The sequence below is a fragment of the Seriola dumerili genome, unplaced genomic scaffold (assembly GCF_002260705.1).
Source record: "Seriola dumerili isolate Sdu_G_001 unplaced genomic scaffold, Sdu_1.0 BDQW01000258.1, whole genome shotgun sequence".
Classification (NCBI taxonomy): domain Eukaryota; kingdom Metazoa; phylum Chordata; class Actinopteri; order Carangiformes; family Carangidae; genus Seriola; species Seriola dumerili.
The window spans coordinates 228,078-366,899 of record NW_019174513.1 but is presented as its reverse complement, the minus strand read 5'-3'; the positions used below and the strand labels follow the sequence as shown (position 1 = coordinate 366,899).

Below are 138,822 nucleotides of genomic sequence, written 5' to 3'. Positions count from 1 at the left end.
CAGTGTAAGAAAAATTTGCTCTCCCTTTACACTTGTCTTAATTTGTCCCAGAATGACCGGACAACAGAAGTTGCATGCAAGTGTAACTAGGATTCATAACTTACATATATGCAGATAACTGACTGTCACCTTGTAAAAGCACCTCAGATGTACTGTATGTCTAATTTTCTATCTTAATTTTTAATGTAGCTTCAACAAGTGTTAACAATGTGTACATAATGCAGAATTAGAGAATGTGAATATTCCTCGGTTGTTGAATTGTGAAGTTCTGCTGGCTCGAGTCAGGATCACGTGTCTCTGTGTCTAAACAGTTGGAATTTTATATAGTCACTGTTTTGCATTTCAAAAGGACTCGTGTGGCATTTCGGCTGGGTAAACATGCTCACAGTTGCCTCCGTGTTTTCAGATTACAACAGAAATGAAATGACAGTAAAAAAAAAAAAAAAAAAAAAAAAAAGAAGGGTTCTGAAGAATAATGTTCTCATCATGCTGGTTGACTTATAAACATGCGAATACATTTCAGTGTTTTACATTCTGACAAAAGTTAAAAATGTAGATGGCCTACTTGTCCAGTATTAAACTGTGGTGTTTGAGTGATTTGCACATACATATTAATGATCGGCTAGAGGAAGTGGATGGAAGTAGGTCTATTTTAAGAGCTCTGGTTGACTTTAAATTTGACTTTTTTTTTTCTATAGCTTTTGGTTTTCCTACTGCAACTGCCAGTAGCTCAATTAGTAATTGACTAAACTGATTCACAGTTATGTTTGGGGAATGTAAGAGCCCAGGTATGTATCATTTCAATTCAAGAGATTGTCTATATTCTAATATTTTCAAATCAACTGACTCTGACTGTATTTTGATATATGGTATGATTTTCTGGTGTGTGTGTGTGTGTGTGTGTGTGTGTGTGTGTGTTTATGTGTGTGTATGCGCGTGTGTTTTCAGAGAGAGAAAGAGAGATCTCTGGCTGTGTGTTTCATGCTTTCTGATGTGTGTTTGTCTGTGTGTGTGTTTGTCCTGTCTTGAAGAACTTGTCCAGACTCCTCTACTTGTGTTACAGAACAGCACTTGAATGACTTTAGACTGTAGCATCTCAGAAATCAGAATCTACAAATGAAGACTTTGCCTTGCTGGCAGAATGTTTCTATCATGTCATGAGAAACACAATAAATGACTGATAACTGTAACATGGAGTCACTTTGTGTCAAATAATGGCCACACTGGAAGCTATGAAGTGAACTGTAGAACATTTTGTATTTACAGTTTTATCAGTAAATGCTGTGATGTTGCCTTTTTTCTGCTCTCTTGAAACAAAAGCAGCTGGAAACAGGAGTGGCTGTCTACTGTCTACTCATCACTCGCTCCCCTGATACAGTTAAGGCAGAAACTTTTTCTTTAGTCTATGTCTTCCTGTTTTTTTAAGTGCTGACAGCAACTTTTAAATTCTAACCTTCACTGGCAATCACGGAGAACTCTCTTGGTTCTAAACCTCTTTTATTTTCAGCACACCACCCTACAGCCAAAATTATAATCGTGTCAAATGCAACTGTCGTTTTAATTGTCATGTGCTATTAAGCTGTCACATTTTGACTGACTGTAAACATCAGGACAGTGCTCTATTAGGGATTATAAAGACAGACTCTCTTTGTTTAAGTGTCACGGAAGAACTGATGTCTATGAGTGCGTGGTGCCAGGCTGCAAGTGAGGGCAAGTGTTCCCTTAATCACTGCAGTGTGCCAGAGCTGCATCTACAGGTAAAGTGGATCCTCTGTGCCACAAGGTTTAAATATAATAATCCTACTCTGTTCAGAACCAGGGCACACCTTAGGACAGCTGATACGGAACTAGAGAGGGGCTAAGAGTTCAACATCTTTATTATACGTGAACAGAGGACGAGTCAAGAGAGATGAGCCAGTTTACTGGTAGTTATTACTTTGTTTTAACAAGCAATTATGACCCAGACGGTGACAAATGGGGAAGTTCCACAAAGGTAAAAGAGTCAAGTTCAGATATTGTGTAACACCAGAGGGGTTGTGCATTTGTCATTATCGTTTTACAATAACAGGGAGCTGTTGCAATCTGTTTGCTGTCGGAGTCTGCAACATTAAAAGTTTGCCATTAGGGGGCGACATTGTTTGCGCTTTGATTTTTTTTCCCCTCTGTCTGCTGTGGAAAAAAAGGATTTAGCCAGCAACAGGTGCAAGATGTGTCAACACTGACTGACCACAAATCTGTGATAACATGTCAGACATCACAAGTTAAGAGCTTTCAGCCTCTGCTTGGTTCCTCTGAGCCAAACCTTGTGCTACTCACTGATTTACACCTGGAAGAACCCCCCACCCCCCATTCTCTAATCTAAATAATTAAAATGTACATGTGCAACGATCAGCCAAGTCTGATTTTCATTAATTGTCCCTTGACAGAATGCACTTACAAAATTAAAGCCAGTCTAACATATTAATTACAGTTAGCTGCATTGAATTTACACCACACAAGCAAAACTACAGAACCAACATTAATACCACATTGGAGCTCACTATTAATCTAAACAGGGGTTAACTTCAGTGCAAGATGTGTCATAGAAAAATCATCAACTGAAATGTTTCCTCTCTCACTCTAACACCACCTGCACAGGGCTCTGGTCCCAGTGTGGTTGTGTAATTTCTTTACACGTGTTTACCTGACACAACTCCTCCCTACAGAGGTTAGGCCGGTGTTTTTCTGTGTGTTTGCACGCAAACGTGTGGGCGTGAAATTTACCTGAATTAGTACTATTGTCCTTGTGAGATGATTTAATGATGGGGTTTTTTGACAAAGTTAGTCAAAAGATGAATAAGCAACTACACTACAGTATGTACTAATAATGGGCAAAGGCTTATAAAAGTTTATAATTTCAGACGTATACAAATGAAAGTGTAATTAAAAGATATTTTACCTATTTTGTTAGTCTTTGAATGTTTTATATTGGAGTCATTAACTATGATGAAACTACAGTATTTGACTGGCCAATTAAGTTCTGTTTGATGTGTTGTCTTTGACTGCTAAAAAATGCGTGCCATGCAGAATAAGTTCCACACGCAATGAGGTGTAGCAAACTTTCAAATGTGCATACAGTGCAGGAAGCTGCAGAAATGTTTGCTAATGCAAGCACAGACTCCAAGTCCCCTGAACAGCTGTGTCTCCTGTCTTTCCTCAGCACCTCTGCACATCACAACGGACGTGTATGTTCTGCCTACAGTACATACACACACAGATGCCAACTCTCCCCCAACATAAAAGCCTCCACAAGCTCCATCTGTGGTTTGCACTTTTTCCAAAAGAGAAAAAAAAAAGGCTGAGAAATCATCAAACAAAATGGATCTCCACCAATGGATGAAGATTGTGAACATCACCAAAACTATTTTAGTCTGCAACTACACTGAATCCCACACACACCCACTCAATCAAATCCAAATCCACTTTCCATGGTTGCCATTCAAAAACACTTCCAAATCCACATTTCCAAATACACACACACAAAAACCTGCCACATGTGCGTGTTCTGGATGGATGCCAAAGTGAGCAAGCGTGCTCAGACAGGACCAAAGCCCCACAGGCTCTGTGAGTATTTTTGTGTGAGTGTCTGTGTCATTTTTAGACTGGAAAAACATTAGCTCTCCATAAAGTCCTTCCCTGTCCTGTAACACCTGCTTGGCTTGATTTTTAGTTGTAGTCTTCACAACTATAATCTGCTTCGTGGCAGTTTTCACTTTATAAGTATTAGAAATGAGAATAACAATTAATAGAATAAGAAGTTTGTGAGTTTGATCCAAATGTATTTATTAACTTCTGAAACTAGCGCAGTGATAGATGAGTGATGATGAGTTGAATTAAATATTGTGCCTGTAATGCTGCTGTTGTCAGATCCACTGGTTTCAAACACAGTCTGCTGGTGATACCTGATATGATTTATATCAAAGGTGAAATGCGTATGTTCATCCTTGCTGACACTGTTTTGGTCCGTAGGCTGTCCTCTGACAGCTTAATGACTGGCTGTCCACATATCACTTCGCTCACTGCTCCCATTCTGAAGGGCGGCAGAAACAGGAGGAGGAGGAGGAGGAGGAAGAGGATGAAGGAGGAGGGAGCAAAAAAATTTGGAAGACTGAGACAGGACATACTGAACCACACTCAAAGCCTTAGGACACACTGGAGGTTCTGCCTGTTTATCTATTTCTGTGGCAGAAGTACAGAGCAAAGGTCTTTTAGCACCAACTGGCAGCAGCGAAAGAGCTGAAGAGTCACATTTTTGTATGTGTGATGTGTTTGTGTCAGAAAAAGGAAGGTGGTCTTTGTGTGTAACCTGCGATGCATGCATTGAGTTCGTGTGAGAGCCCCTCAGCTGTGCAGCCTCCAGGCCCTGAGGAGAAAAATGCTGATTACAAAATCAAAACAAAGGCGGAGAACCTGGTAAAACTGGGGATAGAAAGTCACTTGCTGCTCCCTGCACATGGTTCTCCTATAAATACCTACAGCGCCAAATGCATTTACAAACAAGGGAGTGCATGAATATGCATATACACCAATAAAAAGCTATGACAGAAAGATTATGTATGAATGTTAATTGGGCGACTTCTATGTGCAGTTCTTTGGCAATCAGTGAAATCTCCCGCATATCAAAAACACTTGAAGTGAGACGGCTCTTCTGCTTATAAACGCCATATAAATCTTAGACTGGCTGACAGTTTCACAAGGCAGGCCTGATTATCACTGCAGATGATCTGAGTGTACAAAACATGGCAGCCAACTGTATGACAATTTCATAAATGTATGAGCAGGACTGTGGGACATCCAAGTCAAGGAGTGAAAGGTGAAGGAGAAGACTGATAAATTGAGCAAGAGAAGGATTAAGGTGACACGAGTAAGAGATATGATTCAGGAAAAGATAAAGAAAAAAAAACAACAGTGAGAAAGAGATAAATGACATGACAGTGTGGAAGAATAGGAGGAACAATAGCTGTCCATGGGAATAATTATATAAATAAGTCAAGGGAGGACTGTGACAGAGATGACTGCGGTGGGTGAGGGGTTGTCAGGAAAACTGAGAGAAGCACATTCCTTCTTTCTCTCTTGTTCTCTTCAAAACAGCAGCTGGGACAGGTGTGCTTTTACTGGTGGCAGAAAGTGCACAGGCTGCTGACTGCCTCCCAGTGTGCTGTGTATATGCTGTGTGTGTGTGTGTGTGTGTGTGTGTGTGTGTGTGTGTGTGTGTGTGTTCATATGCTGAGTATGCACACTTTCTGGCTGCAGATTGCATGCAAGCAGAGACTTTGTTGTGTGTAATTACTGGGGAAACAAACCCCACAGATGAGAAGTCGCCCATAATGACAAAAATAGACATCTGAATGCACACATGGTGTTTGTTGGGCAGAGATTGTGAGAGAGTGTCTGTGTAAGAGACAACACAGTGCACGTGCAATGTGTGGAGGCCTAAAGGATGTGTGCAAAAGTACAAGAGTCAGCTTGTGTGTGTCTGTTGTTTAAGGAGACAGTCTCTACTTCAGGAAACAGAGGGATCCTGTTTGTGAGTTGTACTCATTGTTCAGCTGATTATCCCCCGCCCCCCCACCCACTCCAACCCACACACTCATATACAAAACATAGGCCTCATGTTACTATTTGGCTGTCAACCAAAGACGTGTACACAACAGCGTGAGGGCCATGCTTTGATTTCCTGTCTAACACTTCACATGTTGTCTCTTCACAATAAAGCCATAGTTTCCAATGAGGGGTGTGTCTGGCCAGTCTATCTGACTCCATGCATTGTCCATCCAACCTTATTGATGTCTATCTCTTTTCACCACAAGAATGGACAACACCTGACGCCTGTATCTTCTCCCAGACTCATCATTTACTCATTTTTCTTACAGTTAAACTCCCCCTGCCTTCCTTTTCCTGCGAAGTAACTAATTTTGTTTCATAAGGCCCCCACCTTATCACTGACTTCATCTTGGTTTATCAGAGCATGCTGGCTTACTGTTTATCCCAAGTCAAGAGCAGACCTGATGACTCTGAATATGCACGCACTCTGACGCACAATCGTGTCCCATTATTTTAATAAAAACATTTTATATTGAACTTACGTCATAACTTAACAAGACAAATCCATGGAAATCTTTTATTCTTAAGATATCAGTCTTCCGTGTACTTTGTGTTTAGTGCTAATTAGAAAATGTAAGCATGCTAACCAAGCGGCAACCTCCGAGGCTGAAAAATGAAGCCAACAAGGAAGTACCAAAAACTGCACTTCTTCGAATGGCCGCTTGAGGCTAGCTCCAAAAGAGTCAATCCCCATAGAATCCCATGTTAAAAGACCCAACTTTACAGCAGAAATAAACATGTTTACAGCCTGGTACAGAAAATGGTTTTGGTCTCTACAGCTAATTTCCTCCTTCGTCACAACTTTACTAATTTTTGTATAACTCACCCGTTTAAGTTTATCTAAGGCTTAAAGTTCTGCATAATTTAGGGCATGCCACTTTCAGTGACAGGTGGATGAGCGTATGCCTGCCACAAGCCGGTATGCATCGAAGTCTCGCAAACCTCCTCTTCACGCATTTTTAAATTAGCTAGGAGTTGGGCGGAGTCAGGTACTGGCATGATGGCAACGGGTGAGCAGCCCACTGTGAGCTTCAAAACCGCTCTTCATAAACCTATGAGTGACATCACAGATGCTACTTCCATCTTTATTCAGTCTATGATGCTTACACATTGGATTAACATGGCAAACATGCAAAACATTATGCTAAACAGGTAGCAGTGTCATTGTGAGCACGTTAGCAGGCCTATTTCTGCATTTAGCTCAAAGCACCATGCAGCATAACAGCTAGCTGTTAGCGTGGCGGTTGACTATAGAACAAGCCAAACTTGCATCTCTCCATGAAATTCTTTTATTCTTGTCCCTGGTTTTAGTGTTTCCTACCTCTATCTCATTTATACATTCTTCTTCTCTGCCTTCTCATCTGCTGCTCAAAGTTTTCCCCTTTTCTTTCTTGTTCTCTCTTTCAACTATAGCTCACTTATCTCACACTCCCACTCTTCTCAGCTTAGCTTTTCTCCTGCAAAACACTCAATTCAAGCACAATGCTGTGTTGTGTCTGTGTGTGCTCTTTCAGGGGCAGGCTCTTTGAGCTCAGGAAAAGAGGCCAATGTAACACACACACACACACACACACACACACACACACACACACACACACACACACACACACACAAGATGAGAACCTCTGGCGTGGCCTTTCCCACCACTGCCCTCTCTGTATCAACATATTCACACAAACAAGCTCATTCGCACTGCTACACCATCAAACAGGCTTTTGTCTCACACACACACAGTTATCTCCACACATCTGCATGTAAGCTCATTACTGCATCCAAAACAAAAACCTTCTAACTACAGCACAAACCCTCCCACTTCAAGGGTCTTGTGTGGCTTTCACACTTTGTCGAGTAACCAAAAATGCTTCATCTTCACCTTGTTCACAACTTAATATTCAATCAGCAAAGAAAAGTCATTGATGGTTAAGATAAAAATTTATTTACATGGCCCCTTTAAAGATCTTACATCCTTTAGCAGTGAGTGAATTAGCACTAACACTCAGCTGTTTAATTTGCATAACATATGTCCTTATTATAGGTAATAATGAGGGAAAAAAGTACAATTTTATTACCCATGACAACCAGCCACCAGAGAAATAAGAATCATTCATTTCTGTAAACAAATCCTGTGGTGTTAATCTCATCTTGCAATTTGATTTAATCTCACAAGAACTTATAAAAATAGAATTAACAATATAAGTAATCAATATATGACCTTAGACATAAGACCAACATACACATCCTGTATCAAAAAGATTCAGACACAAAATATATAGAAAACATTTATAAACAAATATAACTTACTGCCACTGATATGACTCAATATTTTATCTACATGGTGATACCAACTCTGAAGAGGTATGAAATCATCATTGCCTCACCAGGCTGTGGGGAAAAATATGAAACTATATAGGACAGCGTTACTACATGTGTACCAGGGAACAGAGAAACAAAATGTAATATTAAAATAGCAGCCAACAAGTTACAATTCCACAAAAATCTTTGGCTCGTAAGTGGTGAGGAGGATTCAATCCAATTTCATTGGATTGTGAACAGAGAAAGTCTGTTGGTCAGTAAATGCCATTGATCTTTAATGGCAAACATGACCTAACTGAAGGCACTTGACAGACATGGAGAGGAGACACAGGGTTGACAAAGAGCCGCAGAAAAAACTGTTGAATCGACATCATAACTTTTCCACCTAATTGAGTTTACTGTACTCATTTGTATACCTCCCCAAGAAGCACAAGACATTACCTCCACATTATAAGTGGTGTCACCCTAATGACAGTTTGTTCCTTGTCATGTGATTCTGTTTCGCTCTATTAAAAGGACAAGACGACTGATGGGAGAGCTGCAGCCAACAAATCTGTCATCTCTTTCTGTTTTCATAACCATCGCCCTCATGTCCTCATATCTGCATTGACTTATAGGAAGGCGAGCTTTGATTGACAGACGCAAATCTCCAAAACAGATAAAATCTGATGAGGCTGGTGAAGATTCCAGGTGTGTTTGGAACCTGGAATGAACATGAATAGGAAATAAAAAGACATAAAGGATAGTAGTTTTCATTTCAATCAAGAAAAAATGTTGAAAGCTGTGTTTACATGTGTCTCTTACCACAATATAGTTATCATTTAGCTGTAGGCCGTAGAGGACCCAGGAGGTTGAAGTGAAGAAGGTGGCTACAGTCAGGGGGAAGGACAAGCACTGCACATTACGACTACGTACTATCTCTACCTAAAAGAGAAGAGAGGAAGAGGAGGACGGCAACAATTAGTTAACAAATAAACATTAAAGCTGCATTAATCAATGTTTTTGTATTTACAATGCATCAAATTACAATGTGAAATGTAAAGAATCGCTTGAGGTGACAAACAAACAGAATTATCTGCCCTGCAGTTCCCCTCAGCTCTGTGGAGTGTTTTAGTGTCTTTCAGCTCATTCTTTTGGTTTTCCAGCCAACAACTTTATTGTTTTGCTTCAGTTTTATCAACCCTGTTTCTGTGACTGTTTTCAGCAAAATAAATAAATGAATAAAATAAAACTGTACTCTACTTGCAGAGTAGACTCAGAGTGGGCGACACTCAGGGTGCCAGGGGTTTATTCCTGTCTATTCCTCTCCACTGTTGCCAAGTGCTGCCTGTGGATGGAACTGTCAGGTTTCTCTTTGCAATATTTTGAGGTTACTCTGTGAGGTGTATTGAGATAAAATATGTTCAGATTGGCACTATATCAATAAAACTGAATTAAATTGAACATCAGTTTAGCTAAGTGGCTAATAGCAAACTAAAGGCAAAACTCCTGTGTGCCAGTCAAGTCAAGGTACTAGTAGTTAATATGATTGCATCGCTATAACCAAACCGGCTTCAGACCGAGGTAGGACCACCTACCTAATTAACATAAGGACACAGACATATATGAATAAATAAATAAATGAATGTAGAAACGTAGAAATACAGCAATACATGTATAAATTAATAATTAAATAAATGCAGAAACACAGAAATAACAAAATGTAGAAATGCATAAATAAATAAATAAATAAATGTAAAAATACAGAAATAGTATTTGGTATTACCAAAATGCATGTATTTTGCATTTATTTATGTATTCAATTTTTTACTTTTTTATAAATTTTTTGTCCTTCCCTCATCTTCAGGGTTTAAAACAAACAGGATTGTTTGAATATTACAGTTTATGCCTCCATCTGATTTCCTTTTAGCAATGTCGCCACATGTCCAGATCTCAGTAATTAATCTGGTGATTGTTACCAACAGGAATGATGGCTATGAATGTTGTATTAACCTGGAATTTCCCTTCAAATACCAGAAGCACATCTGGAATGTGCTGCAATGTTTATGGATAGATGGCCTTAATGAGGATGGCTTTAGGTTTACACAGTGTATAATAGCAACATCATATTATATAAACTGTAAAGAGAAAACAAAATGTCACCAAGGGGATGAGGCACAAACAGACAGAGGCTGGGAATAACAGGAAGACACAGATGAGGGAAAGAAAGGCAGGAAACCGACTGGGGGTCATTCAGAGCTGTGGCGCAGATGGGGGGGAAGGAGACGAACAGGATAGTAGAGGAACCAAAGGATGATATGAAGACACAAAAGGAAAGAGAGAGGGCAGGGGATTTATTCTTTCACTGGTAAATAGCTGCATGTGCAGAGCCGACATGAAGAGGAAGGCCAAAAAACGTGCTGTCAACAGCTGTATAGACTGAATACAGTTGGCGTTTAAGTGAATATTGTGAAGTTTGTAGAAAACAGCTTTAACAAAACACTCAGTGTTTAGAAATAAGAGCTCCCTCCCTCATGATTGACAGGCTGTACAGAATGAACGCCAATTTTAAGGACGAATGTAGTTTTAATGGTAAAATGAACTCTTTATCTAAAAATTATTAAAAGTCACCTTTTTGCCATTTTTAAATTAATACTACAGCATTTCCTAATTTTACCTACAGAGCATGAACAATGCATTTCAGAGACCTTATGATGATGGACTGCACAATGTTGCAACCATCACCTGACGAAGAGGCAGCCATGCAATGACTCTCTAACCTCAATATTTATCCTCTTTCAAGAGTGTGACAAGTTTGCTGTGTGACAAACATGCTAGTTTTGTCTTACAGACCTAGTAATTAACTATGACAGAAAACAGAGAAAAACATAAAATTTTAATTAAAATTAAAATTAAATTTTAATTTAAATTTTTAAACGAGGATAAACCCACTAAAAAAAGCAATTGACTGCTTTTACGCTGCCAGCTGAGTTTGCGGAAGAGCACACACACAACTGCAGGGAGCAATCACACACACACACAGATGCAGTCGTAGGGGGAGAAAGAGTGAGCTACTAGAGTGATAAAAACAGATCTGTCACGAGTTGGTGCTCCTGTAAGTCGGAGCCTCTGTGTGAGATGCTTTAATCGGTGATTGTGCGTTTTTAAATCTAATTTCAGCGTTGCGGCTCACTCCTGCATCCTTGAGTGTAGCTGCGGTGTTTCTGGTTTGACAGCAGCGTGTCAGGTCTGTTTACAGTGTCTGTGCCCAGAAAGACGTCAGCTGGGTGTTGTGTTTACATCAATGCTGACGGGAGCCGGAGCTGATAAATACCCAAGTCTATTGTAGAGTCATGTGACAAGGGAGTGAGTGCCGATTGTAGCTTTTCCATTGCTGACAAAAGCCTGATGTTAGTGGGTTTTAGCAGGTTTTTTGAACAGAGGAAAAAAAGGTTTTATATATAGCAAATGACTTTGTGCATGTGAGCTGATATTATTTGATAATGAATTGTATTCCAGATTAAAAGCACATTGCATTTTGTCTCTGCATTGTCTGTGAAACCAGTGAGAGGAGCATGTTCATGTGACTTTGTACATGCTGTCTGTAGTGCATGTGAGCTGTACCAGGTCGGCGAGCGGGGACAGGTACATGCTGACGGTGACCACGCTGCAGGTGAGGCCCAGCTGGTTGAGCCGAATTTCTCCCTCAGGAAGAAACATAGTGAAGTAGCACCAGCCGCAGGTCAGCACAATCCCTGCTGCAAGAGTCTCCGACATCACAAGCCTCTGAAAGAAACACACAGGGAGACGCCGAGATGTTTTCACACCTGAAATGAGTTGGATGTAGCATCAGTGATGTGTTTTCTGCAGATGCATGCTGACCTTTTGTTTTGTGTAGTGGAAGTACATGATGATGTACAGGAACTGGAGGACAGCTCCGATAACGTTGACCAGGACGATCGTCTGATCCGCCTTAAGAATCCCATAATACAACCAACCCAGGTTACTATGAAAACAAGACAAGATTCAGATGCGCCGAGCAGGACAAAGAAAGAAAGATCAAGGATGGCGGACAAACACAAAAACACAAACTCACTTAAGACATGTGGTGAGGAAAGGGAGAAACTGGATATTGTCTGCACTTTTGGATTCTCTCATCTTCTTCAGGTCGGTCCTAGAGAATCACACACACACACACACACACACACACGCGCACACACGAGAGAGAGTGAGCAAGAGTGACCGAACACATAATTAAAGACTATAACTTTATCAAATGAGTTCACACAACCAAATTGCAACCAGCAGCCATCTCCAAAATCCATCTCACTGGCCTCGTGCTCTCTACCAACCACATTAAAAGTAACAGGAAGAACTGAGACTGTAAAACTGCCTTATTGCATGTCATTAATCATCGATACAACTTACAGTCCAGTCGAGAACATCCCGACTGTGAACACGATGCAGGCCCATGACAGAAACTGCAACAAATCCATAGAGCGGGAGAAAAAGAAATCTAACACAGCGCCCGGTTTGGTATTTTACGTGCAGCGTCTTCTTTTAATCACGAACGCTTCGGTTGCATGAAATAAAGTATCAACTATAACTACGCTGACGTGCTCCTTCTCTCTCTCTCTCTCTCACTGTATTTCCGTGTTTGCAAACAGTCTACTCAGGGTTTCTGCACTATGATTGGCTAGGTGGGGTGGATTTGCTCCAATGGGATGCTGAAACGAAGGCGTACGTTGCGCGTTGCGTCATCACGTCGCAAACATTTGGAAGCTGGAAGGTGTAAGTGGAGGCTGATGGATGGAGGACTGTCAGAGAGGCAGTGATTGTTCAAAGTCATTTGGATTAAACTTTTTATTAACTCAATAGCCCCTGATTTACTTCATGTCATTTCTGTCTACATAATTTTATTCATCATACATTTGTTAAGACATTTACAACAGACATCTTACAGAAGGATTGTGTGCCAAGGCTGCAACCAACAATCATTTTCAATATCAATTCATCCAACAAATGTTCAGAAAATTATGAAAAATATTCAAAGATATTCAACTTACTATCAGATTCACGTTGAGAAGCTGGTAACAGAGAATTTCTGACATTTTTGCTTCAATCAATCATCAAAATGGTTGCCAGTTATTTTTCTGTCAATCTGCTAAATGATTCATCAACTAATCTTTTTCTGTTTTAGAGTACCGGTTGGTTTCTGGGTGCCTGGGGAAATGGTGAAATTGGGATGAATAGTGAGGGTCAAGGGCTCTAATGAAAGTTGCCATGGGATTGCATTACTTGATCTTGACCATTCTTGTTTTAATCTGTCTTCTCTGAGTTCCCCAACCTCATGGAAGTGTAATACTTAAGCGCTGGAGTACTCTTTTAACAGAGGAAACATGTTTCTGCTACACTGAATTACACAAGTGATCACAAGCAGCGGGCCACAATCTATAAAAGTTTGGAACCACTCGTTTACATAATTACATGTATATACTATTGATTTTCTAAATTCAACATGCAATGTTTTTAGTGTTTAAAATGACAATTGAAACAAACCCAACTGCAGGGCACCAATGTAATTAAACATTTAATTTCATTCCATATCTATCATTTTTCAGCTACTCAGTGAACTATTCAGGTGACAGAGTGCCATTTCATGGATCTTACATCCATAAATTCAGAAGATGATTCATTTTCAAAGTTGTGAATTAAAACATTAAACTACCGCTACCTTCCCTTTCAGCAAAGTTCAGGTGAATTTAATGCTAATCACCTAAAATGTGCAAGGATAGATGAGGCTTTCAGTGCCGTCGCTGCAAATCTCTCGCCACAGGCCCTTTTTTTTTCACTCACTTCTCTCAAAACATCTCTCAGACTTGACCTTTAACAACTGTCTCTGGTGGATAATCTTATCACTTCTTCTCCTTCAGTTTCTTTTAGTTTTTTTTTTTTTTTTAAAGTTTGCATCTGTTTGACATTTGATTTTTTTCACCCAATTTTCATTATTTTTAATGTCAATTCTGTATAGTTGCAGAAGGTTTGCCGTTCTGGTTTGTTTTGGATCTTTCTGTTATTAAATTGTAATTTATTTTCTTTTTGTGAATATGTCTTTTATGTAAAGCGCTTCCAGTTTCTTTATGTGTTACAAACACAATGTCTCTCTTTGTCTAGCACTGATACGTATTTCTATACCCTTATATAACCTTTGTCTTTATAGACAATTTATATGTGATGCTATGTGATAATATATGTTACCTATGCGTCAATAACTTCACACTGCAGGAACTATTTTTTATAGTTAGAAGACTTTGGATACTGGAGTTCTGTTAATGCCCTTTTACTTCTATGCAAACAGAAAACATAATGAAGGACTTGTACTTGTATCTTTACTTTTACAGTATATGCAAGTAAATGATTTCAAAGAACTTTACACATTGCCATATGAACTGAGTAATGTAACTGTGAATACTGCCATATTTGGTCTGTTCCTTTAGGCACAGTTTAAAGTTGTCCTGCATTATCAACCCCACTCTGCAGATACATGGGTGCTACATTGAAACAAGATTTCTGAGCTGTGTGATCATCTGCAGTGAATTTAAACCATGACGTGATTATGGAAAAACAAACAAGTCCGTTTTATGTTCTGGTTTTGAATGTATATGTTGCATGGTTTTACAGGGGATGGCGACTTTTGACAGTTTTCAGTCAGCTCTGAATTTTGCAGGTATGAACGTTTGTGCACTCTGCTCCTCTTCAATCTAACATACCACTGTGCAGACGGATGTTCAGCTCTCCCTCCAAAGGGGATGTACAGAGTAGTAAAAGAAAGGGCAAAAAAAAGGAGAAAAAGAGTGTGAGTGAGGAGGCGAGAGTGACACCTTCACACCCAGCTGTCAGTTTTCTTGTGGGCCTCTCTCCCTGCACTATCCCGCGCTATCGCTCCTTCATCGTCCCCCTCTTGGTTCTCGTGTTTGGTTTTCAGACTGTGAAATCCAAGCCAGGGCAAGCTGTGTCACCAGGGATGAAAGACAGCGAGGGCAGTGAAGAGGGGATGAGAAAATAGAGGTTGGGAAAGACCTGGGGGTGGAAATCTGAAAGGGGCTGGAGAGATTTCATCGGGTAGGAGATGGATAGCTTTGCTAAAATATTGTGTCATCCGTCAAAATCTCAATGCCCTGAGTGGGATTTCAAGATCCAAAGTAGGTTAATGCAAAAATAAATTTCACTAGAGCTGATAAAAAACAAACAGATACTTTTATTACATCACAATTTTTTTTTATTTCACTAAAGATTTTTCACATCTTAAACAGTTTCTTATAGTTTTTCTTTATGTACAAATTTACATATAAACATGTACAAAATGACACTAGTATGTTTGACAAGAAAAACTACTGTAAATAAATTGTGGCAAGTCCCTTCACTTTGAGGTTTGACAATGTGAACAAACATTGCAAACATCAGCCAGTGTACCATCATACCATGACACTATCAAGACAGCAGAGATGAGTGAAGAACCATTAGTACAGAACAGGCTCAGCTCCCTGACACTCCTGCTAGTGTTAGGTTCCCCAAACCACTTACATGAGAACTTATAATAGATTGGCAAGATTATGACTCACGATTTACATGAGGATCCAAATTAATTGTTTTATAGTTGTAATGGTTCCATACTCTGTGCATGCAGTGGGTATTACTTAATGAGTTAAAAAAAAATAAGAAGTTGGCTGAGAACCACTAGTTTGGATTAGACAATTTGTTTACTTGTGTAGTCTTACAATTTAAAAAAACGTGTGATGTCAGACACTTTCTGCTCTTTCTAAACTGCAGCACCTGACTCAAAGTGAGTTCGAAGGAGACTTAGAGACATAACAGGGAGCTGAGTGCTACATGACAAAAATCCTACATTTTGTATAGGCAGGAGCCGACAACATTTCCAATACACAATCAATAATTTCTTTACATGAAGAGAATGAAAAAAGACATTGATGGTTTGAGATCAGTAATACAATGCACGGATGTACCAATGGTATAAAAATCTGAAAACACATAATGAAGACAATGTGTTCCTCTTGTCATTTTCAATCTGATGTGAATTCATAAGGTCTTTTGATCAGTTTGCTTCCAGTTTTGTTCATCATGGCTGAAAAAAAGTGTGCATCTTAAATGGTCAAAAATGAGAAATCCATCCTTGTAATAAAGTAAGAAAAAACATCTTTGAGGTCTTCTTCTTTGGAACGATCCACGTTCCACATTCACGCAAACAAACACATCACACTCACTGACACACACACACACTCACAACACACACACGCACTGATCATGCTTGTATAAAAAAAAAAAAAAAAAAAATCTGTATTAAAAAAATTCTGAGTCTTCATGGTCCCAATGACCAGCATTGAGTTAGCATTGTCTCTGTTATGGTCAGCAGCCTTAGTGTAGCATCAAGGATAATAAGACTGGGATCATGGTAAAGAAGAGGGAGAAGGAAACCAGCGGTGCTCCTGAGCTGCCGATACTCCTCTGGACGTTTGGCTCCATCACAGCAGGGTCATCTAAGGAAAGAAAAAAGGAGGGTGAGTCAGTTTCACATTTCATCATTCAGGCAGGGTAAACACACCCAGCTGGGCCTGTCTTAGACACGACACTGCTGGGACTATTTTCTATCTGTCTGGTATTTTGGACAGGAATCCTCACCTGCTGGGAGCCGATTAGAGGGGTTGTGCACTCCTCCAGCAGCAGGAAACATCACTTTTCCTTCATCTGAGCTTTTCCCTGTCTCCTCTGCTTTGGGTTTGTCCAGGTGAGTTTTCCCAGAGCCTTTATGCCCGACGACATCCACTTTCAGCCTCAGACAATCCTGGCCATGGTGATGCATAGGCTTGGCTGGAGAAGGTCAGAAAGAGAGAAAGGTTTAATACAAGAAACCTTCTCAGGCTCACAATAGGTTGATAAAAAAAAATAAAAAAAATCCAGTGGTTGATACTTACAAATATAATAATAGCTCTCTCCCTGTCTGAACTCCTTGCCCAAGGTGAAGGGTGTGAAGCGCTGGAACTTCTCAGAGAATTTCTCAGGGGCGTGGAGAGCGAAGGGCCGCGAGCACTCCCAACGGAGCTGGTCAAAGGAGTGAGGTTTACATACGTCGTAGTCCTCCCTCTCCACCATGTACAGCACATAGCGCTCAGCTACATGCGATGACACCTCACCGTGGGTGTAGTGGGGGCAGATGATGTCCAGATAGTCATTGATGCGCACTTCCACTGTGTACTCATCCCACAGGAAGCTGCAGGGAGACAGGAAGAGAGGTTACTGAAAAATGTCCTCATCCAGAGTGGAAAAGTCTCTTTTTCACAAAATGAAAAGAAACATGAATCGCGGAGGCCGGGATCAACTGTTTTGCACACATGTTCAACACACACACACACACCCTGGCTCAGAGAAATGAACTGTTGACGACAAATAAAAATAATCACGACACGTGCAGCAAAAGAAACCAGACTTACTCACACAAACAACATGTTTTGACACACAGGTGAAGCTAACAAGAAGGATGTGTCGGTGCGTTCCGGTGTGCTTGTGCAAACCCGTCACTGTGACTGATTTAGAATGAGCCTGATCAGGTTGGGCTTGTTCACTTTGTTTTTTGGATGAACACACCTAGAATCTCCTTAAGCCCTTCCACCATCCCACTCACACACCTTTCTTTCACTCGAGCCCTCCTGTTGCCTTCAGCAGAGACTCACTTCTCACAAGTAGACAAGATTTTAAATAACAGCCCCCTGTCTGTATTTCTGTCTCTCAATCTCTCTCCGATTCCACCAAAGACAGAGGCACAGTGGGTGGAGACAGCCAGACTGTCGCTTTCTTTTCTCCCTTTTCATCTTTACCCTTCATTTAGTTTTATGGCTCTTTTTCAGCCTTCCCGTCTCCTCTTTGCTCACCTCCTGTCCTTGTTTCCCCCAGTGTCCTAATGAAGTATGGAGAGATGGTGAAAAATAACTATAAATCCTGTACAGTCCCATTGCACTTTTGTGATAATGGGGCTACGTGACAATACAAAAGTAGGATTCAGGGAGTTGTGTTAAATTTTTTGCCCCGGTAGAACTTTGACTCATTGTTAATAAATAGCAACTACTCTGAGGAAGGGATTTGTTGAGGCAATGAATGAACTTTAAGCTGCTATCTTCGCTTTTAGTTTCACATTACTAATATGTCTTTCCTTTAAAGTAAACATGATGCAGGTGAGGCCGTGCTGTGCTGGTACATGTGTCGTACGGATGGCTGGCTCGCGCTGTGAGATCAGCCAAAAGCCAGTGGGTGAAGAAAGACGGATATTTGCGTGCGACTCCGATTACATCCTCAGGGGTAAAAACTTCTAATCTGCTTAGACTGAATAATTGCTGGTATTTGTGTGTGAACATGTCGTAGAGAGTGAAAGTGACAAGAAAACAGCTCCTGTGTGTCTGCCATTGTTTAAGTGTGTGTGCCCCAGCATCAAAGCATGTTGTGGCTCCTGTTGTTGTGGCTCCTGTTGGGAGACCCCCCCCCCCACTTCTGGCCAAGTCAACAGACACACTGGCTCCAAATGTGGGCCTCTAACCCCTCCTTCCTTGACTCTGTGTGTGTGTGTGTGTGTGTGTGTGTGTGTATCAGTTAGCGCTAACCTACCTGTCAAAACATGCTTTGTTAGCTGAGCACAGCTCTACACTTGTTATCCAGGGCTAACAGGATGATCACCGCCCTCCGATCACTGCTCTCTCTCAGAAAAGGTTCTTTGTGCGTGCGTACACTCCTGTGTAGGTGTGCACACCTTTTCTTGTGTGTATATGTGTGTGTTTGCCAGGGCAAGTGTTTCAGTGAAAGGAAGAAAGAAACATCTGTTGCAACCTAATTGGCCAAATAATCTCTGTTCTCATCTTGTTCCTCTCTTCTTTGTTTTCTTTGAGTAAAACCAGTAATAACAGACTCAGAGAAAACAAGCTGCTCGGCAGTTCACTCTGAAGGAAAGAATCCTTTTAAATTGTATGGGATACACCTTCCTTCCCCCACACTGCGTCCTTGTTAGTGGCGAGGCTGCCCTCCGCACAGAAACACAGCCTTGTCAAAAGCCACTGAAAACAGATTCTGTAGCTAATTTCATTCATGGAGCACGCTTTTAAGAAAACTCTCCTTTTATCCTTCTCCTCACCTCCTCATTTCCCCCCTCCTCCTCCTCCTCCCCTCCTCCATTGGTCTGGCTAATTAAAAGCTGTTAGGGGTCTGGGGCCAATGTGTTCTCTAGAAAAGGAGGGGAGGAGGAATGAATAGGGTGTAATTATACCCTTTCCCTCCCCAAAGACAGAATGCCTGAAGGCTACAGGGCCCCTTCAACCCCTGTACCTTACCCCTTGTGGAGCTTTCACTGCCCTGGCTGCTGTGGATGTGTGTAATATGTGTGCTCATATGACTGTCCAGATTTATTCATGCTTGAATTAGTCTTTTATTTGCTGTTAATTATGTTATCAAGTCAAGAAGTTGGGAAAACTATGGCCCCTGTCGAACTAGGCCAGAGTCTCAAACCCACGTCTTTCGCTAGTCCTCTCCCTCCGCACTCCTCACGCTCTCCGCCTTCTCCGCTCCTCAAAGCTCTCAAATGCTGGAGACTTCCCAGCGTCTCCCCTCTCCTCGGACCGGCAGTTCTCGGAAGAGTGAGAGTCGCATTAATGTGATCGCTATGTGGCATGTGAGAGTGAGAGCCAGGTGTGCACGCTGTTTCAAACCTACTTTCCACACAGCTTCTTCTTCCTTTGTGTTGGTTTGTCTCTCTCTCTCCCTCTCTCTCTCTCTGTGTGTGTACATGTTTTCAAGGGAGAGGGATTTCTCTGAAGACCCTTATTCAGGGCGTCTCATGCCTCAGGCTGATGAGCACATCTGTTTATCGAGGCCTACTGGAGCCTCTTGTGTGTTTGACTCTGTGTGTGTGTGTGTGTGTGTGTGTGTCTGTGTGTGTGTGTGTGTGTGTGTGTGTGTGTGTGTGTGTGAGATTTCTTGCATGTGACTGAGGTGTGGGTAAACAGCGAAGGTCCAAGGTGGTTGTTTCTCACTATGGAGCTACTCCAGCTTTTGCGTCAGTGGGCAAGGTGTGTGTGTGTGTGTATGTGTGTGTGTGTGTATGGGTACGTGTGTGTGTGTGTGAGTGTGTGGTAAGGGCATAAAATAGTAATATAGCTGTAGCTGTGGTGGTTATGACAGTAGGTGACTTGTTCAACACTTGGCTCTGATCACCAGAGCTTTGAAGTCTTGCCATTGTCCTTGTACTACTGCTCTTCTTCTCTTTTCTCCTGTCATCCGTCTTTCCTTTTTCCCCCATTCTCCCTGACAACCCTGCCGTTCCTCCATTTGTCCCCTGAGCTCGCACTGGTTTCGGTCAAACAACTGACACAGGAGCTCTGTCCTTCACCGTCTCTCTGGGGAGCGTTTCAAACTGGCAGCCAGGGTCGAGGGGGTTAGAGTTCAGAGTCGCAAACTTCTCACACACACTACCGTCTGAGTCAGCGCTGAGGATATTTGTTTCACACGCGCACACACACACGCCCGCATTCATGGAGCGAGTCAGCACCACTGAAACACTAAACAGATGCAACCCCCCCCCCCCACCATTTGCTCTGCAGGTAATCAGTAGTAAGTGTGCACACACAGGAATGTCACAACGGGGGCCTGTGGTTTGGATGGTTTACTGTGTTCTCACAAGGCGCACTCATCACATTTCCACTCGCACTCTCACACACTTTTACTTCGACATGCACACTTAATACCCTATTAATTTGCTGCGGTATGGCAGATGCACACCTCCTTTCACACAGGCTGAGGAGCTGTCAGTGGTTCTAATGGATTTAGCTGCTCACTAGTGGGACACTCCATAAAAGCCAATCTAATATGCACTGAAAAGTCTTTATACATTAGTCTCCAATGTAATCTACCTTCATTCTTGGAAAATTCATCCTCCACTTGGCACCATAAAGTATTTTGCAAATGTGGGTGTATATATCCGTACGTGCATGCCCCAGTGTGATAGTTAAGACACTGAGAATCCCTTTGGCCCTAGTGGGATGAGAGCGTTTAATGTTGTCAACACTGCCGTTTCTCACTTATTCAATTCCAAACTTCTCCCCTCCCTTCATCCATCACTGTCCACTCTCTCCTCCCTCCGTCTGCCTCTCCTTTATTCTTTCAAAATTAGCCCATCCCCCCCTCTCCCAATCCTCTATTTTCTCCTGTCTCTTAATGCTGACATAATATACCAGAGCTCTTCATCCAGGCTAATTTCTCAACACAAATCCCTTTCTGTAGTTCACCCTTCTCTCACCCTGCGCCCAGACCCCTCCTCCTCTGTACGCCCCGAATCTTTTCACCCTGTCCCACATTTTGCAGCCTCCCATTCTGTCTGCGATGAATAGAAGAAGGCCAAATGGTATCAAGCTTGGTTTAATATGTTGGGGGGTGGGGTGGGGGGTGGGGGGGTCAGGCAGAGTTAATCTGTGTGTCTGTGTCTGTCTGTCTAGCAGAGAGAGAGAGGAAAGAAAGTTTAGGATGTAAGAAGACTGTAAGAAAACTGTTCAACTTTTTCATTTGGAATAAATTTTATATTAACTGCTGCAAAAGAAAGCCTCCTCAGATACTTGGGCAGAAGTCCATTTGTTGTTAATTCTGCCCTTTAGGGGGCGATGGTGGGCTATGAGTGGACAGCAATGCCAAGGTATGTCTGAAATGCTATGAATGAGCAATGGACGCACACACACACACACATGCACGCACGCTTGCCCACACATACTACGATAACGCGGGGCCTCTCTAGTGTTAGCAAGGCCAGGGCTGAGAGGTGCTCTGTCCTCCTCCGGTGGAAAACTACTGGGGCAAAAACAGAGGAAGGTCTGTGAGAAAGAGGGAGACTGATAGAGAGAGAGGGAGGGGGGGGGGGTTGTAGAGGAAGTCTGGACCACAGATAAGGAAGCGAGAGGAAGAGCAGAGAGAAAACAGAGGTACATGGGTACAGTGACGTGGGTCGAGGACATCTACAGACCTGAGACACAGACATAAAGTATAGTCTGTAGTTTGGTCATTAAAACTCTCAGGTGCTGCTGTTTGCTATGATGCGTGAAGGGTGTGTGTGTATATTTATAAGTGTGTTAGGTAAGAGGGCAGTCATATCAGCGGGGAATAAACACAAAGCTGTTTGATAGTGAATGGGCAGGATTCATAGTAAGCTGAATGGAGATTTCCTGTGGTGCCTGTAATTGATTGTTCTGATGTAAGATGGATCCCATCTGAGAGATTATACTGCGAATGATCCACTGTGACAACCGCAGGTTTATTATATATATCGTAACAATTACACAATAACCCACCTACCCAGATACAGGCACATACACACACACACACAGAGGACATAACATAATGAAACAGACAGACGTTACATCACAGGGTCACAGAAGCATAAATATATATAGAATGAAAACAGCAGGATGATGATTTTGTGTCTACAGGTCAGATGGTCAGATTACAAGCCGTCAGTAATCTATGTTAGTGTGTGTGTGTGTGTGTGTGTGTGTGTGTGTGTGTGTGTGTGTGTGTGTGTGTGTGCGCTTGCGTGTTCTCATTCTGGTGAGATTAGAGACCAACAACCAGACGGGACATGGGCTGGGGAGGGGTAAACAAGAGTGAGGGAAAAAAAAGAGAGACAGAGAATGGGAACAAAATGTATAAAATGTGTGAACGGAAGGACGGAGGAGTGTGTGTGTGTGTGTGTGTGTGTGTGTGTGTGTGTGTGTGTGTGTGTGTGTGTGTGTGTGTGTGTGTGTGTGTGTGTGTGTGTGTGTGTGTGGGGCCGTATGTACGTGTCAAGGCAGGCCCGGCTGCCTCAATAACAGCAAAAGACAGACAGAGCCAGACACCACAGACGGAGATAAACAGAATATTACATTACACCAAACTCCTGATAAAGATATTTGAGCAGATTCTGGCAGCATGAGAAATAAACCCAGGCTCCTAGAGATGGATGGAAGCAGATAAATAACACAGAGATAACAGATAGAAAAAAGAGGCAGTGGAGTGGAGTGTTAATAGCATCCATATCTATGCAGAACAGAACACATCTCGAATGTACTTGAATCAGTTAGTGTGGAGATGGAGGGCTCGGGGCCTAGAGGCCAGTCTGGGAGGAGACCCAGCTGTTAAAGAGAGGAAAAGGAGTGAAGATGGAGAGAGGAACAGACAGGTTCAGAGAGAGAGAGACAGATACACAGACACACAGACACACAGACACACACACACACACAGCTGACAGAGTTGAGTATAGTAACAGCGAGATGGAATGCTGCCTGTAACTAATATTAACATCCAAGTCCTCCCTCTTGCCCCCCCAGTGTGTGTAAGTGTGAGTCACACATTTATCACGTCTTGATAAGACTGCCTACGGTAACGGCCACTCCCTATTTGAGTCTGACGTTGGGGCAAACACACACACACACACACACACACACACACACAATCACGTACTCTCAGTCCACAACAAAAATAAAATCCCTTCCCGTTAAAAGCTGGTTAAGGGCAGCACAAGTTCAAACTCTCTCATACACACACACACACACACACACTCACACACACTCATAAAGTCGCCACAGGCAGAGACACGTAGTTAAAACAAGGCGGGACCAGATTGAGAAAAACACGTCTCTCCACCTGTCACACACGCAAAGTATCACATCCCTACTGTGATTAGAAGCACGGGTTTAAGCCATAATCATTAGCTAGTTAGTGGACAAAAACATACATATATGTTGTGTTTAGAGACACGCGCACACACACACACACACACACACACACACACACATACACACACACACACACACACACATACAAACGCCTAAAGTCCTGCCAGAGCTTCACACCTCTATACTGTCTGACATGAATGGGCAGACTGCTGCCATCTGGTCACTGTCCTCCACCTAAGACAAATCACTGCTACTCACAATCAGACCAAGAATCAATTAGCATCAATTATCCATGGCCTGCTGCCATCAAAGGCTGTGGATGGATCTCAGTAATCCTCTGAACAGGTGACTGATTGATCACTAGGGTTAGTTTGGGGCAGGTGGGTTTTTAAGTCAAGCTGGAGGAAACCCAAAGACAACAGAGAGGATGGAGAAAGAGACAGAAATGAGAGCGAGAGGAAGGGGTGGGGGTAAGGGTCTGGGAATGAAGGATTATCGATTGCAAAATGTGGAAAAAACATATAATACAAGTGGCATGAGGAGGTCAGTCGATTATTGTTTCACTTTATCCCCCTGATACACATTTCTGACAGAAACTTTGTGGGAAACTCTTATTTCCCCGTCCCCCTCGAGGTGTGTGTGCGTGGATACTTGAACAACAGAGAATGAGAAAGTGAAAGGCCTTGAGGATACAAGATGTTCGACAGATGTTGGAGAAGTGGAAGCAGAATAGACACTACTGAGTACAATGATTCACATGTTGATGATGTGTGAAGTTTGTGCCTCTCAGTGTCGGGGTCTATGTTTAGCCATCTAGCAAAAGGGATTAGTGTTTATATTATGTTTTTTCTTCCCGTTATGCAACCCCCATTTGACAGCAGAAATAGTCCAGGGCCGGATTAGAGACAGCAGACATAAGATCTGACTTTGTATTAGACCACCCCCATTCCCATTCCCTCTCCCTCTCTCTGTGTTGATCAGCCTTTCTTATTAGAACAAAACCTTTGAGCTCCTGTTTCCTCTTTTATCCAGTCTTGACCAGAAAGACTCACGTTTCCTCCTGTGAAGTTACCTTTCCCTTCTATCTCACCTGGGCTACAGTTCCCGCCCTCTGTCTGTAGTGAGTCAGGTGTAAAACTCAGGTGAATCGAACCCGAGCCGCTGAGTCACACAAGGACAAACCCATGACACAGGCACTGCTCATGGAAATACTTTCCATTAGACTCCTCATCCAATTATCAGGACAATTGTTTTCCTTGTAGCGGGTGTCTTTTTTAGCCCTGCGCCTATTGTCATTGTTAAAGGGCAATTAGAGAGTCAGTAATGTAATCAAGACTAGACTAAAAGGCTATAATGGCTTATGCCCTTTTTTCGTCTCGGTGGCGGTTTATAATCGACCTATCTCGGCAGCGGAGAAGCGGGGACGGTCCTTCTGTTATAAAATAATACTGCCTTTCACTCGCTCCACGCTAAAAGCTCAATAAATCGCGCTGCGATATTGCGCGTCTGTCAAGCTCCATCGATCTCGCTGAGTGGTCGGATAGCATTACATTTCTGATCTCACAACAAAACACACTGCAATATGTCCCTCTCTTCTCTCTGACGCTCTCTCTCTCTCTCTCTCTCACACACACACACACACACACACACTGAAGAAACATTGGAACATAGTGACAGCCTTGATGTATAGTCTCATCCGTGTAACACTGATAATGAAATTAATCTTTCATTTTCATTAATAGACTTTTAATGGCACACACTACACACACACACACACACACACACACACACACACACACAGGTGCAGCCCCTACAGACAGCGTCGCTGGCCAAGTTCATACTCGTCAGTCTATTTTCTACTATTAGAGTATGTCTGTGTCTATGTGTTGCGGTTAAATATAGTGGTGAATCTGTCCATCTGTCTGGGCATCCGCTCCCAATATCCTGCGTTTACACCCGGCTGCTGCTGTATGCTCGAATGCTCTATAATCACAATCCTGTTTGGCGAGTTTAAAGGTAGAGCACACAAGCCCGACTTTAAGCGTCACACGAACCCTTTAATTGTCACATGAATGAAAACAAGAAGCTTAGCTGTAGCTGTTCAAGAACGTGAGCAGCCTCGGGGCCACACAGGGACAATATAGACTCGTGGGATGAGACTTTACATGCGTGGAATTGTAAGAAAGTAGCAAAGTTACATCCACTCGCCTCTGGACGCGTCAGGAAATACACGCAGTCACACAGACTCAGCAGTGTTTTGATTGATCCTTCTCAACTACTCACACATGAGACGACTGTCCTAGTGCAGGCACACAAACACGCATGATACCATTCACGCACAAAAGCACAGAGCGGCACTTACTTTGGATTCGAGCTGTTCCAATAGACGCTGTGTCTCTCCGCAGAGGCGAACCAAGCCCCGATGCTCAGCGCCAAACACACCAGACACACCAAATCCATAGCTCCTCTTCTCCGCAGGAACCTCAACAAGTTCAGCTAACAGTCGATAATTTCAAACAGCCTCTGTTTTTTGAAGATCTGACTGCGTAAATACGCGAGCGGCAAACAAAAGTGGATTTTACACTCCTGTTGTAGTAATAATTGCAATTTTAAACTGATGAAGGCAACCTAACGATGTTCAACTCCTGACTGGTTTACAGAAGCGCAACTTGTCTGTTTTGTCTGGCAATGGCAACACCCCTCAAAGTGCCACTAGCCAATAGCAGCGAGATCATCTGAATGCCCCGCCCACAACTGGAGACGCGTCCTCCAGCTCCTCGCACTTTAGACCAGGAATACAGAAAAACAACCAATGAAACATTGTAGAAGTGTAATAAACTAATATAAGTTAAATTGGAATATTAGATGATAAGCTAAGAAAGTTATGAACAACAAAAAGTGAAAACATGCAGACGAGAACCCACAACTGAAATATTTATCACTCAGTCATAATAACTTAAGTGTAAAACCAAGTCAATCAGTAATTTTTTTTATCAGATATAAAAGTAAACAAAATCAGTTAAGAGAACACAGGTGAATATGTATGTACACTAAGAGACATAAAAAAATCTAATGATAAAGATGACAGTGATGGAAAAAGTATTCTGATCATTTACTTAGAGGTTGAGGCTACTTAGGTAGTTTATCAGCTGTGTCATTTTATGAACAGATCATATGTTTTGTTTTTAAAATTTCAATCTGAATTGAAATAAATGTAGTTTAGTAAAAAAAAGTACAATATTCTGCTGTGACGTCCAGTGGAGTATCAGTATGAAGTAGCATTAAATGAGAAAATAATCAAGTAAAAGTAACTCATGATTGTACAGTAGCCTATTTGACTAAATGTACTTTTCCAACACAAAAAAAGACTAAATAATTCAAGTGAATTTCTACTGCCATTGTCCTAGGTTGGTTTCTGTTGTTGTTGGTTTAGTGTATTAAGTTGTTGTTTTGTAACATTGTAATGCATTGTTGCTGGGCTGAGTTGCATTGTTTTGTGACGTACGATATGTTGCAACTCATTGTATTGTGTTTAGTAGTTATGCGTTGTAATGCAGTTGTCAGTTTATATATTTTGTACTGTGGTAAATCGCATTGCTTCTTTATTGTGCATTTTGAAAGGGAGCTGTAAATATCTTGCTGCACTAATGCTGCTGAGACAGATTACTTTTATATGTTGTATTCTGAGGAGCTTAGTCGCACTGGTTGTATTTCAATCATTTGAGAACCCTCTGCAGAGACGTGTGTGTGTTCTTGCAGGCTGTTGTTGTCTAGGCACGCCAGTGTACTGACTGCGTTTTGTCAGATAATAAAGAATTATTACCTTCTTATCAGTCTGTCTAATCTTGTGGTCTCTGCTTAGCCCTACCCCAGACAGTTAACTTTACAAAAAAAAACTCACAGATGGAGTGGATAAACTCCAGACCATGGGGTGTCAGCAGGATTGTGGCCCCAGCAGGAGAGGGCTTCCCTCGGGCAGGGATGGAGCCCAGCCTGGGTTAGCTGGTTCAGAGCTCCAGAGCTGCAGGGAGACAGGAGGGGGCATTGTAAAGGTGTGTGTGTGTGTGTGTGTGTGTGTGTGTGTGTGTGTGTGTGCGCGCAGACAAACTGTATGTCTGACCGTCCTTAGGCACGGCTGGGCAAGCACACACACGTTCTGGCATTCTGAGAGGATCTCACACAGACACACACACACACACACACACACACACACTTACACTGACTGTGGATCCCGTAGGCAGTGGGCACGGGGGGTTAATCATAGCTGTTGGTGCTTTTCCATTTTATAATGTCTCCCCAAAAATGAGGAGGAAAAAGAGTGAGGAAATGACACAATGTATGATGAAGAATAATGGGGACAAGCAGCCATATTAACAATTACTGGCAGCATAATTAAAAATTCTAGGTCATAGTTTATGCAAAACCTCTGGAAAATTTCATCTATGACCAGTTCTTCCTGTAATGGCCAGATTCTTTCACTTAGCTGTACTGACGTTAGAAACTGCTGTAGATATACAGCATGTATTGATTTCCTCTAGGAATGACTGAAATGCAAATACTGTTCTAGCAACTCCCAAACAAGCCGGTGATTCAGACTACCAGCAACAGGATCCATCAGTTCTCACTCATACACAAGAGTAGACTGACTGTCAGTGTCCCTCGTTGCCAGCAGACTTCCGCTGCTCATACATGGGATCTCCTCATGATGCGTTCATCTAACACATAAGCAACCGTGTGGCAAGGCCACAACACAAATTTAGAAAATCGCAACCCACAAATACACCTCCTCTCTGCTGCTGCAGCCAAGCGTCAGATGGCTGGGATCTCCTGTTGCACACATGCACATATACTATATGTATACTATACATGTACACAAATGCAAAGACAGATACGAGCGTGCAAACAAACATGTAGGTCTGCTCTGCAAGCTTTTTTGATAGTGTTGTTGCCAGTGGAAACCACGGATGACTCTCAGAGTGAGACTTAATCCTCCCACAGCCCATACAGACACACACAGAAACACACAGACAGGGAAGACCAGGGTTTCTGTGAATCACAGTAAAACAGAGAAAACTGGATGCCTCAAAAAAAAAAAAAAAGCAACTCACAGAGAAAAGTGTTGAGACGATGAAGAGCTCCACAGTTCTAAAAGTGGATTAAAGGAAGTTGGGGGAAGACCTGACAGCCGTACAAACCTTTCAGCAAACGGAAACCAGCTTGTTTATTTTCTAGGCACTTGTCTCCAGGCGTCACAGTATCTGCCACGAGTTGTTCAACATGTTATGGAAGTCCTACAATTACATAACTTGCGTAATTAGGTAAAAGAAAACAGAGAACATGGTGCTGCCTTTACCTGGCAAATGCCTCCTCTTTTTCCTATTGTCTCAACCAAATTCAAATGCATTTTCTATTGGAGGGTAACATATCGGAGAGGTTTGGGGAAATGAAGAGATATATAAAACAAAAACAGATGGAGTCAGACGAAGAGAAGTATCAGCCCAGCTAGAATAAATGTTTTGATAAGAGGGGTTAAGGATATGTGGGAGACAGCTATTAAAAAAAAGACTTGAATCCCCTCAGCCTATTAAATTTTCAGTCCTGCGTCTTTCTTCAGCTTCTTCCTCTCCATCCTGTCGGCCTGAGGCAGGGATCCGAGCTGGTCAGGGATCTCTGTCTCAAGAATTGGAGAGGTTTCTTCAGACACACACACACACACACGCACACACACACACACACACACACACACAGAAATATGAAACAGGAGTGTTTAATAGAGAGAGGAGAGAATAAATCAAAATGAGGTGGAGTGAAACTTAGAAAAAAAAAACGCAGTGACAGAAGGGTGTTACAGATAAAAGACAGATGGAAAGACTGGGCGTCAGCCACACTGAAACATAACAAGAACCAAACAGTGTTGATAGAGAAAGTTAGGGTGAGCGTATGAACACATCTGCCCAAACACAGCAGGCATGTGCTTGCACAGATTTTTATTGGAGTTTAAAGATATGTAGGAGGGCTCTGCTCCCTGCTGCTGGCTCTATTGTTGCTGCATTAGGAGAAGCGAGATGTTATCCTGTTGATCACATCTCTGCCTCTTATTTTTGCCCTGACTTTATCACGTCATCATGTGTAGTGCCCTCGAGCCTCTGCCTCAGCTGTCTCTCTTCCCTAACCTTTGCCGCAGAGAATAACCATATCAGGCGTTGGAAAAAAAAAAACAGGTCATATGGAGGATCAACATTATGATAAAATGAATAGGGTATAAAGGGGCTTAAAGGGGCGACATCACTGTAATATGCTCCTTATTGACTCTAGTTGATCACAGATTGCATTTCAAATACTTGCCTTTTGTTCACCTAACCTCTGTCATTACGGCTAGCTTAGGCTTGTTAACACTTGGCATTGTTTCACCTACACATGGACAGCTTGTCACCCTGCTGCCCTCTGTCCTTTTATCCCCAGCCTCCTGTGGGCCCTTGGCCCTCTGGCTCATAGCGGCACACTCCGACAAGCTGCCCCTTCTCTGTGGGACGTGCCACAAAGGCATGTCTCCCGGCCCCTATTCACACCCATTCATCTGCATACAGGTGGTCCCCCATTCAAACACAGGGACACACGCTTTGGCTTAATAGCGCTCCATGTGTTTAGATTTAGCCCGGCAGGGAGGAAAATAGTGATTCTTGCAATGACAAGCTCGCAATAAGGTGGTGTTTCTTCTCTGAGCATCTTCTGGAAAGCTGCCATGGAGGCTGAGCTGTTTCCAAATGTGCAAAACATAAACTGACAGGGTATCAAAACAAATCACAGACACACGTACAAACAAAATAAAACAATGCTGCGTGTGTGTGTGTGTGTGTCGGTAGGGGGTAAATGAGCCACGTCCCTCTCTCCTGGACTAACACTGTGTCACTATTCAGACCACAGAAATCATTAACTTGCCCAGTCAACAGGCACACTTCACTCGTTCGCTCTCTCCCCGCTGCTCTGTCCTCTTTTCTGTCTCCCAGGGACTCTCACTCACATGCCCACGCACACATTCACACACACACGCACACACACACACACACACACACACACACACACACACACACACACACACACACACACACACACACACACGGGCACAGAGCAGCACACAAAAGCACAAACAAGCCCCAGTGAAATATTTAACCACGCTACTCAGCTTGCATTGCCTCTGCCATCAATTGTTATACTGTATCTGCTTGTCTGTCTCCCTGCCTGTTCTTTCGGCTTCATCTGTTGTCTTTGCTGTCTTCCCTTCCTTCCCTTTCTTCTGTTCATCTGTTCAGTTACTTCCATGGAGCCTTCGTCAGCCCCTGGCCAGAGCGTACCGAGCACATCTCTCCCTGATTAGTTTACTTTTTCTTGTTTTCTTTTCACATTGAGCATCTTCCCCCCTCCCTTTACTCTCTTTTTTTTGCTGTATTGCTCTCTTTCAGGTCCTACTTCCCCCAATCTTGGTGTGGTCCAGTTTTTGTCTTGCTGCTTGCCCCTTTCTCTCACTTTCAATCTTTTCTTACCCCCCCACAAGTACCTCAGGCAGTGCATTTGTTAGAAGAGAATCCATTATCCTCCTCCATCCTCCCACCCTCTGTCCTCTTTATCTCTCTCTCTCCATCTCTTTCTGTATCCTCACTCTCTCCTCTCCTCACATGCTCCTGGCCCCAGCCCTATATTCATTAACATAGTGTTAATGATCCCAGATGGACTGACATGTACTCTATGGGGGCGAAGTGTGAGTGGCTTCTTCCAAGGGTGTGCGTGGGCGGTTGCTTGTGTGTGTGCGTGTGCGTGCATACACTGCTGTTGGATATGTGTGTGCATAATTGTGTATACAAGAGTGCATGACTGTCTACATGTGTGCATGTGTGGGTACATGTGCTCATAATCGCATTTGAGTAAGAAAGATTGCTTGTTTCTCTCCTGGCAGTAGAATGCTCTGTTATGATGATCTGCATCTCTGCTGCCCTTCTTTTGGAGCCAACAACAGAGTTGATGAGACTGCGGCTGAGAGAGTATGTAGGTATGATGAGGATGATGAGGAATTTGTTCCGCTTTTGAATAGAAAGAGAGTGAATAGAGCTTGATTCAGTTTGCTAAAACTATTAAGTGCTATTTTTGCTCTAAAGGCCCATTATGTCTTCACTATACCGCCACAAGTATGCAGACACAGCTGTGTCCATGCTACTTGTAGTCTGGGGCTCTTTTTAAGGGAATAGTTTGACATTGCTACAACACGCAATGATATTAGATAATCATGTGTTTCTAACTTTGTGGAAACAATTTGAGGGAGGCTCTAAACATGTTTGGTATGCAAATACTTGACTTGTCTCCAAACACCCTTGACCCCAACCCCACCTGACACCTGTGGGGTGAACTGAATTGGACCAGTCTTCCTGTGGCTGAATGGGAGCAAATCCTTGTAGCCAGGTCCCAAAATCTGGTGGGAAATCTACAGAGGTCCAATTTTACTTCCTGTGTCCACATACCTTTGGTACCTTGTGTTGTAGCACATGTTACAGTTAAACATACAAGTACTGTACATCAGTGATTGAGCAAAACCCTTTTTAACCCGTAGACTCATAAACATGCATGCTATGCTAAATGTTTCTATGGATAGGCCCCGAGGATCAACAAGTTAGAGAGGCAAGACGTTAAAACCTTGTGGCTAACCATGTTTAGGTCTTGTGGCGCGCAGGCACACATAGACACAAATATACACAAACACACTTAAACATGCACACACTGCTAAGGTTACAATGTTACAGGTGCAAGGGCAAAGTGCATGTATGTGTGTCATGGATACGTTAGCATTCTCTAAATGCATACACACATTGCTTGACCCCCTCCAAATATAGCTTACTGCATGCTCACTAGTCGCATAAATCCCAACTTACACACCATAAAACCAAGTTTCCATTCAAGCTTCAGCCAAACAGCAAAACATACCGAACAACTCAACGTTATCTGTAAGTCCTTCTCTGCAGTGCATCTCTTTCTCTTTGTTCCTTCTCTTTTCCTTTCTGTGTAATTCATCCAACCCCCAACCCCCTGTCTTCTCTGCCTCCTGTTCTGTGTCTCTGTGTTTTTTTTCTTTGTCTCTCATTGGCATGGTCGTGCTCATTGCATAATCGCGCAGTCGCTTAATTATCAAGAACTCTCGGAGTCTAGCACTTTCCATGTCAGGAGGCTGTCCCTGTTTTCTTCTATACGTAAACACACTCAACAAAAAACACACACGCGCACAAATTCGATCAATGTCTTTTGCCTCAACCTTCATCTCTGCGCCTTTTGTTTTCTCCTGTTGAGTAGAAGTGTGGCGTAAAGCTAATTTGCCACTAGAAAAACACCTGTAGAGGCAATTACAGAAAGCAACTTCCAATTTACACAGCCAGATCCACCCACACGCAGACACACACTCAAGAGTTATCCTGCTACTCCGTGCTAGATTTCATGTGCAGCTTTTTGTTGCAGCTTTTTTGTAGTTTCATATCCTCTGCAAAAGATTCCCCGAGATCTCATTGTGCAAATGTTGATAAACATAAGGGTGCAAGGAGGAATCGCTCAGAATGGGAGCGCAGATGTGGCTCTTGAAGAGATTCTGGCTAATGAGAGAGTGGAAACTAATTTAGAGAGCACAGTCCATTAATAATTGATGCACTCAAAGTCAAACAGGAGATTTGTATTTGTTTGTGTGTGCACCTCTTGACAAAGAGTGGTCACCATGGTGATCTCCTCAACCAGGGTCTCCTAAATGACACAAGTGGGAAGTAGTAATGTCTAGTCCAGCTATCACACGACCACACACAGGCACACACATGGATCCACACATATCGACTTTTCTTTCCTAGTGAGGGCTTTATATTGACAATGTATCAGAGTTACATTATCTTTACAACAACATTTACAACATCGCTACGGCAGCGCGAGGGACTCAAGTGCTCAGATCGGGGCTGTTACTTCCACTGACGACACCAAGCTCATGTCCTTTCTTAAACTTATGCAGAGCTAATGACACCAAGAGGAGCTGGCAAATGGCAGTTACATACATATTACATGAATTAGTCTTTTGAAGCTAACTCTGATTTTTTTTTTTTTTTTTTTGGTTAAATTGGATGTGTTCAGACAAAAATCTAAACAAATTATGAAATTAAGCCAATGAGTAAAATGTTAGCAGAATACAGAGGAATTTGCCTTTAACAAACACTAAATCTGCCCACAACCATAATCCCTATCTAAGCCCTTATCACAGATAGTAACCCCTATAAATCAGAATGAGGACTCGTCAAAATGTCCTCATTAAATCAGTCAGATAGATTAGATAGTCAGTCCTCGCAAGTGTACAGGAGTTAAGCCAATCCACACACAAACACAAACACAAACACAAACACACACTAACTCAGAGGTTTGGATGGTTTATCCTTGGCAGATGGATACATGCACAACATGTTCCTGTGGGATTTTCCGCAGTACTGCCAAACCTGATCAGCAGAGAGTCATCCACACACACAGACTGGCATGTTTCACTCAAGTGATTTATTGGCTCACAGGCACTGAAATTATCCAAGTTACCTACATGTGGACAGGTTGTGCGTCCAGTTTTCTGATGACAGCGGGTGATGGGTTGAGGGAAGGTCGGGTCAGATTTTAGAGGTTATTGGGTGAGTTAAAACAGGCAATGAGGAAAAGTTCAGTTGGGGCGGTGGTCTCCTCCCAAGCTCTTAACAGCTAACAGATGGTGTCCTCTACCAGAATGGACTAATGGAATAAAATACCCTGATTCAGTTAGACACACGTCACAAACACACATTGATCCTGCAAGGAAAGAGGCTCATGGGGATCTGAAGGATGTTTTTGGGATCATCCAGTTGCAAAAGAAAGGGAGGCTCTTTTGGAGCAGCCTTTTCATCAGGGACTTAAGTCATTCATCTAAAATGTTATTTTGTGATGTGGGCTTTCATAAGACTGTCAGAGGCGGATTGCGCTCACAACCAAGACGTCTTAGTCACTGTGGCGTGATGCACAATCAGTCCAGCCTCAGAAATGAATGTGAGGCATTGTAATAAATTCTGCATAATGCATGTCCCTTGATCATAGCTGACTTTGACAAAGACAGAAGTAAAAACAAGATCAAAATTGGATGGGTGTGTGCAGGCAAAATTAAGACTTTGTGATCATATTTGGCTTTGATCACTGCATCTGCATATGCTTGCTGGCCAAACCTGTCAAAATGTTTGCATTGTTTTCCCAGGTGGAATCAGATTCTGAAAAGTCCAAGATTCAGATGTAACACTGACTGTGAAATTGAGATACTGGATGATTATCCAGCAGGACATTTATTCTTATATTCTGTATTTATTTACAGTATCACTTTGAACTTAAACTGCTCTTGAAGTTATAAGGACAAAGACTTTGTAACTCCTTCATTTGAAGCCTTCATCCTCCTCTTTCACGTGGTCAACAATGTCTGTACAATGGGGACATGTAATCTAATACAGTTCTAGCCTGGAGGTCAGGTTAGCTGGGATGCACTCAAAGGGCAGGACAGGGGGTTACACAATGAATAAGCAAAGAACAGTATTGGTCAGGATTACTCAGCTTCTGAAAGTCTCTATTGTTACTCATACGATTAGAACCAATCGCATTACTATGTCCTCATCTTCAACTGGGGATAAGGTATGAAGAGGAGGCGTAGCAAGTCTGGTTATAACAGGCTTACAGTTAAGGGCTTGTGAGCTTCAAAGAACTATATGGATCATCACTCTGAACTCTCAGTATTTGCCATCTAATCTGTACAGCACCTCACTCCTGAAATCACACATCTGTTATTGGTTTGACTTAAACTGGAGAGGATATAAAGAAGGTGAGGTGGAATATTAGAATAAATCCTGTAGCGTCGCTGAGGACTGATTTTATGGTCGTCTTGGTGCATGTGGGACCACTTTCCTCTCTTTACTCCTCTCTATCAATGGAATAAAAGAGCTAATCCCATTATTGGATATTATACTTAAGTGGGTTAACGTCAGTGGGTATGCCTATCACAGGGATGTGTGTGTGTGTGTGGGTGTGTGTGTGTGTGTGTGTGTGTGTGTGTGTGTGTGTGTGTGTGTGTGTGTGTGTGTGTGTTTGTATTCAGTTCACTCTACAGTATGATCTAGTGTGAAAACACTGTGGAGTATGTCAGTGAATTGGCCTAAATCAGTCAAAGAAAGGTGTCAGATTTTGAAATGATTATGGCAAACAAAAAACTAGCTTATGGTCTTATCAACATCAGAGCAGAAATATTGTCTGGAGGCTTGTGTGTGTGTGTGTGTGTAAGTATGTTTGCATTAGCATCATTTGTATGTGCATTTCATAAACCCAAACTCAAGCTGTATTTTTTTTTTGCTTATCCTTTTTATGCTTCTGAGCTTGTGTATAAATATGTAGTTCTGCCGCTGCCAGGGGCTCCATGGAAGCTTGTGGAGTAGCACAACTAATTTGATAAAACAGAAATTACAGTTTGATAAACACCACATGAGTAAGAGTGCATTGAAACTATTAGCACCGGAGTTGAAACGATTGGCTAAAAGTAAGGAATAAACTGCTGAAACTCTTAAAAGATATGTAAAATATGGATAAACTGTTGAAAAGAAGATAGCTAAAAGTTATCGACAAATGTGGAAAATGGAGAGCTACCAGTTAGTGATGGTATGTCTGCCAAAAAAATTGTGAACTTCTTTTATACTGAAAAAAAACAATCTCCTCACAGTTTTATCTCTGCTATGTGCCACTCTTCCTCCCTTTGTATAAAAGAAAATAATCACTCTCCACTGCAAAATGTTAAAGTATATAATGTTACCCTTATTCATGTGATCCGCCAAACAACAATACGATGCCATCTTTTGAAATTGATTTGTAGTGCTGGCCTCCACACTACACTGTGTATTTTGTGAGCATTAAAAAATGGTAGAAAGTTTGAAATTGCATTAAAGTAACCTCGATGGATGATACCAATGCCAAATTAATCAGTGAACCCTTACAACTTGGAAAAGCACTTAAGTCAAACTCTCTCAAGGTTGTCATATTCTGCGAGGTGTGTATGTTTGCTGATAAGCAAGCCGACATTAAACTGCCTTTGCAATTGGAGATTTTGCAAAGACGTTTGATGTAGCATTTTTTATGTTTAAAAAGAGAGGAGGACTGTAGCTCGGCAGGTCCAGCACACACTGATGTGTGTTTGTGTAAGCTGTACGGTCAGTATAAAAGTTGACTGTTTTCTCTGTTTGTTTTCTCACTATTCTCGGAAAAATCTTAATTGCAGTCCTTCACTGTGGTTAGCTCACTGTGGTTCAGGGCTGTACTCATGTACTCACAACACAACTCTGTTACACACACATGCACACACACTTGGTCATGAGACCAGTCCCTGTAGTTTTGCATCTCATCTTTGCTGGCCTCCACTCCATCATGACCGCACTGGAAATAATTCCCTGAATACAAATGGCTGCCAACAGGGTTGTTGGTTTGATTCCCACTCCAGCTGTTTGTCTTGAATGTCTCTGTAGCAGCGGGGTAGAGAAATGGCCAAAGATACATAATAGGTCAGCTCTGACATTTCTAATTACAGAACAGGCCGTAGCAGGGAGAAGGCTGCTAATGCACTGTGGTCCATTCAGACTGACTGCTATAATTACAATCAGGCTGGATTCAGCCTGGCATGGCCAGGCCCCGTCTATAGGGCTGAGGTGTTAAACCACCCGTGGCTCTCATTAGAGGACGTGAGCTAATGAGTGCACTCCACACACATACACCGGGAACACACACAAACACACACACACCATGTCCAGAGTTCACTGTGCTTTTACTGGATTCTGGCGAGCTTAATTTCACACTTTTGCCTCCAGTGACACACACAGACACACACACCCTGAGAGGGTGTGATTTTAAATAGAGTTATTATGAATGGAGCTGGGAAAGAGCCAATTAAGAGTGTGTGATTCTAATTATGCCATTCATTTTACTGCACACCAGTCCACGAGGGAACCAGAGAGCGCAGGAAATGAGTGTGAGGCAGACATTTAAGGAGGAAATAAAATGGTGGAAATAGGTAAGAGGAAATGGTTCCAAAGATACAAGAAAATGGGGGGACTTAAAAACAGAAACAGGGAGAAAGAGGGAGGAGAAAAAGAGAGAGCAGGAAAGAGGGATAGGGTGAGGGTGAAGGGGAGTAACCTGATCTCCATCCTGATAAAGCCAAATTTATTTTGGAGGGTAACAGAAACAGCTCCGTGTCACCACGCAGATCTACAGGACTGGGGAGACGAGGAATGGCTGAGCCCCACACTGTCAATGTGAGTAAATGAGGGAAACCTGTAGAGTGGGTAGCAGGAGGTACGCTTTAAAACACAATGTCGGATTAGAAACGAGTGACTACATCACAGCAGTGTCGATGAGAGTACAGAAAAAAATAGACGAGAAAAGATAGAGGATTGAATGACTAACTGAGGAATATACATAGACAACTTGAACCAGCATGATTAACGTGACATAACAGAACATGCACACGGGCAGCTGCTGTTTGCTGGAAGCTGGAATCAACATAAATCACACGGCAGCTAACAATCATGATCACATGGACAAATTGGCGTTGTCAACTGAAAATGTCACATCAATGAAATCACAGTTTTTTGAGGCATACACCCAAAGCACACTGTCATCAGACTTATTGGTCTCTGGGGCCTGGGTGGTTTCTAAGTGTTTGGGTGGGGTGAATGTGCCTTTGGGGTTGAGCCATTGGGTGTTTGACTTGTTGATCTAGTCTGTGTTGTTGGCGCTGTCAATGTTTTACTAGGATTGGGGTTGACTTTTCTGCGGAGAATGACTTCATGTGTAAAGACAGCAGTCTAAACAAGAGCAGCATCACTCAGATTGTCTGTCTGACCCAATAAAGAACAGACTGGATGAAAAACAGGGCGCGCACTCATACAGTAAGTTGAACTTGGCAGTGTCCATCCAAAGGGACTGCCCTGACCTACATCTTACTGTCCATAGTTTCAGACAGCTAACAGTAGGCTAAGCCGTACTTATGCACAACATTACAGACACCTACTGCAGCTTAAAGGATGCTGGTCCAGTGCCATTAGTACGGTGTTAATACAGCTGTTGGAGCTAGAAAATGAAGACGGCACATTTGCTTGTGTGAATTAAACACAAAGATGGTCAGGGAACACACTGTATTTAGGGCAGTTTTTACAGACGTTCAGCCCTGATCCCTGTGTCCTTAATGCACTGTCCGGCCCACCAGAGTCTTCTCAAATTAAGGACTGGTTTTTACAGTCAAACCTGGATCAGACTGCTTGGTCTCTGCGGGTCAGAGGGATCAGACAGATTCAGACGGACTGAATTTAATTGACATATGCCTGGGACATAGAGAGAACAGACGGTAAGCACTGTGCCTCATGTGTCTGTCAAAAAGCCACATTTTCTTGTTTCTGTCAAGCCTGAGTTGTAGAGAGATAAAACGATAGGAGAGGTTTATACAGAGAGAGAAGAATGGATGAAGGGGGTGAATGCACGGAGGTTGGCAGATTGTAATTAGGTCCCGCTTTCGACTGGCCAGTCAGTCTGGGTTACCTTGGCAACAACAGACACAGCTGGGTGGTATAAGGGGATGTATGGAATGTAGAGGTAGTGATTTCTTTACATAGTACAAGCTGGCAACACAACAACACAAACACTCATGAGAATACAGTGAAAAAGATGCTAGGAAATTTAATGCTGCATGTCTGTTTTGTCAATAGACGGGATGATGTACGTGAATAATCGCTCATTGCATGGTCATGCTAACGTGATGTATGTGCATGTGCTGTTCAGTCACATGAGCGAGTCTACGTGCGTTAGGTCATGGTTAACACTACTTGAGAACTATTACCCGGGTGTGTGTGTGTGCACCTTGCTCGAGAACAGATAAGAAAGTCTTACAGAAAGAGATATAAAACAAGAGAGGGAGAGCACATGGTTGTACTCGCTATCATAACTCAATAAAACTTTTATCTTACAAGTGTAAGTGCAAAGTTCACCTCTGTTTCTCAAGAACAGACTTTGAAAGTTGGGTTGTTTTCGCCAAACAGACAATGTGCATTGTAAACTCGAGTCTGAAACCTTTCTCTCTGTGTGTCTGGCCGAAGAGGAATCCATTAAACTCCCACAGAGACAGGCACAGCAAAGCTCACAAGGCTTACACAGGCACTATTGTCCCGCCATCAGACCACCATTGTCTCCGTGTGTGCATGCATGTGCATAGTTATTGAATCGTGCACCAGTGTGTGCAAGGTCTCTGTTAGTGTATATAAGCATGGGAGTTTATGTACGCATGCATGATGGCATGCCGGTATGTCTTAGGAGAGGGAGATCACAGAGTTCAGGGTCAGTAGACTCAAAAAAATAACACGCACTGATGTTAAAGTGTGTATGTTTTAACAGTGAGACACGGCTAGAGAAATACAGCAAAAGAGAGAGAGAGAGAAAGCAAACATTTAGAGATTGAATAAATGTTGATATGGCCTGCAAAAAATGTTAAAAATCCATGTAAAAACAGAGTTTAAACAGAACGGTCTGTTTAAATATTATTGCCATAGTACCATAGAAGAAAGAAAGAAAGACCTTTTATCTTATCACACATTAAAAAGGTGACATCATGCCTGCTGATGAGGTGGGTCACTGATACTACACTATTTACATCATCCAGAAACATTACTCCTGTTCACCTCACCACCTGCTCTGTGTTCCTTCAGCTGAGTCAACCATCAACGTGCTAGAGTGTCCACTCCTGTGTGATGCCATGGTGTGGTCAGCATTATTCCAGGCACGGAAACTTGAAACCTCCTATTTAGCGCCACAGTCTATGATACTGGATTTGTATTACCACCCTTTTATACCTGCTAATTGTAGCTTGTCTGTTCTTGTAGGCTTAGTCTTTGTTATTGGGGGTTTGATTTGGTTTCAGGAGACAAGAAGACTGAGCTGAGTAAACAGTGAAATGCAGTAAATTTAGGAGGCAGGACCTGCTGAGAATCCTACAGAGAAGTGCAAATTTCTTTTATTACACAGGGTCCTTTTGCCACAATACCCAAGGCCACAGTAAATGACTTGGTGCTTTTGCGGCATAGAAATGCTGTTCTCAACCATCATCATTATGAAACTACTGACGACATTTTACATTCAAAAACTATGTCATGTTTTCATCTTTCTCATATGTTACATGATATAGCAGTTCTGCTTTTTGTGAAGCGTATCATCTGTATGCTAATTATGAGGCTGGCCCCAGCGGTGGTCCAGCCTAGCTTAACATAAAGACTGGAAACACAGGGAAAGAACTTGTGTGGCTCTGTCCAAAAATAACAAAATCTGATCACCAGTATCTCTAAAGCTCACTAATTAATTCCCAGGCTAACAACTACGTTTTTTCCAGTCTTTATGCTAAGCAAAGTGTCATATTTAGCATACAGGCATGAGAGTGGGATCGATCTTCTCATCTAGCTCACAGCAAGAAAACGAATAAGTGAATTTCCCAACATGACAACCTCAAAATGTCTATTTCTTTAAATATATACCGGATAATTAAAATCTTTAGTTTGTTGGTTATTCAAAGAAAACAGAGCTCAAATGACACTCTTCAGATTCTTTCAGGGTAAGAATACAGAGTTGTAGTATATCTATGTCCTGTAAGTGTGACACTGCAGGAACCAGTGTGGCCCAGCTCTCAATTCTAGCTAAGAGGGTATGAAAGGCTCTGCATATCTCTTCCCTGTCCTCCCCATCATCTTACACACCCATCAGTCACCCAATCTCTGTTTGGGTCCGCTGCCATTTCCTCATGCCACAGAGCTCTCTGTGGCTGTCAAAACTCTGTTTGTTCCTGCTCAGTGATAGATCTGAGCAGAATTCTGTTTGTGTCCAAAGGGAAACAATTAGATCAGTGTATGTGTGTTTGTTTGCATGGGCTGGTGGGCTCTGTGTACCAACGTGTGAAGAGCAGGCGTTCAAGGCCATCACTGAACAAACTCATTAACTGACCATTTGTCAGGCCTGAGACAGGGCCAAACAAGATATAAAGAAAAGAGAGTAGAGGCAGATCTGAGATTAATGTGGGAGAAAGAAAAAGAGAGTGGAATTCAAAACAGACCGAGACAAAGTTTGCTTGGGCTTAATAATTATTGAACTTTGCTGATCACTTTGTCAGGAAATCCTTGTCTTTTGAGTCAGCAGTCACAGCGGATGCTAACACATGCACACAGACTTGAACACACAGTTCAGATGCTCGTGTGATATTACAAATAATATGCATATGATGTTATACATGATGGACTTGATTGTACTAAGATCCGATGATAATGTCAAATGAACTGTGACAACAACCATCATAGCCTCAGCTTGCTGAGTCTGAGTCTGCAGCTTTTCAAGTGCAATTTCACTCTCTTTGAGTCGAAAATGATGGTAAAACAAAAGCAAAAGAAATCCCAATATTAGGGATTAGAGATTAAAATTCTTTTCAAGTTGGGTGATGTAGCCTCCTATTTTTCAAATAATACACACACGTCTATTCCCTTAAACAAACATTTAAATATTAATGTTCTATTGCACCAATAAGGGAAAACCCATGAAAAATGGTGCTAAAAGTGCCAATTCATTCATTTATTTCCAATTGCAAATTAACAAGTAAAAATCTGATCTTTGTGTAAGTTATCTTATTGCCACCACTGCCGAGCTAATTATAAAAGTTATTGTCATCACAAAATTGATGTCTGATTCAACAGTCTTCTAACATGTGTTTGATAATTATATGATAAAATAATTATATGAGTCAAAAAGTACAGAAACACTACATGGAATATCTAATTCCTGTTACAACCTTCCATCACTAAAATGCAAATCTGCTCTTGCTTTGTCTATACACAGACAATAATACACAGTAGTCAAGTGGTAAAGGTCTTTTTCACAGCAACAGTTTTACTTTCCATGGTAAGCACAGTTGTGACTAATCACATTAACAACAACCTCATTCTATTCAAGTGTATTGTATTTAGCTATTATAAGACAGTAGAAAATGCACAGGTGTAAATAATTAAATTAACAATGACTGGATTTCAGTTATTTTCAGTTTCAGGGTCCTGGTATTTTTCTTACTAAAACACTCAATTTAACTCAATAAAACACAACACATTTGTCAGTTTTGCTATTGCTACATAGCCAACGTTAGCATTTACAGCTGTTTACTTAACAGTCTAGAAGAAATGTTTCGAGTTAAGCATCAAACTTCATTCCTTTACCCCGCCAAGAGCTGTCTCCAAAGAAGGAAAGCAATGCCAATCTTAACTCTTGTCTACTCTATTCTACTCTATTTCTATCACTTCTTTTCTTCTATTGAAGTTAGCATGCTAACCTGCTAGCCCCAGTCTGGCTGGACCACCTCGTCATGTTCTGATACTGAGTCACTGTAATGTCCAGTCAGCCCTGAAGAAGTAGCGCTGCTCAGGGAATGCATGATAACCTCTTGTATTGTAAATGCAAGTGACCAAAGATCTTGGGATAACTACTAAGTAACCAGTTGTTAATGTTAATGTTTGCTATGTAGCAATAGGAAAACTTTCAAATAGCTTCTTTTGTTAATGTTATTAATGCTAACACCTGTGCTTTTCATACTATGCCAAGTCAAAATGTCTGCTGTGAAAAAGGCAGAAAGGAAAAAGCAGGCCCCATACTGAAAAGATAGTGGTACTGTAAAATATGTATGTATGGTAGTTGAATATCTTGTTAATTACCAAAAGAAATAAAAAGATGTGACTATGACCAATAAATAATTAGTGAAACTGCATTGGAGATTAATATAAGAAAAACCCACAATAATATCAGATATTTATATTAGCCTGTCAGAACTGAACAGAACTGAAGCTCAAGGCCACTCACCATTTTGCACTGACTTGCAATGAAAGAATCTTCTGTAGAGGAGATGAAGAAAAAAATCTAATTCCTCACTGGCAGTGGCCTCAGTAGAGCATGATTCAATACAGCCATCAGACATGTTGTGTTTTGAGTAATGGGCACAACAAATCTCAGTTTTTCCCACCACAGAGCTCTGGCTGTTGCCGTCATTATCACCTCACCTACATATAAACAATGACTAGATAAGTCCAGGCATGTTTGCTGAGGAACGGTGCAAGTGATTGTGGGAAATGTAGTATATGACTAACTGAGGCTGAATTAGTTTGAAGAAACCAAAAAAAAATTAACATTACAACCATGTGTGTGAACAAAGTATGAAGAGAAAGAGATGTGCGTAAGCGCACGTTTGTCAGAGGAAGACGTCACTTCTGTGCCGGCATGTCCAGATGTTTCCAGATTATTATTTTCCTCTCTCTATCCCTCCATCCATCCCTCGTCCATCATCCTTCGCCCTTCTGTCCTGCCCCACTGACTTACTGCTGTTGATATGTGTAATCCCCACCTTTTATCTCCTTTCTCCCTCTGCCATGTCTTCATTATGTATTTGTCTGTCTATCACTCTTCACTTTTAATCTCTTCTCTGATTCAAGTGGTACTTTTGGACTTGTCATATATAACTCTTCTGGAGGGCATGGTTGTATTTATAGCCTGTAAACTAGAATGGTATAAACCCCTGTCAGACATGTGTGTTAATATGCTGTTGATGCCAAAATGAATCAAGGACAGCCTGCAGGATGTGTGTTAATGAGGTGTTTGGATTCATTGTACTGTACTATGTGTGTCATGGAGTTTATGTGTGTGTGCCTCGGCTCTGTGTTGTTTTATGTGCGTCTGTCTATGGGAGCATGTTACAAGAACTATTATGTTTGTCCTTAGTAAAGACCTGAGGGGGAACATGGGCTCAAATCTCCTGCAGTGCATTAAATCACATCAAAATTTCTGTATAATTAACATGTTCTTCATGCATAGCCAAAAATAGATATGTTCAAATTAATAACATGTGTATCCCTGATAAAACTTAAAGTTTGGAGACCTATTTTCATGAACCAGCACACAAGGAGAAGGATAGTTTAGTTCAGGATAGTCATTAGTATTTCCAAGTATTTCATCATCAGGTCAAAATTAAATTTTTGACCTGATGATGATAGTTAAAAAGTTAAGGTTGTTGAAGTTCATCTGTGGGGGCATACATGTCTGAACCTCACCTTGTGCCAATCCATATAGTCTCATAAAGACAAACATGCCAGCCTCAGGGCTTTAGGAAAAGTCAGAGGATCATCCATGAATGTCTGGACCAAAATGGTGGACTAACAGTCCGACAGATTGTCATTACCATCCCTAGAGCCTCATCACTTGGGTGGCTAAAAACAACTACAGAGTATCAACAAAACAGCAACAACAAAACCATTACATGCTTCACTAACATGATCTATTGCTGGGCTGTTATACTTTATTGTGACTGTGTGGGTGGACCAATTAAATTGGTATCTCTGTGTGCAGCACTCAATTTCAAAAAATGTGAATGTACAGAACCCAAAACATGGATATACTTCCTCTCAGACAACATCCCTGAGGGCAGATCATATCCTTCTGTGAGCCGAAATTACATTTCTGGAAACACTGAAATATTTATCACCATGTTATCTGTGTGTAATGATGCACATCATCAGGCTTTTAGGCAAAGATGATGACTGACACAGTATCCAGATGTGCATTTCCATCTGAAATGGCAACACCATAAAATGTGATGTGTCTGAGCTTTATGTAACATAGCTGATTAAATATGCTATATTTGGTTGATGGTTCTTGATGTGCACAATAATAATAATTACTGACAAAACAAAGGTAATGAGGTCATTAACTGCATACACTCACTGTTGTACATAATTATCACGCTTGTATGACTAATAAAGCTATTTTTGTATTGCATGAAGCGGTTTAAAAGAGGAGATGTTTGTTGAACTGATGCAATTCCAGCAACCCAGCATTTTCACATAAGGATGGACTGAGGATTGGAGTGGAACCGAGTGAATGTGTCCGGTGTGACACCTGGATGTTATTGAGACCTTCTCTCTTCAAAATCCTGAAAACCCAGAGGCGCTGTAGAAGTACAGAAGTTTGGTATGCACAAAAACACCGAAATACTTTTTGTGTATCTATTTTGCAATAGCCCAGTACTAGTTTTACAAGGGTAACACTGGATGAGGCAAGTATAACTTTGCATTACAAATCAGAGGTTGCAGATTAGAAGTGAATACCTGTCCTTCAGCTGTTGCCTTCTGGATGGATATGAAAGGGAATATTCTCAGATATCTTGTCAGCAGCTGGAGATAAGAAATATCAGTAAGAATTACCTCATATTGTAGCACAGTACACATGAAACTGCTGATGAAAGGATGTCTGTGAAGGTACAGTAAAACAGACAAGCATAAAATACATAAAAGAGTTTATGTGATTTTGAAGAGTCTTTGTTTTCCAGTGCTATACAGTACGGGAGTGTGAGGAGGAGAAAGAAGCATTTTTTAAGATATTTGGTGGTGAAATTGCAGTGGTGGTGCAAGCAGCACTTATAATGTGGCACGTGTGCAGGCAGAACACAGTTGCCTCTTCACTCATGTATATATTATATTTAATTTGTGACCAGCATGAAAGCAGGGCCACAGAGCCCAGAACAGAAATGAAGCATCAGCAGAAGTGTTTCTTTTGAACCCAGTAGTACACACTACAGAATAATCCTCGCAAACAAAATATGAACCGTTGTTTTTGTGAGTGTTATGAGTTATAAGTGTTTTCTTTTTTTTCTTTTTTTTTGGAAAGCAGCTTGTAGGGAAACCAATGTGCTGCCAACAACAAGCTGCTCACTTGTAAAAAGGAGAATTACACCTGATGACGCTGTCAAAACTCACATTTACAGTGATGAATCTGGAGAGCATTTCACTGAGATTTAATGAGCAACCATTAGGCTAAAATGTACTGCAGGCTGAGCATCAAGGGACCTGATTTAAAAGATCAAAACAGGGGTTATGTTTGACTGATTGTGAAGGGGCACAACATTAGATAACATAGCCATACACTGGATAATGCATGAGTATGTTATGTAGTTCATTACTACCGCATTGTTGCTGAAAATAATGTCTGTAATACATTCGACCTCTGGGTCAGTGGTACTATAAGGTAGTGCATTATTTTAATGAGACAGTACTGACAAGATAAGGACAGGCTCAATCTATATTATGAAATGCTGTGACCTGAATGCACACGTTGGCTGTAGAGGTTACATCTACTGTACCAGCAGAGATTTACCACAATAATATCTGTGTTATACAATTGTCATCATAATACTTTGCTTTGCATTGTCATGATCTAAACAGTTGGTGTATTTCTGGCATCTGACTGATGTAAAGGGTCAAAGGTCAGGGCAGAGCAGGGCAGAGCAGAGCAGAGCAGCGAAAAAGCCTACAGGCTCAGTTATGAAACCACTGGATCATAACGAGCCATAGGCTTCAATGAAATCCCATTATGAAGAAACAACTAGCATAAGCATTTTATTGGATTTATGCAGGTCGTTAAAGAAAATGTATCTAAATATCTGTAATTCGTTTTTTCCCTAGAAAAAAATATTAGATCTCCATTTTGTAAATTTTAGTTTTCTAACATCTGGCATTTATCCTCACATGACAAAATCTTGACCTCAATAACACATCTTTATTTCAGAAAGTACAGAGGGCACAGATTATGGGTGATACAGCTCGAGATAATCCTGAGAAGATTTTAAATTCAGATCTTGAGGGTTGATATGAGGTAACTTACCCCCACAAAATGAGAGGGTGGTCTGGGACATAAGAAGAACAGCTTTGAGAAACTCAACATGAAGCTCCCGCAACATTAAACCAATGTTGATTTGTAATTACATGAGATAAGAAGATGAGTGGAGGTTTAGTGCATGTCTTGACTAAATGAGAGAGGTTATTTGTGTTCCAGGGGGCATGGGGATGATACACTCATTTTACAAGCTTAGGCCACTGCGCTGTCTGCTCAGAGCATCAGGGCCATGGGAGGATGCTTCCCTCGTTCCCACTGTAGTACCATGTGCTAACAAATACACGTGTAATTAAGCATACAAACAAATACACATGAGCATGTGCATGTACACGTGTCATGACAAATTTACAGAATGTTTTTTTTGCTCTTCAGTTCTTGTTAGTCACCTAAAATGCGCAGTAACCTACATTGTCATGATGCAGGTTACAGCCTGGGAGATGTTCAGTAATCAGTGTCTGTTAATGTGTGAAACAGAGAGGCTCTGGCAGATAAGCTTATACTGTGTCAACCAGAATGCTTTGATTTTAGATCCGATTTTCCTGCAGCTTATGCAGCTGAGACATTTGGAACAACAGGAAATGATGCAGTAAAATTTAAATTTGAAAAGACACTAAGAGACGAATGAAGAATAAAAGACAAACATAGAGGACAGCTGAAGTTAAAATGACAAATGGCCTGGCAAAATGACAGTACCGTCAGCATCGTCTCCTCAAAACTCAACTGACAAACAAGCATCTCCGTGAATTTTAGAGTTGATGGATTGAATTAAGAATGAATGAAAGAGGGTGATAGAGTAGTATGTGTGCTGCTAAAACCACTTTGTGCCCTGAAATCACTCCTTGCTGCAGAAAGTGATAAGGTTTTTTAATTAACTCCGAAGACCTGGGGTTCATTTAAAAGCATATTGCAGCGGCAAGCAGCTTGATTATGTCGGGAAAAACATGAATGCTAAATGACAGATTTTCAGTTTAGTCGCATATGTAGCCTGCGCTTATACATGTCATTTCCATCTAGACATACAGTATGATGTCATTCCACTGCTGATAAGCATCATTCCAACTAGACAAGCAATTCAAAGTTCAAAGTTTCATGCGACTTCATCACTGTAAAATAAAGCCAACAGAGGACACAAGAACAGTAGCTTTAAGAACTTGGGAGTTGCTGCAAATGAAAACCAGTATTTAACAGTAATTAAACAAATGTGAGATAAAAACGTGGACCACATTGGTCAGTGTATCACAGTCTTTTGAGAGCTGCTTCAGTAAGACACACACACACAAACACACACACACACACACACACACACATACATTGTTACAGTGTCCCACTAGGACAGCCTGTTACTTTTTTCCTCATTAATTCCCCTATTTGGCCAAAGGAGGACTCAGCAAGTTGCAACGTGCTCACAGCCTCAGTCACGCTCATCAGCTCATGTTTTTGGCCAGACATTTGTTTCAAAGTCACTGGGCATTTGAGAGACTTGTGCAGATAAAAAGTGGAAATGGGACTCTTGGAGAAAAAAAAAGAAGACTTCTGCTTTTTATGCAGGACAGAAAAGTAGACAAGTCAAAATGAGACACATAAGAGATTAAGAGGAAATCTAGGGACAAAACAGCAGCTAGACGACATGCCATATGCCCCATGGCACGTTATCCACCACTTCAGTCAGGCCTGCACTTATGTGCACCCCGTGGATTTTCAAAGCTCAACTTTAGCCAAACAACAAGTTGAACATTAAGCTTTTTATTTTGCTCCTAATATCCAGATGAATAAATGGGACATGAACAACTGAATTTTTCAGAGGCTCATGTGGATTCACAGTAATTCATAGAGAAAAAAAAAGGTTTTCTGTACGAGCTTAAAGTGATACATGATGCCTTTTTAGTACTAAACACTAACCTCAAACCTTTAAAAGCAGATGCTTTAAAGGAATAGTTTGGTATTTTGGGAAATATGCGAGACCTCAGAGTTGCAAAAATGGCAAGTTGTGAATTAAACAAACAAGATATAACATGTTAATTCGTAAGCTGTAAAGGTGCTGGTAGCCATATTTTTTAACTTTGGACGGTCAGGCTAGCTGTTCCCGCTGCTTACAGTCTTTGTGCTAAGCTAACCGACTCTACATAGCTCCAGTGTAAATGCACAGATACAAGAACGATATTGATTTTCTCATCTACTTCTTGTCAAATAAGTGAATAGCATTGTCCAAAAATGTTTAACTATTCCTTTAAGACAACATACCTTTCAAATTTTGGTGGAACAATGACGTGATGATGCTGGAGGAGTGATTAACAAAGTTTCTGTGAAGATACTGTTTTATGACTTTTTTACATTAAAGCCACCTTTCAAGTTTACAGAGATGTATTTTGGTTTAGAATCATTTTATATACTATAATGTAAATTTGCATAATATTTACTTGAATGAAATGCATGGAAATTTCCACATTTAAACAAGTAAACAGACATTTGTCACATTCCCATGTTGGCGAGCATCTGCATGTAGTTATATACCAGAGAATCATTTCTGTCACCCTGACCTGACATTTGGGTTGTTAAGTAAAGATATTTTGTTCTTCACGTGTGGCATGAATCAATGAATAAATGCATGAATTATGGAACAGCGGTCATACTGAGTGCTGCAGGTGGTTGTACTGTACATGTACACGTGTGCTGCATGTGTTAAATCTGAAGACCTCACATGAGAACAAATAACACAATATGTCCAACTTGGCTTAATGGCAGCCCTGGGTGTGTGTCAGTTTCTGTATGTGTTTCAGTGTTTGTGTGATGCACATGTGAACTTATGTAGAGCAGAAGGTTGTGTGAGGGCGGGTATATGTGTGTGTGTGTGTGCATGTGTGTGTGTCACGTCTATGACGACAGTAATGATTCAAACAGGCTCGTCACATATGTCTCACTTACCATGTGTCATTTAATGGTGCCAGTTTTATGTGTGCGTTATTTACATATTGTTAGTGTATTACAGAAATCAGATGACCTTTGAAAAGTTTTATCGTACAGCTAAATAATTCAGAATTGTTATTGGTATTCTGTTTTGGTAGTTACCGGTCTAATTTGTAGTCTTTTATGCATCACTTTCAAGAACCTCTGTCTATCTAAGTTAGGAATTTGACTTAATGATTGATTTTGTTATTGTTAGTTAAGTGATTCTAATTGAAGCACAGGCCTTACTGTTGTGTTCACAACAATGATCCAAGTAAAAGTGACAACCTGTCATCAGCAGAAAAAAATAATTACCTCAGCTGGAAAAGTTCATTCTTGACCTTGAAAATAGGATTTTGATAGAACAATCCCAACTCAAGACCCTCTTACTTGCTTTTTCTGGTGCTTTCAGTCATAGCACATGGTCATCATGAGTAGATGGAGTTTGCTCAGTCGTCATGGAGCTGTATCTGTTGGCATGCAATATCAGTAGGCCTACATGTTTTGATTTCATCCATAGCACTTTTAGAACTTCTGTGTTGGTTTACAGTTAAACCTGAAATTCATCCATTGATGAAGACCATGTAATACAGTGAAAGGTCTGAAAAAAACAGCAAATGGACCTTGAGTTTTTGGTAAAGAAAAAAAAAAGAAATTACCTAAACGTAATTACCTACCAATTTAGAAGCCAGGAAGGTGGCTCTTTACATTTGGCTCACAGACTTCGTCTTTAAAGAGATGAGAGACGTACCAACAATCAGTCCCAGGAAAAACATACAAAAAAAGACACAGACGTCATATGGCACAGATAGGACAGTATTGTGTGGGCTCCTCCCCGCATGTGTCACCTAAACAGGCACAACAACTTGTTGTTGTTGTCATCAGTAATACACAAACTCCAGAATAAAGACTAGAAGCCGTCACTCCGGAAATCTTATAATCTGGTGATTAGAGGATAAGAACAGAGGACGTGACTGGTTTAACCACACAGCTTCACCGCACTGATTAATCAATTAGATCTAAATCCATTAAGTCTATCTGATACCTTGTCTGACCTTAAGATCAGTTCCAAGATACAGTGTGATACACACACAGAGACAAGAACAAACACTCTTTAATATTAATGCACACATTTGGACAAAATCACTCAAATATGCACAGTCACACACAACACAGGCGTCTGTAATGATGGAGTAACGATGCACTAACCTTGGGGTTGACACACACCTCAAATATATACAGTACTGAGCATGTGGAAACAGTCACATATGTCACAGTGCACTATATGTAAACTCTATGCTTTTCTATGAGCTGACAAACCGCACTGGGATGAGCTGGAGGATCAAATTACACTTTCAGTTTACATATTTACTCTGTAGTCTTGAGAGTTTTATTAATGAGTCCTTCATCTCTACTTAATTTTCGCACAGTGTTAAAGTACATGTGTACTGAATAGATGTGTATGTCAGACAGAGAGACAGAGTAAATATAACCCTCCCATCTGTCAGGCTCTGTACAGATGCTGTCTCAGAAATAGAGGATTAGTGCTAAACTTAGAGAAGAGGGGGACATGTGATGAGAGGACGAGGGGAGAGCCAGGCGGTGACTAACACCAAAAGCATAAATCTGGGGGCGACTGACAGCGTCAGAGCAGCCGTTCAGAGGGTGGATGAGAAAATGAAGGGCCAAACACATTGCATCCATGTGAGGGATACGAAATTGGGGAGAAGGGAAATGTACAAATAAGGAAGATGGGTTGAGATAGAGGAAAACATTGAACATTCCCTGTCTATGAAGTAATATCTTATCAAAGCTTTAAATACGGTTTGGTTAAAAATATCAACTGCATAATAAAGTCGCAGCTGTGTGGTTGTTGGTCCGTAGGGAGTTGATGTGTTCCTACCTCCTTGAATATTTTGAGAACCTATAATCACAATGTCATTTGTTTTACACATGTCAGATAGAGACACAACATTACACTGGAAGGCTGATTGCCTTTTCATGCCTGGTGGCCAAACTCTCCAGCGAGAAGCTTGTGGGCTGTTCACATATCGCACTGATATGCTGCTCATAGTGCGACTATATGAAAGGGTGTGAAAGATGTCTGCAGACTGCAATACCTTATATATGTATATATATATATATATATAAATATAAACATATACAGCCAGCTCTGTATAACGTCAAACAAGACAGGTGTTGTCTGCAGTAAAGAGTAAGAAAAAAGTGTTTACAGTAGAGCTCCAGCTGCAACTGCAGTTTGAGCTGTTCTAGGTGGCTCTCTTGTCAGTGTCTGCCCAGCCTTATTGGGACTTTCAACACTCATAATTCTTAGTTATTATCGTTTTTTTTTTTTTTATTAATTTCTCAGTTATTCCTCTCTTTATTCCAAAGAACTGACTGTTGATTTTTTCCATAAACAAATACAAATCCCTTCCTGTTCACAAGAAGACTTTCCCAGGAAAGGTACAAGTTTATCAGAAATGTAAAACATAAGATTTTTTCCTAAAACAGTTAATGAGTTGAGTTGTTGAATTAATATGGAAAAGGAAAAGCAGAAATGTATTTACCATAGATTATTACTTCAATCTTACCTCACCATGAGGTTTGCGAAATGGAATGATCGGCATCAGTGATCAGTGATGAAATTGCATTGCATTTTTAAAACCTGCTGAGATCCCTGCGAGAGAATAAAGAACAAGAAACAAGTTTTAAGTGTTTTCTTTTGATTTAAAATCCAAATAAAAACATAGGAAAGCACCAAACTGGCTGATAAATTTCACATTTTCTGTACATGACCTTTACAAATCTGTTGGAGGAATCGCTGTAGTACGGGGGAAGGTTTACCTCCATCAATCAGTTGATCCACCACACCTGAGTTTAATCAGCATGCAGGCTTAATGATGAAGCAGCTGGACGAGATGGTTTTCTGAATGTGGCCTCAGGTGCAGCAACGTGACATGAGTGACTCAGCAAGCTTTCACCTTCTGTGGCTCTGGAGAGTTGCTGCATCACTCAGTGCACGCATGCACGCACACACACACACACACACACACACACACACACACACACACACACACACACACACACGAATTCCCCAGTCTTACATGCCCACCACATACATGAGCATCAAACACCATGTGCATACATGTTGACGCAGTCAGCCCTTATGTTCAGTGCAATGCCTGGAACAAGAAAAGAACATATTATTCAAGGCTCATCAGTTGAATTAACGTGCAGGCAGAGAGGCGTGTTCACGTGGCAAGGAGCAGGCTTTGTAAACTGGAGCCATAAGGCCGGGTAGGAGGGCTTCCCCTGCCTCGCTACGCCAGTCACAGGACTCATCACCACACAGACGTGACTGAGGGAATGTGGGGCGCAGGCTTCGTGTCCACACAGGGGGGATCATCTGTTTCGTATGTAATGTGGTCTTTTTGCTTACGTATCTTTGGGTGTGTTGGAGATGGATGGGTGTAGGGAGGTCTGAGGGGAGGGGTGGGCTTCCAAAGTATGAAGACCATATGTTAAAATAAAACTACAGTTTATTACAACCAGCAAAGCGCAGGCCATTGATTGTATGGGTTCCAAAAACATGGTCCTCACCAAAGTTATTTGTGAATGTGGCAACGTCACCAATGGGGCAACAGGCATGAGCTGTCAGATGATACAAGTTGTATACAAGAGTTAGAAGAATATTTAAAACATCCACTACAGCTCACAGCCTGACCTCCTGGTCCAACTTTGACCTATGCTCATAGTGTAATTGTGTGCACTATGTGATGAGGCATTAGCAACGTCATTACAGACTCACTTTTTTTTCTCCATTTTTAGAATACTTTGTTGGGTACAGTGTTATCATAATCAGTGAGGCAAACAGACAAACAAACAAACAAGCAAAATGTGTGTAAACATGTACCCGCTTAGTGTTCTTTGCTTCTTTGAGGGGTCGGTCTTGGGCTACAACACTTATGTTTATAACTTACAGTAGAATAAGGTTGAGCTTTTGGGCAGTTTTGATATTGGTGTTAAAATTCATAATACTTTCAGTTTAAGACGAGACTGAAGGTTAGCCATACAGTGCAGACAGTTGGAGTCAATTGTGACATCAGTGGTTCTTACAAAAGGACAGAAAAAGTGTGTGTGTGTGTGTGTGTGTGTGTGTGTGTGTGTGTGTGTGTGTGTCTGTGTTGCAGATATTGGTAGAACAAGCCTATTGTAAACAGCTTTGTATTTACAAGCCTGCCCGTGCATAACATTCGTTTCTCGGTAAAACAAACACAATCAGAGAGGGGAGGAATTTTTCTCTTCAGCATGGCTGGTTGTGATAAATGAATGCAGATAGAAAAGCTGCCTTCAGGACTGGAAGACGTTGAGTTTCAAAAGTCATTTGCTGAATAGATAGTTGTTGCATAATTTTTTACTGCTCAGTGTGTGAGAGTACAGTCCTTGGTGTCCACAGGCACATTCCCACCTTTGGGGAGTCAAAACTATCCCTCCTACATAGACTCTCCTGCTTCAAAACGCTGCAAATAAACAGTTATATCATAATTCAGTAAAATAAATCTGCATGTTTAATCCCAATGACTCCAGTTACACAATGACCATTGTGGCTTTAATAGAGTTATGTATTCAGATAAGGGATTACAAGGCAGGGGCACTAGGGAGCAGCACCTCTTCTCACCAAAGCTGTGACTGAACAGCAGCACCAAGTGGTCAGCACCAGCTCCTGCAGCATGGATTTGTAGCAGGCCTCTGATTTATTATAAACCACAAGTTATATCATGTATGCTGGAAACTCTGGCCCTTTCACCCAATTTGATTTTCATACTTTGTTTGAGTCATTCACCTTTTTGTGTATCCAGATGGGGACGCATGAACAGAAAGTGAAATTAAGATGTGTTCATGATTCTCACCCTATATTCTTGGTAATGGGTCTGAACCCAATAGCAGCAGGAAGCTGGATGAAGAACAGTGATCTGAGATCAGTAAGGGCGGGGATGTTTCAACTATTAAAATTTGCAACAAAAATGTCTGGGAACTTGATGTCAGCCTCAAATGAGTCAGGGTGATTCTCAGAAAGCAGACTTCATTTTGGCAGAATATGGTTTGTTGGGTGGTGTCACTCATGTTATTCATCCCTCAGGTTGACTTTTCAAATACCTTCCAAAGTCTGAATCACTGGCTGGATCCTCTTCCACTGTGCTGGTGATGCGCCTGTTTCCAGATGGAAATGACGATACTTTTTGGAAACATTAGAGGAGCAAGATGATAAAAACCTGTTATACAGTACCAGTCCAAACTTTGGAAACACAAGGTGTCCAAACTTTTGACTGGTACTGTACATTGTATTGTTAATAAAGCGAACAACTGGACCACATACCTCTGTATCCGATGGAAAGCCAATTTTAAATGTAATAAAGCAAAAAGAAAAAAAAAATCTACAATGCTGTGAGTGTTCGGGAAGCAGAAATCACAGTACAGTTTTTGGACTGGACAAGAAAGATAAATGTGTGTATGATGTCAAATGTCAGGAAATTGCTACAATTTCCTAAAGCCCACATTGACATGTTGACATTACTTGTTTTGTCTAATATTTTACAATACTGTGCCCAACTTTCATTACATTGCCACTTCGTATCTTTCATTGACCAACTTTCGTTTTTCAAAATTGTACATCTGCCAACTTCCTCCATCTCTACCTCTTCATCTTCCATCTCTCTACCTTACCTTTATCTGTCCATCTTCTTCCTCGTGATGTCCCGTCATAGAATAACTCCACACGTATGACAAAGACCTGTTGCATAAGATCACAGACAGTGAGCCTGGCTGCGCTCATACATCAGCAGCGGCTTTATCCCGCCATCAGCCAGTCCAGACATACAGGTACACACTCCCGACATGTCCCATTGTCATTCAAATGTTGGGCTGGTGATTGAAGTGCTTATCTCTCCTAATCGGAGCGTGTAAAGGTATTACTGCTGAGGGAGAGCGTCGCCACACCAACTTTGATATGGAAAATCACATCTGTGAGCTCCCAAACAACATTATCTACAGAGAACTGAATATACCAGGTAAAACCTTTCCTGCAACCCCTCCATCTGTTGTCTTGGATTAGCTCCATGCTTATTGCCTTTTTTTTCAGATCCTCAAAGACAGAGAGAGCAGGGAAGGTGACGGGGTGGGCAGGGGGTGGGGTGGGGTGGGGTGGTGGTGGGGGTGGTGGGGGGGTTGGAAAAGGGAGGCAAATAAAGAGCCGAACACACATCTTGTTAAAAGTAAGATTTGTAAGCTTATTATTTTGTTATCATGATCATTGTTATAACCTCTGTTATGGTTTGTTCAGTTTACAGTTTATTTTCAAGTTCATTTAAAGTCATTCCAGTCGAAGGTAAACATGATTGTAAATTGTTGTTTCCAACACTATTAAATGCTTTTGTTGTTTTGCCAGACAACAATCAGTCACACTCTCTTGCACACACATACACACCCACACAATGAAAGAGCAGAAGCAAAGAGACTGTTGCTCGCTCGCCCATTTGTTCCCTCACGCACACACATGTACACACACTTACACCAGTACACACAAAGACGGACAGCATCTCATGCTAAAGCTCCTGCACACAGCCATGATGTAATTAACAGAAATGAGCTCTGATACTTACTCTCCCTCACAAACACACACATTCATTCAGACACACACACACACACACACACACACACACACACACACACACACTGTCTTGCTCTCGTGTCTAAGTTCTTAAGTGCAACTTCTTGAAGAGTGATTTACCCTCTTGCACAGCTCTTCAACCCTCCCCCTCAACACCAGAACCCGAACCTCTCCTACCTCACCCTCCCACCAAGAGCCATACATACACCTGGACTGGTTCACACACATTATTACAGTCTCTTAAATCTACTCATTGCTGCTCCAAAGCCACATTATCCTGTTTGTTTCCACAGAAAGATGCTCTTGTTGGAGCTAATACATTTCTATGAATTTAAAATGTGTAGTGCAGTTCGGCCGTACCACACAAAATATATCTCATTCTTTTGTGTGTGACTTAGAAGATCATTTGATCTGTTCTAAAAAGTGTTCAAATACAAATTTCTGAGGGAATAACCACCCTTTGGTTGAACTGGTCCCAGCCTGGACCACACATATATATCCTGTAAATATATTCTGTTATAGATATAGCTTTGTTTTAAAGGGTTTCCCTGCAATTTACTATTGCACTGCCATAAAACTGGGGGACTCACAAGAAACAGATGAAAAAATAGATCAAAACTGGTAAAGCAGAGACCAACATATTGATACAACTTGATGACACCCACTGTTGGTCCATCCCTGCCTGGTAAATGCCCATATTTTTCTAACTGTATAGTCCTCGTTTGTAACTCTGTCCGAGCTAAGCCTCGTAGCATCATCAGGGTTATTTTCTCAGACTTTAAAAAGCTCCCTCCAGAGCCACAGAGGACCTGTTACACGTTTTCACAGGCTGAGTAATACTCCTAATGAGTCCCTTTAAGAAAACAAAAATTTCCAAAAGTTATACTCTATAAGATAATTCAACTGTAAATTTGAATAATCACTTAGCTAAGAGATTCAGAGAGTGCAGCCCAGGTTTACTTATGGCTCAACCCACCCAATTCTCCAACTTTTTAAACCCCCGTCTTCCCCCTCAAGATAACCAATTATACACCACAACAATCTCAAAAAAATAATTAAAAAAATGGAAAAAAAACAAACAAACAAAAAAAAAAGCTAAGCTTCAAGTTTGTAAAAATGCTTACATCACATTTCATCTCGGCAGATTTCAAAACATTGGAGTTCCATTCTTTGTCTGTTTTGACATTTACACAGGTATTTGAACGTCTCATACGCCGCTGTGTGACCTGGTTGGCCAGCTTGCAGTCCATCATCTTCATTATTCATTATCAATATAATCATCATCACCTTCATCATTGTTATCAGCTACTATGGTAAGCCATGCCCTACTAGAGTCCATTGTTGGCAGGGTAGGGTAACCATGGTGAATAAGGTGCTAGTTGCTATGGAAACGCTATTCTGAAGCAACCGACTGGTACAGTTGTTTGAATTTTGAATTGCCGTACCTCCCCACCAAAGCACTTGGTTTGTATGTATTACTTGTTGCTTTAGTTGTGTTTTGATTTTTTTTTTTTTTATTTTGCATTTTCATACTTATAAGATGTACAGTATGTGGATGTATTTTCAGGCTGTTAGTACCATTTAAAATATTCTCACTCGCTATCAAACACTCAAACACACATGGCACACTCAGGCATATGTTTTTCTCTCTCGCACACAGACTCACACGGTAACAGAAAACTGTTTACATGTTGCATCTGACAAATGAGTTTACAGAGATGAGATCGGTAGAGCAGGCTGCTACACCAACATGGACCAGTGGAGAAATTCTTATTGGCCGGGACTTGACCTGTCCTTAGGTGATTGTGTGAGTGACTGTCCTTCCTCCTTCGTCCCTCCTCCTCACTCCTGTTCCTCTCCTCCAAACAGCTTGCAGTCGGTTGAGAGGAGGGCAGTATTGCTGAGTGTATCCATGGCTGCTCCGTAGCCACCGTGTGCTTTAGTTAACCTCGGAGATGACAGAGGACTAACCGAGTACTTCAAAGACAGGGACAGAAAAGTAACAAAGCAACTTATAACATCAATAAACCCTTGCAGTTTCTGTGTCAATGGCACATCTACGTCCCTCCCGCCAAAATGATTTTTAAGTGGATGATTCATCGTTTAAATGCTCTGTATTTTCCCCCTGACCCCATCCAGTTCTGTTGCCTTCTGTAGAGACTGATGGTGAACACAGGATGACACAGCAGAGTGGAGATGGCAACTAAAACACTGGTATCTGGAGTCCCGGGGTGTGTTTGTGTATGAACTATCAGCTACTTTGACCAGTCTCCTACACAGGACCAGCACAGTTCATCAGCTGGTTCCTTTTTTTTCCTCTATGGACTGGGACAAGTTCCCAGCATCAAGATAACATCAACAATAACATCAACAAAAAAAAGGCAATTTCAGTTCAATTCTGCTGAGATCTATTTGATTCAGTTCATCTGAGTTCATTTTAAGTCTTGTTGCAAGAAACTATGGCAACTAGCCCTAAGGAAGTGTTTTAGCCAATCAGATCCAGGGGAAAGTCTTCAAATGGTTTTCAATTGGGTTGTTGGATTTGATGCTTTTTCTTCTTTTTATTATGTTTTCAGCCCCGCCCATCTCCTGTTGTATAAATGCTTTGTGTGGTGTGCGTGATTCAACAAGCTCAACCTATGGCCTGTTCAGACACACACACACAAAAACATAGACATACACAAATGCACACTCGTACACAAGTCTACCACACCTGCATCTGTGTGCACAGGCTGACTTTAATGCAATATACAGTTCAGTCTGTGTCACGAAGCGCCTGAAGGTCTTTAAACTCCACCAAAAGCACACTCCCTCAAACACACACACACACACACACACACACACACACACACACACACACACACACAGACACACACACACACACAGATGCTTGAAAACTCTCATTTCAAAGTCTTGCTCCTCTTGCCTTCTGCTCTATTTGTGGTATCTTAACTCTCCTCTCCTCTCCTCTCCTGACTCCCCCACTTCTCTCCCACCCCCTGATACTGTACACCCTCCCAAGGCTAGTTGGCATGGTGACGCTGATGGGATGGCCGNCACACACACACACACACACACACACAGAGACACACACACAGACACACACACACACACAGATGCTTGAAAACTCTCATTTCAAAGTCTTGCTCCTCTTGCCTTCTGCTCTATTTGTGGTATCTTAACTCTCCTCTCCTCTCCTCTCCTGACTCCCCCACTTCTCTCCCACCCCCTGATACTGTACACCCTCCCAAGGCTAGTTGGCATGGTGACGCTGATGGGATGGCCGTTGCTAGGAGATGAAGTGAACGGCCAGAAGGAGCATTGTCACGGTGAGGAGAAGGCGATCCCTGGATGGGCTGCTTCCGCTGACGCTCTTCTCCAGCTTGGGAACGAAAGGGTTAAATTCATCTGTAAATACAGAGACAGAGAGGAAAACAAAGAGGGAGAGTGATGTCTTTATTTTCATTTATGACAATGCTAGCAGAGAATTTCTCAACACTTGCAAACCTTGAAAGGAAAATTTAAAAGATAAGTTTTTCTGAGCTTCTAAATGTGCTGTAATCTTGTTACACAGCACGGCCGTTACTAAAACATGACCAAATGTGTTTCAATGAAGCAGCCTGACTGAACAAAAGGCAGCACGCACTGTCTCACTCCCACTGAAATGTGGTTAGTGTGCTACAAAGACAACACAACAGTGCCTCAGCAGACTGCAGCTGTTATTAGAAAGCTCTCATTGTTCTTATACAGTGACACATTCCCAATCAGACACACTACTTTTACATACAGACATACTGTATATAATGCAGCTAATCTATCTGTATTTGCACCTGGTGGTGTCCTAAAAATAGTTTGTGGTTTTTTGTCGCGGGGTTACGCACCGAACACTGATGTCTAGTCGAAGTACAAAAAGAAGTCAGCAGACAGTTCGCTACATGCCTACACTTCTGAGACACACATGGGGCGAGACGCACCCTCTGTAGTCACATGATTAATGAGACTGGAGACCAGACAGTAGCACAATTTTCTGTCTGTACAAAAGTCACGCTGATGCTGATTAGTAACTCCTGTGTTTACGGTCCGATTGGGATGGAAGTGAAGTGGGGATGTTGTCAGTGTTTCCACCCGGCACCAGATCTAGTTCCAGAATATTTCCAGCTGCTCTGTGGGTCAGACAGCAGAGTAATGACTGGCTGACACCTGGTTTTAGAGATGGCCTCCTCTGGTATGCTCCGCTGGCCAATCTAATGAGGTCTATGCAGCAGTGGAGCTCAGGTTAAATGCTTTGACCGCTCTGTAACTGAGCATGCGGCTGAGGGGTCAGGACACTGTGTTACTTTGCCGCTGACAGACAGAGGAATGTGGTCTTGAAGACACAAACAGCAGACTGCAGAGAATCTCGCACAACTGGTTCTAAAGTCCGGCTATACTAATCGCCTCATTACACACCTACACACCCACACGTACCCCCCATCTCTCACTAACTGTCACAGATAAACACATAATCATTAGCGTGCATTTTTTGGTGTAATGTTTGTGCGGGAGTGTGCGTGACGTACATCGTGACCCTGATATGTTCTGAGCCAAACATTAGGTTGCACAAGGAAGCTGTGTGTACGTGTAGCTATGTGTGTGTGAATGCACGCCATATTTTGGGGCAGAAAAGCAGGCATCTGCCTGATAATGAGGAAGTTCAGACACCTGGAGGCGTCAAGGAATCTGAATGTCATGTTGACAAGAACAAAGAGACTCCTTTCAGTCCTTGATTGTGGTCTGTCTGTACGCGGTGTACTTGTGTGTGTCAACATGAGTGTGTATGTTTGTCAGTAGCCATCAACTTCAGTGGCTTCTGCCTGAGCTAAAATGTAAGAATATAATGTCATATAATGACCTAAAAATAGAAACCCCTTGTACACAGTTCAATTCAATACAATTCAATATAAAAGTCCCATAATAAACACTTTATGAAAATAATTATCTTTTATTGTTGTTGACCACTCTGGCAGATTAGTGTTGATCCAACTATGTGTTCATCTTCTTTGAATAACTTGTGGTGTTCCCCGACTAGAACGTCCTCATTAAAAGGTAATTCCAGGGAAGTGGTAGGCTGAGCACTTCTCTTAGTCGCTGGTAAATTGAGTTTCACAAATAAAAACAGTGGAGAGTCATTGTAAGATTAAGAGCAATTGTCTAAACTTGGTTAGTGAAGCATTGGTTTCCCAACCAAGGGCAACTAAATATAAACTGATGGAATATTTCTAACTTCATTTCTGGGAAAGTCTCCACCTTTTCAAACATCAGCTGAGACAGTTCATAGTGTAATTTTAGTTATAGCCTCGGGCGGAGCCACTATAAATAAACAAACTGAAACAGAAGTACTATTTGGAGGGTATAATTGATAAGCTGAGGTTGATTCTATGATCCATTCTTTTCGCTCCATAATCCAAATCAGGCAAATTCTATTATGAAATATGGTGCCATGTGATGTTTGGTTATATCCCTAATAAGCATGAGGAAAACAACTGATCTGATAGATTTATCTGTGAACAGTACAAAAAATAAAAATATAAAAGGCAATTTCCACTGACAGAACACATGCTGAACATATACACTGTAGGATGTATGGAATCGGAGTATAGTGTATTAAGTATATATTTATCAGCGTATCCAGTATGATTCACAAGCCTTTATTTGGCATCTTTTGAACTGACTGAATTAAAAAATACAACAGATGTTTCTCCAAGTGTGATAATAACCGAGATGACAGAGTTCTTAACAGCTTGTGTGTGTGTATGTTCTGCCACTGACATCCAACCTGATGTTGCTGGCAAAGCACACCAAACACACTATCGCTTAAAGGAGTGGTAATTGCTACAATAAACCCCATTAAAGAAAAAGCTTCTGATTTCTCCACTAATGGCCGGACCTGATCGTCAGATGCGGTAACCTGAGCCAACAGGGTTGGTAAATGAGTATCCTCCCACTGAAAGCCATCAGTAATCACATGGCTGCACGGGGAGCTGCTAGCACCATTCCATCTGTGTTGTAAATGAGATCTAAATGAAATCTAATACTAGAGGCCGTATTCAGGAGGGAACCACTGTTGAGCTGTAGACACTGATTGAAAGGGGCAGTGTCCAGGAAATAAACTGTGAGCAGTGAAGGGGAGAGAGAGCGAGTGAGTGAGTGAGTGAGAGAGAGAGACGGATGGTTTACAATATGATCCTGCAACATTCAGCTTAGTTAAACATTTTCAGACACGACAATCAGACGGATTGGAAGGGAGCAGTTAGTGCGTGTCGCCTTGTGTTTGTGTGAATGTGCTGATGTGAACTTTGAATAACAGTAATTAAAACTATGATGTGATGAGTCTAATCGGCAGTCAGGAGGACTGAGAACGAGGGAGGGGAATAGGAAACTGTACCGCTTCTTTGTTTTCAGTTCATTTCACAGCTCCCTGCTGATTTCCTCACTTCCTCTCGCACCACTTGGGTTATCCAATTAATTTAATTGGCAACACAGCACTACAGGTGAAAATGACCCATAGGAGCTGAGGTAATTTGTGCTCTGCTATTGTGTCAGCCATTCACTAAATATTAACAGTATTGTCATGTACTCCATTTTCCTTATCTGTTCAAGTACATTGAATACAATTATTCTTCTGCAAAAATAATCTTTTGCTTTTCTTTAAATTCTTGTATGTGCTGTACCTTGTAAACAGTTGTGTACGGCATGTGATTTGTCCGTCTTTTTCAAGTGGATCTTTTATGTTGCTGGGATGAGCATCTTTTAAATTTACTGTGTGTTTACACGTATGTGCTGGAGAGGAGGGAGGGAGTAAGTGGTGAGGATACGTGATGAGAATGAATCGCTCGATGATATAGTGGCAAACAAAAGTACTGGTGAATTAACTTAAATCTGTTACCATAAGGTAAAAAACCATGAACAAACAGACACAATATAATTTTGAAATGAAATTATTTCTTTTTTTATATTGTTTACATCACTTCGATAGCATTAATACATGGAATAAAACCCTAAAATTAATATCATTTTGAAAAAAAGACGTTAAAAGAGGGAAAAACTCAATTTCACACATCAAAAGGTGAATAAACTGAGTTTTAGTGGCTTTCCCCTCCACTGCATTCCTACTTGTGCTCTGGGAGGAAAAATGGAGGATGGGAATTAAAGGGCGGGAGGATGAGGAGGGCATGGAGAAAGGAGATGGAGTGAGAGAGAAACGAGATGAAAGCATGATGAAGTGAGGAAAAAAAAAAGTAAGGGAGAGGTATCTCAACAAACTCATATGACCTGCAGCCATTCGCGGCAGCCAGCGATGAGTTTTCTTATGACAGTTACGAGAACAGACTGATTTATCCCACAAGCACATGCATTCAGGCGTGCGCGTGCACACATATGAACAACAACACAGCAGCACATTTTACAGGCTACCTTGGAAAAGAGCGTGAAAACTAGACAGGATGATGATTGATACCCGCGTGTCTGGTTGTGTAATGTGTGGCGTCTAGCTGGGCCAAGCTCGCTATACATGTTGCCATTGTGCTACTGCATTGTTGTTGCCATAACAACGAGAAGCAACCACATGATCATCTGAGATATTATCCTAAAGTCTGTCACTTTTTGATTTACTGCTCAGCTTCTCCCTTGAATTGCTGCCAAACACAGTTCCAGCCGTAACAGATTTAGCAAGATTCCCGTGATTCCCATGAACGCACCAGTCGTGTAATCCTGACGAGAGCAACATAAGGACAAACGGTGAGCACTTGCCAAGATCAAGAACTACAGAACTACAGGAAATCCGAACAGACCTTCCCTTTTCTGAATGAATTTTGAGTTATTTTTTGGTAAATCACCATGAAACTCTGTGTTCTTTGCTTATCCGGGTGAAAACAGCGAGTGTGAAATGAATATGCATGTAGTTGTTTAGCAGGATCAGCAGCTTGCCAAGCCAGCTGGTGCTGTGAAGTTAACTGTGTTGGAGGTTTCTTTTTAAAACAGCACATTTTCAGTTTGGTTGGCTACTTTTGATGCTGTATGACCGATGAACTGGTTGCTCTGCCATCACACGTTATTGATCAATCTGCTGTCAATATTTAAAGGACATATGATATTCTACAAGGGAGTTATTTCGTCTGGGAACTGAGGGAGTGAGAGACACAACCTCCCTTACTTTTCTAAATCTAGTTTTTGTCCCCCCGCATTTTTTAAATTTCACCGTTACAATTACAATGACTCACCAAAATCTCTTTAATCTAGAAACCTTAAATTGATAAAAAAGTGAAAATGTAAGAATTACTAAAATGTGCCAACAGAGCGGAACAGAATTGTTTGGGGACTTTTTGCTGCCTGAGTTTTGCCTGTCAGGATAGATACAGGTTGTCCCGACTATATGATTGGTGGAGATAGTTGGGGCTGGATGCAGCCTGACAGGATGCTCTGCAGAAACTTGCACCAAAAATAAAGATCATCGGACAAAGAGAGAGTAAACAACAATGCTCTTTATATAACAACTCATATTTGGTTTAAGTTCCAAATATTTCTAATCTAGAGTTAATCCATTAATAATGCAGAAATGACCATTCCTAATTAATATGTTAGGCTACCATTATAATGAATGAATGAATAATGAAAGGCAAAAAGACCAATTTTATCACCATGTGTGTCACTTATTAAGCTGTTCTCTATAAATGCAGAAAATATTAATGTCCCACATGCACTGGGAGACATTTTCATTACAATGAACATGGGCACTGCAGGTTAATTTGAGTCAATCCCACATACGCCCTCCTGTAGCTGTAAATACTAGTGCACCGAATGTCTATTAATCCACTGCTGAAAACAAATGCATCATGCTTTAAAAAATTAAACTATATACAGTATTTATGACCACTTTTAAAAGTTTTACAGACAGGGAGGGGAAGTTGGAAAGTTTTTTGTGGGATTTGTCAAAAAAAAAAAAAAAATACAATAAAATAATTACCCTGTAATTTCAGTGTGGAAGCTTAAGAAGTGTGACTCATAATTTCATGATTTGAGACTGATGTGATCTGAATGACAAACACAAGTCTGGGTCTGTTTTTTGGGAACCCAGACGGGCCGGATATATGTGCTCCACACTTACTCAACGTTATGTGTGTATAAGTTTAAGCGAGTGTGCGTACGACTCACCGATATCGTCAATTTTTAGGCCTGGTCTAAGTGTGTAGTCTGGCTCTGTAGGCTCTGGCTCATCGTCCACGTCCGAGGCTGAAGGAGGGAGAGAGTGAGAGAGGAGAAATCGAATGAGACGGGAAAAAGAAGGAGAGGGAGAGTGAGGGAGCAGGGGTTAAACCATTTCTCCAACCCAAAGGATTTTAATTACATCCAACTTGACATCTTGAGAGAAACGCGCACAAGAGTGGCAAAGGCAAGGGTGTAGGGGTTAAAAAAAAAAAAAAAAAAAATCTCCCAGAGCAGACAGACTGACAAGCCATAACATCAACCAGCAGCCCTGACAAAGAGAGAGAAAATGAGTAAGCAAGTGAGACAGAGGGAGTGGGGGAGAGAAAGAGTGAGAGGAGGAAGGTGAGGGCAGGAAGATCAAACTGAAGAAGGCAGTGTGTGAAAAGGGATGGAGAGCGATGGGTTCGGGGGGGTATGGGGGGGGGGGGGGTGAAAGAGGGAGGAGAGGTTAATACTACAGGGCTGTGGAAGTTAAAAGGACCGGACAGGCCAGGGATCAAAGTCTGTGTGTACATGTGTGTGAATGTGTGTGAGTGTGAGTGTGAGTGTGGGTGTGTGAGTGTGAGTGTGAGTGTGTGTGTGTGTGTGTGTGTGTGTGTTTGTGTGCTCTCTCGCGTGCGTGCACGCGAGAGAGCGGGTGAGAGAGGGTCGAGAGATTGAAGGACGGCAGGAGCGCGAGTGAGAGAGGTTAACACTATATATACATAGCCACCCACTGACCGCACACAGCAATAAATGGATTCTGACAGGGAGCGAGGGAGGAGGGGTGGAAGGGGAGGAAAGAGGGAGTAGAGGAGAGGAAGGAGGTGGAGGGATGAGGGCCTTCAAAGCTGAAGCTGCTCCTTTCTGCTGCTATAGAAGGACAGAGAGGAAGAGAACGACAGGAGGAACAGAAAGAGAGAGAGAGAGAGAAGGAAAGAAAAGGGGAGCAAAGCGGGGTTCTGTGCTTTGAGTGAAAATGCTGCAGGGGAAACTCAGCAGGAGTATTAATAGCTCTGCCTCCTTTAGACTGTATTTAGACTGTATATGCATCTGTATGCAGCCGGTGTGTGTGTGTGTGTGTTTGTGTGTGTGTGTGAGTGTGTGTGTGTGTGTGTGTGTGTGTGTGTGTGTGTGTGTGTGTGTGTGTGTGTTTGTGAGTTAGAAGTGTGTGTGAGTGGCTTTCGGAGGAGCCTGGTGCCTGGAGAACAGGTAGAGAGGCCAGATGGGTGCAAGTACAGTCTGCAAACGGGTCCAAGCATTGCATTACAGGTCACACACCACACACACCACACACACACACACACACACACACACACACACACACACACACACACACACACACACAAAGTGACAGACTTACCCGTGGAGCAGCAGACGTACACTCGTAGTCTCAGACAGCTGCGGCCGTGGTGATGGGTGGGCGTGGCTGTGAAACATAAAGTGCACAACTGATCAACATGGTGCTAGCCTGAATTCATGTGCTCATAGTGCTTGTATTCAGAGTTGGACACAACTAACTGCAACTGCTTAACTGCAATTCACCAAATTCTGTGGACAGTTTAATGTTGGTTGTAAAAGCAATGGGTTAAAAATGTTCAGATCTGATCTTAACGCAACACAAAGGTTTGTACAGTGGTGTGAACAACAACTGGTTGTCTTGAACAGCTGTTTTGTAAGAAAGACAAACGTTTTATCTCCATACTGAATCTGAACTCACATTATATAGCATATATAGATTTTTGAGGTGATGCTGGTATTTATATGGTGTTTAAAAATCTGATATATTGTGTATATAGTAATGTTCCATAACATAAATATAAAAAAACACTCTTGATATGCATCCCTCACTGAGCAGGACATTTTACAGTTGGAAAATCAGCTCGTCAGAGTTATTATGTAATTGTCACACTCTTTCTAAATGACCTCAGACCTAGTTTGGCATTTCTGTATTCCAATTATTTTTGGTAGTTATCAGCCAGCAGATACACAAATACCGAAATATGCGCAATGAGCTAATACAGACTGATGTATCAGTCGGGCCGACTTAGAAGTCGAGCTCTTATATATAATCATTTGAGGAGCATATTTCTCTGGCTGTATGAACATAACTAAAAAAACAAGTTTTTTTTAAGGCCAGGAGAGAACTAAACCGAAGCATGTCTTTGTAGTAAAGCACGGTGCAGCTTTCTGATTTTGGTGCAAAACAACTTTCTAGAGACGTCTCCCGGAAAGTAATGTAGGTTAAATGAGTACAGCGCTCATTATGCAGCCATTTAATGCATGAGACATTTATCTTTAGCCTGAAATATTTGTTTTCAAATTGTTTTATGACTAGCTAAAAGTTCATTATTTATACAGTGTCATATTAGCACAAGGTGTTGTGAGTTAATTTGATTAGCAATCAACAAAATGGATGAGCCCACCTGACTGCAGGGTGATATGATTAGATGTGAAGCAGCAATTTGTTATGCAGAAATTACCTGAGGACAAACTTTGACTAATCTGAACAGAGGATTCATCAAATCCATTTAACAATAAAGAAAATTAACATTTAATCTACAGGAGTGTTTGTCAGATCATAGCTCTAGTCTCATTGACCTCCTCCTGCAGGAATAAGAATAGTTTATCCTCCTTTTCCATTTATATTGTGGGGACACACAGTCCACTAGCACACAATATTGATATGTATTGACATGATATTGGTTTGATTCCACTCACAGATGTAGTAGTACTCCTGTCCAACGTGGAACTCGTAGCCCAGCGAGAAGGCGCTGTAGCGCTGGAACTTCTCGGAGAACTTGATGGGTGCGTGGGGGGCGTGAGGCCGGTTACACTCCCACCTCTTGAAGCCCAGCTGGGGGTCACAGTTCCTGTAACCACGGTAACTGACCATGTAGAGGACGTACTGCTCTCCGGTGCCAACCATGCGCTGGCTATCATTGTAATGAGGGCAGTAGATGTCCAGGTAGTCGTTGACGTTCACCTGCATTGTGTAGCCTTCCCTGCGCAGACTGGAAACACACAGAGATTATATCAGTATACATTTGAACAATGACTTCCTCTGTACCCTTAATCAAAGGGTTTCATGTTGACATTAAACATTACTGCATATCCACACCGTTCTCATCTTTAACAGGCACACGCAACAAAACACAGGATAATGTGCTACCAGGAAATGCACAACTTTTATATTCACAAATGTGACAATAAACAGTGTTGTTAGTACGGCACACAAAATGTACACAATGCTTTTCACTAAACGCTATTATTTTAATAAACTCACACAGTCGTGTTTTCTCCATTAGCACACACGCACACACACGCACACACACACACACACACATACACACACACACACACACACACACACACACACAATTTAGCTGCATTTTTGTTTCGCCATAGTTTCCATAAAGTTCCACATTTTGCATTTTTGCTGTTAACTGGCACTAATTCCAATTACACACACACCATTTTTAGACACACACACATTTCTGGCATTAACGCAACACTCCCTGTCACATACATCACTGCAGAGAGAGCTTAACATCTCACGTTGTTGTAAGGTATGTTGTGTTTCAGATGCTTGCTGCTTGAATGTTCACCCAGGGGTCAAACAGATCTTTGTTTGAGAGTTATCCAGTTATTAATAACACAAAAGCAGGTGAGTGTGTGTGTGTGTGTGTGTGTGTGTGTGTGTGTGTGTGTGTGTGTGTGTGTGTGTGTGTGTGTGTGTGTATCTGAGGCTGCAGGGCTGCTGCATGCAGAGAATGCGGAGCTGGCTCTTCAGTATGGACTCAAGGCCCCAGGGCCACAGCTCCTTCTCCTGGTGTCAGCGTAGCGTTGTCCCCTAACCCCAGTGCTCGTACATCAACCTGAGAGCAACGTTGCGCTCACGTCAGCCGTCAACGTCGTGGCCACGTCCCCCCATCCCCCCCCCGCCGCCCAAAGCTCATATATCAGCGTCAACCCTAAAAAAGACTCGGCTTGACAGGAAGATAAGGTCTGATTCTGTGTGAGCGTGTGTATGTGTGTGTAGACGTGTGTGTAGTTTGTGTGACAAAGTGAAATAGATTCTTTCCTGACATCCAAAAGCCCTCTTTTTCTCCCCATCACAGACACGGGCCCATATCTGTGTGACAGAGACAGGTTGCAGTTGTAAATCATACACACACCGATGAGCATGTGCACGCGCACACACAAACAGACAGACACACACACACACATTCTCAGATGTTCTAGTGGTGACACCATAAAATCACAAGGGGGCAGCAGTGTGTCATCCCCAGCCTGATGCTTCCTCTCTACCTCTTTGCCAGTTCTAGGTCATGTCTCCAGGGAGATTATTATTCAATTATTAAATGAAGATCGAAACACTGTTCCCAATGTCTCCCTCTCTCCATCATTTCTTACTGCGCTCTTCAAATCCTTCCTGAATTTGTCTTTTTCTCCCTGCTCTCCATTTCTCTCCTCCCTTTCTTTCAGAGCAACATGAACGCAAGATTAATTGTTCGACATCTTTTTCCTCTCCTCTCCTCTCTTCTCCTCTCTCCTCTCCTCTCCTCTCATTACATCATTTACTAGCCTGCAGAAGAGATTTACTTCTTGTGGTATTAGTGGCAGAAAAAAGCGTAAAATGCTTCAAGGGAACTATATTTATAGTGAATGCAAAAAAGAGAGAGAGGGAGATATGGAGAGCGAGAGAGAAAGAACATGAGTGAGGGATGAGTTTGGTTCCACCAGGGAGGCGTGAATGCAAATTGAGTAAAAAAGCAGTGAGAGCCAGAACGGAGCAGACAGAAAAAAAAAAAAAAAGGAGGCGGTTGGAGAGTTTTACGCTACCAAAGAAAAGCACGTTCTCCGAGATGAAGGGATAATGGGAGAAAAGAAAGAGAGAAAAATGAGGGGGAGGGCAGCTCGGAGCATCTTGAGTAATCTGAAAGCAAATCACTTCTCAAAGATAAAAGCTGGCTTTAGGATTCCCACTGTGTACGTGTGTCTATTTGTATGTCTATGTGTGCACCTGCTTCGGTTTGTGTGTGTGTGAACAAGCGTCTCTATGTGTGATATCAAAGCGTATCACCTCAAGCTGCCAACTTTTTATATCAGTGTGACATATTTAAGGTGTGTGTCTTTGACATAAATTCACACAAAAACAAAAACAAACACTAAACATCCAATCCAACTAAAACTAAATCCACTCTCATGTAAAAAAGTGGCATCGCAATCCCTTAACGTTGAATTAATCCATCTGAGACCACAATATGTTTTAGTTTCAAGGTCGTGGATAATCAGAAAATCAGATGCGGCCAATTGCAGAGGGAGTAAAACCATTGTTTTTAATCTTTTACCTCTGCAGTCTCATTTGTATGTGACAATGATTTCGCATTAGCAGGAAGTTGCATCAAACAAAACGCTCCTTAATTGCCCCTAAGTTGCATCAACAACTTCGCATTAAATCATGTACAGAGCTTTGTGCAGGTAATAAAATCTGTGTTTGAGACAAGCCATCAGGACCAGCGCGGGGCTGGGCTGTTATTCTGGTTTAGTGGCCACACTGCTATTGGTCATGTGACATCCTCTGGCACACAAAAACTCTCTGCCCTACACATGCAGGAATGGGCTGCAAAGTATGGCCCTGGCTTGAAGTGCGGTTTTGTATTACAAGTCATGATGTTCATCTGTGCCAGTTGGCCAAGTTCTGTGTTTTTAACAAATTGCGTTTTGTGCTGTGAGTGAGCAAAAAAAAAAAAAAAAACTCTACAACATGATGCAATCCAATACAACAGTTCAGTACAAACTATTTGAAACGTACAGTAACTGTTGCATCCATCGCTGGTACCCAGTCACTGTAGTAACAAAACAGAACACAGTATAACAAAAATAAGGCCTGTTGGTGTATTCACTTATAGTTAAGAATAATGTGCAGTTTAACTTTGACTTTGCATTGATAGATATCAGAAATGACTCCAGTCAGTTCCACAAGGTGAGATACACAGATCCTGCTTTTGGCTTGGTGCTTTGTGTATAATCCAGACTGGAGGTCTTGACGAGGTGGAAGAAAAAGTGAGACTGATCCGTGTTTACACAGTAAATTATATAGAATGTGACTGTCGCTGTGTCAGAGAGGTGTTGATTCAACTTCTAATTCTGAGGCTGTTGTTTTTGTTTTTGTTGTTGTTCTACTGGGCTGCATAATCTGGTGGTGTGTCTGGAATTTGAGCGCCTGCAGTGCATGTCAATAAGTTCAAAAAATATATTATGCAGTCCCATTCAACAACACAGTCACAAAATGAACCAGAAAATACAGTAACCGAACGTACTCGTCTTATTGTACAAGTCATTTTTTAATTAATTAAATATTTATTAAATAGAAATGTTGTTGTTTTAATTGAATGAAAGCTCCACGAACTGACCACACTGTGACTTCAATTTAAGTGTTTATGCTCATCATTTAAGTGAAGCAGTTAGATATAAACTGTCTGTTGGGGATGTGCCTCTTTCTTTCGTGCAAAGTTGGTGTGACAGCTTCATACAATCGCAATCACATTATTCCTTCAGTCTGCTTCAAGACAAAAGAGAATGTAATAAATATTTTATTTTAAAAAGCTTGTTTCCCAAAAAATTGTGAATAAAAATCCATTCTGACTGAAAGGCCTTTTTCCGGAGGCTCTTTTTTATTCCCCCTTTATGACACTGGAGTTTATTGGATAGTAATGCTCCCCGAAAACTCTAAATAAAGAGAGATGGAGAGACACAAAGGTGGAGTAGCTTATGAGACATCATGATGTGTTGCTGTCCTCTGCTCTTTCCCGATGCCTCCCTCTCCTTTTGTGTTGGATCACCACTAATTTCCTCTCTCAAAAGTGATACCTGGCTCCTTGAATCTGATGGCAGCGAGAGCGCAGAGATGGAGCGGGACACTTTTTTATTAACAACACAACTCGGAGGAGCCGAACCAGCGGCTTAGAAGAAAAGAAGAACGTTTCTATACAGATCCATCGGAGGGATGGAGCGATGGAACGACGGAGAGAGAGATGGGAGGATTTATAGGATGAGACGAGGGGTAGTCGGGGTTAAAAGCTGCAGAGTCTGGCCACCAGGGAGCGTGGGGGTGATAGCGGGAGGGAGCGAGAAGAAGCAACAGCTAAGAGCAAGATCAAAGTGGGCCTGGATCAATGTCACTACTGTAAAATCACATCAGAGGGTGTGAGAGGGAGGGAGAGAGAGAGACAGAGAGAGAGTATGTTGCCTATATAAATGCAACATAATGCCACAGAGTTACCCCCCGCCTCACTATTATCTGCCCGGCCTGTTGGAGCACCACATAAATAAAGCACTTTGACAGTAACAGCAATCATTCCTCTTTGTTCTCTGTTGGTAAAATGGTAGATTTTGTAAAGAAGGGGGGGGGGGTCTGGGCAGTGGGGCCAGTGACTGTAGCTGTCCCCTCCTCATAGCATGGTGTTATACTGAATATATAGCACATCGGTCAACTTACCACTTCATTATTTACATGGTTACTTTATTGTGGACAATTTGTCTTGTGTGCCCAGACCTATCGCCACTATTACGCTTTGCCACCAGTCTGAATATGTGTAAAAAATGTTTGAATTATCTAGGTGAGATAGATGAAAGCTCACCAATGCTAAATATTCTCAGGTGGGAAATGTTACTTATTAAAACACGTTTTGCACATGGCTTATTAAACCTTCTTGTCATGACAGGTCAGCGAATGTACAAGAATGTCCCTTAATAGCAACATTTAAAATAATCCCATTAGTGACCTTGCAAATTGCCATGGAAACCGGGAGAGGAAAGGCATAAGGAAGCACGATGCAAGAGTCAGCCACAGTGGGAGACTTGGGGAGGCTCAGCTCAGCAAACCAAGGTCCAGTTAGCGAAGTGGCTAACTACTTTAACCCCAAATAACAAGTTTGAACTTTTCCTAATAAATAGCTCTTAATTGTTTTAGTACTAATAAGTCTTTTCAAAGTAGGAAAAGTAAAGGTGTAAACAATGAAATGAATGATGGCTGAGTTCCATTTAGCTGCGTGCGTACCGACTCACTGTCACACTGTCATGTCTTGCTGTGACACCTGAAGAGAACGAAGCCACTGGTGATGTTATTAGTGCTTTTCCTGCTGGGAAAAGTCAAAATGTCGACTGTGAAAAAGGCCTGATGCTGGGTTTTTTTTTTTTTTTAATTACTAAGGAAGCTAAGTTTTATTTTTACAGTTATTTCCAATGCCCAACAATGAGTTCATCATCTACATACACATGCAAGTTTTAGCTTTTGCTGTCCAAAAACAATAAAAAGTGAAAGTTACTTATTTCAAACAGTATTATAATTTCTAATTTTGTCAAGTAACTGTGTGTTGGCAGCACAGGTTGACACTGACTGATCACTTACATATTTAACGACGTATCAATAATAATAATAATAATATGACCAGTGCGTTTTCTTACAGGGAGATTCTTATTTATGATGAATATTGGCCTTTTTGTCTCTATCTTCTCTCAGTTATTGTTATTTTGTCTCCTTCTAGGTTTTTGACAGTGTGATGTTATTGATTATAGATTTTATTTTTAAAAAGTGGAATGTGTGAATTATCTCAACGAGTTTAATTCACCTAAATGAGAGTGTGAGCAGGAATTTCGTGCCATGTTTTTGTCTCTTGTAAGACTTCTGCCATTTTGTTGAACTGATGCATCAGCATCTGAATTTTCTTCTGATCAGAGACGACGCTTGCTGCCAACTGCCACAGTGAAATGTCAGCGTACACATGGACACAGAGATAATTCAGGTGTCCAAGCTTTTGTGTTCTTTCTAACTATGAAGTACTCAATGATCAAAAGTAAAGGACCATGGGTGGCTGATTGGGTTGCAAGAGTATAAGTGTCAGTGACTGTGAGCATCAGCAGACTGCCAGAAAAACATGCATGCCAAGATAAATCAAGGTTAAAGAAAATCAAAGGAGACACTTGTGATGGGCACAAGGTTGGGCTGGATTAAAACTTGTCCAGCAGTGTCACAAATGATTGCCAATCAGGACTTAAAAGCCACTCTGCCTCCTGAGGCCAGAATTCTTAATCCCATCTCACTTCGGTACAGAGATGCTAACATTGTTGCGGGAGGACTCCAATCAGCCAGCAGAGCGGGAGTTATAATTGAATGGCTCCCCCATCGAATGGAGACGCGCAGAGATCTGTAGCATCAATGAGGCCCTCATCAAACACAGACAGGAGTCCTTCCTGCTGTATACTCCTCTTCCTTCTCCCTCTGCTCTGACTGTCTGTCTTTACCTCCATTTATTCTCTCGTGATGTTTCTAAGTTTGCTCGAGAGAAATCATGCAGACAAGGGTTAAAAGAAGAACTTGAGTGTATGATATATGCCCCTTAGTGGTGCCATCTAATTCAATATTGGTTAGCATTGAAGATTTTGATACGCGTGACTGCCGGTGAAATAAGAGCACCACCTTTCTCTGTTCACAGCTGCCGTCTCTTTCTGTTCTTTTCCTCTCCATCCCTCCATCATATCCCCCTGGACTAAAGGAGGAACATGCATGTGTGTGTGTGTGTGGGCTATTGTGTGTGCGTGTGTGGAGGTGTGTGGGTGGGTGAGTGGGGGTGGGGGGGGCGTTGTAAGGGGTCTGATAGGGTGTAGTGGTTGAGTAGGTTCTAAATTCTCACCATTTAAATCAATACCTGTCTAGAGTGTGTCCAACAGACTGGAATATGCTGCCTTCTCTCAAGGCCACTACACACACACTCTCTCTCTCTCTCTCTCTCTCTCTCTCTCTCACACACACACACACACACACACACGCACACACAAAGTCCTGCCCTGCAGAGCGATGGTTCATCATTGGTAATTGATCAAAGTATTACAGCGAGCAGGGTTTCTTGCCAAGCAGCCTCACACTCAGCACTGACATGATCCCATAACACGAGGAGCATTCTCCAAATCTCTCTCTCTCTCGATTTCCATCCTTCTCTCACATCTTCTCCCTCGTTTGCCTCAGTTTTCTGCTCTCGTCCCTCTTCTCTCTCATGCTCTTAAACACTTTTTCTCTTTCCCCTCCTTCTCTCCTTTCTCCATCCATCATCCTCTCCCTCTCTCTCTTCCTCTCCGCCCGTGGATATTGACTGTGTGATGTGAGAGAGAGAGAGAGAAAGAGAGAGAGTGTACCAGCAGCATGAAACCTAATGGCAGGCGTTATTAGCCCCTTTGAAACGAGCTGTCTCGCTTTCACACAGCCCCCCACCCTCCCGTTCAACAGACACACTCCCGAGCCATTACGCGCACAAAGAGCATGTTCCCATGCACATGTATGTTTTTGCAATCAATCATACATGCTTTACTTTGTGGGTTTTGTGTGAGCGCACACGACACAGATGGATGGGTGTGAAGAAAAGAAAATGAACAACTGCGCAAAACAGCAGATGACGAAAGCCAAGGCCGAAACACATGCGGAATAAGTAGACAAAGAGAAAAAAGGAAAAAAAAAAAGAAAAGCCAGTGGAGATCAGACACGTGGGCAGATGAAAGGATGAACGACACAAACGGGAAGGAGGAAAGACAGAACACTTCGATTAAGAAAAATGTTGTTTAACCTGTGAATAAGACCAGCACTTGTGGTCTTTACCTTAATTTGCGTGTTTATTGATTTTGTTTTCAACTTTAATTTATCGTCTCTTTCACCACCATCCCACCCACGCGGCCTATTTTATGCTCCAAAGGGTTTCTTCACTTTAAGGCATCTTCTATCCCTCAAACCCCAAGTGTCATTCACTATACTTTTCTGCCAACACCAAGCAATCTCTCTCTCTTATTCTATCACTTTGCTCCCACCAATCCTTCCTGGGCCACTCTATCCCTCTGTGTCCTTACATCTCCCTCTGTCTCTGTTCCCAAAGCCCTTACAAGAGCAAGAGTGATTCCATCAGACACTGTGCCAGCAGAGGCAACACAGAGAAGAGAAAGAGAGTGTATGTTCCCTAAGCTCTCCCATGATTGATAGTGATCCTGTCTGATGGCTGTGTATAGACTCAGCACTCAGTGAGACATTACCCTCTGACCCAGCTATTGATTCTTGCAATGGGCTGCCCCGAACACACAACACTAGCCCTGACCCTGCCCGTGTGCAAACCACAGACACACACAAAAAAAAAAAAAATGCACACATATACACACACACACACACACACACACACACACACACACACACCCGCCTGTGTGTACAGTCCCTACAGATTGATAGTTTGGCGGCGTCCTGTGAAACCTGATCAATCTGCTGCATAACAATCATTCTCCCCTGCCTGCCTCAGCCCACTTCCTGGCCGAGTCACATGGCACCTGTGTCCCGCTGACTGATGTGTTTGGGTCAGGGTCTGGAGGCTTGGATGTCAGGGCTGCGGAGAAAAGAGCTCCAGCGCTCGTATACACCGTTCTCGACAACAACAACAACATTACTCAGATCTCTCTCCTGAGCCACATTTAATAAGTGATCCGGGGCAAGAAACAGCGCTTGCCAGGCAGAAGGACAATGTGGAATAGGAAGTAGCGCAATCCATCAAGCAGACCTGGGTCAGATAGCATTTGCAAATCTTCCTGCACTTGCTTTAACCTACTTGACCTGCGAGGTGGGTGGGGTCTGCCATATAAAAGATATCAGCTGCTAAAGGAAAGTGTCTAAAACTCACTTTGCGTCTCTTCTGTGCTGTGTGTGTGTGTGTGTGTGTGTGTGTGTGTGTGTGGCCAACTTAGCTAATGCAAGAAAAACTACACCATATCAAGCACTTCAAACGGGGTAAAACAAAGGCTCAGAATGATTTGCAGCCGTTATTTGACCCATGTCCGATATCACAGCGAAGTTAAACATGGAAAGGATATTTTCGCCACTGAAAGTCCAAGGAGGCGAAACCAGAAAGAAAAGCGAGACAGAGAGGAGTGCCAACTGAGCTCCAGCCTAATGGGCTTCCAAGACAAAACCACAGCTGGCTTTCAACATTAGTCTCCATGACGACAGAAGAAGCCCTAGCTGTGGGGCTATTGTACCAAAAAAAAGGGGGGCTACAGGGGTTCATTGCTTTGTGCAAAAACCCATCTATCCCCTCTTTATCCACCATCTCTCCTCTGTCTCTCTAATGGCTAATTAAGTACCACTTATTACTATTTCACATTATCACAAATCATCAGTTATTACTGTGGCAAATTCTGTTTTTCACCGTTTTCAGGGGGAGACCTTTTTTTTTTTTTTTTAGTACATCTGAGATTGGTTGAAAAATAAACAAAGAATAAAGGCTAAAAGCAGAGGGGGAGAGCAGGGGCGTGTTACTAAGGGCGACAGGCAAAATCTGAATTGGTCATGTACTGTACGAGCAGCTAGACGTGCAGCTCTGTGTGCCTTCTCCTGTGGCTAAATGGGACATCCAAAGGTGAAATAAGGACAGAAGTGAATATTTTATTAAAGTTTAGACGCTGTTACTTCAGTTACGTCGCTCTCCAAAAAAAAAAAAAAAAGGCACCATTCTAAAAGTCTGCTATCAGCTATTTAATATTCATCTGTCCAACCGTTTAATTTGCTCCGAAAGAGACAAAAACAGCGTGCAACAAGGCCAGAAACAAAACAAGCCGGTTCTGTTACTCTCAGGCAAAGACAGATGGATAAACACACACTCATACACGCTCTCACACACGCACACACGGGCACACAAGGGCAGTGAGATAAATAGTAGACTTGATAGGACAAGCAGGCACCAGCATGAAGTCTTTAAGTGTTTAAATGCATCTGGGTATTCTTCTCAGATAGAAGATGACACCGAGCTCTAACAGTTCAAGCATTATGGATGTTCTATTAATGCACTGTGACGTGTGGAATTAATTAAGTGTATTCACATATATTCCGTCACAAAGGGCTGAAATTAAAGCATGCAGATTGAGACACAATGCTAATCTAAGCGATACGTGCTCAATTACCCATTTAGGAAAATAATTTCCTTGCATGGAATCATTGGAGTAAAACACCGAAAGGAGAACAGGAAAAACGCATCATGCATTCAAAAAGACAAAAAAGAAAATGTTCAGGCTCACTTCATCTCCAGAGTTTTCTATTTTTATTCTTTATCAAAGCAGGGCATAAAAGACAAGCAGAGCACAGATGTTTCAGTGCTGAGACCTTCCCCGGTGCACAGGCCAGCGTGATAACGGAAACAAAAAGATTTTCGCTGGGTGATGAACGAGCCAAATCTCCATCAATGCCAGATTTTAACTCCATTAAAATCCAAAACACAATGGGCTTAGAAGTGGTGATACATTCAAGAGTGGAAACTTTGACTTTGTGCAGCATTACTCAATGCTGGGGGGGGGGGGGGGGGGTGTTGAACAGATGCAGCTGTAAGCTTTGGGTCAGAATCTTCAATCAGTCTTTCCTTCTAACCAGGCATGAGAAATGTTTTCAGCCAACACTGGGCTCTGAGTCCAGGCCCTGCTGCATGATGTCTCCCTCGCCCGCCAGTAAATGACCTGTCAGAAGCGTACGATTCTGCAAAGCTCGTGAGAGTCGATATAAACAATGACAGCGTGAAAGTAGAGCAGGACAATGAGGAATCATATTAGCTTGTGGACAGGCGACGACAGGCCACATGCTCCTCCGTGGCACGGCAACTGAAATGTAAATAAATTGAGGTGTAGATGAAGAAAACCTGTTGGTCTACGATTACTCACATTAACATCGAAATCCAGCTTTTTCTTACAAGCTTCTGCACCTGAGTGTGAGTGTGTGTGAGTGCGTGCGTGTGTGCGTGTGTGTGTGTGTGTCAGTATTCCATGATGTGGCTGACTCTCTCCACTGAACATAGCAGACTCTGTCAGACTCGACAGTCTATCAGTGGAACATCCCTCTCCCGTTTCCCTCCCCTCTCTCTCTCTCTCTCTTTCCCTCTTTCTACCCCCCCCTACTATCACTCACTCAGCCCTACTCTCCTCCTCTGTCTCTCCATCCTTATCACTGTCCTTCCATCTGTCTCTCGTTCAATTTTTCATTTCAGGTTCAATCTTTTTGATGTCCTCTCACTCCTCCTCCGACGACACCTCTCCCTCCCTTTCAGTCTTCCTCTACTGGCCTGTCAATCTGTCGTCCCCGCCCTCCCCCTTTCTATCCCTCTCTCTCTCCGCCGCGAAGTCAATATGCCTCTCCATGTGGTGGCGACCTGTCAATCATCGTATGACAGTCAGCAAAATGTGCATTCATGTGGACCTTGTGTGTGTGCGCTTGTGTGGGGGCAGTTCTAAGCGGATTCTGAGAGCACGTGTGGCCAGCAGAATATTAGAAATGAAATGCGCCTGCACATCGAGATGACCAGATATCAGAAATTATACATCTTTTATCACTTTTGCACCAAATTACATGTTGTCACGTCCACGTCCTTCCAACTCCGTGCATTTTGGCGTGCAAAATGACAAGCAACTTCTAAGATACTGTATCATGGACTTGACAAAGCAATTCCACCGTGCCAAAAAGGGATTTTTCCCCCCATCTGTATTTGTGTGTGGGTGTACTGCATGTGTCTGTGCAGGCACAATGACTTACTGCTTTAATTTAAGTGGTAACGCACATAGACCTCCTTTATTTTTTATTATTTTGGCAACATCTTTCGCACTAAACTGATCATTGCTTACTGCAGGTGCTCTTGCCCGGCACTTTCTGTAGGTTTCCCTCTTTTCTTTCATTCTAACCTTTTAGCTCTTTATTCTGTTTATTCCAAAAACAAACCTCTGCAGCTGCCGGAAGCATAAAAGACATCACTTTCTGTGTGCCTAGGGGTATTTCTCAAGAAAGAACAGGAAATGAAAAAGGTATCGGTTGAATCACTATTGTGTTTTATAAATGGGAATGGAAAATAGCAAAGTCAGCATTTATTCAATGGAAGATAATGCAGGTTATTACTTTAACTCAACCACACTGCCCTTTGCTCTGAGTGACATGCAAACATGAACCAGTGACAACAGCTGTGTATCGTATGAGGCCCTCAAGGGTCCATTTAAGATCTGATAGTCTATGCCTGACATTAAGCTTTATGGATATGTAGGTGTCTTCCTGAAAGCCTTATGAAATGTTTTGTATTTATTTGTACTTGGGCGTTTATTCAAACGGGACAAAGCAGTGGGATGTGTATATGAGCTCTCATAAAGTCAGCCCACGTCCCAGTGCAACATCCTGGCCATATAAGCAATGCCTGCTCTGCTCTGCTTTGCTGCTGGAATATGAAATATGCATGGACCATAAAGAGCATATGGACCATCCGTCTCAATATCCGCTACACCAGACCATCAAAAAAGATCATTAAACGCAACACACACAGGCTCCCTCGCACGCACGTGTACACACAAAATGGCACATAAACATGCACTCCCACGTTGTGCATAATGGTTTATCAGTTTCAGAGCCAACTTTCTGCTGACAGTGCACACACAATAACGGGGCAAAGGCATGCGCGCGCACGCAGACACACGTGCGAACACACACCTCGGAAAAGGACAGAGGATTTGTCATTTGTGCACATTTGCCCACTTCAAATTTCTAGTCTTAATCTAAAGACATTACAAACAGCTGTCACATAATAACAGTGGGAAACAGTCTTCACATAGAGAAACATGAACATATGTCTTTGTTCCTCTGTCTATCACACACACACACACACACACACACACAAACATGTGTCACCCCTCTAAGCTGTCACTCTGTCTGTATTTTCTTTACCACACCTCTGTCAGGCTCTGTCGCTATCGGGCTCTCTGGCCCTCCGCTGCAGGGAATTAAACTTTAATGGACAGAAGAGACAGAGAGAGAGAGAGAGAGAGAGAGACAGACAGACGGACAGACAGATGGATAGATAGAAAAAGAAAAGGTGAGAGATGAGAGAAGAAGAGGGTGGAGATGAGGAAGAAATGCAGAGTGTCGCAGGAAGAGAGTAAATTCTCATTAACTCCAAGGTTTTACGGGACTACCAACTTAAAACCGACTACCACTGGGTGCGCACCACTGTATCCAAATCTACCCATCTGTCCTCCTTTATCGCTTCCTCTTCTTCCCTCACTCTCACTCTCTCTCTGTCTTCCTCCCTCCCTCCCTTTCTTTCTCTCACATCTCTCTAATCTCTTTCTAACTATAGTATGTGTCAGCGACGAGTCTGACACTAAGTCAGCATCATATTCTATCATCCATGCAGACAGAGACAGGAGCACACGCAAACAGGACAGCTACAAGACGGGTTTGGTCTTTATCTAATCTCTTTACTCCTTCAGCCCTTCCTTCGTTCCTTCCTTCCTTCATCCCTCCATCCCGCTTCCCCTAAAACGTGTCAGCAAAGGTGCAGCCACCATCAATCTGCTAATAGGCGCTGCTCTCTTGTTACTTCACACTACGACCCAAATAGCCCATTCCTGTCCGTGAAAAGCTCTCATCTTATTTGTAAGAATGAGGCAAGAATAAGGGTTGGACTAAATGCATGTGTGTACTTTTTTTTTGCCCGTGTCCAACCAAAAAAATTCAGTCTTTGTTTGTCGAACTCTTTCTGCAGGTATCGTTGGCTCGTTGCAGATGTATTTTTCTCCCGTTTTCTCAACGCAGAGACACAGGACTGTCCTGGATAACTGGACAGCAGAATACGTTTATGTTATTGCGGCCAATAGTCTGAGAAATCATGTTTTTTTCCATCAATTTGTTATGGGCGTATGACTCTAAATGCTACTGACAGCTGCTGGTTTTATGAAGAAGAAGCCAGTTGAAGGTGTGGAGTCGTAATCTGAAAGTAAACTGCTGAATTTAAACATAAATGTGTGTTTAAACAGAAAGCACATTTCCACCTACAAACTGTACGTTAGCCTAAACTCTTTCTCCGAATTCACAGCTAATCACGTCTTTTTGTTAACTTTGTTTGTAACCTTACCACCTCTAAAATCTGCTTCACAACATGTCTCCATTCTTCATTTTCTTATCACCTTTAGAGACACGCACAGCTAAATTTTAAGCTGCGTGACCGGATAGTAGGAGTGGTAATTGAGTTCTCTCCTGCTCTTTTTATGTAAAAAGGCTTTTACTTTAACTTTTCTTTTTTATTCAAGGAACCAGATTTTCTATCAATTTTCTATCTATCTTCTTATATAACTTATTTAACTAAGCTGCTAAACTTTTGTGCTGATGATTCAATCCAATCCCTGCGATGTGCTTCACCTCCTGGTCACCTGACGCTGCCTGAACTGAACTTACACTGACGCCAAAGTTCACCGCCCTTCAGTTGATACAATACACCTGCTACAGTGTAATTCCAGTGAACTGGATATGCCAAAAATACGAATGCAGCTCCAGTATACTGAGGAACTGTGACTGGTATCGTGCTGCCTTCTAGTATGAGATTTAAAAATACCTCTTTTGAAACCACATGTGCCACCTGCTCACCTCAGCTGCTGCGGAGCTCTTTTGACAGTCCGACTCCCTGCCTTGTTAACAGCACTTTGATCAGCCAATTTCAGGAATATGAAAAAATGCTGTTCTGTCTTGGGAGGCCGTTGTTGTGCCTTTATGGATGGCTGTGTGGATGTGTGCAGCTGGCTATGGATTAATGCTGTACGAGCTGGTGCCCGCGCGCCTTCGCAGATGTGTATAAGAACACAAACGGGCACAGCTGACATCACAGAAAAAAAAAAACACGAGAGAAAATGAATCAACAGCGTTTGCTATTTGACATTTCCATCCCCTCTGGCAAGGACTTTCTCCCTCGCTTACCGTCCTTACTCCCCTTCAAACACACTTTCTTTTTCAGTCTTTTCTGTCTCTGTTTGACATCACCTGTTCCTCTCGGCTCCTGCACCTCTCTGTCCTCCCTCTCTCTCTGTCTGCCTCTGCCAATCTATCCACCCTGGTGTAAAGTTGTAATCCTTTTCCCCCCTTTCTCTCCTGTCGTTTACTTCCCTCTCTATCTTAGTAATTATCTCTCTGCCCTGTCCCCTCGTTGCACCCCCTGTCATCCATCTATCTGCCTCTATGTAAAATATCTCCCATCTACTTTCACTTTCATACTCCATTTCTCATTCCCTGCCCTCCCTTATCTCACTGGGCTGACCCCTTCATCTCTCCCCTCCTTCCCTCCATCCTTCTATCTCTCCCCCTCTCATCAGTGCCCTCCTTCTGCCTGCCTGCCTCCATCTTTCCATCCCTCCTCCCGGTCACAGGCTGATTGAAATTCAAACCTGAGCTTTATTATCGGTCCGTTCGGTTGGTGATTTGCTTAGCACACATTCCCGTCCGAGGCCGTGGAGGTTGTGAGCAATCTGGCGTTGGGTGTTAAGAGAGAAGATAAAGCAACATCAGAGGCCGCAGCGGCCGACTCGTCCATCCATTAGTTTGCTGTAATGTTTATCATTACCACTGAGCTAACAGCAGCAGCAGCCAGCGCTCGCTCATCTGTCTGAACTCTGAACTTAGTTTGTCTCACAGAGGCTGAGTTAACTCTAAATGCGTCCACTCGTGCATTAAACTCTAAACTGCCCTTCCTGCTTCCTTCTTCTTCTCCTGTCTCTGCCACCTCCACCTATCCTCCTCGATTTCATCTTGTAAACCAGTTTTTCTCACCTTCTGTGCTCTGACTTCCTTTTTCTTAGTCAGAGGGAAGAGGAAGTGAATGAGAGACAGCGAGACAAGAAGAGGAAATGGTGATGGTTGGCATTAGGGCTGACAGGTGTCCATGTGTGTATAGTTAAAACTTATTCTTTCAAATCTAAATGTAGATTATTAATTAAATTTCTAGAAAATGTATTATATCATGACTGGTATTATACTATTCTGATATAAAATTATATATTCCATTATTTTAACAAGGGCTGTGATGATTTGTCAATCAATCATTACATCGATCCATAGAAAATTGACCAGCAACTATTTCGATAACTGATTTATCACCTTATAAGTTATTTTTCAGGCAAAAATACAGAAAAAAAAGAAAAGAAAAAAAGATGGTTCTCAGATTTCAAATGTGACAATGTTCAGCTTTGCTCGGTCTTACATCACAGTAAATTTAATATTTTAGTTTTCCTACTATTGGTGGGACAAACAAGACATCTGATGACATCACCTTGGGGAATTGTTTTTGTTCCAGTTTGTTTTCTGATGTTTTAAACCACAGAACTGATCAATAAAATCATCTGCAAATTTATCGACAATGAGAATAATCAATAGCTGCAGCCCTAATGTTATCTGTGTCACCCACCCCTGTATACAGCCTTTACATAATTGGGAAGATTAGGGTCAGAGTTGTTACACTCAGCACCTTCTAAAACTGGAGCAAATTAAGGTAAAGCTTTAGTGCCCACAACATTAGCTGTTAAGGAAGAGATGATAAGCAGATGGTGTGTGTGTGTGTGTGTGTGTGTGTGTGTGTGTATGTGTGTGTGTGTATGTGTGTGTGTGTGTGTGTTATGTAGGTACGAGAAAAGGGACATTTGTTTGCTAACATGCGTGAGCAGCAGACAGGTTACATACATATTTGCAGGTGTCACAGCTGCTCCTGCTGGCTGACTCGTCCTCATATGTGTGTGCCTACTTGTGTGTCAGTGTGTAAGTGTGAGTCAGTTAGTGTATCCACGTGGAATTGTCTGGCATGCGTGTGTATTATTCGTGAGACCGTCATGCGCAGGACAGCTGCTTCAAAGATGGCAGTGTGAGCTTTTGTTCTTTCTCTTCAATCAAAGTGCTTCCCTACAGCTCGGCCTGCCAGACAAAACCAAAGTCAGCCAACACTGGGCTTCAAGCTTGGTTCAGTCGGACTGGGAGACAAACAGAGAGGGCAAGAAACACACACACACATATACACAGGGAGAGAAAGAAAGAAAGAATGAGAGAGAGAGAGAGAGAGAGAGAGAGAGAGCTAGAGACGAAGAGAGAGACCTGTGGGTGAGAGGCCACGAGGTCTGTTTCTGTCTCTGGTGCAATGTGATGAAACCGGCAGGCAGCCAATCAGACATGACGATGAGCCAACCAGGGAATAACCTGCAGGTTAGCTAACACACACACACACACACACACACACACACACACACACACACACACACACACACACACACACACCCGCATGTGCTTGTTTGAATCGCAGCATTGTTCACTGAGGTCTAAGCAGAACTTTTCTTGATATCAAGTGTTGCATGTAGAAGGTAATTGGATTGGTTGTAATTGGTTGTGGTCGGCTGGTTTGAATAGCAAATGCTGGCTTTGCATAAACACACAAATTAAATCCTTGTTTATGTTGTGTGTCTATGTGCGCACATAACACACTACGCTGCTGCTGCTGTCATATCTGTTACTGTGCTGATTGCAAAAAAAAAAAAAAAACTCCCTAAGCTAATTTTTTTTGCTGGTGGTGAAATTGGCGAGGATGAGGAGTGAGTGATGTGTGGAACAAAGGATCAAGAGATGGACGGAGGAAGTGAGGGTGGTCAGTGGGAGAGAGAGAGAGACAGAGCGAGAGGCCAGAGAGGTCAGGGGGAAAAGGAAGGGGAGGGTGAGGGACTGCGTTGATGTTTCCAGCAGCATAAACCTTCAAGCTTGGCTAATGTTCTGTGTGTACGTGTGTGTGTGTGTGTGTGCCTGACCCTTTCTGAAGCAATGCGCCGTTACAATGAGTCACGATAGCTGTAACAAGGAACAGATTTGCTGTTCATTTATAAGTAGCAGGCCTGTGTGTGTGTGTGTGTGTGTGAGTGTGTGTACTAGATCACCCTGATGACTCTAAAGGTCTTCTACATGCCTGTGAACGCAGCAGCAGACAGTCCAGACACGTGTCTCATGCACAAACAGACGGACACAAACACACCCATCCGTGGTGTGTTATGAAAGACTAAATGAGACAAAGAAACTTCAGGTGTAGGAAACACACAACAATTTGGACTCCCACTGAGTACGAATGTGCAGTGTCAGCCTTCATGCCTCTGCCTCCCCTTTATTACCCCCTTGTCTCTCGCTTTCCACTTTCTCAACTTGTTAACTTTCCTCTCCACTTATTCACCCCCCCAGCACACCCACCCCCCACACCCCCCAACCCCTCAGCCACCTCCCTCTCCGTGCAGTTGTTACGGCAGAGAGGCGGCAGTCGTGTCATCATGTCTTCCCAGTGCAACTGCGCCTATATGATGTCATTTATACATCTCACTGCTCCCTCTGCCGTGCCTTTAAAAAGGGCTAAACGCACCATTTAACAATGACATGATGATGTTACCGTGTGTATGGTGTTTCGCAAGTGTGTGTGTTAAGTGCTACCAGTGACAACACACTAGTTCCATCTTTACATAACCATTGTGCAAGGAGCAAAGTGGGGCAGCCAGAGAGACAGTAAAACACTAGGAGTGTGTGTTGTGGCTTTTGGATACCCTGTTTTGCGTGCGTGCGTGTGTGTTTGTGTGTGTGTGTGTGTGTGTGTGTGTGTGTGTGTGTGTGTGTGTGTGTGTGTGTGTGTGTGTGTGTGTGTGTGTGTGTGTGTGTTTGTGTGTGTGTGTGCACCAGGGGTCAGATCGACAGGGAGATGTTTCAGGGAGAGAATCTCTAAAGAAATGGAGACAGGCAGGCAGTCTGGACAGAGAGAGGAGATGGAGGAAAGAGAGATTTGGTTCTTCATCTCCACCCCGCTCCATCCTCCAGCTTTTGTGCGAGAAAATCGATCCAGACCCTCTGTTGTCTGGGACATTTCATCTAGTTCTCGGGGCGGGTGACACTTTTCAGGGAAGCATGAAGAGAGGATGCACAGCTCCATCCCATCCGAAAGCCTTTAATTGGAACGTGTGACGTACACAAAGACGCCTGACTGAGCAAAGACATCCCACTTAACAAATAAGTGCTGCACTAACTCATCCGTCCTTATAGCCTTACATCTCTTTCTTCTTTTTTTCGAGTGCGCAGAACTAAGGAGCAAGGAGGGGGATGCAAGTGAAGGAAGTAAGGAGCCACAAACGGGGAATTAAAATAATTTTTAAAAAAGGCCAATAAAAGAGAAGCAGAGGGTTTTGTTTAATGATGGGAAGGTGAATAAACAACAAGAGAGCAGAGGGAAGATAGTGGATAGAGTGTAATTGGTTACTGTTTATTAGAATTGTCCCTTTCATTGATTATAAAGTCATTTTTCCCTGCACCATGTGCAATTTCATATTTTGCAATCACAACTTCTGTGTACTAATGTTGAGGGGAAAAAGCATCCCTTTGATGTCCTGACTAATCTACTGTGGAGATTTTAATTGTGTTTTAATTTTTTTGCAACTTTAATTTTCCAGTGAGAGTTATCTGAGCCTGCCTTCCTCTCTATTTCTAGTGACACTCTACTTTCGTAACGTGGTTGTAGCTCAGGTGATGTTGAGCTGATCGTAGGGTTGGTGGTCTCATTCCTGGCTTTTCGTGTCCTCATGTCAAAGTATTTTAGCAGGACGTTGAACCTAAAGTTGTTTTAATATTCAGAAACAAGAGATGTCTGTTTTAAACTGTAAAATCTAGATCTCATTAACTGCTAGATGCGGCGTGCTTTGGTTTGTCTATAGATTTGTGTTGTCTGCCTGTTGGTTTGTGATTTTCCAGAAGGCAGCCTTTAACACATCTATTCTTTTTTCACTTAATTCCCCAATATATGCATCCCCTCCTCGTATGCCTTCCTTCCTCCAGCCTGTGACCCAGAAATCAATTGAGGTCCACCATCTTCTTAAGTTTTATTCAGGGAGGAGAAAGTAGAAACACAAACTCTGGCTCTAGTTTTCAGGTTTTAATGTGTTTTTTTTCACGCTACTCTGAAAATGTGTAGATTTATTTGAAAAGGCAAGCTGAACTTGTTGTTTGCAAAAGCTCTATAGCTGATGCAACACTTTAAAAAACAATTATTGGCTTCTCATTCACACTGACTGATTACTTTCACTGACTGAAGTAGATGTCTCTGGGGATTTCTGTGCTGTTTGTAATTGAATGGGAATTAATGAGCCTGAGAGGTATGGCAAGAAGTACTTAAAAATGTCTTTAACCATGCGTATTAAAACAGAATTAATAATGAAGGGAGGAGAAATGTAAAATATGAGTGAAAAAAAACACCAGTCACATTGAAATCACTCTTTATGTGCCTTGCTGATGGGCACAGAATCAGCATTTACGAAGTGAGAATTGAGCATTAAGCTGGAGAGCAGCATTAGCACTGCACGGAAAACGCAGCCCCCTCATTCATTTCACATTGCAGTGGTGCAATTGCAGAGGGCTCTGGCCAAACAACACATCTGAACCTGGCTCCACATTTTGCTAAATGCAATGTCATCTGGCAACTCTCTGCATTGGACAATCGACTACATGCAAGCTCCCACTGCAGATCTCTGAACAGGGTTACTCTAATCTCTGTTTACCAGACAAACACCAAGATCCAAATTATTGTTGTCATGATAACGTTCCAGAGTTGTTAAGTCTGTCTTCATAACATCACGAACCAGTGTCTGAGGGCTGATAAGCCTTGCAACTCATTAATGTATTACTAAAAACAATGGATTCGTTTACCCTCATCTCATCAGTACCTGAAGCAACACTTCTCTATTAAGACGGTCCCTTAGTGGACCCTTAGCCGCCTTTTGGGTGGGAAACTTCCAGCCTTAAGCCGAGTCTTCTCACTGGTTCCAGGCCACTGCAGCTCCTATGTCATTTTCAAATGGCTATCACACAGCAGGTCACTCTGCTCTCCTCCATATTTAAAGAATTCATTAGGATCATTATTCAGGAAGTAAAAGTTAAAAACTGATGAATAAGGATTACGCTCCATGCCAGTCAGTGACAGGGAGTGGCAGTCATTAGCTGGAGATATTAATAGACAGACTATTAGCTTAGGATGGAGCTTTGTGTCAGAGTCTGTTACAGTTACACTGACTTTCTGTCTCCCTCCTCCGCCTCTCTCTCCCGTCGTTGCCTTCCCCCTCTCCCCAACACATCTTCTTCGTCTTCCCTCGCCCAGCTCCAGCTTATCCACTGATTCCCTACCTTGACTCATTTATGCCTCTTCTCTCGTGTTTCTCTCTCTCTCTCTCTCTCTCTCTCTCTCTCTCTCTCTCTCTCTCTCTCTCTCTCACTTTGGTACACTGGCTCCCTCTGTCACTTTACTCACTCACGCAGTCCTCCTCGCTACAGGCCCAAACCACTTCCCCGCGGCGTTGTCTATCTAATCCTGTTTTCCATCATTCCGCGCTCTCCTCTCTTTTCTCACACTCACATCATGCTATTTCTCACTATAAATTCTCAACCCCCCCCCCCCCCCCCCCCACCCCCCCCCCCGACTTCAGTCGCCACGCATCATTTAATAACACACTCTCACCCCCCTCCAACCCATCTTTTCCTATCTCTCTCTCTCATTCACTTTAGCCATGACCACACTAATGCAGATATATTTGAAAGCACAGTTTTTGTGCCAAACAGGCTTCCATCCACCCTTACATTCGTGGGACTTTTTTCTGAAACTCTGCCATCTGAGCTGAAACAATAAAAAAAAGAAAGAACTAAATCTCTTTTTCTTCTGTCTCTTTTGGTTGGCAAACACAAAATTGTGTCTCGCCATCATCATCTGGTAGGGAGTGCAGACAGGAAAGAAGAGGGAAAGATTTGTTCTGTCACCTATGACCATCTGTAATCTCATTCAGCCAAACACAAGACACATTCTTACAGATATTCAAGTCATGCTTTAACCTTTAAAAACACAGACACCCGTGGGACGCTTTGGCCTTGGTAGTGTCTACTTTAAGTGTGTCTTAATACAAATTTAACAAATTATACATTGTTTGAAAACTCCTGATTCTGTCTGTGCAAAGTATTTTAAGATCCCCATATCACTGCGACAGCTGTTGACACAGAATTGATTCAGACATCTGACTATGGCTCCAAAGTGTTTTCCACACGAAAGCTACTACAACAAGCCTTATATTCCATTTTTTATGCAGAAAAAATCCATAGGCAAGGCAAAAAAAAAAACATACATTCCTATCATGTTTGTGCCTCTGTAACTTCAGGTTGTAAAATTCAAAAGAGCTAACTTTGAATGGAGCCCAGAGTTAGGACTGTAATCAAAAGCGATGAGGAACAGTAACCTTTTTATATTGGATACATTATTCTCAGGCTCGTGGCTGTGGGTTTCTGGGGGAACTTATGTGAGAAACCATGACAGACTGTCCATGAGCTCACAACCGCACTAAGAAACATTTAATGAACATGAACACATAATAAAAAGAAACACTCAAAATCCCTGCACAACCAAATGCTAATATAGGAGGAGGCTGAGGGAGGTGGTGGAGGGAATCTAATTTCTGGAGGCAGGCAGCAGAGTAGCAGTAAGGATACAGAGCTCAGGGATGTATGAAGACCGACTGAGCGGCAGGAAATAGGTTGTGGACATATGTGACTGAAGTGTGTATGGAACATGTGACTATAAAATGACTTTCCTGCCTGCGCCTGAACCATCACAGGACTCCATAATCCTCAGTTTCTGTTGTCAGACTGTGCAAATATTGAGTAGTGATTTGAACGAGGGACATAAATGCTACTTTGTTAATCAAGGCGAGTGTCAGGGTTGGACAGTTATTGTGCAGCTGCATTGAAACCTCAATCAGATCACACTATTTTATGTCCTAACAATGTCAGTACAAAATGAATGACGAGAGACAGTCCGAGGTCATCGCATTAATGTTGCTGCCTGGCTGAGGTGTGAGATATGGACAAAATAAACACTGCAATGATTAGAACGCCATTAACTCAACATCAGCATGAGGTGATATTTACTAATTACACACAATCATATCAGTCATTTCAGAAGGAGATTTACTTAAACTACATCCTGTCTGAAATAATGCTCCCTCATTCATTCATTAAAATAGAAATTCTAATAGTAACTCAATAATTTACACAGTGAACAGTAAATTGAGATTTTAGACGATGGCTCATCACCATTTTGGGAATTTTTGAAAGTGATATATAATGTGTAGATTTAATGCTTGATGTTGAACATGAAATATACTGCACTTTACAGAAAATAGGGAGTGATATCAGACATATCTGACATCAATTTGTCATTGAAAATTTCAATGGATACAATACTATAGAATTTTGTATTTAAATAGAAAAACAAGAAATAAAATGGGCTTTGTTTGCTTGGTATGGCACAACAAAAAATAAAAACGCCTTCGTGTGGACGTGGCCTTGCTCGCCATCCTTCATCTAATGTGGATTCACCCTAACACTCTGTCCCCTCTTTATTCCTCACTAACGACCTCTCTGCCCATCCCTCTATCTTTAACAAATTCCCTCATTTCTTCCCAATCATCTTATCTCTCCTCTTATCACTCCTCCATTGAGGAGTTGTGACCCCCCAAGAGAGAGAGAGAGGTTGAGAGAGGAACAGGTTGAGAGAGGGGAATAAGAGCGAGAGAAATGAGAGCGAGCGGCAGAGGGTAAGGTTTCGATTTCGCAGCAGACAAATAGGCTGACTTTACGTAGGTAACCTCTGTAAATGGGTTTTCGATCTCTAATTCTCAACAGATCCCTATAAACGATTACATAAAGACACACGTGTGAGATAGAGGACGAAACGGGAAAGAGAGGGAAGAGGAAGAAAAAGAATAAGAGAGGGAAAGTCCTAGACGAACACCTACATTACAAAAAAAAAAAGAAAAATCAACAAATCACCTCAGAACTTCCCGGTGGTTTCTCAGTCTGGTCGATGAGTCAGAGACTTTACAGTCACACTGACTCCTACACTTAACAACATATAAACAAAATCGACATTTAAACACAGATGAACACATATGGTTATCGCCCACGCTGAATATGGTTGGAGGTCTGACCTTAATTGGTCTCCGCTTGTTTGCCCGATGCTGACCAGACTTTAACGAGGCTTTGGGAAAAGATCTCAGTGTTTATTTGTGGCATGTTTTAAATTAACTCCAGACACCACTGATGTGATTTAGATTAACCTCATTAAGGTAGTGCAGCCTTTTCAAACTGAGACACACAAACACGCACACACTTTCAAACTAATTACTTTATATAGGTACTAGAGTAGCGATTTCTGGCACAATATCACTCCCAAGGCGCATAAAGTTGGGGAATGGTCAGAGATGGTCAAAACTACTGCTTGTTTCAGCTTGAGGCCTTCAAAGAGCATTCCACCAATTTATCATTTCTCTCCTATAACATAGTAAGACTCACAATGGATACTTTTAAGAACACAATCAAAATCAATGCAGCAGAACCAAAGATATCATTTCCATTGCCCACAATGCAACTTTGCCGAACTACCATCGATCTGGCCATCCATTTTTTGTGCTTATCCAAAGCAGTGTGGCGGGGGGTTGAGTCTATCTGTACAGCGTTCAGGTGGGGTACACCCTGGACAGAGCACTCATTGACAACTGCAAGCACAAATAAGAGTTTTCAGTTCACCTGCACTCTTGATAGCGGACAGTGGGAGGAACCACTGCAGACACTGGAAGAACTCCACACGGAGAAACGGAAAAAAACAAACAGATTTTCAGCATCTTAGTATTTACAAGTAATAAATAAATAAGTAATGAATGGTTTAGTGGTTTTATTTTTGGAAAAAAAATCTTATGACTTTATGCAACACTGCATACTATGATTTATTTTTTGCAACAAACAAAAAATATATCTGGTGCTGATCTGTCCACAGTTTAGACATTAATTCATTTCATTAAGTTTATTGAGCAAAAGGTCTCACATTTCCAGCTTCTCAGACACAAAGATTTGCTTTGTCCTATTTAATTTCACTATAAATTGAACATCTTTGGGTTGTGCACTTTTTATCGAAAACAAAAATCAATCTGTCACCTTGCTCTCTGCAAAACTGCGATGGTCATTTTTCATAATTTTCTGCCATCTTATAGACTAAACAATTCATCTAAAAAAAAATCATTGACAGACTGATCAATAATGGAAATAACTCTAAATTTGAAAACTGTAATGTGTTCTAGAGAAACGCACCACCTCTTATTACAACGCACTTACGTTAATACGCATGTAATCACTCAGAAATCACCTCTCTCTAATTTCAAGGAGAATTTCTCTGTGGTTCATCAGTCTATGAATCCGCAGATATAAAGTCATACTGACAGAGAGTTGGAAGCCAATGAAGAGAGAGAGAGAGAGAGAGAGAGAGAGAGAGAGAGAGAGGTAGAGCTCCCCTTCTCCTCTTAATAAGCCTGATCAGTACTTTCTGTTTATTCCGTCTCAGTCCAAATTGCTTCTAGGTGCGGCTTGTTCAAAAAGTAATTCTCCTCCACCATATTTAATTGTTTTATTGTGTCATTACTTCATGTTGCCGGAGCATTAACGCGCCGCGCTTTCCACTATGCCTATTAAACTGTAATGGCCCTACAAAGCAATATACGTCGTGATCAGACGTACACACGCACGCAAACAATATCAAACGTACACACACACTATTAAGCGCCAATGGTGCTGGGGAGTGATATGAGGCAATATTGCGGGTGAGCAATCTGATGAAGTGTGCAGAAACAGTCATTAGCTGAGTGTCCTCGTCCCTGTTCAGTTTACCACACACTTAACATCTTAACGAAGGACCCGCGCTGTTTTCACACAACAGCTTCTAATCACCTGCAGAAACACTATCAGAATTATAGCACGCGCTTCACTTTGTCGCTCGTTTATACACTGTGAAACACACACTTAACGCACAGGGAGATTTGCTCGCTTCTCTCTGCTTATGAGAGAGAGTCTGAGAATATGTGCATACATTACGGCGCGTGTAAGTGCGAGCTTGTGAGAGAAAGTCTTAAATGTTTCTGAGAGTGTGAGAGGAAGTAATAAGATGAGTAGAGTGCGTTTGTCTGCTGAGAGAGGGATGATGGATTGTTGAGGAGAGGCAGGTGAAGTTGAATATCTCCCTACAGCTCCGGTCATAAAGCAGGAGAGCAGCCTCCTCTCCAACAACACAATGAGATCAAATAACCTCCAGTGCCTCCAAGCACGCACGCACACACACACACACACACACACACACACACACACACACACACACACATCCACACACACACACACACTTGGAGGTGAAAGCAACATCAGTGGCTGGCACTGATATTCAGGCTTCGCTCTGTTTTGAAACATCCATCATATTCTTGAGCAGAAAGAGAGACAATGAAAGTATAAAGGCGAGCGCTCTTTGACCCCCCCCCCCCCCATATCTCGCAAAAAACACATATAAGCTCGCATGCACGGGGCGTGCACACACAGATAAATACACAGCCGTCCGTGAAGTATGCGGGTGAGAGGAGGTGAAGTAAGATGAACAAGCAAGGAGAGGAGGCTGAAGTAGAAGAACAAATCCGAGTAGGAAGAGGGGGAAGAGAAAGAAAAACCCCAAAGTGCTGAAGTGGAAGGAGGGTCACTGACGGGAGAGACTCTCCAGGGCTCAGAGGGGGGATTAGGACCCAGGGTGTGTGTGTGTGTGTGTGTGTGTGTGTGTGTGTGAAAGAAAGAAAGAATGAAGGAATGGCATCAATCTTGCTGAATCTGATCGTTACTTTTTTTCATAACAATAAACCTGTGAGCAAGGCATTTTACAACCAGCATCTGTCACAAAGCCTTGACACCACCACAGTCCTACTCCCTTTCTGTCCACGACAGTCATTAACAGGCCTCCCTGACTTCTCACTTCGGTGTGCCATTGTGTGTGTGCGCTTGTTTGTGTGTGTCTATCCACATGTGAGACTCCCCATTGCTATACAATGTGTGCGGAATTTCATGCTATAATCGGTTGGGGACCGGAACACATGGCAAACAAAGCGATCCACACAACAATGCGCCATCTCTTCACACACACACACACACACACACACACACACACACACACACACACACACACATAGCTTATAGAGGCGCACATGCATCACAGACACACACACACACACACACACCTCCTGGACAGGCGGGTGAGATATAGGCATCTTTGAGATTCTGCACTTTGCCCTCTTCTGCAGACGGCCAATTGCATGATCAGATGTGGTCCCGTTACACCACGGCCACACACGAAATGCTGCATGTTCAAATGCTCCCTCCATGGAAAATTCACACTCACACACACACACACAGAATCACGGGATCATAAAAACATCCACCAGCATGGTCGTAGGGGGTAATTTAGGATTAGGGTCTGTGATGCTCAAAACAGCCTCAAACATGCTCACATTGATATGGAAATTAGACCAATCTACAACTGGTGCAATTGGCTAAAAACAGTTAGTTAAATGGCTAAGAAAAAAAAAAAAAGTGTGTACAAGCGCACACACATATACAGAGAGGGAGAGAGATATGCATATGAATGGCATGCGAGGGATCTGTCCCAGAGCTTGGTTGTGCCTATCAAAGGCTCGTCTCTCCCAGAGACCAGTCGAGGCCCAGCATTACACACTTAGCATTAGAATACATCAATGGCACAGGAATGGAGGCACGCAGGCTTTCATACTCCGAAAACCCACCTTCAGCCTCTATCTTCCCCTTTTCACTCCCTCTTTGGTCCATCCCAGCCCTCCTCCCCCACTGTTAGCCCTCTTCTATTATCTCCCGCTCCTCTTATTCCCCCCACCTCCCCATCTCCTTCTCCGTCTTAAGACCCCCCCCCTCCCCCTTCTCCAGAAGGAAGCCTTTTTAACCGTGACCAGAACTCAGAGCCGCATGGACCGTGACCACATAGCCATACAACACCAGATAGGCTGTGTGTGTGTGTGTGTGTTTGTGTGTGTGTGTGTGTGTGTGTGTGTGTGTGTGTGTGACTGACATAAAATAGTCATAGTTAGGCCTGCCACTGCTCAGTCACCCTCAGTGTTGTGAGTGTCTGAACAGGCTGCTTCAGATCCTGTTTATCTCTGTGGGTTTCAGTGTCTGGCCATCAGCATTCACCCCAACACTTCACTGACTAACTGACAAACTCCACTTAATGGAATCAAACTTGGCCCATCAAATGTGTGTCAGCGCATGTATTTGTGTTTGTGTGTATGTATGTGTGTGTGTGTGTGTGTGTGTGTGTGCCCCGTCACTTGTCTGTCGATACGCAGAGACAGCCTTCAGCCAGAGAATAGAAGAGAGAGACGAGAAAAAAAACACGCCGGCTCTCCTTTTCTCTCTAATTACAAATGACAAACCTGCTACCAAGAGTCGGTCTGGCACCTGACTACGCATGATAACCTCTCAGCTCTCTGCCGATACTAAGTGACAGACTGGAGGCTATCTATGAGTGTGTGTGTGAGAGTGCGCTGACGGACAGATTAAAACAAGAACAGCAAATCAAACAGCGTCCTGCCCAACGGCTCTGATTTCCAATGACAAAGCAAGAAGTCTATGGCCAATATCTCACCTGTCTTCCTCATCTTCCTCTCTTCATTGCCCTTTTAGTTTCCCATCCTTTACTTTTAGTCATCGATTTTCTCTTTCCTTCCGTCCATCCTCCCGTCCTTCCTTTCTCTCCACCTCATCCTCTGTTCCCTTCTGCATCATTTAAAAACCAGCCCTTCTCCTCCAGATCATCCATTTCCTCCCCATGGCGTAATAATGCGGTTAACACTGCATTGTGGCTTGTACTCTTACTGGCTAATATCTCTAATTGCATTGTAATGTTATCAAAGGCCATCTACTGCGAGTGTCATGTGATATAATACCCTCACAACACAGGAAGGTTGAAACCTGTTCTTCTTTTACACACCCTCAACTCTGCTGTTTCTATTTGAAGAAAACTGTACAAGGTCGTGGAAGACTTCATGCTACAGCAAAAATAATACCTGTAACCGATAGCAAAACATTTTCTTGAGAAAAGAAATCACATTATAAGGTCCATGCCGCCTACTAGCTCTTCTGTAGCGTTCGGAGATATCATATCATCTCATATCAATAAAATTAACTTCAAACTTCACAAATCACTAATCACTAAGCATGTTGCACCACACACACTAGCCAATTGGACGAGCAGAAAAGCTAGCGTTAGCTTGCTAACAGTGTGACCTGTTTAGACTTACAAGAGTTTAACGAGGTAATTGGACATGGTCAACATACCTGACTTGACACCTGATGAAAAAGCTGTTTATTATCGATGTTAACTGTAACATATTTCTAGATGTATGCACATATAAATAAAATAAAGTCATACCTACATTTACAAAGGTCTGGCAGTTAAGTTTAATACATGTTTTTAGGACAGGTTATGTCACAACTATGCTACTGTGACTTCCTTTTTATGGTGTTGATTGCTTTAGAAAAGATAAAGCTGCACTGACTTTGCTTAAATTTTACTGGTGCAACCCAATTTTGTAAATCACTAGAAGGACTACAAACAAACACAGTAATGAATGTACAAAAAGCTGTGCAGGCCAGTCCAAGAGGAGTTTGCCTGTTTGTATCTAGAATTATAGATGTTGAACGTTCCATTTTTTCTGAGCACAGATGTTTCACAGATGTGTAGAAGTGTCAAGCAACCATAGAGGAACTCGGCCAAAACAAAATAGTCGAAAATCTTGATTCCAAACAGAAGCTGTGGTCAAAGATTTATTGAAAAAGAGCACACAATCGATGCCAACATTCAGGACTGGAAAGTTTTTGATAGTCTGTGCTATGGACGAATTTCGGCTAGCACCAAAAACTTATTGAGGTTCGATACCCCGCCCAATACGTGAGAACAACTTTGCATGTGAAAAACAGAGTGGGCAGAGAGAAAAAGCAGGAATGAGAGACACTGAGAGACTCACACAAACACATGCCTGAATGCACCGCCAGACATGGGTTCACGCTACAGGAGTGAGCTTACACTTCTTCCCATTCACACTTAGCATTGAGTTAGCATTGACTCCCCGCTGAATAGCCTTGTGAAGGCACAGGGTGATGCTAACCGGGAGGCACTATCACTAGCCGCCCTGCTCCTTGGCGGAATAGCTGGGGCAGCATTGATATGGTAATGTAAAGGACGTTTCAGGGCCAAAGCTTGGGACCGTGGGCGCTCTGTGATCCTCCAAGCCCAAAAAGGACAGATCTCCAGGGCATTGTGGTTTCCCCAGTCAAGGCCCTGAGTGATCAGGATAAGCCCGTCCATGCTGCTTTAGTGCTGTCACTCAGCTGCTATTGTGGTCATGTGAACGGCCATTTTCATCACAATTGACCTCGGTTTTGGCAGTACTGTTCTGCAGGGCCCTCCTTTCTCTATTCTTTGGTGCCCTCCCCTTCTTCCCCTTCGCCCTCCATCAATGATTCTTTTTTTTTTCTCAGTCTGGTCTTTCTTGTTGTGTGCCCGCTCTGTCTTTTTTTTTCTCTTCAGCAACAACGTAGGCCAACAGATGACTGATGCAGAGTTAAACTGGTCTCTTTGCCTATCCGCTCCCATCTCTGCAGTCCTGTCAGCTGTAAGAGGAGGGTGTCAAGGAGCCTTTGATTATCTGAACTGATACTGTAGAAAATGACGATACGTGATGCAGTACATATGCTGGGATTTACTATTCACCTCAAGGGGGAAAAACACTGAGCGTGTTTGGTGTGAGCAACAATTTACAACACACACAGCAAGTGGGCAGATGGGTGTCATCATTCTGTGTTTTATTCAATCACGCTTTAGCAAACACTGGAGTGTATGGTGTGTGTTTTTCTATATGTTTGTGCGTGGAGGAGAGTGTGTGTGTGTTCTCTCTTTGCTCCATTTTATTTGATCAGGGCTGAAAGAAAATAACAATGTACTCCCGTGAGGAATCTGTGGGAGGTAATGACAGATAGTGTCCCTGTGAAACAAGTTTTCCTGTGTGTGTGTGTGTGTGTGTGTGTGTGTGTGTGTGTGTGTTAGTGAAAGATTGTGCGTGTGGATGTATGGAATTGAGAAGTGAGGAATATGCATATGTATGGGTCTAATACATGTGGGTAATGTGTGTGGGTGGTATGCTTGTAGGCTGTGGGGCATTCACTTGCTGTCTTTCTCGCTTTCTCTGTGCACCCCACACACACACAAACACACACATACACACATATATGCACATACTAGGGTGGGAGGAGAGTTTGCCTGGCTGCGAAGAACCCTGCTCCATCAACACAACACATCCTATTTCGCAACATCTCCTCCCACATCTCCTACTCCCCCTCCACCACCTTTATTTCTCTCTCTCCCGGGAAGTGACACAGAATTCTTTTTAACTGCAGTACATTCATTACAACAACCCTGCAACCCCCACATCCTCCACACACCACCGCCCTCCACCCTCTTTTCTCCACCCCTCTCTAGACTCTACTTTCTTTCTCCCTCCCTATCGTACCAGTGAAATAAAGACAGCGTACGTATCCACCTCCAGCAGCCGTCCTGGACTTTCATTAAAAACATGATAGAGAGAAGTTGGCTGTGTGAGATAGTAAACACTCATTCATATGCGGTCTTACTACGGCAGCGCTAGCACATTCCTGTGCCTCAAAGCGTAGGAGCAGAGAGCAGAGCCTACAGACAGCGTGGGTGTTAGCACTAAGGCCAGCCAGCATCACTAGCTCTCAGCCATCCTCATTCTATCTCCTGCCGTTGTCAGCAACTCACTCTGTTCAGTGTAGAAACAGTTGTCCATGTAAATGCATGTGCGTGTAAAAAAAAAGAAAAAGAAAATCGGACTAAATTGCACGCCAAGAGTCAAAAACATGGAGATACACATGAAATCACACATGCATGACCCCCCCCCCACACACACACACACACACACACACACACACATAATGTAGTACACTTTGCAGGTAATTTTGAATGAATAGACAATATATACTGTGAGTCAATAGAAATTTGTCAATTGTCATTACAGGAAAAGTTGCAAATCATTGACTGGGGTGGCTTTATGGTCGCTATGCTTTATGGATTTTTGCACAGCTGTGATGAAGTGCCTGGATTTGTCAGGTATTTAATTACTGGATGAGGCAAAAATGACTTTCCCCATCTGTGTATTTCATCTATAGACAATTTCTCAATAACATTTTCAGCAGTTAACAATTAGAAATTCTTGCACACGAGAAAACTGGATCAACAGCTGCAATATCCTGCACCTTGTTAATGTTTCAACATGAATTTTACCTAATGAGGGTGAATTGATGGTGATATTTATATGGATATCGAGATATAAAATGACATTTCAAGGCAGCAAGTCATGACTATTTTCATTATCAATACATTTGTCTATCGAGCCATCTAAAATCCCAAGATATATCACTTCAATCCTAAACAGAAATGAGCAGATCCTCACATTCAAGAGGACTCTGTTTGCCTTTTTAGCTTAATAATGTTAAACAATATATCAAATTGAAATAGTTGTTGAATCGATTCATCCCACAGCCCAAGATAACACCTTAAAATAGCTTCCTTTGTCATATAAAACAGAGAGAACCAGACTGTCCTTGGTCCAAGCTTGAACACTGAGTATTTGGCATTTAGCTTTCAACCAATAAGTGATTATCAAAATCAATGTAGATTAATTTCTGTAGATTGTCTAATTGGCCATTTGTTTCAGCATTAAATCGCACACATACAAATACATGCAAATCCCTTAAAAAAGCAGTGAAGAGTTGTAGCGTTTGTTGGCATTAAGCACAGCAACACAAACTGGCCATGATATGAAGCCAAGAATAGGAATCCCTCACAAATAAGTGGCAATAATCACTCAGAAAATACACACACACACATGCATACACTGAGAGCTCATTGACTGATCTGAAGAGAGACTTGAGAGTATTACGATGGTGCAGAGGAGGACAATGAGGAGGAGGAGAGGAAGTGATGGCCGAGCCAACAGGAGAGGCAACAGGAGAGACAGAGAGGCAGGGGGAGGAAGAGGAGGGCAGAGCGACATACACAGTGAGAGAGAGAGTGAGACAGAGAGAGAGAGAGAGAGGAACAGGCTGAAACATCCAGGAGAGGAGTGCAGTGTCTGTAGGATGCCATCGATCCAACACTGACAGAAATAGACAGCCAGACCAGAACCAACCGAGGCACTCTGAGACACACTGACACACAGCAGTGCTGTTGACCCTACACACATCTGAACAGCAAGAGCCATTCATACATGAACAAGCACACACACTCTTAATCCACACACAAGCAGGCAAGCACACACACATCCACACACACACACACACACACACACATAGAAATGTGAACATTAAAGGCAGAAATGTGCTGAAACAAAATGAACATGAGCAGGTTTTCGCAGGATAAATGTCCAGATTGAGACAAACATGACATGTTGCATTGGCTTCAATCACAACAGCGTGCACATGCTCGGCAGAGCTACTCAGCATTTCCACATTTTTGTTCATTGCGCAGCTTCGCTCTGTGCTTCACCACCTGTGATCAGTCAGCAACATCACATGAATACTTGCGTTTCTCACGTTTCCTTTGAGCGGCTTATTTACTTTGTTTACACCTGGTTCCATTCATGCTCCTCTTGTCTTTACTCATTCCAAGATCAATCAGTTTAGCAGTTTAAGACGACTTTTACTGGAGCTGTGAGACGATTTGTGCACGTACATGAACATAAAATTTGTGCACTTAGATTAACACACAAGCATAAAACCCTCAGCGGGACTATAAAGAGAAAAAGTAACTTAACTCTCTTACTAAACCCGATAATTTGAGAGCACTCTCCCATTCTGACATGAATCTTCTTCTAGCAAACAGTCCCTATGTGAGTGAGTTTTATTTTGTTCTCACAGTACTGATAGGTTCAATTTAAGAAGAGGACAAAAGATACAGCAGATTCAGACACACTGAGATACTCATGCACACATTCAGGCTGGACAATATGGCTGAAATCAATATTATAATATTAAAACAGTCATTTATTAAACACAAAGGCCATTCTCTGGTCCCAGCCTTTAGATTTTAGCTTTTCTCTGTTTCATATCATTGTAAACAGATTTTTTTTTTATGTCACCTTTAATCAATAATGTAAATAATCACTAGCTGCAGCCCCGATCATCTTATTGTTACAATAAAATTCCAAAAATAATAATAATAATAAAAAAAAATCTTGGTTAGGACTGAAAGAGAAAAATAGTGGTAAAAAAAAAATACTTTTTTCACTACTTCACTATTTAAAAAAATAAAATGCCAAAGATTTTCTTTTCATTTGGGGAAATTATACTCAGCAAACATTTTTCACTTTTTTCCGACATTTTATGGACAAAGCAATCAAGCAAGTTAATGACCAGCAGATTGATCGATAACGAAAATAATCATTAGTTGCAGCCCTAATTATTGCCCGGCCCTACACACATGGCCCTTCATTTTTCATGCAGAAACAACACACAACAGAAGACAAACTACAAAAGAATATCACTTCAAAACCACCCCAGCCTTGTGATCATGCTTGAATTTTCTCCCACTCATCTTTAGTCTATGAATGACTATTTGACTGACTGGTTTCCACTGACACATCAGACCAGTTGACTGTCAGTTTTACTGACTGGTTGCTGTTGCCATCAGGAGCAGAGTGCTTGTGCAGCTAACATTTCTGCCTCCTTCCCCTGGCCTGGCTGGGACTGATTAAAGCCTTCTGCTGAAACAAGGTCATAATTCACTTAGCCATTTCCCAATTTCCGCATAATTACCCTCCTGCTTCGTGAACGCTAACACGCGCGAACACACACGCGCCCACACACATTCGCACCGACGCTCCGACACAAACACATTTCCTCTCTGATTTGTGTCATTACTGAGAGGAGAGTGGTTAAAAGGTTTCAGAGTTGGCCTCTTAGTGACAGCTTAAATGGATAAAACCTCAATTAAAGACTCTCTCCCTCTCTGCCGCGCTCTCCGTGTGGATGGAATAAGCATAATTCTGTGTCCTCTGCAGTTTGTTGAAGAGAGGGCTCTGCCTTGCCTTTTTATTCCACCTCTGGCTGCTAAATCAAACCTTCACAATCAAGACTTTCTCATATCCCGCCATAATTGCTTCTTATGAAAACCTGTTACTGAGAAGCTACTTTCAGAGTAAAACTGGACAAAGCCGCTCCTAACAATTCAAATATGAAGTTGTTTACGTCTTGATGAACCGATAACATCATCCATAATCAAAACTCAACAATAAGCATCACTTCTGCCCAGCGAGCAGTGACAATAGACCCTTTTCTTGTCAATGCAGTGGTTCTCCTCCCTGCTGCTCCTCTGTCCGGTCCAGGCCGGCGACAGTTGATTCCTGGTGCGTGTGGGTTTGATGAAAACAGCTGCATTTTCGCATGCAACTGTGTTGTCTGCATTTTATGTGGAGGATTCCTAATTGTCATGTCGGTAGAGTTTATTAATGCTAGATCACGCCGCTCTGTTGCGATCAGGCTCAGCATATGGCCTCAGACTGCCGCTACGCTGCTATCATTAGCCACGTCACAAACACACCATATGAGCATCTGGTATGTGTGTGTGTGTGTGTGTGCAAGAGCTGACAGTGTAAATTATTAGTGTGTCCCCCCCCCCCTGCACCCGCAAAGCCCCAACAGCGCTGGCGGGGAATAGAGTAGACATCACATAGAGAGCACTTACACACACACATACACACATACACACACACAGATACTATATAAAGCGCTTTGAAACAGCTTGTAAACATCACAGCCTTGTTATTAGCACCTGATTACACTGTTGGAGCTTAGGCATCGGCTCAGAGAATAATGTTAATATCAACAACAACCTCAAGTGTGTGCATCTGAGTGTGTGTATGAGTGTTTTTGTGTGCTGCCTCCAGCCCATCGCTGAGGGATTTGTTCTCTGTGGACAATTTGTTCAAATTTAACACATGGGTGGGAAAGATAAATTCTTGTTTTGCCCCGCATTTTTGCCTAAAAACTACAGATAACAAGGGAGGACGGCCATTCAATAATTTGGCTGTCAAGGGAAAGCAATTCATCCGCCTCAGACGGCGCCGCTTTAACTTAAATCGGCACAAGCGCTGCATGACTCTCTCTTGTTATTGCAATGTGAGAATTCATCGTTAATATCCAATAAAAAAATTTTTAAAAACCCACACTGTTGTCCAGCCAAACTGTCCTGAAAAGATCTGTGAAGTGACAGGAAAGTGAGCTCTACATTTCCTTTCTATGCCTTTACATTAATCATACAGACACTGTCCTGAGATAACCTCCAGGTTATGCAGAATGGATCACACACACCACCAAGCTTCTTGTAATGCGTTATCCAGCGTTCACTTTTTATGAACTCCTGTGCGTCTACGTGGAAAAGTCCATTAATTGATCCTACAAAAGGTATGAGATGTGCATTTGTTAGTGTATAATCATGCATAGCTGCTCATTCATGGGCGCTGGTTTGAGTGGCAGGAAAGCAAAGTGGCCAGTTAATCAAAGGCCAGAAATGTGCTCTCTCAGAAAGAAAGTCAGATTTTGCATCATTAACCATGTCCGGAAAGTCTTGTTTGACATTTGGACTACATAGAAAGGGGGGTAAAGTGGGAGTAATCATTGGTGCAACAGTTTAATAGGCTACAGAAAATAAAACATTGTGTTTATAGGCACCAAACAAGAAGCCATCCCTCCTGGTTTTTATCGAGGCCCAGAATGGAGTCACTGGGATCCAAAAACATGGACTGGAGGTGAAGGGAGAGTCTGTCTATCGACTCATATCTGTGCCAGTTGTTTTTCTGAAGTTGATCTCAATTTTGGCTGCAATCCTCTCGTCTTTTCTCTGAAAGCAAACAGCCTCTCTGTTGTTGCCAACATGGAAGCGAATGGTGTCGCTCAGCAGAGAACGTGGACAGGGGCGGGGATGTGGAGGGAAAAATAACAATCTCTGCACCACATTTGGAGCTCACTCCCCATTTTCACACCAGTGCACACCTGGGTAGAGCACAGGTGTGGCTGTCAGATTGTGGGTTTTGGAAAGTTATAGTAATTGGCCGACGCAGGCCCGACTTGTCCCAACACCTGAGAGGAGCTTTTAATCACTATCAGAGTGTCCAGACAGCACTACGGCCTTAACACAAGGAAGAGCAAGCAGAGCAATCACTCACACTCTCAGTCACACCTTTGGGTAATTTAGACTGTCCAATCTAACTGATGGCATATGGAACCCACACACAAACATCTCTGATTAGGAAATCTTTCCTAACGGATTCAAAAGTCTCAGGGTGATGCATATTTGGTCAGGCCATAGAGATAAAAAAAAAATTTTATCAGGTTTTTTAACTGACAAAAGTCTGTCTCCAGGATTTAGCTGAGGTGCACAGCTGCTCTAAGCTGTTAGGGGCTCCCAGCAGGTGGAAAATGATACATTTCAGCAGATGCCGAAATATTAAATACAGAACGTTTTATTTAAGAGAACAATCAAAGTGTTCAAAGATACTGGTTGGATCCAATATTTCAAATGCATTGTGAATGATTGTATCTGGGATACAATGCTCCTTCCGAAAGCAAAATACAGCAATTACATGGCAAACAACAACTGTGATGGCACCTCAAAGCCCCAACACCATACATTTTCCTGACATTAGATGTGATGGAAAAAGAAAAAAGATTTTCCTTCATTTATGACTTTCTGGGATTTGTCAGTGTCATGAATCATATAAATCACTGCTCCAAGCACTGATAAGGCCACATTCCAAGTAAATCCATATCACTTTATCAACACATATTGGTTCTGCATGCATTATCCTTGATGTTTTGTCCAAATGACACACAGACGTGCCCAGACCATAAAAACAGACAGACAGCAGCACCAAAACATAATTATTATTTTGACCAAGGCACACTCACACATACTTGTGCATAAGAATGCTGTCACACAAAAAGGTTTCCTATACACAAAGTTTATTTGGGTGCCCTATCTAAACACCCCCCCCCCACAAACTGATTTTTTTTTTTCTATTTCTCTATTTATTATTTCCTCTTGTTAAAGTTTGTGTGAGGAAATGTGGATGAAATTGAGCACTGAGCTGCCAGAACGCAGCATTCATGTGCAGATCTTAGCTTGTGAATTCACTGCAGCCCACCACGCTACACCTCCACCTCCCTTGAGGTTGATAACCAAAAATAAATTCTCAAGCAGTGGGAAACACATGCAGTGACACTGTTTTCTGTATTTCATGTCGTTTTCCCTCCAACAACTTGCTGCATCTGGCCATTCATGGTCTGAATTGTGTTGAATCCACATGAAACTCTTCAGATGAGCTAATCACCACTTTCTTCACTCTATGATTATGATTCTGTTTGCTGTGAAGTAGCAATGGTCTCTCCTTGCTCACTTTGTGTGGGAAGTTTCATAAAAGAAACCACTTAATCCTTCTCTGAGGTAGAAGTGTTTTTAATTCCAGCCAAACCATTCAGTGCGATTTCTAGCAATGACTCTTAAAAGCCTGATAAATACAGCCTGCAAAGCATCTGTGCTAACCACTGAGCCACCAGCGTGGAATCAGCAGTCACTTAAATCAATACCAATCCTAGGCCGGGCATTTATACCTGTAAGACCCTTACTTTGTGTCAGGCTTGATCAGAATTGCTTGACTCAGTCTGACTCTCACATAAGCTCGGTCTTAGCAGAATTACATCCCTAAAATCCCTACGAACCGGCTCCCTTTGAATCCAAACCATTACACCGACCAGTTAGCGCCTGACTCCAGACCGAGCTAGCACGACCATTGAACATCAGTGTGCCTTTTTCACAGCAATGCTTTCGATTAGTCGATCATGTAAGCGGGACAGCGTTTGAGGAAATGAAAGAGCCAATCAAGAGATAAGGAAAAATATTTACGCTGCTTGTCTTTTTCTCAAGATCAGAGTGTGTGTGTGTGTGTGAGAAAATTTATAGGATCTGCAAGGAGGCATGTTAAGAGAATGCCACATAAGAGGTGGCTTTGGTCAAAATCTTAAAGAAAAAGTGCGTGAGATGAGAGGAGTGTTGAGAAGGAAAGAAAAGGGAAGAGCGAGTGAGGTGAGGTGAGGTGAGGTGAGGTGAGGTGAAGGAAAACCAGACCTCAAAGCAAAGCAACATATTTTCTAGCACTGGAAAGATTCAGTCCAATTTCATTTGACAGAGAAGGAGTCTCACAACATTCACATTAAAACCATACAGATCCCAAAATACCACCACCACCCCCCCCAGGGTGCTTTCCCATCAGGCAATTGGGAGGATGGGAGAACAACAGAGAGGTGGGAGCATGCTCCTGAAATCTAGCTCACCCCCGAAGACAAAAAAAAAAAAAGATAGAGGAAGAGAAAATAATTCATTTCTTTTCCTCCTTTCTTATACTTGTCCCTTACTGCTGTGTGCACCTAGCAGACAATCCCTGTCCAATCAGAAAAATGTATTTACTCCACACACACACATACACAGAGAGCAACAGCACGATAAAGAGAGAGAAGACCACTAGATCTTATTATGCAAACAGCAGTCATCCATCACACAGGTGTTCCTATTGCTTTTAATTAATGACGTCTCTGCGACTGTCTGCACACCGCACATACACTCTGACACCCACACATGGCTACGCAAACCAGAATCCATTCACCCATACGTTATGTGGCCTTATTATTCGTTACTAATGAATCGTCTGATCATTGCGCCTATATAACTGTTATAATGATCACTGGGTGTGTGTGTGTGTGTGTGTGAGGTGTGTGTGAGGTGTGATTGTGTGCATGCATGTGCACAAAACACACATCAGAGTAGTAGCTGACATACGTAGCGGCAGCACAAACGTCCATGATGGATGGGCTGTGCGCACACACACACACACACGCGCAGGCAAGCCTTGTGATAGCGAGTGAGTAATACTCTCCTTTGTGCAGATATTCATAAATGTAAATGTTGTTGTCCTAAGTGGGGCTGTGAGACAGATAGGTTTGTGTTGCTGTCAAGGGGATGGTTGATTGGCCTGTTTAATCCGCTCGTCTGCTTCTACGTTTCCTCACCCTTTCTCATGCCCGCCCGCCCACACACCACACACACACACACACACACACACACACACACACACACACACACACACACACACACACACACACACCACACACACACACACACACACACACACACACACACACACACACACACACACACACACGAACTAGGCCCGTGTTATCCTGTATTATGGTGCCTAATGTGAGAACTCAGTGTGTGGATCAGGGCACCAGCCAAGCATTATTATCATTATTATGATGACCTTCTTCCCCTGCTTTATTATAATTCAACACAAAATCCATCTGTATTCTTCCTGATTTCCTCCCTCCGCTATCCAGTCCCATAGCATTTCTCTCTCACTGTCTCTCTCTCTCTCTTCTCATATTCTTGCATTATTTCTCTGCTGCCCTGTGTGACGTGTCTCTGCGCACTCTGACGAGCTGGATGAATATAAAACCAGTTCCACCTTGCTGTCGATTACCACACATAATGCATGTGAATTTATATGAGGAGTGAATTCTGCTTGCGAAAGCTGGCTTCATTCCAGTGGCATACGTTGAGGTGACGGTGTCATGGACACACACACACACACACACACAGTCTGGAAATGTTTGTGCGTTTGTTTATTCGAAACCTAATCGCTTCCGAAATATACAACTGATAAATTAAGAGATATCACCAGATATCTATTATGCAAATCAGTTAACTGCTGCGTTATTAGATTACACACATACACATGTATATGCACGCACGCACACTCACACTCACAGCGGTGGTTAATTGCCAGGTGGTGGAAGATAATGTGTGATTTAACGGACTGATGGATTTGTTTTTGTTTCAGTCACCCATCAATGAACAGAGACATCTGTAACAGGGCAAACACACACATACTCTACGTCCCACACACACAGAAGAAGCATCACACCATTATACACACACTCATGCCCAGGGATATCAGTGACAAGTGACTGATAGGCAGTGGCAACAGCCTTTGTGCAAGAAGCAAACACAGGAAATGATCCATCTTTTCAAAGTTTAAAAAAAAAAAAAAAAAAGTACACAGCAGTGACGTGAGCATGTTTGTGTGTATACTCATAATCATAAATATGTGCGTATGCTAGCATGTGCACATGTACAGATGCGAGTGTGCATGCGCATTGTGTTGGGGTCTGCATGTATGTGTGTGTGTGTGAAGTAGTTAATCTTTTTTAACAGTCTCAGCCCGTCTCTTGTGGTTGATGAGTGGCTCAGGGTCAGAAGCTGGTTGAGAAGCTGCAGAGTCCTGAGGCTTTACAATGTGTTTACCACTCAAACTGACAGCTATACTACAGCTTATTATTGGCCTTCTAAACCTCCACACTGCACTGCGAGTTAGAGAAACTCCAGAGAGGCCGATCGCCAACGGCTAGAGACACGCCAGCCAACCCTACAAATGTTGGATGTTGTGGTGTTGAGTGCAGAGATTAAAATAAATGCTGGAAATAGGATCTGTGCTGTTGAAAAAATAGCACAGAAGTGTATGAAAGAGTAGATTAGACAGGTTATTCTGTAGTTTATCTTTCTTTTGTGTGCCACTGTCTATGGCCCTTTTGTCTCCTAATTCACTAAGTAGGCTGAATTGAAAAAGTTATCCCCACTCACTGCTCATACATTGTCATTGTGCATGTGTGCAGAGAGAACGAGACAGAGAGAAAGAGATGGGAAGATCAGGGATGAGGCAGGTCCACTGAGATGCACCATTCTTTAATTAACCACAGTCTTTTTTAAAAGACACACACACTAAGGCTCACACTGCAGGGGCTAAGAATATTCTGCCGCTGGGATGAAAACAGTACTGGCGGTGAAAGTGTGGAGCCAGAGAGAGAGAGAGAGAGAGAGAGAGAGAGAGAGAGAGAGAGAGAAGAGACCTGCGGGGCTCTGCAGTGCTCAGGTTCTGGACAGTCAGGTTAAAGGTTAGGCTGCTCCAGTCTGCGTTAGTCCTCCCTCTGCTTTGTCTGAAACACCAACTGCAGCTTTTTTTATCAGTAAACACTTTGAATGTACAGCAGAGAACAGCTGATATATGACTTAACTGAGGATACATTCTACCAAGGTTAAAACTGCTGCTACACCGAGGTCCAGGGTTCATTCTTCCTTTTCCTTCGACCTTTAAGCGATTTTTTTTTTTTTTTTACATTTTATCTTACTCAACTTCTGTCTCTGGTATGAAAACCAAAGGTGGAATTTCATTAGCATTTATTATAAAATTATTACTGAGCAAAAAAAAAAAAAAAAAAAAATTGAAACTGAGCACTCTTTATTTTAAGAGTTGCAGAAAAATATTAACTAAAATGCACTAGTAGCAACTGCGCACACAATATTAGTTATTTCTATAATGTGCGGAAATAATTTTCTCACGTTCAGGAAAACTAATATTGTTTACAGATTCATACCACAACCAATAACCTTATTTTTTCCGCTCCTATTACTTTATGCAGTACTTTGTGTATAGCAATTGTGTTGTGGGGTATAAATTCACTCATAGTTTTATTTTACGCTGTAAACTAAAATCATCGGCCTTAGAGTAATGGTCGGCAAACATGATCCGTTTTCACATTGTTTGCGTCTTTAATAAGTGCGGTCATAAAGTGTGAGCCACTGTATTTTCGGACTGCTCATCTTAGGAGCCCAGCACATTCTGCTGAAGAGGTAAATACCACATACTGGGATGTTTTGAGTGCAGCCGAAAACACAGCGTACACACGGACGACAGGCTCCACTGCAAGATGGAGAACGAAAAGGAAGGTGTGTGTTAGTGTGTGACATGCGCTCTTATGCACCACTGAGACCTACAGGGTGATTGTTGCACAATTTTATGACTTTATCTGGAACACAAAATAGATTACGACTTGCTGAACTGCTCACTAAAATGAAACCTTTAAAAAAAAAAAAAAAAAAAAAAACAGCCAATATCTGACATCCAGTTGTAAATTAGCAACATTTCATCGACACACTTCGAGCAGGCGAGGGAGCATCTGTAAATTTAACACACGAGATGTGGACGCACAGATGAAGACCTGATGAAACGCAGATGGTGCAACATAAACGTACAAGATTTTACTGTGAATGGTTGGGGGAGAGTGTGTTACTGCAGACTGACACTACATTCTTAAGAATCCAGCAGCAGAGCCATGGACTCACGTGGACAGTATTAAAAAAAAGGCAGCTTTCAAAAAAAAGAGAAAGAGAGGGGAAAAAAGACTCTTTTTCACTTGAATCGAGATCGGAGCAAGGAGCGAGGGATTAGGAGGATAACAAAAAGGCCAACGGACTGAGTGTAAACAAGAAAGGGGTTAGAGAGGGATAGAAGGAGAGAGCAAGTTGGAGAGGGAGCGAGAAGGAGAGATTGAACAGTGACACTGCTACAACACAATGGGGTCAGGATGAAGAAGTGCTCCTAATTGAACCAGATAGAGGAGAAGACAGAGAGAAAGAGTCCTGAAAGACTGAGAGAGAGGAGAGCCACATGACGGAGAGAGGAGGAGGAGGAGGAGAGGTAGACGAGGGAATCACATGTGATTCTTTTTCCTTTCCTTTCTACTCTACCATGAATGGCTGAAGGTAGAGGAGAAGGGAGAGAAAATGAGGGAAGAGACTGACTAAATTGGAGTATGCACATATCGGTGTTGGACTAAGGAGCAGAAGCTATATATGTCTGACCAGCTGTGCAAGTGAAGGTGTTGAAAATATGGTTTGAAACCACCTTGACTTCTTAATCGGGGGCTGACAGAGCAGTTTGAGACTCAAAAATAGCTTTAACATGCAGAAAAACATGAGAGGCCTGTTGAAATGGTTTGTGGGGTTCTAAATATTTTCTTCCAGAAAAGATAGAGACGAGGAAGGTGGTTGCTACAACCCTGATAAAGCATTAGAGGAACGTATGTAAGCAAGGCTCAAAAACTGCAGCAAGGCACAGATGAACTGAAAGTGTGAAAGTATGAACCTGACAGTGCAAATCGGGACATTTCCATTTAACAGGTGGAAAACAGAGGATTCAAAAGAAATGGCACACGCGCGCGCGCACAGACACACACGCACAGACACACACACACACACACACACATACACACACTGTTAAACATGAGGAGTTTGGGGGGGGGGGGTCTTACTGTATGTTGGAGCTGTTCCAGTAGACGGAATGCCTGTTGGCTGACACCTGGAGCAGGTTCGCCCAGGTGAGACTCGTTAGCACCCAAAGAGACAGCGCTACCAGAGCCATACTCTCGGCTCCTCTCTCGGCCTCCGTCCCCTTCGGTCACTCCAGCCACTCTCTCGGTCCCTTCACCCCACCAAACAACGCGACTCAAACATCCCAGCAAATGCCTAACAGACGAGAGAGGGGGGAAACAAAAAGCTTCATGCATACATACAAACGGATACGTTCACAGACTGTTAAGACTTGCTCTGGTTAATAAGTGTTGTAAAACTCAGAAGTCTATTGTGGTGTGGAGTGACTTTGTTCCCCCCGCCCCCTTCCCCCATAAACCAGACACTGCGAACCCCCCACTGCTCCCTCCCCAACAAATCCTGGGGTTTCAAACAAGAGGGTTTCTGGAAGTCCTTATGAGCGGTTCCCCATAAAGCCCGAGCAGCGCCTGGTTCTCTCTGCTCACCGGGAACTGCTGCTTCTGAGCCCGCCAGAGGAATGTGGGAGGCCGGTACTGGGTCCAAGCAGGAGGTCGGTCTTCCCCTGAGCATGAAACGTTCCTGTCCTCTGGGAAAGAGTTGAGTGCTGCTTACGTGAAATGGAAATTACAGGTGAAAAAAAAACAGTGGTATAATAACAGATAATAAGCAAGTCCTCTTCCTTTTTTAACTGTTGTTATCTGCGTGCTGCTGCAGTTTCTTGTCTCCTTCCAAGGATCCGAGAAATGCAAAGCACGCCGGGATACTGAGCTCTGTAACCGCCGCAAACAATTCAACCAGCCAGTTTCATTAGGTCTTCAAGACTCTATCCGACAACCATCGTTTACGGCGAGCAGCCTGCCAGCCCGTCTCTCTCCTCTCTTTCTCTCCTCCTTCTCCTCTCTCTGTTTGGTAGGCAGCGCTCGTTCACTTTGTAACTCCACCCCCAGCGAGCGACAAAAGCGCATTCCTCCAATATTGTGGCCGAGTCGCTGCACATCAGGCATCACTGCGACTTGAAGTTTTTTTTTTTTTTTTTTTTGTCAATTATTCGACCTCCACTGCCGGTGTAAAAGTAGAAAGCTTTGAATCCCCCTCCTCTGCCAGATACGTCTGCAGCCACCATCTGTAGCCTATTTTTCAACGTCCCCCCCCCCCCCACACACACACACACACACACACACACACACACTCAGGCTACTCACAAACGCATACACACACTTCTGCATTTTTATTACGAAAGCTAAAAAACACCGACTCACGCACACATATATCCACCACCACCACCCCTCCTTGCTTGGATTCCCAGACACTGTAAGTCACTCTAATACATCACTATTATCATGTGCAATCCTCTTATAGCTGCAGCACGTTCGCACGCAGGCTCGTGCACACACGCACGCGCATGTCCTCTCAGGTATTCTCCACCCACCATAAAGAAAATTTACAAACTGTGTATCATATTATACATTTGGATGTTCACAGTGACACTATATTGATTAATTACGGTTTGTCTAAGTTTTGATAAGAAGTGACTTGCAGTTTCATTTTGCCAGTTATCCCATAACAGAGCTAATTTTTCAAAAAGCAATTAAGTTGTAATAGATGTTAGAGTTGCTGTCATGCAACTGTGGCTCATATATTCCTGAGTTAGTAATGGATGCAGCAACTATGTCCTGCAGAGGCATGGTAAAATGTTCAGTAATTTACCCCCCACTGTCACCTCCACTGCCACAAACTGTGCATCTAAGGTGTGTGTGTGTGTGTGTGTGTGAGTGTGTGTGTGTGTGTGTGTGGGGGGGGGGGGGGGGGGGGGCAGGCCAGACATGGAAAGAGACAGGAGGAGGGAGAAAAAGAGAGAGATAGCAGATAGGAGAAAGATTGTTACAGTTTTTTTGCTGCCTGCTGGGAATGAGTTGGTTAAGGAGAAGTCAGAATGATTTATTGGGAGAAAAAAGGAGGGAAATAAGAAGAAGGAGAGCAAGAAAAAGAGAGAGATGAGATGCCATCAGGGAATCCCTCTGTCTTCTCCGGTCCTTCCACGCCTCTCATGAGCTGTCCATTTAATCCCCCCACTGTCTCTCTCTCTCTCTCTCTCTCTTTTCAGCTTATTCTCCAATTTCCAATGCAAACTTTCTCCACTCTGCGATCCCTGCTACCTGGCTCTGCTGTTTTGCCTCTGTCTTTTGTTAGCTTTGTCTCTGGTGGTCTACCTGTCTCCTCTGCCTCTGCCTCCTCCTTCATCTCTCTCCTTTACAGCAGGCATGCAACTTTTTAATGAGCACTCCTCCTTTGCCTCTTCTCCCTGCTCCTCTGTCCATCATTTCTCCTCAGTCTCTCCATGTTGTATCTCTGTTTATCGCTGTGTTGTGTAGAATCACAGCGATACAGTGAAACACCTGGTACAATTAAATATACATGCCTATAGGCATATATATATCTATATATATATAGATATATATATAGAAAATATTCAGCCTCTCACATTCTGCCCTGAGAGGGTTGGTTTGTCATGACTACTACAATTTTAGATTTTTTTGTTCAGGCTCTGTCTCTTTGTCTATATTTGTTGCCCACAGCATTGAAAAATCAGATTAGATTAAAAAATTAAAGGAATAATTAGACTTTTTTAAAGACTGGAAACGGGGGAAATAGCTTTGCTCCGTGTGGCTTCAGAATAGAAGAGTAAGTGAGAATATTTTTCTCAGACCTATAATGACAGGGATATTGTTTCTGGAAAGTGGTGCTGTTTGTTGAATATTAGTTGTAGCAGTCACATCCACCTTGATATTATTGGAGAGACAGCAGAAATCTCAATATGTGAGCAAATAAAACCAAAACTATCTGCATGGCTAGATACGCCTGGAAGTAAGTGAGGAAATGTGTTTTTTCTTTCCATTTAGGTGAACTGACCCCTAAAATCCAGATCCCAGCCTATAGAGCATGGATGATTTACTGTATGGAGACTACAGGGGGCTGGGTTGTAAATATACTGTATGGCTACATCTTAAAGGAAACTGTAAATCAGGTGCAACAAAGTTGGAAATCAAACACCCATGGACGCAGGGATTCTGTACGTAAGTAACAAAAATTCTATTTCTCACATTTCCATTCAGTTTCTTTTAAACAGATGCTGACATATTCCAGCAAACACCCCTGTCAATTCTAATCGTCCAGGTTGGATTTTGCAGGCGCGGGTAGCAGTGCTATTGGATTACTTTTGTATTGAGGTTATTATGAGAAACGACCTCGAGGCTGACTGCATGCGGTGACACCGAGGCTCTTATGACATTTCCAACCCAGAGTTGGCCAACAGCACATCTGTCAAGTGCTCCTTTCTGCAACCTCGAAATCTAATCAGAGCTTTCTCATAGCGCTGATAATTGGATATTAGGCCCCTGTAGGGCTCACATCCCTCTCCGGGGCCCCAGGAAGTAAACAATGCACATATGAATTCAGCAGGACCCCTGAATGTACATGAACATCATGTGAATATACAGTAAACACCTTCTTTTTTTATTTTCTTGGTACACTTGTATGTACGTTGCATTTCAATGGCATTCTTGAACTGTGAGTCTCTTTCTCACTCCGCCTCCCGCTCGCTCTGTGTCTTGGCCTGCTTCGCTGTTCACTGTTGTGTTAGTAAATTGTACTGACACTCCCCCCGCCTCCTCTCGCTCCCTCACCACCTCTGCTGCTCTCCCTCCCTCCCTGTCCCTCTCTCACCCGACTGACTGACACGAATTTTCAATCTCTCTGTTTACCTTTCACTGCTGTGCCTAAAACAACACTGGTACGGGCTAAGAGCGAGGGGGAGACTAAGGGGTGGAGTGGCGGCTGTGGTGGGGTGGGTGGTGGAGATGGAGCTGAGTACGACAGAGCGTTGGAGGAGGAAAGAAAGAGAGAGAGAGAGAGAGAGAGAGAGGAGGATGAGGAGGAGAGGTGCCACTAAGATTGGATGGGAGAAGGAGAACGTGCGAGAGAGGGGGAGGCGGGGAGGGGGATGCAAAAAAACGAAAGAGGTGCAAAAAGAGAGAACAGGGCTTTCTCTGTGTTTTGGTTGGAGAGGAATCCAAGGGGGAAAGAGGAGAGAGAAGGAGTGAGGGCTTAAGGGAAGGAGAAGAGGAGCGGATACTTTTGAACAGTCACGCAAACTGAGCCAGCAGAGGGGACAGAGGAGAGGAGAGGAGAGGAGAGGAGAGGAGAGGAGAGGAGAGGAGGGAGGGACGGAGAAGTGGAAGGGGAGGAGGAGGAGGAGGAAATGAAAGGGTGGATGAGAATGTAAGTCAGGGTTGGGAGAAAGAGTTAGATGGGGCACAGAACATTAGGAGTGCAATGAGATATAGAGAGTGGGTGGGGTGGGGGGAGATTTATAGAAGTACAGAAAGAGGGAGAGGACAGCAAGACTGATGTGTAGAGAGACGTTTTTTTTTAAAAAAGACGGGAGGGATGGAGGAAGAGAGGGCGTATATATAGAGAGAGAGAAAGAGAGAGAGAGCTCAGAATAGATATGCTCTCAACAGCATGAAATATTGAACGAAGGAGACTGAACACAAGGAGGGGCGAGGAAAATGGAGGGACTGATAAAGACAAATACAATCGTTTTGTGTGCGTGTGTGTGTGTGTGTGTGTGTTGTTTTGGAGACAGAGGAAGATGAGAGAGAAGAAGAGTAGGTGACAGGAATATGAAGAATAGTTGCTAGTGGCTGGAGACCACTCTCATACACACACACACACACACACACACACTCTCTCTCTCTCTCTCTCTCTCTCTCTCTGACGTTGCCTTGAGTTTAGATTACTCCCATGTGTGGAGGAGATGGAGCGGAATACGCAGAATACGCAGAATACGTTTCATCACACACACACGCACACACACACACACACACACACACACACACACTCCTTCTTTGATCTCACTTCTCACTGATCTTCTCTCCTTCCATGTCAAATATTTAGGCTGCATTTGGCAGGTTTGATGAAAATTACCATGGAGAAATGATTTTATTTATTTAACTTCCACATCTGAAGTCAGTGTCTGTAGCTCCGAGAGGATGATCCTAAAATTTCCACAAGAGGAGGCCGGCACTGATCCAAAAAACTGGAATCTGGAACCGGAATTTCCCATTTCACATACGAGGTTTAACGCAAGGAATGTCTGTCAACAGATTTCCAAGGGAAGCGCATGAACAATTGATTTAGAAAAGTCAATGGAAAAAAAGTATGAAGAAGTTTAGACGGTTTGAGAAGATGCTACTTAGACTGTGACATTCACACACTCAATATGATGAGTCATCACTCTCTCTACCTACATCATTTGCTATTAAAGTGTCATGATGATGTTTTATGTCGCTAAATAAATGTATTTTTTTAATTAAATCAGACTGTGCAGCCCTGCAGGGAACTTTAATCTTCAGCTAAGCCTGAGAGGCCTATCATTTTAACAATAGCTCTGATAGAAATATCCGACCAGCATCAGACACAAAGAATGACGCATAATAGCAAATCTCTCTTTTCCCCGTCTCTCTTACACTATCACACTCTCACACACACACACAGACCTGTATTCACTTACTCTGCATTTTTTAACCTATGATCTTGACATAAATCAGATAGAGCGCATCAGTGAAGAAAGAGATGGGTTTCTAGTGGCTGAAGAAAAAAGAAAATGAGGAAGAAGAAGAGCTGCAGTAATAACTGAGGATGTACTGGGCTGGAAAGACACCTGAACACACTTGACTTACTCGTTACTTGACTTCTGAATGGCAAAAAAATTAGTTTACACCCTTTTAAGAAGAATACAAATCTTTATTTTTGGTGCATAAATACAAAACGCTGGACAGATGGAAGATACATTTTCTAAAAGAGATGAATGCCTGAATGAAAGAGTAGTGCAAACACTCAGATTTTATTTGTTTATCAAGGTGATATCACCTAATAAAAATGACTGACATCATTTCATAGTTCATAGTTCATGCTTTTAATTTAACACAACAATACCAATAATGACATTTGTCTCTCCACCATGTATTTATATTCATGCAGCAGAGTAAGAGCTTCACATATACAGACAGGAGACAAATTAAAGGAAAAAAAACAAGCGCTCTTTGGCTCGGATTCTACAAGTCTCTGGAATTCTGCTGGAGGGATGAGCACCACCCTTGCAAAAGACATGCTGTCATTTGATGTTTTGGTGATGGTGGTACAACGCCTGACAAGTCTGTGACGGACCAAGCAAATAGACACGAAGATGCAGGTTTTAGATTTCAAAAAATATGGTTTGCTATGTACATAAAAGAACTGAAAATAAAAAGTTGAATCTTGTCACAACTGGGCCTTAAAGGGACAAACAAAACACAACTAAATACAAAATACAGCAACCTGAACTGCAGTAGCACGGAACAGCTGACGTAAACAAAATGACCTCTCTTAATGACATACAGGGGATCTTTGGACAAAACACAGTATAGTTCCAAATAAGACAGAAAAACACCATCAAAAAATCTCTAAGATAAACTTAGTGCTGACATCACAAAGTTAACTGAATGTGTGAGCTACGGCTAGAAAATGATCAAAGATGCTAATAAACCTGTAAAATCATCCTTGTGTGCTGTCCATGAGAGAAGATCAAAATGAACTGAAAATGTGAGGTCGAGGTTATGAGGTTATAATTGTTTTTAGCCTGCTGGGTGCAGCCCATCCAGTGAGCCCTCATGTAGAAATGTTTCATCACAGAATAAAGTCAATTAGACCTGTTACTCTTGCTATATTCATCTAAAACCAGTGTCAGCTGGGCTGGCTCGGAATTTGTATGGGATGATGTGATAAGTTTTTCCCCTGTTTTGTCATCCTTCTCTACATATCACACACCTGGCAAGAAATGCAAAAACTTTAGGCCACTTAAGTCAATAGCTAGCGCAATATGTTCATGTGTGTATCTGTGTCTTACAAGACGAGTAATGCGTGTGCACGGCCGCAAGCTTGTGTGTGAGAGTCGTTGGGCTTTGAGGCTATTTAGACAAATGTTCCCGAGGCCCCATATATCATAGGTCTCAGTACTGTATCATCCCCCGTTAGTGTAGTTCTGCAGACAGCAGAGAAACACTGAAGACAGCCGGCACGCACTCACGGACAAACGAACACATACACAACAACCGCCCCCTGCTGTAGACAGACACACATGCACACACATGGAAATGGAACAGGTGCAGGTTGAAAAAGCCAGCTGCCACCCGTTCTTTGTAACATCTACATTTCATCAGCAGCAGCAGCAGCAGCAGCAGCAGCAGCAGCAGCACAGGTGACGCCGAGCCCAGTGGGAACCAAGATTAGGAGAGTGGGAGGAGGTTTAACTTACTCTGTTATCTAAGGTCAGATTTGCATTTTCCTTTTATTGTTAAAGGTTAGGTATTCCAGTGACTAAGCTGATCTGAGATCAATGCCGAAAGCCACCTTCCGCCCTCAAGCACGGCTCCTTGGAGCTTCTGATGGTGACATCATATCTGTGCAGCAAGTTGAAAGGACAGTGGGGAGATTTTTTGCCCATTTGGAACATCGTGATTTGGTAGACAGTCGGTGTCATCTACGCCTGTATCCCTGTTGTTCACTGTCTTTCTTCTTCCTTTTCCTCTCTGTTCATTTCTTTCTCTCTTGCCTGTAGCTTCCTCTTTGTCATTCTATCTCAATCCCCTTATTTCTGCCTCGACTGCTATCTCTGTCACCCTGTTGCTCCTGGCTTCCTCTTTCCTCGCTCTATCTCTATTTTTCCCGTTGCTCTCGGCCTCCCTCTCTTCCCTCTGCTCGGATGCTGCTCGGAAGTGCTGTCAGGTGAAACCCTGGTAGATTAACCTCTGACCCTCAGCAGGAGGTGCGACCGATTGGCTTGTAATTGCTATCAATGCGTGTGTGTGGGTGTAGGCTCAGCATTTGTGTGCCTTTTTTCCATTGAGGCAGTACGATGGCTATCTGGCCCAGCTCAGGCAGACAACAAATTTAAAAGATGAAATGCATTCTGGGTTGTGATGGTGCATTATGGGTGTAAGTGGATGTTTGGTGTCCATACCAAAGAGGATGAAAAACCGTTTCTGCTGTTCTCAGCAAACTGCAGCTTACTACTGTGTCCAGAGCATCCGTAAACACAAACACGTTAACACACACACACACACACGGACAGATACACAAACACATACCACACAAGACATAAATACAAATGAAATGTATTTTTTCTCTTATATTGACTTTGAATGGCACCTGATTTGTGCTAAAGCCCCACTTCTGCAGCTTGTCTGATTGGGCTTGTGTGCATGGGTACCCAAGTGTGCAGAATATTTACGACTGTGTATGCATGTGTGTGAGCACATCTGTGTGTGTGTGTGTGTGTGTGTGTGTGTGTGTGTGTGTGTGCGCGCACGCAGAGATGGGGTGCTGTGAAACAGAGGCTCTGACTTCCCAGCAGTCCTTTGTCACACTGACTGACTGCTGAAAGGCTGAAAGCAGGAAAGCCATTTCAGACTGTGGGGCTAAATGATGGCAGGTACTCCAATCCATCCGCTGCACGCTACAATAACACAATACAGACCAGTCATCAACAGCCCTGTCATCTCCATCTGTAAATGCACTTCACACAGTCCCCTCCATCTCTCCTCACCCTCTTACTGCCATTGAAACACGTGTGTAACTGTCCCTTAAAACCAATTGGCCCTCATATGGCTGAAGTAAAGCCAGATTCAGTGAAACCATTTGTGTGGCTCTTTCTCCCTTGCTTCCTTGTTTTGTTTGCCTCATGTCGTCCTATAGTTAGAGTTACTGCTGAATTCATTGGATTGTTGTTTTGGGTGGGGGGGGGTGGGGCGGCGGGGGTGATCCACTTGGCCTGTCACTTGGTGCAGTTTAACCATGTATTTCAGGTGGTATCGCTGCTACTTCTTGAGCCTATTGATGAAATTAATGACCGGGGTCACTAAATGGGCCGTCACATTACATGGCTCTGGAGACTCACAGGGGTGGGCAGGCTTTTACACCAGCCAAGCACCAACACAGTCAGCTGCAAGAGAGACAGAGCAACAAAAAAAAAAGGGGACGAGAGAGAGTTTTTTCAAGGTGAGGCAGGGAGGGAGAAAGCAGATGGAGAGAGACATCATGGCAGAAGAATGCATACAGTAAAAGGATGGAGAGAAAGGGGGAGTAAAAGCGGGTGGCAGAGAGGAAGCCAGGGAAAGGAAAGAGAGATAGTGAGTGAGTAAAAGCAGGTCTGGTCCAGGTGGGGTTCAGACAGTCAGTATGTTATTTTAGGAGGGCAGAGGGAGGGAGGACGAGAGAAAGGGATGGATGGAGGGAGGGGAAGATGAATGTAGTTAATTAAGATGAGCAGGCGGAGGAGACAGTGTGGAATTACACAAACACTAATTAGAGTCTTCGTTAGGGGGCACGAAATGAGAGCAGCACATCCATCATCTCAACCCTCCATCCCTCTTTTCCTCCCTCCTTCTTTACCTCTGCTCTCCTCCGCTGCTCTTGCTCTTGCATGGCGACCATATTTCCTCTCACAGTTCTCCTCACCGCCCCCACCATCTCAGGTCCTCCGCTGCCACTTTTCTTCCCACACTTTCTATTCCTGCACCCCACCCCCCACCCCATTTCCCACCCCCCACCCCTCTCAGTTCTTCCCTATTGATCCCATCAGCAGTAGACTAAATAGGTGTGAATTAACATCTGGAATCGTAATGGAAGCATCCAGCGATCTCTCTTTCCATCCCTTCGATTTCCATTCTTTGTTTTCACATCATTCCTTCTTTTTTTTTTCTTTTTTTTTCTTTTTTTTATCACTTCTCTGGGTAGGATTTTATTTCCACTCTCCCTCTCCCACTTTATTGTTACATGCTGACAAACACACACACGTTAACTGTACCATGTCAGCACTATTTTTATTGTCTCGCCAAGCCAGTCAATGCCTCTAGTTTTGCTGCTCCTGCTCCTCTCCTCCCACATACAGTACACACGGCGCTGTAAACCACTTACCTCTTCTTATCTTGCTTTCTCTCCTTTTTTTACACACAGGCTCTGAGCACTTCTCTTGTCCTCTTTATCGTTTCACTGTCCTCCTCTGGCTCATCCTTCATTGTCTGCTCTAACAGAGGAGCAGATCTGACTCTCACCGTTCTCGTCTGCATCCCTCTCCCCTCATGAGACCGCAGGGAATAATGAGGGATAAGTTTGGATGGAGCTGACGGTGGTCCGTGCCAGTTCTTGTATTCTAGCATTTGTATATATACACACAGCATGAAGCAAAACAACACCATATGCACTGTGTAGTCACAATGGAACTGATTGCAATTATGTACTTCAATGAGTCAAGTATTTACTGACTTTTCAGGTTTTGGCCGATTATCAACACATTTACTTTGATTATGTACATGTTTACACTGACTCACTACCTCCCACTGAGCTGCGGGTTCCAGTATTTACTTAAGGATTTCCATACAGGTATGAAATATGAAATCAATGTGTAAAGATGAAATGTACAGTAATCTGTCACATTTAGTTACCTTACTTCATATGTTATCAAAGTACTAAATGTTTTAATGCCCCCTCTTTTATCAGACTTGCAGTTCTCTAATGATATATGTATATATATGTTTTTTTTATCAAGTATTTTGGGCCACACTATGAATTAGAGAGTTGTCAGTAGAGACATGACAGAAAACGAAAAGTGTGGAGAGAGAAGGAAAGAGATGAGGAACAAAATGCAAACAAGGTCCCAGGCCAGATGTTGCAAAAATGATATGCATAATTTTAAATGAAAATGAATACTTGCATTATTTTGATCAGAGATATATTCAAAGACTCCCCTCCTGACATGTTTTAAGACATATAAAAATAACTGCTTTGAAAAAACATCAACCAGTTTAACTGCTGGACGCAAGATGTCTCCTGCCTGGCTGTAAAGCTGTTCTCTGTGTCTGTGTGCACTGGAGGTTTCAAGTTTCCACATTACACTTGTGGAAGTTGCACACTGGAGCACGATCAGCTTTCTGTACAAGCTGTGATGTCACAACATCACGCTCGTACTCACACGTGTTAAACTGAGATTAAAGGTGAGCTCTCCACCTTCAGCTGATGCATACAGTATATCACTCTGTACATTTATCACCCTGCACAGCGAGGGTCAAACATCCAAGCTCTGGAATAACAACAGGGGGCCTATCAGGTTTGCAGCTGTCCAGGACATCCTGTCTAGATTCCAAAACCTCACCCCCATGAAATACAACTGTTTCAAACCTGCTAAGTTTTTTCTACATAAAATATTAGAATGAACAAAATGTGGTAGTTCTCTCATCTACTGCAAAGACCAGTAAAGTGAGATTCACAGTAACAGGCTGATGGTGGTGATTTGTATGTAGGAACATCTCATCATACTTGAGAAAAGACACAGGCACTCACTCACACACTCTCATACACAAACACACACCTTGTTCAGTACCAATGCACCATGACAGTGACTCAACAAAGGATCTGAATTTTAATACAACATGAGGGAGTCCCAGTGGAGGCTCGAATAGTGTTTTCTCATTTGTTTAACCAATAGTAGCGGTGGGCTAATAGCAGTCAATACGGCACGACTAAATATAAATATTGCAGAATGTTATTCAAGAATTTCATTTCTTTTCTTGACAGTTCCCTGTGTGAATATTTATTATTTACCTTCTTGCTCCCTGACATCTGATCCACACCTGAACTTTGAATGAGCTTCTTGCTGCACGGTCACAGACGGAGAGAGCAGACGCAGCGAATGACTCCCAACTGTTTGCAGCTCCAAACTCGCGTCAAAGGTCAGTGTGCGCTCACAGTTGGAGCCTTCTAACAACCTACTGTCCACCTGCCCATCATATCTAGGTGACCCCAGAACACCTATGGCATGGCAATGCAGCATCTATGCTTTGAACACAAAATACCTACACGCAGATTATTAATGTAGACGGGGGTGTAAAACCTGTGGCCCTGTGATATACAGCAGAGAGTAGTCTAATATATATATATATATATACACACACATCTTTCTTAAGGTGATAATTTTAGCCATGTGAATGGATTGCCAGTGCATTCTGTATAGTGTGAAAGTAAGTTACTATGAAGCATTAAAATTTATGGTTTATTCACCTTGTATGTGCTTCTGCTGCTCCACATGCCTTTGTAACTGTACCGCTTTAAAAATACTGCATCCTTGCTGTTCAGACATCCTCAGCACACTGCTGAGAAGAAGCCCCCATGACTGACCTCTTGTCCTACTGACCTGATGCTTGTGGTTTCTTGAGGTTATCATAAAGGCTGATGTTGATGTTGACCTCGACTCTTGCTAGAGTCTGGCAGTTTTCCACTGGATGACTGTCTATCTTATATAAGCAACAGAGACCTGATCATGTGTGATTTCTTTTTTGATGGAACACTATAAACACAAATATTGTTTCCATATTGTACAGTATATAGTACAATATATATTTATATCACCAACCTGTCAGTGTTGTGTTTTTGTGTTATTTCATGTGTGCTGAATGCTTGCCAGCAAATTTCCACCACAATAGACAATTATGGTTCCCAGAGGATGAAGCCTACTGACCCTGGTGATCCTGATTTTTTCTCTCTGCTCAGCCGTGAGTTTGGCATTTTAGGTTTTTAATGAAATGTCTTGACAACTGTTGGATGGATTACTGTGAAATTTCATACAGGCATTCATGATTGATTACTGCTAATCAGAAATTGTTATCATACTAATAGTGCATATATTAAACTTACCTGCTAAACACCAGCATCTTTACATTCTCTTGTGAGCATTTAGCTCAAAGCACCACTGTGCCTAATTACAGCCTTAAAGAGCAGCTAGCAGCTGGCATGGCTGCAGATTCTTAGTCTTGTTTCTAAATGATAAAGGATCAGTGTTAAGATACCTTTGAGTGAAACATGTATAGGGGAATTTTAAGTTTCCATCTGCAGGCCCCATTATAACAGATCCTGTTGTAAAACAAAAACATATAAGTTGTTGTCCCACCTAACAAAGCTTCCATTACTGTTTGGCAGTTTCTCTGCACTTTAAGGGTAATTTTTGTATAATTTATATGCCTCCTCCTAGGTTTGAAATATCGACAGCTATCTATAGTCAGCTGGGACTCTATTTCAACAGCAAATCACTCAGTAAAACCAGCACCATGGGCATCACCTGGTGTCCCGTCGTCCATCAGTAACTATTGTGGCACATTCATAATATCTCCTGGCCAGCACAACAGCAGCATGCTAATTTACTCTGAAACCACCGTAGTGTGTCCCATCACCGCACTTCCTGTAATCCCTGCAGGTGAGAAAGAGGGAGAGATGGATTCCTGAGTATCTGATTGAGCCGCACACAAGATGAATAATTGATATGTAGGTTCTCCGTCCCAACGAATACACAGAATACACACAGATGCATAAACACCAACTGTCTTACAGCCCATGCAGCTCCCAGTCTCTCAGGCTAAACTAATCCTCCAGGAAATGTAATACGTGATTCAATTAGTAGCAGCATATAGTAGCAGCTACCTTCTGTGTATGACATGGTTAAGCGTGTGTGTATGTCTTCAAGCATTCTAAGTACAGAGCTGAACTAAGTCCATTCATTAATGTAAAACCATTTATTAATATACGGTGCTTTCCCACATTTCTTTCAGATATTTGAGCTTTAAGAGGCGAAAATTGATATGCTGAAGAGAAAACCACAGAGATAGGCACAGTCAAATGTAAAATAAAAAGGCTATGCAGTGAATTAAGATTCTGATAATGATGGTGAAAATACTGAATCAAACTGTGTGATTTTGCATTTCAAAATGCAGAAAATGCAACCTCAAGAAACAAACAATAGCCTGCCTGTACAGTCTCAAGCTAATGTTCTCTCCAAATGATCTCTGTTTGCTTTTCCATTATTCATCATCTTGTTTTCAAGCACTCTGTTTTTTTTCCATGCTCACAGCAGTAGGACGATGCCACTGTCTTTCAAGTCTGTTCCTAAGGGTCAGCTCCTGCCTCAGACCCTGAAGCCTCAACATGCAAACAAAAGGCAAGAAAAGTTCACTGGAATCTAAATGAAGGGTATAACCAGTGAAAGTTTTTCCTAGATTTTAATTGCTATGTGTTTCACAGTGCTCATCAAAAGGTATTCAGGTAAAATATTAACAATAACAACATTTCATTGTGTTTTAAAGTCAGTTTCTCAGAGTAGTAGTGGTATAAATTGAATTTATATCTTTGGATCAGGGTTCCTTTGGGTTCCCTTTGACTGAAGTCTGGTTTAAGACAGTATTTCAGATAATTCAATAATGAGAATAATCATGTATCAGCCACAGATTGTAGGCAGGGAAGCATTTTTATCTTATTAAAGGAGACAAGCTGTCAAATCTGTGACTTTGTGAGTCCTCAGAAAGATCCATCCCTGAAGTTTCCAATTGTACTATTGTCCACCTTCATTCATGATACACTGTTGTCATCATTTGGTTTCTTTTTTACAACAGTACCTTAAATTAGCTCGCAGCAGGGTGATTCCTAAGTTCTATTTTTATACATTGTAAAGTCAGATCTTCACCAAAAAAAAACGGACTTCAACACTTTTACAAATAAAAAACACTGTCCTTGGAGAAAGCTTGTTAAAAATTATATAATTACTCTCAGATTTGGTAAATAACAACCGTTTTCTTCTTGAAATGCATGTAGTGAAATAGAGCCTAACTCATGGTCCAGTGGGGGAAGAGATGGAGGAGAGAGAGCAACAGTGTTACTCTCTATTGCTCCATCTCTCTTTCACGCTCCCTGAATCTCTCTATTACCCTGGAAGTCTCCTGAATCTCCAAAAGCACACACACAGAAGCACAGTGTCCATCTGTGAAAGCTGCGTAATATACAGCATGTGGAAAGGAATAATGAGTATGTGTGTGTGTGATTTTCAGCGTGTATTTGTGTGTCTCTGAGTTATGATTGATGTCTCTCTTCTTGTATTAGGCATTTAAAGACGAATGTGGTAGGGGAAGGGAGCACTGGATGAAGGAGGGAAAAAAAAACACAGCCTCTTAAGAGGGACTAAACCATTTAGCCACTTAACCTCAAAGCCCTCTCAATGTCACGCTCAAACTGCCTCCTCTGTCCTCTGTCTCCTCCACGCTGGCTCTGTTTCAGATTCAGAGTCCCTTATTGTCATTGATCATCATTAAGTAATGCATATTGCCAAAAGATGTTGTACAAGATTAACAATGTAGCGCGAGTGTAATTTGATTTGGAAAGTAATAAAGAAAAGACAAATATAAGATGTATACTACACTTTATACTCTTTACACATGGGCAACTTTTTTTTTTTATCCAATGTTTAGTCAAAAAAACATCAGAAAATGACAAAATTTTAAAATCTCTTAAGTCAAAGTTGCTTATTTTGTCTGACCAACAGTGCAAAACCAAAGTATATTCTATTTGTAATGATATAAAAAGGAGCTTAAAGGATATTAAAGCCGCTATTTGTAAGTTTTGCTATTGCTACATAGCTAACACTAGCATTAAAAAGCTGTTAACTTGCATAGAAAAAATGTTCAGCATCAAACTTCATTCTTTTGCTCGCCGAGAGCTGTCTCCAGTGGCGGAAAGCAACACCAATGTTAACTTTTTTTCCATTTCTTTCTGTTTCTATGATGTTTTTTCTTCTACTGAAGTTTGCACGCTATCTAGCTAGCCCATATCAGCAGCGTGTCATTACTTTCCCATAGCAACTCACTGTAGCCTCAAATCTGTCCTGAAGACGTAGCGCTGCTCAGAGGGAGAATTATTAGCTCTTGTATCATAAAAAACAACAATGGCTGAAGCTCTTGTCAAGCCACAATCACCACCTCCCGCTCCTGGCAAGAAATCATGTTCAGAAGTAGACAAAACTTAAATGACAATCTTTTGATCTCAATTTTTAAGCCAACATGAACGAGAATTCCTTAATTTGCTCTGAAAAATGGAAATTTGAACATCTACACTTCCATGACAACTGAGGAAAATCCATCTGCTGAAGAAAATCATGTGTGAAAATCATAGAGAAATTGTTTTGACAAAAATTGTTTTGTATTGTATTGTGTATGCTCTAGCTTACAACATTGTACATATTATACGTTAAGTATATGAAAAAATCTTGAAAATATTTATGAGAAGAGGAGATATATGTGTATTAAACAACTGAATGTAAACGGTAATGGTGAGAACCATAGAAGAAAACAGTTGAATTAAGCAGATTTTGAAGGAAAACTGCTGGTTTTTCCTCCGGGCTGTGGCGTGGCCTGACATGTTTTGCTGATTCTATGACAAGGTCAGTTCCTTCCCCAAGTAAATATTGAATTTTGTTTTGGTTTGGGAGTGTGTCAGGCTCTTGATATTTGAGTTTTATTTTGGTAAAGAAGTTGGCCTGCATCTCTTTGTGCAGGCTGCAGTGCAGCTGGAAGTGTTGCTCCATTTCTGTCTTCTGTTGTTGGCAGGTCCATCATACATACTAATTCTACACACGATCCGAGTTTGTACATTCACACTGGAAAAGTGACAAACTTAAGTATGCTCATCATAGTAAACATGGATACTGAAAAACGCCAGATCTTTGAGTGTGCTGTTAATAGGCACCATTGTCCTGCAATGCAATGCACAAATGAACTAAACGTGCTAATCACAGCTGCACAGCCTTCAAAGAAACTGCAGAGTGGGGAGACAGCTCCAAAAAGAGCTTGGAAAACAAACTTAGTCTGGTTTATGCCTAACTATGCATGTATTGTGCAACTTCCTGTTAAGTATGTTGATTTCTGGTTTGCTAAAAACAGTCTCTATAAATGAGAACATAACACATGCTATAAAGCATTAGTGTATGGATTTGAGACATGTCTGTGTCCAACAACTTGTGGTTACTCAGTCTGTACTTAGGTAGTTTCTCTCTCTATTCTGCGCCACTTTTTGCACAATTTTTCTGTTCAGTTCTAAAAAATAATTGAAGTTTATTTTGAGTTTTTCAAAGTCGATGTCCACAGGTTAATGTACTTTTATTTTTATTTGGCTATAAGTTGCCTGGTCCAGACTCAGTTAAGGTCATGCAGAGGCTGTGTAATGATCATGTGTTCATCATCATCACCCCCAACTGACTTTTTATCATCGATCTATCGATCCATCCATTCCTCAAATGATTTCGAGCGGAAGTCGCATTTGCCACCAACTGGAGAAAATATTTATAGTTGCCTTGAAAATCAGTTGCTCAGTGACTGACTGATTTGCAGTGATGGTGATTTAACCCTGATTGGCCGGCCTGTCGTTCTGTAATCAAAGTGGATGAGGCGAGGGCAGGCTTCAGACCAGCGGGATGAGACTCTCATTATTTTCCTCGCTACTTTCTTCTCCTATCATCCCCTACATCAATTTATAATACGGTTCTCTTATTGCGTCTCCTCTCCCTCTCTCCCAAGCCTTCTGCTCATCAAATCCTCCTCCTCGACTTATACATTCCCTATTTTTCATTTCGACATACTCTCTCTCTCTCTCCCTCTCTCTCCTTTTCTGTCTCTTCCCTTTCCCTCTCCCTCTCTCTCCCCTGGATATTTAGTTTGATTTATTGCCTCTTGTTGGAAAGGTTGGCGTTTTAATAACTCAGCTCCTCCTCACCCGAACGAAGAGAGAGAGAGAGAGAATGTGCGAGAAGAAGAACTTTAGTAAGCACAAAATAAACGTGCGGACGGACAGAAAGGTTTTTCTAGTGCTTTTCTCCCCGGCACTCTCCTGCTCTTTCATGTCTTCCGGTTCCTCTCACTGTTCACTCCGGCTGAGGATATAAAAGCTAAACGTGCAGCCGAAATGGATGTCAATTTGAGCTCGTCTCTGATCTGTGGAAAGAAAAATACACACACACGCACCCGTCCAACAGCTATAATGGACTGAGGATGTGAAAACTGACAAGCACATAAAAAATGGACCATCTGGTTTGAGGCAGAGGAAAGCATGGGACATAAAAAAAAAAAAAAGAGTCTAACTACTTTAACTAGAAGATCAGTGATGAAAGAGGGACAGCGCTGAGAAACACAGTGATAATAAGTATGAAGAGCAGAGTTAGAGGTGTGAAATCAGCAGAGAGACACAAGGCAGGAGAAGTATGTTCATCAGCTAATGGGCCGTTGGAGAGTTAAAGAGAGGATGAGCGAGACAAAGATAGTGAGAGACAGACTGGGAGATTTCTAGGACCAAACAGAGCCTTTATTTAGATGGCAATTATTCACACTGGTCATTAGAGAACCATATCACTTTCCCTCATTTACTGAAAGACAGCAAGGGAGAGGGGGCGAGGAGAGAATGAGAGGGTAATCATTAGAAGATATCACTTTCACCCATCTTCTCATGAGGGGAAGAACGGCACAGCCGACAGATACAGTCTGAGAATCCACATCCTCAAGCAATAAGACAATAAGTAGCAATTAATAATTCAAATCACAAAGCAGCAGCCACCGTGTCGACACGTGGGAGCAGATGAAAGCTGTTAACAGAATCTTCAGTTGTTTTTTTTTGTTGCTCTTGTTCGTTTAGTTTTCGGCGTGTGCATCGGATGTAAATCTATCTACCTATCTGACGGTGTTTAAGTGTATGTGGAGTTAATTACGGAGCGTGAAGTGGGATTATTGGAAAACATAAGTGCATTTCCTATTTAATTAAATGTTTGCAGGTATTCATTGTAAACCTGTCAGATGTTGTGATGTAAGAACAGCAGGAAGGAGGCGTTTTAATGGCACACTGATCCACAATCACACACACAAGTCTCTCTCTCTGTCTCCCTCTTTTTGTCTCTCTCTCTCTCCCACACACACACACACACACACACACACACACACACACACACACACACACACACACACACACAACACACAACACACGACACACACACACAGTGCTAGTGTCTGATTCCGCAGTAATAACTCACAGGAAAAATCGTTGATGGGGAAAAAGTCATTGACAGAAAAAAAAAAATTAAAAAATCTGCATTTTTATCTTCAGCCCATAATTTTAAGTGGTCCGGCCTGTTTGAACGTATCCTAAGGGAACAATTAACTTGCTTTTAGTTCCTACCACATAAGCATGTCTGCCAAATCCCCATCAGATCAGTGCCCACAAAAAACACACACTGACAGTCAGAGATTACAGACACAAGGACACAAACTGGGAAACACTCGTACATGTGCACTTAATGAAGAAAGCTACGACGTTTGCAAAAAGGAAGAAATGAAGGAACACAAGGAGGTTAAAACAAAAACTAAATGTAGTTTTGTTTGTGTGTAGATGTGCACTATTGTGCCATTACTTTACATCAAGGTGTCACTGTCACCATTTGGGCTTTTCTGTATTGATTGCAGGCATTTATAAAAAAAAAACAAAAAAAAAACAAACACACAAAATGACAATTGTGTGCTTGTATGTGTTGGCCTCTCCTGACGACACAGCTGCATTTACATTTTATTCTCTTATCTCATTCAGAGCCACATGACTGGGCAGGTGAGGGATTGGAGTCGTCCTCAAAGGCACTTTGATGGGGTTCAAAGCTGAATGTGTTGTAATGGGACAGACACTTCAACCAGTAGTCTGCCCCCGCTACCTGCTCTTTGACTGTATTGAAATGGAAATTTGTTTTTGGCACTCAAGTGAATTGATTGTTTTTAGACATCAGAGCATAAACTGAGGAGGCTGCATGTCACAAAAGTGGAGTGTCTTGGCAGTAAATAGATCAAGACATAACCTTCACTGCATTTTTGGCAGAATACCCACACTGCATGCGCTAAATACCATAGCCTCGTTCATCTCAAAGTTAATTTTACTACAGAGGGTTCACTTAGTCCATCTGGGATGGAGAGGAGGAGCGGCGGGAGATACAGTGCAGCAGGGGACAGAAAGGGAGAGGAGAGGATAAATTGTGGAGGTGTTCGGGGTAGAGGATGACTGCTGGCACACAGAAAGGATGGAGAGAAAGCGGACAGAGAGCAGACAGAGAGAAAGGGACTGCAGCGAGCGGCCCCGGTGAATGGAGGGAACAGAAGGACAGATGAATATGCAGAGCGGGCCCCGTGTCCTCATCTTGCTTCCATCTGACTCTACTAATCATCCACAAATGCTGCGAGAGGAGAGGAGGGGGAGGACAGGGGAGACAGAAAGTAGGTGACAGAGAGGAAAGAGGAACTATATGGGAACAGAGTGAGGATGAGAGGCGTATATGGTGAAGACAAGGACCGGGTACCGACTGACATTTTGTGATTGAATTTATTATTTATTTAACTGCACATACAATATCAACTAAATCATATTAGCATAAAAGAAAAAGTCACTGTGCAATAGCACGACCACACAATAACATCCTTTCACTGTCAATAGGCCTTTTTCACAGAGGACATTTTGACATGTTCCAGAAGGAAAAGCACAAGTGTAAATAATGAAATGAATGAATGGCTGAGTTCCATTTATCTGCTCCAGTTTCAGGGTGCTGACTCACTGTCACACTGTCGTGGCTTACTGGGGCACTTGAATAGAACTGAGCTATAGTTATGACAAGTGAAAATGTTTACAGGCCTACTGTGAGTCTATGTTTACTGTGTATACTGTACACACTCTGTTTACCAATAAAAGTACACACACCACCTCTGTCTCTATAGGTAAAAGTCACTTGTTACGTACAATATCAAATATTCTCCTCACTGCCATGCATTGTTGCCTTACTTGTATAGCACAGCGAAAACCAGACTGTAACCTTGTATATTAGAAAAAATGTATATATGTATAAAACATATGAAAACTGTATATCATCACTGTCCTATGGCAATCATGTATCTCCAAAAAGTGAACTTTTCGTGAGCTCAAAAAATAAACAAAAAACGTGTGCTTGTTGAGAAGGGAAGTTCTCTCTTGAGAGTGGAATGAGAAAAAGTCACTAGTGAGACTAGTGACTTTCTCACTTACTATGTATAGTACAGAGGACAGAGTTTGGAGATGGGTCAGTTACCATCATGTATGTGCTTCCTCCTCATAGCCACATGTTCATCTGCTTATCTTTGTTTAGCTTTGCTATTCCCTTTTGTTTCGTTCCGTGTCTATATTTGCATGCTACTACACATTTGTTCTGGGCCCTGTGAATGAGCTGGAGGACTTGTTGACCAGAGTCAAGATCTTTTTCTTTTCTTTTGTCAATATACTTTGGTAATAAAGTTGATTCTGTCTGTGGATGTTGATTATGTCCCAAACTGGCAAAATTGCAATTTATAGTGAGACTGTGTAACGTTTGAAAGAAGATGTAACACATTCTTTCTCTTACAAATTAAAACAAATAAAAAGAGTATTGGTGCGATGATCTCATTTAGTCTGGCATGGCGACTAATGTTAGAAAAAATACTCATAGTCATTTCCCACAACTCTCCCACAACTTTCAGCATTTACTTTTATCTTCTAATTGTCACTTTTAAAAAAAGTCACATACTCTGACGTTTACTAGGAAACTGTCTGATCAAAGAAAAAGCAAAGAACAGAAATTGCGCACACATTTGATACCAGCTCTCAGCACTCTCTTCTGAGTGCTATGAACACGCTTCCATCAGGATAAAAACAGTACTCGAGTTTGATTCACAGTCCTATCAAAGATAGAGAGTGGTGGACGCAAGGGAACACAAGGAGAACAGGCTCAGCTGCTTTGAAAAAGGGATGAATAAGCAGAAAGAGAGAAAAGCCAATAGAGAGAAAGAAAAGCAGACTGGACACTGTATCTGTGATGAGGAGGAGAAAGAAGAGACACAATCGGATTGCTCACGTCTCAAAAGTGTTGTATTCAGTGGGGGCCACTTACGCAGTCAATAGTAATGGATAGCACATGCAGTATGAGTACAATAAGAGACCCTGCCTTCTTTATCTGCTTATATGTAATACATGGCAACAACAATAGCCCTGCTGCATTGAAAATCTATCCAACATACTCAATTCTCATCTTGTCTTTCCAAATAGCAACTATTATTCACCGAAGACACTGAAGTGGTCCCCCAGGTGACAAAAGAGAGAAATGAAATGAAGGAAAAGAACAGATGACCATCAATACACAAGAATCCAAAAAAAAAAGAAAGAGTAAACACAGAGAGAAAGACAAGTGGAGCTCTGGAAAACGAGGGGAAGGAAAGCAAAGGGGCTTAAGGGGAAGCAAGAAAGTGTGGTAAAAAGCATTCAATAAACATGTCTCTATAGTAACCAAGATGTAATTTGCTTGGTGAGAAAAAGGGAACGATAGAGATTGAGGGAGAGTGATGGAGAGAGGGGGAATAGAAAAGCATTTACCATCACTGCTTGAGTCCAGAGCTGTAATTACGGAAGTGAGACGCAGCGAGAGAGGGGGAGGAAAAGAGCGGCGGCACACACAAGAAAAGAGCTGCACACAATGTACTTTTACAAAAGCAAAAGGTGAGAATGAGAAACACACACACACAAGTAAAGTGATGACCCTGTAAAATTGGCACTGTTGCAAATAAGTGTAGTAGGCGTGCAGGGGGGAAAAAAAAAAAAAAAGCAGCTCCCGAATGTACAAAAAGACAACGATGAAGGAGAAGAGAAACTTGTGACAAAAGCTTCCTTTGTAAGTCTGTGTGTGTGTGTGTTGTGTTGTGTTGTTCATGGAACCATCATGGAAAAAACAGAACATATTAATCCTGCCTGATCATTAAGCCAAATTAAAACAATTGCTAACTCTCTGATTAAGTGGAAGTGAATCTTAATGTTGCAGCAACCACAGAGAGAAATGAATGAATGCAAATTGACAAAGAGGAGGACGTGGAGTAGAGTAAAAGTGAAAGAGATGAGGGGAAGAATGACAGGTGAGGATGAGATATCTTATGAGGGGGAGGCAGTACTCATGATGAGTGATAGACAGGCCAAGATGTGTGTGAAACATGCAGGCATATGGCCGATCAAAATAGTAGGAGGCCAAAAATAGCGGGATTACAGAGTAGACGGAGAATGGGGCCAGTGTCTGTGTGTGTGTGTATGTGTGTGTGTGTCACAGAGGGAGAAACAGAGCGATATAGGGAGAGGAGTGTGTTCATGCTGTGTGTATGTGTGTTTAGGGTAGTTGATTACAGCTCTGGCGAGTGGCTTGGTGTCAGCCTGTATATGTGGAGATAACAGGATTAAGAGGGTACTGACACTACTGTACAAAAGCAATGGAGAGAGAAGAGGAAGTGATGGAGAGGAGAGGAGAGGAGAGGAGAGGAGAGGAGAGGAGAGGAGGGGAACTTAAAGGAATACTTCTCTCAAATTCTTCACATTCCTTTGGCTTCAGACATTAAATGATGAGGCGTAAGCTCATGAAATATGTACAAAAGTTCAGCGAATAACACTCATAGTGAAACCTGAATGACTGTGTGAACAAAGTGTGACTGCTTCCATACAGAGGTCACCGAATGGTCTGATCTCAACCCATCTTTGAGAGATTTCGGACCGACATAATCATCACTGGCCATCATCAAAACACCAAATGGGGGAATATCCTGTTGAAGAATGGTGATTATTTCAACAATAGAACTGAGTTAGAGTCAGATCCCAAATCTGTACTCAAGAGTTAGATTGGCACGGATCCTCCAAGAGAGAGACTTGGAGGATGGCGGCCCAGCATCTTACTAAACACTTTATTTTGGCAGTTCCTTTCATTTGTCACCTATCTGTCCATGAACATGAAAACAGCTGACAAGCTCCTTTTGCTTTAGCACAAATACATAACACAATGCAAAATATAACACTTACGGCTATGACAGAAATAAATCCTACCTTTCAAAATGTTACCGAAACCTGGAGAAAATCAATATGGGCTTAGACTTTGATTTGACATCTCCATGAATCATCTTTAGCTTGATTAAAGTTGTTTTTGAAAAAGTACCAGCTTCTTACTACAGTCTGAGCTATGTGCTCTTACATGAACATGCAATTTTCTGCAAAAGTTACAACATTGTTGGTTATTTCACGAGAGATTACACCCACACAGTCCCAGTGAAGCAGACTGAGCTTTTTTGAGTCTTAAACTCTTAATAAATAAAACTTAAGATGTTTTCCCCCCCAAAACTTAAACCTGTTGCATAGATATTCACAGCCATAGAGGAATTCTTGACATAAATATGGGTGTAATGGTGAATGTAGATTTACTGTATGACAGACTCTATGGTATGACAGACAGTGTTTGCTGAGATAAACTGTGCCAGGAGACAGAAAAAAAAAACATATTTGACCAGTAATGAGAAGATCAATGAGAGCGAAGATTAGGACGGATGATGGATAGAGGTTGAGGGGAAAGATTTTGGAAAGAGTGCTTTTAATGATGAATAGCAGACACACAAAAATTGAAACAAATATTAAAGAGGAAAGAAAGAAGGGAAACAGAGAGAGAAGAAGAGAAGCTGTGAAGTTGGGAGATTTCTTTTTCTCTCCGTTTTGGAGAAAGAGGGGGGATAATTTAAATGAATTTTCACAAAGCATTATTAACCTCTGGCACAAAATTTGTTAGGAAGTGTCTGGTCCCATAGATCAATCACAATGAGAGCGAGCGAGCGAGACCCCAGCAGAGTGAGTTACTCCTCTGCGGTCTGCTCCACGTTTGCTGAGGGAGCGCTAGCTCACCAGGGACAAATTAGCCACACAGGAGCACTGAGGCATCATGGGAAATTAATGATCAGGACCTCCAGGAAGTGAGCTAATGAGTCCTAGGCCACACACATATGTACACTATGAACCACACACACATAAGGGGGGGTGGATGTGTGAGAGGAAATAGCCAGACGTGCATTTGCAGCAGATAATAACACAAAGCCATCAATGTAACTTTGTCTGGATGAGTGATAGTGCTGGTCCAAATAGCAGGGTTAGTATCTCTCTCTCTCTCTCTCTCTCTCTCTCTCTCTCTCTCTTACACACACGCACACACACTTAGAGAATCAGATAATTAGAGAGGACCACCAGTGGCTTTTGCCCATGGAGGCGTAGTGATTACTGTCACTACACCTTCCCCTGGGGCGACAGACAACACTCAGAGAATTAATACTTATCAACACACACACACACACACACACACACACACACACACACATACACACACAAACACAAACACACACACCTAATGCAGCCAAGTGTAGCTGAACTAAATGTGGATCTTGCAGACTATAGTCAATGGGGTGGTGGGGGCCCCCCGCTGTTTGATTATCTTGTGTGCTGGGTAACTGAAAAACAGCATTTTACAGTGTAATGCTGCCCTACATGGAGCTATACTGGAAGTGGA

General features: G+C 42.3%; 3 protein-coding genes across 3 annotated transcripts; all 3 read right to left on the bottom strand.

The window, feature by feature from the left end:
* Positions 1–7,556: 7,556 nt before the first annotated feature.
* On the bottom strand, positions 7,557–12,583 carry slc50a1 (solute carrier family 50 member 1). The gene is made up of 6 exons (XM_022756765.1): positions 12,364–12,583; positions 12,032–12,109; positions 11,818–11,941; positions 11,560–11,721; positions 8,761–8,880; positions 7,557–8,659 (listed from the first exon to the last, which is right to left on the bottom strand). The coding sequence occupies exons 1-6, from the start codon at positions 12,429–12,431 to the stop codon at positions 8,552–8,554; spliced, it is 660 nt and encodes a 219-aa protein (XP_022612486.1). The 5' UTR covers positions 12,432–12,583; the 3' UTR covers positions 7,557–8,551.
* A 3,684-nt stretch (positions 12,584–16,267) lies between these two features.
* efna1 (ephrin A1) lies at positions 16,268–26,324 on the bottom strand. Its single transcript, XM_022756753.1, has 4 exons — positions 26,050–26,324; positions 16,926–17,221; positions 16,633–16,821; positions 16,268–16,490 (listed from the first exon to the last, which is right to left on the bottom strand). The coding sequence occupies exons 1-4, from the start codon at positions 26,145–26,147 to the stop codon at positions 16,369–16,371; spliced, it is 705 nt and encodes a 234-aa protein (XP_022612474.1). The 5' UTR covers positions 26,148–26,324; the 3' UTR covers positions 16,268–16,368.
* Positions 26,325–60,328: 34,004 nt separating this feature from the next.
* efna3 (ephrin A3) lies at positions 60,329–114,261 on the bottom strand. The gene is made up of 6 exons (XM_022756794.1): positions 113,972–114,261; positions 113,468–113,681; positions 69,070–69,362; positions 67,712–67,777; positions 66,316–66,393; positions 60,329–60,534 (listed from the first exon to the last, which is right to left on the bottom strand). The coding sequence occupies exons 2-6, from the start codon at positions 113,575–113,577 to the stop codon at positions 60,416–60,418; spliced, it is 666 nt and encodes a 221-aa protein (XP_022612515.1). The 5' UTR covers positions 113,578–113,681; positions 113,972–114,261; the 3' UTR covers positions 60,329–60,415.
* Positions 114,262–138,822: the final 24,561 nt, after the last annotated feature.

Excerpts from the sequence above, each read along its gene's own strand:
- efna3 (XM_022756794.1), bottom strand. The coding sequence starts at position 113,577 with ATGGCTCTGGTAGCGCTGTCTCTTTGGGTGCTAACGAGTCTCACCTGG. Across the intron at positions 66,394-67,711 it reads GTACGTCTGCTGCTCCACGG|CCTCGGACGTGGACGATGAG; the intron begins GTAAGTCTGTCA and ends TCCCTCCTTCAG. Across the intron at positions 60,535-66,315 it reads CCTAAAAATTGACGATATCG|ATGAATTTAACCCTTTCGTT; the intron begins GTGAGTCGTACG and ends CTGTATTTACAG.
- efna1 (XM_022756753.1), bottom strand. The coding sequence starts at position 26,147 with ATGGATTTGGTGTGTCTGGTGTGTTTGGCGCTGAGCATCGGGGCTTGG. Across the intron at positions 16,822-16,925 it reads AGAGAGCTATTATTATATTT|CCAAGCCTATGCATCACCAT; the intron begins GTAAGTATCAAC and ends GACCTTCTCCAG. Across the intron at positions 16,491-16,632 it reads CTCTAATCGGCTCCCAGCAG|ATGACCCTGCTGTGATGGAG; the intron begins GTGAGGATTCCT and ends TTCTTTCCTTAG.
- slc50a1 (XM_022756765.1), bottom strand. The coding sequence starts at position 12,431 with ATGGATTTGTTGCAGTTTCTGTCATGGGCCTGCATCGTGTTCACAGTC. Across the intron at positions 11,942-12,031 it reads TTCCTCACCACATGTCTTAA|TAACCTGGGTTGGTTGTATT; the intron begins GTGAGTTTGTGT and ends TTGTTTTCATAG. Across the intron at positions 8,881-11,559 it reads TGTCCCCGCTCGCCGACCTG|GTAGAGATAGTACGTAGTCG; the intron begins GTACAGCTCACA and ends CTTCTCTTTTAG.